A 144,179-nucleotide genomic window follows, 5' to 3' on the forward strand; every position below is an offset into this window, starting at 1 on the left:
AAACATTGTTCAGCATGCAGTATAAGGTTGGCATAAATGATAGCTACACATAATATAATGCAGTGATGCAACATTTAACTCATTTCACTGGTGGCTACAGTTGTATTTCTCAGCCAGATAAAACGGAAGCTGTGATTCTCTCTCACATTGACATACTATCATGCAGATTTCATGATAGTATGTCGAAGAGACAATACTGACAGACTGTCAAAACATGTCCCATGTAATTCAGCTAATGTATGTTCTTCTTCAATATATATCTGTCCTTAGCTGCCTTCAAGTGTGCCTATAAATATAATACATTATTGCTATTGTAAAACATGTTGCTTTCAAACATTGTTTAAGGTCTAATCAAACAAGATACAAAGTTTGCTTCCATCGCCCTACCTCAATTTTATCATACAACAGGAAATGTTACATGAAGACAGTCATGACTCACTATTTAGTCACAATTTGTATAATTTGAGTCAATACAGAAAAGAGAATGATTCCGAGTATCTCAAAACACACGTTTCTCATTTCAAACACACCAGGATGAAAATGAACATGGGAACTCCCTTCCCTTCCATTTAGCCTTTGAAATTCATGCTTTTCCTTTATCAGTCCTGTCTTTCTCCTCTCTGTCTCCACTCTGTTTCTTGAGGTCACACTCCAGGGAGACAATTGCATTCAGCAGGAATGCAGTCTTGGAGAGGCTTAAGAAGAAACTTAAAAAGAAAACACTATTGTCTTGGTCAGCATTATTAACCTTTAAACCTTTGAGGGGGAAAAAACTGTACAATAGCCTCCTCAAAATAGCTTTACAGTAGAGCACAGCATGCTCACGTTTAGTCAGCAGCTAAAAATTAACCAGAGTACACAGCACAACAAAAGATGCACAGCCCCAAAGGTGCAGAAGTCCAGTACTCGCTGGTAAACAACTTCAGGCACTAAATAAATGCTGTCGGCCAAACTGGCTTGAAGTGTAACAGCCATCTGACTACGCAAACCTGATTCACGTACCCATGAGTCACAGTGAGTGAACTATTTTTACCACTTTCTTCTTCTAAGTTACTTGGTTATCTCTAACTTATTATTCAAAACATAAATTTAGGTAGCAACTATTTCCTTTCAGTTTATTCTGTTTTAGGTCCAAAAAAAATCCAAATATAATTAATATTTTAAAATATTAATTAAAGAAAACATTTCTTTCCAAAACAGCGAAATAATGCTGTCCCTGAATTTTTTTATCTGTCAACAAACCATGTACATTTATTTTATTGGGATCAAGGAACAAAGGTACTAGACAATATTCATATTCAAGACAGTGGAAAGAAAACAATTACATTATATTACATCACATGTCATTTAGCAAGCGCTTTTATCCAAAGCGACTTACAAGGGAATTGGGTACAATCAGCCAGGGGTGGAGTTGAACTTGCGACCATGATATCTTTTGCACACAGGGTACCGGTCTTAACCACTGAGCCACTCCACCCCCAATTAACTTCAAATTTACTTTAAAAGAAGTAAAGATATATTTACGTAACTTAAATCCATTAATAATTACAGCCCATACTTAGTCACATATAATTATATATCGTAAAGGATAAAACTGCTGACGGTGTGTTGTAAACTGACTTGATCTGTTTGAAGCGTCAACTGTCGTTTAAATATATAATGGCCTTGTGTATTAGCTGGGGTCAACTTTCCAAGGATTTATTTTACGTTGCCTGACAAAGAGCTAATTCTTTTCACTTGACAGTCAGTGTCAAACAGTGTAAACAAACATAGTAATTTGGCTGTTAACTCGGAAGACAGTAACTGATCCATGTGGTGCAAAGTTGATCAACATAACTTCGCGTACAGCTGCTGTGACGCTGAATAAAAGTTAGCTACAGGTGGCATAACAGCCGTGGTACAGGAAAATATACATTTCAACACTGTGAAAAAGAATTGCGATTGGGCGATTTGTGTTCTATGACGAATAATGATGTACAAACACTCCCCCGGACTGCTAAGTCCAAGAGCTGTCAAACTAGCTTAGCTGGCTAGCCTAGTTAGCTAAAGCTAGCTAGCCAGGCGCTTGATAATTAGCTTGTTAGCCAACTTAGTTAGCTTACAGTGTCGGAGAAAGCGCACAAAGTGGCGCGATAAGTGGTGGTATAAAACTGCAAATGTCACCATATAATAGCCGAACGACCATGTAACATATCCGTGACAAGACAACAGGCACGCACACTTAAGATATAAAGTATTTGTCAAAGTCAGCTCACTAATTTGCTAGTAGCATTTGGGCTAGCGAAGTCGTTTAAGTGACGTGACGTCAAAGTTTTGGGTACGTGTCTCTTTCAAACAGGTGAACTACGGACACAAATGACACGACGTAAACACAACTTAGCAGGGAGATACTCACGCTTTGTCAACGAACTCCCTGACCTTCCACATGTTCAGCATCTTGGCTTTGTGAGAAGTGTCTTTCTGCCTCGCCGAAACCCTTCACACCAGACGTTCGCCGAAACCAAACCTTCAACTCCGTAAAGTAAACTCTTCTCCACCTCCCGTTCAAGGCAGGAGGCGCAAACGCAGCAGACATGAGAGGTACTACGGGAAATGCCCTGGTGACGTCACGCACGTTGTGTAAAGCAGCACTGGAGTTGTAGTTTCTAGGTTGTTTGAAGGCCTCACCATTGTTTGTGTGAGTAAATTCATCTGTTGCAAAAATCTGTTTCACTCCCAGTCTGCAATGCATATCGGTGTTTTTTTTTTAAAAAGATTTTATTGATTGTCAATATATTTTATCAGCACAGGTGATTAATAACTCAATCAAATTGTTTATTTGAAACTGCCAGCATACAAATAGAAAATATGCATGAGTCTGTGACAACAAAAGAGAGGTTACGAGAGAGTTCAGGTTAAGACAAATAAAGATATATTGATTAAGACAGGACAATAAACAACATATACATCTATTTAAGTTTAATTCCTAAATCCATAATCATAATACAGTCAATCGTCTTTTTGCTTCTAAGAACCTCATATTAGAAACACCACCAGTGAACCATACGTTTCTTTTGGGTCAATTAAGCAATTTAGCATTATACCTGCACTCAATGTCATTACATATTTTTAATATTTGGAAGTTAGTCGTTTTTTAATATTGGGTCATTGGCTTTTATAGAGTCTGTTTATGCAATTTTTGTTTTAATTGACTTTTGCATTTTCCCATTAGAGGTGCCTCATGACAAGCCATTATCTTTTTTTTGGGGGGGGTGTTCCTCCTACACATATCTCTTTTTTCTGTCTAATGTTTTTCCTCCAATATATCTCTTTTTTCAATTATTTGCATATATATTTACATTTGTCATGATTCCTCTTATTACAATATTAAAAATAAAAGTGCACCGATTCAAACGATGGAGAAAGACAGTTATCAGGGGAGAGAGAAAGAGCTAAAGTGAGAGAGGTTAATCTGTTCATTTTCAAAAGAGCCATTCAAGTGGTTTTGGGCCATGGGAGTTGAGTGAATTAGCCTGAATTAGACTAAATGTACACTGTAATAAAAAAAAAAGCATGAAATGCCTTAAAGACCCCATCACTGAAAAAAAATAAATCCAACAGCCGTTGTTTGTCTGATGTGAAAAGGAAATTGTTCGGCAGAAATGTATTGTTTAAGACAGGTTATGACATTCCATCATTTTTGCCAACAAAGAGCATTGACAAAAATCTTTAGGTCAAAGTGTCCCACTTCCTTTAAAAAACACATTTCTATCAAACACTGATTATAGCATGTTCTTGTGTATTTTTCAAGTATCTGCCTTAAAAATCTGACATCAATTGAGCCATATTACCCAGTTCTGTGGCGCCCAACACTGTGGCCTTCAACATAGTCAGCAGGTCACCACCTTGTGTGTTCTCCATCCCTCCTCATCTGGCATTCAGGCATGCTACAGTGACCCAGTGATGTTGTGTGACAGGCCAGGCAGGGCACTGGCTGTTTGTGTCAATCCAGATCAATCACTCCCTCTTCTGGACAGACAACGTCATCAATGTGCGGAAAGGTCATGGCGTGTACTCAAGCCAGGCCTGATGGTGGTGAGCAGGGAGGTCAACATAGCAAGTGAACATCCTTGACAGTGTCATCATAGAGGCACAGCCATCTTATGAGTAAGATAAAGTGGTCTATTTTAATAAAGGAAGAAGTGAATTACTTAAATAAATAAATAAGTAAATCAATAAATCACTTGATCTGCGTCAAACTATGCTTTTGGTTCTCCTGTTACTGGCCTTGTACAAAAAGTATTAAGCCTCTTTGTTGTATTGATTGATATTCCAGTGGGCAAGATGAGCCCTCAGCTGCCCCACAGTGTCTTCAATTCTCTAATGATACGTGTAAATATGGCCCACTGCTTACACTTCTATAGAGGAGCAGGAAGAAACAACACAATAGCCAAAATACAACCCATTTGAGAAAAAAACAACAAGAAACAGCACTTAACAGCCCAGAATGCACTGCACCCAAGGGAGCAACCTCAATTACTGTTACACGTCCAAAGAGGAGAACTCTAGGAGAAGTGATTGCTGAGATGGAAATGGCTGCGCGCGGGCGCGTGTGTGTGTGTATGGGTGGGTTGTGAGAGGATGGATAGAAAGGCACTCAGTAAAAAAGATCTTTCAGAAACACTTTGCCTCTGTGACGTTGACGTGAGCTGTTGATTGACATGCACTTCTCAACAGAAACCAGAGCTATCAACCTATCTGCCACACATTAAGAATGGCACGGTCCTCGGGGAGGGGCCTAAGTGGTAAATGATGTTCCTCAAGACACTCTCTGTCAACATTGTATGTGTATTTGTGAGTGTGAGAGTGCTGAGGATGGCAAAGTATTCAATCAGAGCTTTGATTGAAAAACCCTTGTGTCCTTAAAGATCAGAAGTCAGTACACTGATGAATAAGAGCGATGTGTGTGTGTTTCGTTTTAAATAAGGTATGGTGCAGCAGTCAAGGGGGAACAAACTTGTGTAAGATCCCCCAGTGATACCCCAGTGCAGGTGGCACTGGCTCAGTTCTCCTTTTAAATGGCCCTAAGCGATCACAGCATTTTACTGATATTACACAAATAGAATTTAGGGCTTAACTGGAAAAATATGAATTCAAACTTTATTTATTCAGTGAAATGGTGCTGTCAAAGCAGTCTTTTAAGTTTGTTTTATTGACAATTTTAGAGCCAAAACGTTGTCTTTGCTCGATAGTTCATATATTGTAACCAAGTTCCATTCATCATCACTTTGTCACTAACAACTTTTGTGTTGCAGGAGATGAAAAACTGAGCCAGATCAACATGATCTGATTGTAACACAAGCATCACTAGGGGGCACTCTGACTGTTCTGGTAGTGGAGGCTGCTGATTGTTCTACATGGGTGAGTGTGTTCACTGTCTATCCACGTGCATGTGTGTGTGTGTGTTAGTCAGTGCATGACTGGGGGTCAAGGCAGTCTGTTTACATGGCTGAAGTTCCCATGACAAATGTGGTTGGAACATCTTTTTGACTTGGGAATGTGTACAAAGAAGATGCCGCCTCTATAACTCTGCCATTATTCTCGCTCTCCAAACATGTGCTTCCAATCACTGGAAACACACTGTGCTTTTTTTGCCTTGCAGTTTTACATTGTCATTAGAAAACAATGTTCTTTGTTTTGCACATTAGCTATGAATTAAATATCCCGCCCATCTTTGTGCCCGCAGAAGAGGTTCTGATCTGCGGAGTCACTTGCTGGGGCCCAGCTTTCCTCCTGTCAGTGTGAGGCTTTCTTTCACTGCTGTTATATTTCAGGCTGTTATTGTTGGCCCTCTCGCTGCCCCGGTAAGATCTTTAGTCCTTTTCCCAAGCGATATAACCCCCACACACATCACACACTATCTGACCCCTGTCTCCATGACACATGACAGGTCCACTGTGGTGCGCGTGTGGGCATGTGAGCACAGACTGATGTGTTTTCGTGTGTGTATCTGTGCACATTCATGTAAATGTGGAGTAAATATGTGAGTGCTGCCTGCAGATACACTCTGTGTGCAAGTGCACAAAGCATATCTGGCACAGTGTGTAGGTACTGAATATGCTAAAACAATGAGGCCACTTGTCACATGTTCAAAGACGCTCAGACAACCCGCTGTGATCTCAAACCACACACACAGATGTTCCTAATGGGACTAAAGTAGCATTCACATTCCTGTGGATAACCGGTCTGTTTATTTTTCTCTTTAAACTGAACTGGACTGCCACTTTTCCTGGTGAGAAAAGGGATGGAAGATGATAAAAACAATGTGAGGGGGTTGATGAGAGAGGCTCCTGCCACAGTTTAGACGTCCTGAGCCAACTGACACTACAGCTAAACCGGCAAATCTCAGCAGCGGTGATTTATAGGTGACAATAACTCAGTGTGTAATGGAAGCTGATGTCGGTCTGCACATATTTGCAAGTTAAAACCCGCCACAGCCTTATTCCCCCACATGAGGAAATGAGCTCGGTGTAATTGTGAAGGCTTATGTTTATGAGTCAGGGTGTTACAGTAAATCCCGTTGCTTTGTACATGGGCAAGAGAGCGTACACATACACGCCGAGAAACCCACACAGGTATGCTCAAGTCCTGAGAGCATCTGTTCCTTTACAACCAGATTGAATTAGCAATTACAGTGAGTAAAAACCAGAACAAAACATCTGGAGCTGTAAGCAGCTGAGGTTATAAATCTGAGCGGTGGGTGGGTGGGAGGGAGGGAGGCAGGAGGGTATGAAAATGAGCCAAAGTGAGATTCTCAAGGACAGTGTCTCTGATTGGTCCATTAACATTCCAGGGGTGTCAAAAAGAACCCGAGGCAATGGGAGAAATGGGACAGAGCAGAGGGTTTCAGAGGGCATCTGGGACACTGGAGAGGTAAAAGCTTACATGCTAGGGCCAGCGAGATAGTGTAGTAAGGGTGCAGTGCAGTGAGGGTAAAGATAATAAGCCGAGGAGATACTGTACATGCATGAGGTTTGTGTCTCGAACCTCCTCACAGGAAATCACCCCGATAAGGAGAGAGAGAGCGCTGTGGAAAATGCTGAGGGGAAGTTTTGAAAAAAGACCTGGAGGGTTCTGGGAAAATACCTGGAGCTGTGAGAGAGACCACTTTTCCAAATCGTAACTGAAAAAAAGAGCCTTGAGTAAACGAGAAGCTGTTTACAAAAGTATCTTAACAATTTCATCCAGGTTGGTTCAAGTCCATATAAATATGAGGGTGGAAAACTGCAGTACCATTACCACATCTGTTTTTGCTATTATTGGCACAATAAATTACGTAGGCAATTTGTTTGCACTGTTGTTAGAGTAATAGAATCAAATTATCCCATGTTAGGGAAATGATTATGTTCAGAGCAGAAGCCATCAGGGATTCACAAGGCAATCAGTGAAGTAAGACAGAGCTGAAATGTTGGCGTTCTGCACATCAACTGTTCCAGGTCCACTACGTCATTTAAAATAACTCCTCAAATCTGGCTAGGAGGAAACAATACCTGGTTCACACAGAAGTTATGTTTCACTGTTTCACTCACTCCGTGCAGAACCATGGTGCCCGTAGATCCGTGGTGCAGCACCAGTCCCGTAGAGCTGCATGAACAAGCACAGATGCAACTGAAAGAGCCTGACACAAGTGAAATGAGCGGCGTTCACAATGAAGGACAATATCAAATGAGTCTTATCAATTAAAAGCCAGGGCACAGTGTTTACATTCCCTCTCCAAGGCTCGACACCGGGTAGATGTTTCAAATAGGTCAAGGTTGAAGTGAAAACAAAAGTTAGTCGATTAGCAGTCGAGGTGCAACATTCCTAATTTGTATGCTAATCTGGAAGATCAGCATATCATGTAGGCACCGCCTGCGATTCTACATCTGCACGCACTCATTTAATTATCCAAACACAATTCACAAAAGTCACTGGAAACAAACCAAACCAAAATAAAATAATTTGCATATATTTAAAAGAGCAGATAAAGTCCCCCGAGGTTGGTTAATATTTCAGAGGCATAATAATAATATGCTAAATCATTCACATTTTATCCGGCACCAAAACAAAGTGGCTTTGTCGATGTAATTAGGGTGTTTTAGAGTTGAATCACCCTGGCAAATGACCATGTTTTTCTCTCTGGGAGACCAGTCTGTGAATGTATCTAAGCCTCTCTCTCTCTCTCTCTCTCTCTCTCTCTCTCTCTCTCTCTCTCTTTATATGTATATGTGTGTGTGTGTTTGTGTGCTTGCGTTGTATTGTCACCGTTTCTCCATGTGCGCGCAGTCTTAGAAAAGGATTGATTAAAGGGAGAGTGTCTGTCTCAGAGCAGTTAATGAGGTTTAGTCCCATGAGCTGTGAGCTTTGGGTGTGTGAGAGTGCACACACGTGTGTGTTTGTGTGTGTGCATGCAGACCTAGTGGAAGACATTGTTAATTGGCTAAGACTTATTTTCAGCAGGGGGATAGTCAAGGGCACAGTGCCTCCACATTTTGTGGAGTGCCATTTCTAGAACACGGTGATATGTTCACTTTCTCTATTCAATAATATTTTGAGTGGAATGATGAGTCACTAGCATCTGACGGGAAAATATGATTGCAATTAATCTTGTCATTTTTTGTGTTTTGCAATAGCAGATGAAACACATTTTTCTTTATGTTTGCGCGACAGATAAAGATAGAAATTAACACACACACACACACACACACACACACTTAAGACTGAATGGAAACATTTTGTTTTGCTGTTTTGTATTACCTCAGTGGATCTAAAGATGTGAATGAAACTCAAGTGAATAAAGTGAATTCTCTCGCCCCCGGGGACAAGGGAAAGAAGAAAAGGAAATAAAAAGAGAAAAGAAAAGGAAAGAAAGAGAGGGAAAAAGAAATATAAAAAGGCAGAAAAGAAAGACATGCGCGCACACAAGCACAGGCCATGAGAGAAAGAGGAAACGAAGCAGAGAGATGGAGAAAAGTAGATATTCCACAAAGGCCAAGGTACAGTAGATGGATACAATCTCACCTGCTGTGGTCGCTCACAGACCTGTCCATGTATATACAGACACGCATGTTCTTTTGCAGTGCAACACACAGCTCGTCTCAAACAGCAGGAAGCATCGCCCGCTTTCATGTGGAGCACAGCCCAAAGTAGAGCAAGATCACAATGTCTGTGTGTGTGTGTGTGTGTGTGCGTGTGTGTGTGTGTGCGTGTGTGCGTGCGTGTATGCTTATGTGCGTGTGAAACCCAGGCTTTTCCCCCCTTGGGACCGGCACAAACACGCTTCCCATCTTTCCTTTGAGTTTCACATTCAAAGGTTCCACTCGTTCAGCTGTCAATCATTCTCTCAGCCAATCAAGGTCCTTCATTCTCAGTCTGTTTATAGATCAAGGGTAGTTTAAGCTTATGTATGTGATGTGACTGGAATTCTTACCATGACTAATACTAATACTGTAAATATTCATTTTCTTTTTTATTTTTGTTTTACACAACACAAGCTGTGTCAATCAAAATCAACACTATTGTTGCTCTACCGTGCGTGCACTGCAAGTGTATGACAATGTTAAGTGACTGCAGGTCCTGAAAACACTTGGTACTAGAAGGTTGAAAATGCAGAAAATATATTTGGACCAAGGAGGAAAAAAAAGGTCTCATGTGTGGCAATGAAACAAGTTCATAGATGTCTGGAGAAAGATAGAGATTTTTTTTAAATAAAGAAGCACAGATGGAGGTTATAAAAGGATTTTAGGGTTGTGTGTGTGTGTGTGTGTGCATTTGTGCCATCAAAGAGGATTCAACACCATATAGAAGCATTAACTATTGCGTTATAGGGCTATCGCAACCCAGATATGTCATGCTTAATTTAGTGGCTAAGAGTACAAGAGAAAAAAAAAAAGGGGCGCGACAAATTATAGTGAAAAGTACAATGTCTAAGTAACTCAGCCCTGCTGCATGAACAAATAAGAAACGTGAGAAAGAAAAGAGATGTAGCGATAGAGGAAGAAAAAGAGGGGTGAACAGACGGAGCATCAGGTGACAGCAGGCGTTATCAGACCTCACCTCTGATTGCCATCTATTACCATGGAACAATAGTTTCCTGTGGGCCATGCTAACGACCTGTGTGTGAGCAACAAGGGAAATTAAACCAAGCCATACTTTGTCAGCTTTATTCCAGGAGGGAACTTGACAAAAGAAGAGGGAACATGCGTGGGAGAGGGAAGAATCACTCACACACCTGTTATTCAGTGATAGACAGCTGCCATATGGCCATACCTGCAGCCATGTGGGAACTGGGGCTGAGATTCAGTCACCAACAGAGGGCAGCAGAGGGCTTCAGAGCTGCATGTCCCTCAGAGGCTTCTCACAAGAGTCTCCATCTGAGCTGCGTGTCACCCCCACACATGTCCACTCAACACCCACGCAAAGCACACATGAGATTAAAATATCTTCAGGGAGTTTAGGTTTTTGTGGATAAACTAATGGTGGTCTCACCTCCAGATCCGCCACAGTGAGACACTTTGTTTGTTTTTGTCAACTTCACCCAGGTTTCTGCACTGAAACGAGGTGGTTTGGATGAGGTTTGAACTGCAGGGCACTGGTAATGGCAGAGTGAGTGTTCTACAGCACGTCTCAGCGAGAAACTAGCTCGATCTATTCACACTACATGCAGAGCCGTGGCCCCCAGGCTTGAGTTCCTGCTTCGGTAATGACTCTGTTCCCCTGTGGAATGTAGAACATTGTCTTTTCTCAAATGAGGGAAGCACACACTCACACACACACACACACACACACACACCAGCACATGAGCTCACACTTCAATATGCATGAAACACACAAAGGTTGTAAACATATACAGCAAAATATTGTATTCACATTTTCATGTTAGTACTCATATATATATATATGTATATATATATAAATGCATGTCTCCACGTACACACAGACACACATTGATCGGGCCTCCCTCTCAGGTTCGCTTGCCTCCAACATGATCAATCAGTAAGTTTATAGACCACAATGTGTGGCAGCTTGTATTGCTCTTTCTCCCTCTTCGTTACCGATCAGAGAAAATCCCACTCTAAGCAGGCGCAATGCACATTCATGCAATTTTAATGACTCTTAAATTAACCATCATATTTTTGCTCTACTCCTTCACTGACTAAATCGCTTAATATGCATCAACGCTGGCCTCACTTGTGGGTTTGCCGTGACATTTTTATAATTCCTCTGCATGGGCATTGTGTTTATTTATGAGTGTGTAGGCTTTTTTGGCTGATAAATGGCACAATTAAACAGCGCTCAGACTCTCGAGCAGGCGTTTCAGTCTGCTGACAGATTTTTAGTGTCCTCTTCCTTGGCTAACGATGAAAGTAAATAATGTCTTAACAAGGTTGCTGGAGCAGTTGTTTGAGGATTCATTTTTATCTTTTTTTCCTCTACGTTTGCTTTGAGCAGAAATGGCTGAAAACAACACACAAGTGAGGTTCGCAGCCTAGATTTTATGCTTTGAAGGTGATTTAGTAGCTTGTTAACAAATTCCTTTACAATTACAACCAAGGTTAAGAATAAAAGTTGAAATCATCTCTGGATTCTTCAGGACTGTGTGAGCACTGAGCTGAATTATTAATGACATATTTGTTCTCTTCTCTCTGTAAATGCAATCACTCTTTTCTATGCAGTATTTTTAGGTATTAGGTTTCTTTTTATGTCCATTACATTTGCACAGCACAACGTGAGCGCAGGGTCAAATGAGAGAGAATACCGCGGCGTTAAGCTGCAGTTAGAAGGCTTCCATGGAATGCGTATTTTTCCGACTTCCTGTATGCATTATTCAAGCGCTTCTATTGGCTGCTGTGGGTTTACTGATGAAAGCGTTCTGACGCAATACTCAGCAACAGTGTTTTACAGTATTGTTTTACAAACTATTGTAATGCACTGTTAGAACAAGGGAGAGTATTAGCCCGGCCCTGGGAGGAGGGTAGCTTTATGAGCCCTCTGAGGCCCGGCTGGGGAGTGCCTGGGCTCCTGTGCAGTTAAGCAGGAGGCTATGGCGCTACAAGCTGCCCCTACATTTACAGAATGCCCTTGGATGTGTGTGAGGGGAAAGTGTTGGGCATGCATGCTCATGGGCTAATGAGTGCATGTGTTAATGCCAGTGTGTGTTTGTGTGCACATGTGAGTGTGCGTGGACGAGATGTTGTTGGGTTGAGTCAGTCTCCAGAGGAAAGGAGAAGGACAAATGCTCCTTAAAAATAGCCCCTGGGCAGCTGGTGTACACAGTCTATCAGCAGTCCGTCCCTGGGGCCAAGGAGGGAGGAGGGGTGGAGAGTGAGAGAGAGAGAGAGAGAGAGAGAGACAGAGGATGGATGTAAGAGGGAGTGAGAGAAATGTGGAGAAAAAATAGGTACAATATGGAATATAATGAGAGAAGGGAAAAAATATAATATATGTGGGTAAAAAAGATAACCCTCTTCTCAAGAAAAGGAGAAGATGGTAAAAAAAAAAATCAAAAGTCAAAGAGAAAAGGAGAACAAACCGACAGAGTCAGCAAACGAGAGAAGGAAGGAAAGAGAGATGGCAAAAGATGGAGCGTGCCTCCTAGTTCCAGTTGTGAATGCTCTGGAGGTCACAGTTGAGGGATAGTGTTCTAGTGAGAGCAGCTCTGTCCCCAGACATCTTCAGTTACTAATATACCAGTGTGTGCTTCGCTAAATCGCTCCCAGTCGGCGAGAGTAGAAATCCTTGAGACCCGCAGAGACCCTTTATGGAAATAACTCTACCCCATTTGCTCTCCATAACTTGCTGTAACATTTTGTGTCTACGCAATCGCGCGTGTGTGTGTGTGTGTGTGCACGAGGGGTCGGTGTATATTTGAAATGAAGGTGCTCATCGAGCATTTGCGCTCGGAGTCTTAATGGACATGCACATAATGGATAGATGGTTTTTACAACTGTTCAATCTACAGGGAGCAACAAAGCCATCAAGCTATTAGATATTTATAGCAATGGAATGCTCTGATTTTTAAAGCAGCGGTATGTGATTATTTTATTTTATTTTTTTTAAAGGTACTGCAGTGATCTCAGGTATGGCGTATTACCACGTCGTCAAAATAATTAGATTAAACCCAGACGTATGAGGAAAGAATCTCAAAGGGAATATCAGGTAGTGTAGGGTTTTGCAGTAGAGACTGAAAAGATTTGTGGGTGTATTTCAACTTTAAATGAGAAATAAAGAGCTGGAAGACATTCTATGGCTGCCTGAAGGATCCCACTCTCTCTCAGTATCATCAACACACCAATTAGAGGTGCAGACTGGGAAAGGATCAATGCGATCCAGGGTGTGTGTGTGTGTGTGTGTGTATGTGTGTGGGTGGTGTGTGTGTGTGTGTATGTATAGATGTATTTCGTCAGTTCCTCCACGGGCTAATTGAGCTGTTTTTCTTCAACAGTTGGGAGCGCTTAGGCTGTGGACAGATGCCCTTGGGCACAAGGTGTGTGTGTTTGTGTATCACTTTGTGTACGTGTGTGTGTACATCAGTGTGTCGGCCACTGCGAGCATGTGTTCCATCCTACCATAGTGATTGCAGGAGTTTGTCAGTGCATACCAAGAGGAAAACTTGTGCATGATGTGTGTATGCATGGCATGCTGGCCGTTGGTCTGTCATTGGCGTATTTAACGGTCTCCAGGCGTCATTAGTACCCGGACTGTCACATCGGGCTGTCTTAGTTGAGCTCTTTATAAAGCTTTGTTTGGAATACTCCAGCCACATGTGCTCCACTGCGACTGATGGCCGCTGAGCGGGTGCTGATGGAGTAGGTGCTTGTGTGTGTGTGTGTGTGTGTGCGCGTGGAAGTGGGGTGGTGATGGAGCACTGCCGTCCTGACAGAGATGTTACCCAGAAGCTGGATCCTGTTCCCCAACCCCCCCCTCTCTCTCTCTCTCTCTCTCTCACACACACACACATAGATACCTAACCAAAGGACCAGGTTCTCAATGTCATAGCTGGGGTCATGTTTAACTTGAGAGAGGAGGATATACTTTGTTTATTCCAGGGAGAGGACAGTTGACCATTCTTCACATACAGGAAATACATCACACATGACAGCAACAGTCACACGACGGTGCAGCACTGGTGCAAACCAATTAACTATCTTTGATCAGTGCGAATTTGAAGCCTACTTAACTTGTCATATTTTATGTTTCCATTCTTGTACCTGGAGTAGATATATAGATTTAATTAATCTACAATTCCTCGACAGCCCTAATTATAATTACATTGCGGTGAACTATTTATATACTGTATGTTATGTATAAAACATATAATTAGCTACTGAATGCATTATAGCCTCAGTGTAAGGCTATTAAATTAAGTGCTTGTTGGGTCACATGAAACCCTCTCCCTCCACGTATTTATGTCGGGTGCAGTGTTGTTGTTTGTATCTTTTAAAAACAGACAAATCAACAGTCACAGGCACATTATCACACAGAAACATGGCCAGATACAGTGTGTATGAAAGCAAAGGTGCAAACCATCGCCTAAGCCCCTTTTATCTTAAACTGTTCACTGAACGACTTCCTCCACTTTTCCCGTAGTGAACATAATGTAGCAAATGTGCATCTTTATCCACATTTGTGTGATTTACTGCATCACGGCAATAAAGACACAACAGTGACATTTATACTGTAGTAATAGAGAAATAAGGACCCCAATTAGATGCAGCCAGGAGGAGACTTTTTGTCCCAGTAGTTAGCTTTCCAGTTCTCACACAGTGACTTTTATGTTTTATTATTGTTGTCATGGGGAAAAGAAAACAGCTGATCCAAGAGTGTTCATTTTTACTGAGGCGATATATTGTTCAAAAGATAATACATTTGGGTTATTTTCTCATTCAATCTCCTAAATGCTGCAACATGTCGACTGGTGTTCCCCAAACCACAAAATGGCATTTGTCCTGAAGTTTTGTGGAGAGGATTTCAACAAATAACGCAAGAACAGTGTTTCCAAATTAAAAGATGTACGCAGGGGAATTAATTTACCCCAAACACTGTAGGGCAATGTACTTTTTACCTTTTGTAACAACAATAAATTGTTAATTTGTTTGGTACTAGTTTCTGCATGTTGTAGTACTGATTACGGCAGGTCTGTGTGTGTGTGTGTGTGTATATGTGTGTGTACGTGTGTTCCATGTTGTGGGGACCTATATGTGTTTACTCACTCACATTATGGGGACTTGTCTTCCTTATGGGACAAAAATCATGTCAGTATTAATTATTACATTTTAAGTTAAAAACATGTTTTATGTTTAGGTCGATTTTAGGTTAGATTAAGGTTAGGGTTAGGCCAGTTGTAGTTATGGTTAGTAAACCAATGTAATGACCTTTCCAGTCATGGAAACCAGACTGTGTGTGTGTGAAAATAAAATACAGTGTCTATATTTAACATCATCCAGCAGCAGGAATAATGTATATCATTCTTGCTTGCAATTGATTTAATGCTTATAATCATTCATGATATATCTTTTGGATAATAATATAACTATCCTTTTAATTATCAAAAAAAACAACAACTATGTAATTAATGATATATTAAAGCATAATGATAAGTTGTGAGAAAATATTTTTACACCGTTTTTTTTATATATATTCATAGAGATGTAAGTTCTGCTCTTCCATTGAATGTCTATATGAAATGCTGTTTGGAATAAGATTTTGATTTCTACATTAATATGTATGTAAGCACCCACATATTCAACAAGTAGTCAATGTTGTTTTCAAGAAAACTTCCCTCCACCATCTCATCTAGCTGGTGCTAGTCGTCTCTCTTCACCATGGCAGCTGCCTGTGATGGTTATCTCGCATTCATTTTCAACACACACACACACACACACACACCCAGACCCACGCTCATTTTCCCACCCACTCCTGCAACTCACGTACTTCCACATTTGCACACGTTTCCACACTTGAACATGCTTGTTCTTTTTCTCCCCCCCTCTTTTTTTTTAACAACACAACTTCCTGCTCAACTTCCAGCAGAAGTGCGCCACTCTCAGTCCTTCAGCGGGAGTCGTTACTTTGAGCGACTCAGGAATACAAGTCTAACTTTCTAGTACAAGATTCGTCATTGAGTGTCTCTCCTGGGACGCCCGCTATATAACTTACACTCACTTTACAGGACTTCTATATCAGTGGAAGGCCTCTCTCTGTGAAAGCACCGAAAAAGCGGATTAAGTTATTTCATGTTTTGTGGCAAACGCATCTGAGGTAATGGATGTTGTGTGAAAGGCTACGGCTGCATGAGTGAAGTGACAAAGTTAGTTTGGGCCTTACAGATCTTTAAATCCCCCCCGGATCACTCGAAATGCCCTCTCACCGCTCCACTGATTGTGCGTGTTTGTGTGTGCGTGTCAGATGATTGGTACCGGGGCTAACAGAGAGGAGTCCCTCAGGTCCTTCTGTGGAGGTTCTCAGGTCTGGTCAGTTAACCTCCATCTCTCTCTTTGATCGCTGCGGCTCAGACGACCCTCAGGGAAAACACAACATAGTCAAACCTCGGTCAGAGCTCTTTTCAAACACACACACACACACACACACACACACATGCACACTGCAGGAAAAAGTGATTAACTTGGGAAAAACTTGCACACATAATGCCAATGCTTTCACCTCCACTCATCTACACACACTTTGCCACACAGTCAGACCACGGTGTAATGCTATACAGCCAGTGTCAGTGAGAGCAGGGTACTTAAGGTGCTATTACACTCCCATTACCTCTACTCTCATGTGCAATCAGGGAGAGGTGATGGCCTGCACTCTGGCAACACACACCCTGTTTCTCCCTCTGACAGCACTGTGGACAGAAGCCCAGCACAGCACGCTGCAGGATCGTGAGATAGGTGAGGTGAGAAGATTTAATCGGAAGGGTTTATATCACATATGGACGCTGGAAGCAGAGCAGTGTGTGGAGCAGCTCGGCTAACGGAGATGGAGCTCACACTCCTGTGTGCATGATGGTGATGATGATGATGGATATGTGAGGTTTCATGTGTTTGTGTATTTTTTTTTTCTAATGAAACATTTGAAATGAAAACATCTTTAACACCCCGCCCCCACTTTCTAGTGCTCTCTCTCTCTCTCTCTCTCTCTCTCTCTCTCTCTCTCACACACACACACACGCGCACACAAACACCCTCGCTCTCGCTCGCTCTCAGCTGGCCCTAGATAGTTTTGCTCTTCCCCCAGCTCCTCTGGGACCCCTTCTCTGTGTCGTTAATCAGAGCTCCTCAGCTCGGCTTCTCTCTCTCTCTCCTTCTCTCTCCTTTTTCCTTTCTTTCCAACTAACACACACACACACACTCTCTATCTCCCCTCCTCTCTCTCTCTTCTCTCACACACACACACACACACAGTCCTATAGTCCCCCCAACATGCATTCTCAGCCCCATCCATCATAAAATGGCAGTGGGAAGGTGGGGTTGTGTGTAAGTGTAAGTGCGAGTGTGCGAAAGTGTGTGCGTCAGGCTCAGTGTTTGTGTGAGTGTGTATGTGTCGGCTCATGTATGTGCAAAGCTATTGGCACACATCTCGGTGTCTCCTCAGCAAAAACGAATTGAGACTTTACAAGAAGAAAGCAATTAGGCCAGGGCTTTGCCCTATCATTCACTGGCTAATGTATCAGAGGCAGAGTGAATATTATTAACGGACGGGGATGGTGCGGCTCTGTGGGTTTTACAGCTCCAAGGTAGGACAAGAAAAGACTAATGATGGTGATGAAGTAACCCCGAGTTGAAGGGTCTTAATCACTTGTATGCTCCGTGGCTTCACAGTTGACATGCTCCTTATGATAACTGCACAGCTTCCAGCTCTCAATCTCCGCCGTTTAACGGAACACCGATAGGAAAGAATCAATCCAGCCATTATTGAACATGGACATGGATGGCGTGGTACAATGTGCCAAGATAACTCATCCATCTGGGTGTGTGAGTGAGGAAGTGGGGAGCAAACAAATCACGAGTCAGAAAAACAAGTTGCATTTCCACTGCATACTTCTGGGAACTTTGAGTGTGTTTTTTTTCAATGAACTAAATAATTCCCACAGTTCACTGTTGTGTGCGTTTCCATTGTGGTGACACAACAGGGAAGACGGGCAAATTATTGTGATGACGTGTGATGACGTGTGATGACGACCCACGGCCACAAAAAGCTGCTCCACTCCTGGCAGTTATGTAAAAGTCTTGACAACAACAATGTCACTATTGTTAACTGCAAAATAATACATTAATAAATAAATATTCTACATAACAGATTATTCATGGACTCTTTTTTAAACAATTCTTTCCGAGTTGGTGCAGTGATAATTCTGGAAATACACACACACATTTGCACAGCATCACAGTTAGGGCACTCATAGACATAATACATTTTCTAACCTCTTACCCTAGCTCAATGCCTAATCCTAATCCTAATTTAAACCCAAATATAATCCTAACTCCAAAAATCAGGTTTTAACCCTCAAAAAGGCCCTTTAAGGGGTTACTGGAAAAATGTCCCCACTTTCCTGAAATGTCCTCACTTCCTATACTTTATTGTTTAAGTTTTTTGGTCCTCACACACACACACACACACACACACACACACACACAGTGAGTCCAGGTGTGACTGCCTGCTGAGGTGCTGCAGCTACTTTACAATGAAAGCGATAAACAAAGAGTTTATGTTGAGCTCTGTCTGTTTGTGTTGTTGTTAAAAAAGTTAATGGATGTTTTGAAGAGGCACTGATGCAGTGAGAGAGAGACAGGCAGACAGACAGACAGAGAGGGAGAGAGACGCTGCTGCAATCTGATGAGTGAAGCGATGGAGCCAACGTCAGAGCTAACAGGGGAGCAAACCGAGATCTTGTTCAGTATTGAAACTATTATAAATCATCAAAACTGATTGGATCATGATGTCACTGTTTCAGGACAAATTAACATCAGGTTGACATCATTTAAAAATAAACACTGTTAATAACAACAAAACAACAGTAAACAGGAAGGAGATTCACTTTGTGGTGCTGTAAGAAAGTGAATTAAAAACATGTGGACTGGTATATTTTTAATGTGATGAGATGATTGGCTGCTGACATCAAATGCTGACGCAAAACCAGGTTTGTTCAGGGCTGTAAGCTCCACCCATCAGGTTGCTGAAGTACTATGACCTGAGCAGGGACCGTTTTAGGGCCAAAAAATATACCCGGTACGTCCATTTAGTTCCTGGTTCCTACAATGGAAATGTCAAGTCAAGTCAATTTTATTTTGAGAGCGCATTAACGACCAGGGTTAACCAAAGTGCTTTACAAAATAGTATAAAACATAAAATATAAAATGATAATAATAAAAAGAGTCCAGGTTGACTATTCTCATCCTGAAGTGAAGGCCAAGGACAAAAGGTGGCTCTTTAAAAGTGATTTAAAATCATTCCATAGTGTGGGGGGTTATCAGACCTCGGAATTCAGGATGGGATGTGAAGATGAAGGAGTTCAGAGAGGTAAGATGGTGCTAAACAATAAAGAGCTTTAAAAACCAACAATACAATTTTGCAAATCAATCCTTAAATGAATAGAAAAGCCAGTGGAGGGAGTGCAACGCAGGTGTGATGTGGTCTCTCTTCTTTTCTTCCATCCAAAAAGGGAGCAGTGACGTTCTGGACTAGCTGGAGTCATTGGATAGATGACTGGTCTAAACCCACGTACAGATGATTACAATAATCCAACGAAAAAATGAATCAGTGTCTCGAAAAACGCTAAAAATACACTAAAGCCTGTGGCTCGTATTTCCACGGGCTGGATGACAATAGCTGCATCAGCTGGGGATATAGCATGACGTCATTCCAGCACAACACAGTGTAGCCCTCCAATAAATTACACCAGGATCCAGCATTTTGTGTTCTTTCTTCCTGGTATGTGGTTGTTTTATCAGAGTTTGAGAGGAGGCTGCATAGAACAATACAGCTGATTTTCCCTACTGTGACACAGAAGTGAGGATATGCTGTCAGTCAATCAACGGGCTGCAGTTTGTCTAGTTCCACTCTGTAGGAGGCAGACCACTGTGCTTGGTGCCTCAATGGAAGGGAACCAACAACTGAGATATAGATATTTCTTATTGTGGTTCTTTGGAACTGTATCGTTTGGTGGTAATGAAGCTAAAATCTGTAGTTCCTGGTGGAAATGCACCTTATGGTGAACAAATATGAGGACAAAGAGACAAACTGCAGGGAGAGAGGAGGAAGAGGACGCAAAGAAGCGTTGATGGACAGAGTCAAGAAGCTGGGAGCACATGTAGGAGAGAGGAGGTGAAGGAGCAGAATTGGGTCAGTGACACATAGAGACAAACCTTTTGCAGCGACTGAGCAGAGTGCTCTTGATTTCTATGTGTGACTGAGAGTGTGACATGTGACATGGGTCAGGGGGAAACTGGACGCAGACCAAGGATAGGTCACTGTGTAATGTTGTTTTTTTTTTAATGGAGATTTTGCTCCATGTCTCTACAGTGCTCTTAAATGTCATGCATTTTAAGAAGCCGGGTCTCTGTGGGTCACGCTGACACTGATGTGTGCGCTTTCCACAAACAAGACCCTTCCTCTTTGTGATTTAAAGCAACATTTCATGCTCTCTGGTTACATTTGTTGACATCACTCAGCTCTTAACGGCAAATGTGATATGTTAACTCAATCAGGCAAGACGCTAAATATTGAGATAAGCCCATAGTGACCCTGAAGAAAAATATGAAGCCAATCTGTTCCAGTCTTTTTCTGTGTTACAGTCACAATTACTGGAGATTACAGCCAAATCACTTCCACATGGTCTCAATGAAAACTTTACAATCTCTCCCACAATACATGATGAGGTGACTTTGTTTGGACTTAACCCAACAGAGGAAAGAGGAGAGGAGGTGAAGGAAGTAAAGGAGGGTGAGTCTCAGAGCGACGGGGGCAGAGGGAAGAGATTTGAGGGATAGGTGGAGGATTTTTGTAAAGAGCTTATTTTTGAACCATCATGCAACCATCATTTTCTCTCCCAAGAATTTTTTGTTCCGAAATCTGTCAAATTGGAAACAAATGTTGTGGGTGAGACCGCACGAGAATAAAAAACATTCTTGTTGTTTCTCAATCCACCACCAGAAAAGAGCTGGCTCAGAGGAGGAATAAAAGAATGAGCAAGCAAAGAGAAAAATCAAAATCAGCCTTAACATCACAGAAAGCTGAGGAATGCTTGAAGGCAGAGCCTTTAACATAAATTTGTGTTTTAAGAACAAGGCAAAGATAATAAGGGACTGTGGAAAAAATACTAGATGGTCCAGAAAAAATGGAGAGTCGAGTCTTTTTTCTTTTTGCTGAAAGGACGGCACTCATGCTCATATCTTTTAAATGTACTTAAATGAGGGGGTTCCCAGCCTGACCCTTTACTGTCACTTTAACATACAGTGTATAAAAGAATAATAAATCAACGTTAAACACTGTAAAAAACACAGATTCAGGCAGATTCAGTATAGTGGTTTGTGTGTGAGTGACAGATGCTGGAGATTTTTGAACGCCCAGTCTGCTGCAGAGCCTGGTTTCATTTTGGTTCTCTTAAATGAATATAAATTCCCTTGTAATATTTAAAACAAAAAAAACATCTGACATTTCCAGGAAAATAAATTACAGAACACAATGCAGTAAGTTTGCTTCCTAAGGACTGGTTCCAGTCCACGGCTCGTGGGTTTGGAACTCCTGACCAAAAGAATTTAGCATCTCTGTATGTCACTGCTCCTGAATGTGTGTTTGACCAAATGTAGCATAACTACGAGTTCCACAACTAATACATGTGATGTCAGGTGGTAGAAGCACCTGTCAATATAGACATGGTTAGAGTGTAAAAACATCACAGACTCATTCAGCAGTCTGGGATAAAACTAGTGTTGTAGATTTTGTAGCTGTTATTCATTTATTTAATAGGACAGAGAAGTGTAACACGGGAGTGGGGGGGGGGTAGACACAAGCAAAGGAACCAGGCTGCACTCAAATCCAGGTCGCTGCCATATAGACTGTACATGAAAAGTGGACATAACATTCCAGGTGCAAAACAAACTCCTGTTTTGACACCCTGACTCATCTTCAAGCAGGCACCCACCGAATGCTTCAATAGCTGTCAGTTTCACTGGTGTGTACACATCTGAGTCCTGTTTTTATCATCTGTTTTCCACTAAATGGAAACCTTATTTACAAAATTGACACCGTGTCCTATTGAAGGAGACACGAAACCAGCGATTTATACCATTAACTCCTCAGGAAAATGTTTACTGATGTGATAAATCAAGTGAGAAACGGTATTTTTCCCAAAGACTTCTATCTGCAACCAGCAGAGTTGCCTCCTGATGAATCACTACTTCCTCGACTTCACTTTTTTAAACCAGAAGACTATGTGTACATTGTTATGTAAAGTCTACAGTTGCTGCAGAGGGCCTTGTCCCGTGGGGGCACCAGCTCTACCAGGTGAGCTATACGGCACCCCGAAATACGTCTTTCTTGTCAAAGTGTGGCACCTGTATTACCCATGATGCAACGGGTTCACTCAAAGATTCAGGTGTGTGATGCGGGAGGAGGCTAACGCAGCCTCAAGCATCAATCTTGTCCTCTGGTAGCTGCAGCTGACACCAACCGAGGTGAATGAATCACATTTCAGGCAGTTTTTCCCTTTTCTTGAAGAGGGCGGTTAATACTGTTGTACAGTCCTGTACAGTGTGATTGTTGCACTAAGTTAAGTCGTTTCTCGATTTTCCCACTTTTCCTCCATAAAGTGAACTTGTTGAAATGTTCTCTTTGTTCCCAGCAGCTCCTTCGGCAAAACAATCCTGTGTAAAGTCAGAGCATGTGGTCGTTAATTCGGGCTGGCATACCTGTCTTGCTTTTATAGGTGGCAAAAGCTACTAATCCTTCAGTCCAATATTTACTTAGTCCAAGTTATGCTTTCCTGGACCATAGCTATGCATCTCTCCTGCTCTCCTGCTTATATATTCTTGGCCCTTGATGTATTCCTGGCTCAGGAAGCAACTTTTAGTGCCCCGCAAGGGCTGAGTGAGAATTGACAGTGTGTGCCAGAGTGAGAGCGAGAGGTAGGGGCCCTGTTTTAGTTCCACTGTGTTTGTAAGGTCACTCAGAGTACATCTGTATGGAGTGGGAACTCACTCGCTTTCACTGTCACAACCACTCACAACAGCCATCTGTAACACTGTTATGTGGAGCACTGTGTCCCTTTGTCCCTTACACACACACACACACACGGAGGCAACCACACAACCCTCACAGATATAAAAGCACACACGTGTTGTGTGTAAGAACACACACACACACACACACTCTCACAGCGTCACCGTTCACAGGACAACAAATGAACCAGCGCAAACACACATTAACATAATGCCGGGTTCTAATTGCGAGAGCATGTGTTTCTAATGAAAAAGTTGTTTTAGGGTTTTATTCCGCTCGGCTGTCAAACAATTCGCTCATGTTTTGAAATATAATTGTGGGGACTGTAAGAGTTTCGAAACCAAACCAAAACATTGCCGCGATCCTGGTTTCTAATGTTTCTAATTTGTTAAAATATGCTGAGTGAATGACAAAAGTATAAGTCCGACCTGCCAAGAAAAACATATCAGAGGCAGAGCCGTGTGGAAATACAGACTCTCTTTTAGAAACATGATCAATGTAACCTTTGTTACAGGAAGGAGAGCAGGAGGGAGCGAGAGAGTGGGGGGTAGTGGAGGGGTGGGATAAGGAGACAACATAGCAAAGACAGTGGGCTCACGTCTGTGTGTGTGTGTGTGTGTGTTTATTTATCACTATGTCCACAATCAAGACGGTGTAGTTCACAGAGGTAACGCGCCACATATTGTCGTCGCCGTGTGTGTGTGTGTGTGTGTGTGTGTGCGTGGAATATGTTTAGAGAGTGGTTTTCACAGAGTGTCACACACTGAGAAGGAGAGGAGAGAGATTTAATCAGTTACAGATGGAGAGAATATCTTTGACTTCTCATTTATGCTCTTTCTCTCTCGCAGGGCTGAGGAGGACGTGCCGCCTCCTCCCCTCTCTCTCCCCCTCTCACCTCCTCCATCACACACACTTCTAACCCAAAACTAACATTACAGCCTGGAAGTGGGCTGAGATGTGTGTTTTATGTGTGTGTGTGTAAATGTATCGGTGAGAGAGAGAAACTCATATGGTTTCAGCAGAGCATCCCCCTGCTGCTCCCTGCCTCTCTTTCTGTCTGTCTCCCCCGTCCCTGCCCACATATCTGTTTCTCCAAAGAATAACATACAAACCCTCTGTGAAAGGATTCAAGGTTTATTAAACCAGAGGTCCTTTTCCTGTTTCAACACTGAGAAGAAAAAAATAAATACCACAGTTTGTTTTCTCTCCCTCTAGCTTAGTCCTCTATCTATCTCTCCATCTATTTTCATACGTTTTTTTTCCCTTGATATTTTTCTCTCCCTCTCTCATGATCATCCTGGGTGTGTCGGTCAATCTTTCAACCCCCAACTCCCCCCTTTCCCTCTTAAACTTACTCCATATTCCGTGAGTGTGTCTGCTGTTTGATATAAGTCCTTTCTTCATCTCGTGGACACCAATCAGCCCCACAGGCCATTAAAGCAGAGTGTGTGACCATTGAATGGGTCCCATTAGTTTACACTCTGCGTCTGCTCGGTCAGTGTGTGTGTGTTTGTGTGTTTGTGTGTGTTTGTGTGTTAGAGGAGGGCAGACAAGGATAACTCAGGGTAATGTATTGTCCTGTGTGTGCACCCTGACAGTTCCCCCTGCCGGTGCCTGGTCATTCATTAATGCTAATTTGACATGTTTACGGACCCCCCTCCTAACATTACATACTTAAGGCAATCGACTGACCTTAAATGGAAACACCTACAGCCGTGCAGCATGTCAATACCAGATGAGGATGTTTGTGTCTGTGTGTGTGTGTGTGTGTGTGCTCTCATGTGCGTACCTGCGAAGCACTGCATCAATACTGAGTTAGTGGTTAATCTGGAGGAGCAGGTGAGTTATGTCTGCAGAGACAGCTTCCTGCATTATCAGAGTAAGTGTGTGTAATGCAGCCAAGAGGTGAACAATTCAGAATAATGCAGGAAGAGTGTGTGTGTGTTTAAAAGAGAGAGTATAGGGGAGGTGGGCTCGAGGCCAACAAGCACAATAGAGAGAGAGAGAGATTAGACCTTTAAGAGCCAATATCTGTTTTGATTTCACTCTCCGCTTCTCTAATCCCCCCCCACCTTTCTCTGTTTGTGTTTTTACATATTCAGCACTTAAATACAGTGTGGTGCCATTAAATGGCCAATCTTGCGTTGTCTCTCACTGATACACAACATTAATCACCAATTAGCTTGTCCTGCGACTGGCCACCTCTCTCATTAGAATATGATAGAATATAATGGTACTTAATGATGCTTAGGAAACATAATTAAATGACTGAGCTGTAGAACATGTGGAGGAACCACGGTGCATCAATCAAAGGAGACCCTGCCAATCCAGCGCTCACCAAAACTGTGCAGAGAGGTGGTGTGTGTGCGTGTCTATGTATACAAACAGTGTGTGTGTATGCGTGTGTGTGTGTGTGTGTGAGCCCTGAAATCGCTGGCCTCTATCATGACCTCATTAGGGAGAAATGAAGGGTGGACGTGTCCCCATCACAAGATACCGTTGGTGCTTCAAAGTGTGAATGACATTAATATGTAACTGTCTGTGCTTCTGTCTCAGCGTCAGTCGGTCTGTCTGTCTTCTCGGGCTGCACTGGAACAGATGAGGACGGGGGAGAGAGGGGAGGAAAAAAATAATACCATCTCTCTGAGGTATCGGCTTCTACCTCTAATTAGCATGTGAATAAGTGGAATAAATAATCTATATTATTTATGGATTTGCTTTTATCATTAATCAACATAACAAAAAGGTTGTCTAATGTGCTCACTGCAGTCGCCACTGTAACATCAGTGGGGGGGGGACAGAGAGGGGGAGGGGCAAATAGCTTATCTTTAGTTTTTTTCTTTCTTTTTTTCATTTGAGTAGAACAATAAAGATAAGTGTTCTACATGCTTGCTTAACATACACAGTTCGTCGGCCTCCACCCCTTTCTCCCTCACGTTCTCCCCCCTCTCTCTCGCTCTCTGCCAGCAGTGGTGAAATCCATCTCTCTATCTCTATCTCTCTAACATCCATTACATACCCCAGCCCCTCACCTCACTTACTCATTAGGCCAACGCTCAGTAAATTAGCGGCAGCAATTACAGGGAGAATAAAGCGCGAGCTCTGCCGGGCTCGCTGTGACAGGTACCACACAGATCATAGACAGACACCCACAGTCACCGGCATAATTACTGTGGGAAAGGACCACACAGCCGCGCACAAACCTGAGCGTGAGTGTGCGACTGCACTCAAATATGCTCTGTCTTAGTGGCAGGCGTGTTCATGCAGAGAGGCAGCCGGCGTGCATCTGCAAACACACATACATTAAGTAGGACCAGGAACTTACTTCCCATCGCCTCGCTCCGTCTTTTTCTGCATAGGATATTATTAATATTCATTCCTCCTCTCCTTGTCTTTTGCTCACTGTCTAGGTCTGTCTCCATTCTGAGTATTCCTCCCACCCTACACTCTACTCACATTTCCCTCCGTCTTTCTATTTCTTTCCTTTCCTTTCTTTATCCTGGCATCCCCATGGGGACCCCTGTTTTGCTTTCAAATACGCCTCTCTCCGCTCTTCCTCCCTTCATGTGTCCATGCAGGGAGGAAGGAGAATAAAAAAAAAAGAGGAGAAGGAGCAAGGAATACAGTATGTGCATTAATATATTTCATTAGGATACTAGTCGCACAGAAGCTCCTGAACAGCACCTCTCTTGATGTGTGAAGGCTCTGCTGCCTCGATCTGGAGGACTAGTTCTCCAGGAATAGCGTCTTTAATGTTATGTCTCCAGAGGGCTGAGGTTTGCTGGCTCCGCGCTGCCCTCGGCCTTCCACTCCTATTGTCCTCCTCCCACACTGACCAGTCTATCTGGGCCTGCAAAGCTGCAGGAAATAAAGAGCAAAATGGGCTCACCTTTTGTCTATGTGTATTTATGATTTATGAGTATGTGTGTGTTGAATGTGTGTTGCACTGCAAGCTGCATTTGTGGGAGCTGAATCCCTGCAGCTGTGCAGCGCAACACGGCAGCGGCGCTTGGCTCGCTAATCAAAAACATTAGGCTCCAGGACTCGTTTTCCCCGGCACTGACTGCATAACCTCCATAATTCAATATCCCACCTCTTACTGCTAAACCATGTACACCACAACCTACTTTACTGTTTGTCAGCAAACTATCAACTCAGTTATTGGATGTTAAAAGAAAATAGCCCAGTGCAGTTATGATCCTGTGGGCAATCGCGGAGGCAAACACACACAAGCATGCACGGTGTTTACGAGTCCTTATTTCATCAGTACTTCCAGGTCGTCCTGCGCTCCCCATGGCATTACAGAAGCCTCCAGTTACCGTGGAGACCCTGGAACACTTTGAGGTCAGCAGAAACCCGGGATCCGCTATTTTCTCAAGCTAATCAAATCGCGGGCCCCTAAATTAGATATGCAAAAAATAAAAAAGAAATTAATTTTCTGCTGATGACCGGGTATGCAAATGATGACTCAATTATGGTGGGCTGGTGCGTTTGCAATTAATAACCTTGGAATCATCATTAACTAATATGTTTAGGAGGAAACTTGTCAGGCTAACCATGTTCACCATGCCATCAGTAATGCATTAATGAATTAGATTCATTAGGAGAAAGGAGCCAGCAGGGGGGAGGGGATCCAGGCCTGTTTCTGACCTGTGGAATTACTCTGAGCCAGTCCTCCTCTATTCTTAGTCAGCTGCCTGTCAGATATGTGATGATGACATTTCCAGCCAAACCAGACAATAAACACAATAAACACAAACCCAGCCTCGCTGGTGTTCATGGGCTGAATGTAAGAGGAAATATTCTGATCTCTTTATACACTGAAATGCAAAAACGTTCTTCTTCTCAAATTTGAGTCAAAAACCAAACTTTCTCATTCACAAAAATATTCATTCATTCATCATATTATCCTGTGAGAGTTGCAGTGGGAACTTGTGCCAAACCAATTTGACAATGAACAAGAGGACATCACAGGACTAACATACAGCGACAAACGTCAACCTGCAGGCAATTTAAGCCTCTTTCACACTAACATGAGCAGGTACAGTATATCTGGGATTTTGAGTGAATCCTGAGCGGCAACTGGTCGCCACGTCACCCATAACAGTCAGAATTGGTGATTTGACTGGTGCCATGTTGACATTTTGCAACCAGACGTTCAGAGGCATCACCTGTCACCAGGCTCCCATACCAGCTGTCAATCACACGGGTGTTCACTCATATACGTTGTGCTTTATTGTCTATTTTTCAACATTATCTACAAAATGTGCTACTGAAGAAGAGCTGATTGAGACCAGTAACTCCTCAGGAAGATGTTTACTTGTAAATCAAGTATGAAGGAGACTCACTTACCCATAGTCTTCCAATAAACCCGATTTCTTTCTGCAATCGGCAGAGTCACCCCCTAGTGGCTGTTCAATACATTCGTATGTCATGATTTACTACACAGAGGGAGCCAGAAGACTCATATTTCTTTTTCTACATTTATATATATATATATATATATATATGGTCCCCGTGTGTAAAATGTGTAAAATGAGTTTGAGAAAAGAAAAAAGCAATACTTTGGAGCTCAGTGACAATAGTAGTCGTTAATGTTTTGTATATTTTACTGATGTTTGTTGTTGAAACATGTTTCAATTGCTAATAGACTGAAGTTAAAAAAAGTAAAAAATTGAGCACTGCCACAAGTTGGAGAAAGTAAAGTTTGCTAAAAAACACTAATGGATGATGGCTATGCTAATAGCTGGAAGATGAACGTGTGTCTCTGTATTGCGTTCAAGAACGAGTCAGGAATTTGCATCGTTTGCAAAAGTAAGCAAAGAAGAAATGAACATGTTCACCTGGGTCTCATGTTCCTACTGATGCTGAGTGGAGCTGGAGTCAATGATCAAAGACCTGTTAACTCAGGATTAAACAGGTTTTCTGAGCAGTGGGAATGGGGACTGGGGAGTCTCCAAATAATCTAACCCCAATCTGCATGTTTTTGGACTTTGAGAGAAAGCCAGAATACCCTGGAAAAAATGCACACAGAGAGGCCCTCTGTTGGAGTGGAATTTGAAACTGTGACCTTCCTGCTGTGAGGTGGTAATGCTATAACAACTACGTGTTCACAAAAAATATTCAATTCTCTGAGAGATCACAGCTCCAGGACTTTAGTACATCTCTAAGTGCTTCCTGGCTTTGTTTGTGACCTTCCATCTTCAGGTCTCTCTCCATTTTCTAGGAGTTCAAGTGTGAGTTTTGGCTCGACCACTCTTGGCCCGAAATCACTCCAGTCACTTCTTGACTTTATGCGTGTCTTGCTGAAAGGTGAATCATTGCTCCTGCAGCAGCAGGCGTGCACTTATTTATGTAGTCCATCTGTCCCTGCTCTTGAGAATCCTCCTCACCTGCTAAGAAAAAAAAAAATCATCTTCATCTTGCATCATGCAAAGTTCCCCCTGTACTATCACACCTCTTATTTTCAAAATCTCTGTGTGGCCATTAAATCATAAAAATCTAATTGATGTGCTGAGACGGTTGTTCTTCTGGCAGAAGCTTGGTTAGAGTGACCGTACGTCAGATTGGGGGTCACCACATATTCCCTTTAGCTCCTGTTGCTTTTCTTTCAGTTTTTAAAGACAATGTGCTCCGAGAAACTCTAATAAAAACAATTTTTTGGCTTTCAGTTACATTGGAAGTTTTTTTGATGGTCAGAAATGTCACTGTCACTTTGGTGTGGAGTTAGTTTCACTCGCCTTGGTGATTGTAGGAAATCCATATTTTCAAACAACAGAAAGACAACACTAATCACAGACAAGAGGTAACTTTAATTCAACATTGTGAGAGTCCAAAAGTTATCTTACAGCTCATTTTTCATCAAAAACAATAACAATCTATACAGTAGATTTTTTTTCTTCCCTTATATCATAGAGCTGTTCAGTGTATTTGCAGTCAAAGACAAAACAGAGGAAAAATAGACACCAGCTATTTGGTTTGCATTATTTTTTTGTTGTTGTTTGTTACTTAAATACAAAATGTTGTCACCCATTACCAATATTCATAACCAGGATGGGACTTTGCTTACAAAGCAGCCATTGTATGACAACAGACCTCTGCAGTTCATCTGAAACAGATATGGTGTGGCCCCTCCTGCCCCGGCTCAGACCGGCGCAGGCACACAAGTGCCTGAAAAACACTCGTCTGTCAGCAGTGGCCTCTGTTAAAATGGCCCTTTCTACCCACTTAACAAAACCAGACTCTAGAAAAGAAAAGCAGAGAGAAAAGCCCTATTCTCTGTCCAGCAACAGCTTGAAGACACACAAAGGAAAGACTACAGAAATGGCCGAGGGGCCAAGGAGCTCCCTTTCATGCCTCCTCGCTTGTTCTTGTTGTGTTTGGCTTGTAATGAAGCTGTGTTGTCCGAAGGCTAATGCGGGGAGAAGACTGTGGGGAATCGACTGTCAGATCCTGGAGTCAGACCTACGACTCCATGTGTGAGATTAAACTTGTGCTGTGACAGTGCTCGTTCTTCACTGTGCGCCCCCTTTGTACTACAATTAAAACAGCTCTTGTGGTTGATGAGAATTATTACCAACATGCTGTAGAAATTACTTCATCAGACAAATAATGATAAATAATCTTTTTTAAAAAAAGACAAAAGTGTTTCTGTGAACACTAAAGTGCGCTGAGCACAGCTGAGATGGGCCTCTCAGCGTTGTCTGTCCTTCAAAGCATGCCATCGCTGTAGTATTATAGTACATCGGGGTGTGTGTGTATGTGTGTGTGTGTGATTGTTAAATTATGGCTCTTTGTATTCTAGTCTGGCTTCACCACCAAACAGAGTGGGTTTGTGCTTTGTCCCCAAGTTCCCATGAATTCCTCTGTGGCAACAGACAATTGTGGTGAGGGTAAAAAAACTGTACACGTGATTGAATGAAGAATGGGTTTGCATTGTTAAGGCATCTAGACTGCTGGTAAAGATTACAGTGACAGAAAAAAAAGACTATATAGATACAGTATGTAAGCAGGCATAAATAACATAGGAAAAGAAAGAACAGAGGGGGGAAAAGAGGAAACACAAGGAAAGAAAAACACAGAGCAATTTCTTACTTCTCTTGGTTTTCCACACACAGAAAAAGAAAGTGTCACTCAAGAGAAGAACCCATGCATATTATCAGTTCAAGAACAGTATCAATCTGAAAGCCTCAAAGTGTTCAAACAAAAAAAGATATAGATTTACAGTATATATTAATGTGTGTATATATTCTTAAAAAAATCTACTTCAACCAAATACTCTGAATAAGATGCTACTTTTTTTTGCCATACAATAAACATTTTCATGAGCAAAAAAAAAGAAAAAAATGTTTTTATTAACTTACAAATAATACAAAAATAGACAACGGCATGTATTGAATCAACAAATGAATGCATGGTGAGCCAATGCAAAACAACCAACATATAAACAAAAATGACTTTTCTAAAAAAAAAAATAATAAAATAAAAGAGTCACTTTTAAATAGGGAGGGACAACAGTAAATAATGAAACAAAACACAATGAAATATGTTCACTTACTGTATTAAACTTACACAACACAAGTCAACAGAGGGTGCGAGGCAATGTACAAATACAAGGGATAAATACATTATTTATAGGATATTTTACAGGAATCCCCTTTTTGTATCCAAATCCATGTTTCTCATGTTTTGCAGATGAGATATTGACAACACACAGTAAATCTATCTTCTGTACTGAGAAGCTGCCTTAAGACATTTAATGTTTACATTTCAAACTATACCTATAGCAAAAACAAAAAATTGTCAAATGAAAAATTCAACATTTTTTGTTATATACAAAAATATATCACATATATCACGCATTTATTCTAATTTGATATTTGCTAGACTCCTTCAGTACAGTGCTGGCTGGACGCACACATCCTCTGGCTTTTCAAGTCTTCACCTAAAACCTCCGGCCGCGTGTCAGTTTTGGCTAAATCATCACCTTTTCTTCACACCACAAGCAGAAAAGCATATTGCAAACAGCTCAATCCTCACAGTTTTATTAAAATTCAAACAAACAATCAAACCAAATGAAAAACATAAACAGAGAGAAAGGCATGGTTCTGATGGGAAAAATAGCACAGGGAGACATTTTTGATTTGACTTTTTTTTCTTTTTTTTTTTTTAAACTTTTATGGGATAATTAGCAGCAAAATTAAGGGGTGGATTTTGTTCGTGTGTGTATTTCTTTGCGTTCATTTTTTGTGTTGTTGACCTTGGCTCTGTTTGGCCAGTGTGTTGCTCTGTGGTTTCAGTGAGCCGGGCTGAGCTAAGGAAAGCATCTTCTACTGTGACAGAGGTTAGGTAAACTGGGTAAACTTCATGGCCAAACCAACACTTCACTGTTATTTGCGCCAGCTACGGATTGCAAGACGGCGTGTGGGGCCTCCAGTAATCAAAGCCAAAGCTTACAGGCATAAACACAAAGATAAATAAATGCTCTGTTCATGAGGTCAGTGTCACACTGTGGGCAAACTATCAGTCTCTATACACACCATCAAAGGTGGCGTCCGAGAAGCTACACTAATTCAACCAAGAGGGAAATAACATCACAAAGGTTCGTATTGTCCCTTTCTTCCTCCTCCCCTACCCCTTCAGATGATATCCCAATGGAAAGGCCTGAGTTTTACAGAGTCCTGCGTCTTATCTTGACGTCCTTCAGTTCAGCTGCGGAGCATGACAGAGACTCGCCAGACTCCGCTACTGTGTCTTTTCCTCTCAAAATGACCAACTCTCCAGCTATCCCAGATCCTCTACATGGGCGGAACGATCATCCCGGGAATCGCTGCTTTGTGGGAAAAGAGGGGGAGGAAGAGGGAGACAAATGGGAGAGAGAAAAAAAGAGAAGGAGAGGTCAGTCATGTGATTGCTGGGTTTCATCTGTCATCACAACAGTCGCATAACAGAAATGTGCTCCAGCATGTGGTGAACAAAAAAAAACGACTCTCGCTCATTATCTCTTCATTCGGAGGCCCCCGAAATCAAAACATTTTGCTACGCTGCGCTGCGAACGTTGACAACATCATTCAGCTTTTCACAGGCTCTCTGAACAGCCTCATGCGACGGCTCACACTGTTAACTGTCCGCGTTTACGTCGTGCATCATGGAGCATAATTCAGACTTTGCACCGAGTGCGTGGTGATGGTGAGATGACGGAGGCGATGAAAGGTGATGATACAAATGGAATCCACTGGGTTTTTTTTTTGTGGCCGGCTTTATTCACATTCTTACCTTCTTATATCATGCTCTGCCTTTCCACTAGCTCCTATTCTCACCTCCCCACCTCACCCCCTTTCCTTCCCCCCATTTCTCACAGACGCCATCACAGGCAGGAATTTTTCATATAACATATTGGCTGCCTATTGATTCCCCCTCTCTCTTCAATCCACTAATTCCCTGGTTATTTCCTAAGTGTCTCCGGTTTGTTGGGATTAACAGAATGGTGTGTGTGTGTGCACAGGAACACATATGCTTGTGTGTGTGTGTGTGTCAGTGTGATCAGCACACAGTGGCCACTAGCCCTTGGGTCACCGTGGTCAGCGCTCATCAACGCCGCCAGAGGAAGTGGGGAAGTGCTTAGCTTGGGGCTCTGATAAAGATTCCCATCCATCATTTCTCTCTCTCAGGATCTCAACACCATACAACATCCTGCCTAGACGAACAGACCCTGTGCTGCATTTGCTGGAAATGGGAGAACAGAGTGACCCATGGTGGCATAACAAACCCCACACTCCCCACCGCCACCGCTACTCACAGAGACACCCGGTGGAGCGCAGGCAGGGAACAGGAAGCGAAAACAGGAAATGGAACACATATGGTGTGGCATGCTGTCTCTCTGACAAGTCGAGGGTGACAAATAAAAACACAGAAGAGAAGGAAGGGCAGGGCAAGATGAGCTGGTGTTCGCAAACGAGTGAGTGGAGGGACAGTGTGCGATGGAAGGAACCGGAATAAGAAGCACTGGAGAGAGGGATAACATACTTCAGGAGAAGGCCAGACCCTGCAGAGAGCTGGCTGATGAGTACTTGCTAGAGTCCACAAAAGACTGATCTACAGTGAGGAAGGAGAATGGAGGCATCGAGGAGGGCAGGAAAAGGAAAAACAGGGAGTGAGAAGGAGGGAGAAAAGGCAAGTGGGAGTAAAAGTGAGATATTATTATCATATGGAGGTGAAGAGCAGGATTTGAGTAAATTCACTTTAAGATAACTGATGTTTTCACTGCATATCAGCTCCAGGTTCATTGAATATTGTAAAAATAAATGTGGGTGGGGGGAGGGCTACTTGTTTTTGTGCCTCACCTTGCAGGCTGTTAGCATTAGTGCTGGTGCACGTGGGCGGAGGGGAGTTCTGGGGTCGAACGACGGGGGCGAAGGCGCTCTTCTGCTTGACGGCCGCAGAAACCATGTTGGCTGGAGAGAAGGAGAAGATGCCAGAGGAGCTGCTGCAGTTGGATGGCAGGCTGGTCGATGACGCCATGGTGGGGCTTGATGGGACGACTGAGGAGACAGAGATGGAGTGGGAGTGGGGGGAATGGGGATTAAGGAGGTCATGGGGAGCATGTCAGGGAAGGGCGGGGAGGAAGGAGGGAGACGGAAGAGGGGAAGACGGGGTTAGAGAGACGACCGTGGGCAGAGGACAGGCAGACGGGACGAACAGAAAGGGACTGGTCAATGGACAGTGGCAGGAGGGACAATATTTTGGATGTGGGTCATCAGGCTGAGACTTTTTTCAGTTCATTAGTGTTCACCTGGCAGTGAGATACTCCACAGCTAACACAAACATGTGTTGAGTTGTTCTCTGAATATTTTTAACTGTAGAATCAAAGTGTGTTTTGATGATTCATCGTATGCTCACGGGTTACAAAGACTTAAGAAACACAGATCATCATGCTGTGAGATGCCAATGGGTCCAATAAAAAAACACAAAACAAATGGGTTGATGACATGTCACAGATGGATTAATCATGCTTACTGTCATTTAAAACAGCTCATTTGGCCCATTGCTAGCAGTTGTCCTAAATGCTATTAATGTTTTATCTCTAAGGCCACCGTAGATCCCTGACACAGTTTGGAAAGGGAGGGCTGAGTTGAGGAGTCCCCCTTTGCAATCTGCAGTCTCAACAAGGGATCTTTAAAATCGCTTTTAAATTTTACGGTTTTTAAAATGTTGGCGTGACCAGGAGTTATGATCTGTATCATTTAAAACGGCTTAACTTGTTAAATAGATGTTGAAATTACGATAGCTGTGAGCGGATGCTGATAAACATTAGCACCGTCTGTAATTTGCAAACATACACTCGTGTCAAGAAAAAAAGCGGAGCGGAGCATTATCTTTACAACCAAAGCCCTGGCTCCATCTGACACCATCCCTCCACTCTTCCTGGGTTTGTCTTTTGTCTGCTAACACACTAAGAGCATTTTCCCCCTCAGTGATTTTACAATCAGCCGAGTCGTATTTCACCTGCCCTCTGATATCTGCTTCTGCCTTTATTGTTGTTATTATCCAACACTTAGCTTTTATGGCTCTTCCTGACAAATCCTCGCAATAAAGTCATAATCCATTTATGAAGGGGCCTAACTAATCAATTAATGAAAATTGGACCTACAAAGGCAGGCCGAGGGGCCATTGATTGAAAGTGTCTGTGTGGGGCCGATGAGCCTGTTAAAATACTTGTTAACACCCAGGAATCAAAGAGCTGAAATGGAATTGCTTCTCTAGCAATTAGTTTATTGATTTAATCAAGGGTCTTTAATGTAGAGGGTGAACGTGTGTGTGTGTGTGTGTGTGTGTGTGAGCAGAGGTGATGGGGTGTGTGTCAGGGGGGTGCTAGGTGGTGGTCCGCTCCCCTGGCCAATAAAGTGGGGATTTGCGTTTGACTCTGTTCTTAAAGAAACAGATGAGCCAGCTGAAGTGACTCTCTGCTGGTGTATGTGATGTGTAGCCTCTTGTTTCTCGATACCTGTCAGAGGCTTTTACGTTCAAAATGCTGCGCTTCGCCCGTGTCTGTGGCGTGATGTGTTTGGATCTCGGCGTGATGCGGTGGAGTTACTCACTAGCATAGGGCGAGTTGCCTGCAGATCCATTGAGGAAGTTGGGCGAGGTGCCCAAGGTTGCCATGCCAGAGTTAGCGTAGCCATTCATGCTCGTGGACACAGAGCTGTAGCTACTCTGCTGGGGAGTGGAGCTGGGGACATAACCGTGAGGGGACACGCTGCTCGTACTCCTACTGAAACCTATGGACGGGGAAAGAGAGGGAGACGGAGAGAGAGAGCGAGAGAGAGAGATAATAGGTGTTAGGGGCACAGCAGATGGCAGACAAAACAAAACAAGGAAGCCTACATGCAGCGCTGCCAAATACTCTTGTTCCCTACACAGCTAATGGACATAGCAATCTAAGCCAAGAGAAGTTTTCCAAACAAATCTTAGACAGCATATGGCAGAGTGAGAGAGCAATGAAAAGAGAGAAGGAGGAATGATATGAGAGGGAAAGAGCTGTAGTCCAGCTCCTTTAACCCTAATGGCTCCTCTCTAAAATGACATCCATTGATAAGGCAATTAACACTAAAAGGCCTCTGCAGCTCTCTTGTAATTTATAAAGAATGAAGCCAGTATTACTGACAGAACATGTCATGCTTTACATACATGGGCAGTGAACATAGAGGAGGTAACAATGAAACGACAGCTATGAATGTATATGTCGGGTCGAACCTGCTGACAGTGGAGAAAAAAAAACAGCTGGAATCTAACATGAGAAATTTCTACTCTCCAGTGGAACATGGGCTGCACTTCACTACTCTAGTCGCCTCCTCTTCTGTAATTAGCTGCCTCCTATTCCCTGCTCTCTTTGGCTCTGAGTCGGAGAACAGTGGGCCAGAAGTCAAGCAGCTGATATCTGGTGTTTTCTTAATATCGGAAGATGTTTCTGGATGAAGATGAAGGGTGGATGAAGAGGTGAGGAAGCTCATTGTGAGTACTGAGACACATTCAGAGGTCGGTCCATCCACTCTCCTCTCCTTCCCCTGATACATGTGATGAATCACCACTGACTGCACCCACATCTCTCTTTGTCAGACAGGGGCTGACCCCAGTCTAATATACACACCCCCAGGACCCACTCATATTTCTCCATCGTACTCCATCCATGACTCTCTTTTTCTCCATTCTTCACTCTCTCCTCCTCTCGTGTTTTTTTCCCCGATTCTTGCTGCCAACTCTCCCCTCCTCCTCTTCTTGTCCTCCTTTTTCAGAGTCTTCCCCATTTGCCCCACGTTCTTAAATCACACCCTCTGAATTTCCCATGTGAAAAATAAAAATTCTCTCTCGCACTATTCATCTCCACAAAAGGAAAAAAAACACACACACACACACAAATCACTGCCACACTTGAAATGATAACAGACTGACTGTTTCCTGTCGAGTTTGCTCACCCTGATTGGCTGTTTGTGCCACCTCTGACCCGGTGAAGGAGTTTACAGCCATCATGCCAGCATGGACGGAGCTGCTGCCAAGACTGGCGAGCTGGTTGTGCCCTCGTGGCACTGTTGTGTAAAGAGCCTCTGCGATGTCAGCCGCTCGTTTCAGAATCATCTCCTGACAATGAGGGATAAAAAAAAGAGCTGTGGTCAGCAACAGGAGGAGAAGAGGAGAGGAGAGGAGAGGAGAGGAGAGGAGAGAAGGCATAATGATCTCTACAAGAATGCTAGATCTCCACTTCAGATACTGCACATGTGAAACTAACAGGCTGAGTGGCTTTTATCAGTGGTCACAGGGAGTGGTGGGACTGGTGCCAGTAAATGGGAGGAAAGGCAGATTAACAGACTCATCAAACCTTCAGCCTCTTCCTCTCATGCTACCAGATTTGCACATGCCATTAATCCCACTCCTCTGCTTCATCTCCCCTGCTCCCTTTCTCTTCAGGAATATCAGCTGATAAAAGAGCCAACTTATTCCCATATGTGTGTGTGTGCCACCTTTTATGTCGTCATGTGGTCCTAACCATAAACATGAGTTTTTTACGTGGTGCTTGTTTATTCTTTAGCTTATTCTTTAATTTTTGTGCGGGGCTGCACAATTAATCGCAAGATAATCCAGATTGCAAAATGACCAAGTGCAATATTCAAACCACCAGACACTGCAATTATTTGATGAAGATAGAATTTGTGACAAAACAGCATTGTAGTCAAAGTCTGCAGCGCTGCACAAATTCACTGGCCCAAAACTCCTGTTTTGCCTGTTAACGCCAGCATTTGTTATTATTGTTTATTTTATTTTATTGAAGATAACAGTTATGGTCCAAAAATGATCAGTCTTACCCATTTTTGAATTATATTGCAACATGATATTTTTGACCTTATTGTACAGCTTTTTTTATGTGTGTGTGTGTGTTTGAGTGTATACCTGGTTATTGTGAGGCATCCCGTACAAGGCCTCCACCAGGTCTGCTGCTCTCTTTAAGATCACCTCCTACAATCAAGCAAAGAAAGACAAAGGAGATTGATCACGAGTGTGACAGCTCAAAGAGTTCAGTCACTTTTATTACATTTCCTTTCCTACATTATGCTGTGAATGCAGAACAGAGGGTGTGAGAGAGGAAGGAGACAGCCATGGGGAAGGGAGGGGAAGAGAAATGGGCCTGTCCCGGCACTTTGTTACTCGCAGGGCAGTTTGGGAGAGCAAAGGGAAGATACCGTTATCTGTGAATAAAACATGAGCCTATATCTCTCTATCAGTCAACCATCTTCTACGTCTTCTCCACCCTCCTGTCACCACCGGATCATGAATCTACGGCGCATGATCACGCATCAATCTCATTTAACACAACATATCATCAGGTTGACGGCGATACAACTCCCCTCGTCAGCTGGGACACACCCGTCTTCTGGCCTGTATTAACCCTGGTAATGATCCCAGTGAATAGTCCTGCATCCACTTTGTGTGATAAATGTAGAACATCATTGCTCAGATGAAAACCGCCAAGTGGAATTTCCCACATCAAACATTTATCCTAACATAGTGTAGCGTTTCTCCGCGCTCATTTTCTACCGCTTACCCTCCTTTCTCTCCTCTGTCTGTCTCTTTTCTTTTCCCTCCCTGAGTGTATGAGTGTGTGACTGCAGGCAGTCGCTCTACGTGTGTGTGTGTGTGATGTAGACACCTACAGCCCTACGAAACCCTTTTTAAAAGTTAATGTGCCGGGGCCAGGATATATGCTGGAGGCGCGACAACCAGAAAATTGCAGCCCCCTTCCCTCCAACCTTCCTCTCGTTTCTCTCTCTCCCTCCTTCTCTTTCAAACACACGCTGTGCGCTGTACCCTCCTGAGTGTATCCCTCGCTGCGAACAAGCCCTGGAGCATGTGTGCTCTCTGTTCCGTGACACACCGCCTTTCAATCAGACCTCATATCACACGCAGGCACACGCTCACACACACACGCACCATGCACATGTGGAGCCTGTCGAGCACAGCTAGGACATGACGAGAGGGTCAGCAAAGCAATAAAGATTGTAGAGCGCTGTCCGAGGTGCTAAATTCACTCAATAATGGGAGCGCTGCCTCTGTGTTAACCTCCCATTACTAGCACTATCTAGGGGAAGCAGAAAGGGAGGTAAGGGGGGTGAGGGGGGCATGGGAGGGAGACCAGAGAGGAGGCCTGCTCGAGGTGATTGAGAGATGTAGAGGCCCTGGGTAGGTAAGTGGTTCTTTAGTATGTATGCTCTGCTCCTCACTTCCTTCTCTCTGCTTTTCCTAGATGCCCCTTACCTCCCAGGGATTGCTAGATAGATGGACGAATGAAGGAGGGGAGGGAAGGGAGGAGAAAGTGGAAGAGAGGGAGGAGGAGTGGGAAATGAGGGAAGTATGAGGCATTGGGACATAAACAGATCTGCAGCTGGAGTGTAATGGTGTTCACGGAGGACATGTGAAACCTCAGTCACTTCATCTTAAATTTAGTTTCTTTTTTTTTTTTTTTGCCTCTCCCTGCACATCAATGAGACTCTATTCCTGACTCTGCTTCTAATCTCCCCTCTCCTCACCTGTGCCTCGACACTACTTTCTCTTCGCCTCCTTCGCTCTTCTTCTCTTTCCTCGTTCTTTGCATTAATCACTCTCTCATGGTCCTGTGCCCTGTCTGTACCTATCAGTCTCTCGTTAGCAAAGGGATCTGTCCAGTAGCTAAACACGATTAGGCAGCGCTCCAGAGTCGTTCTGATAAACAGATAAATGTGGTTAGCGCCGTGCTGCCTCCCTAGCTCTGCTGCTGTAAGGGGAGACCATTTCCTGGGCGCAGGGTCTCTTCCCGTAAAGTCAGGCCCACAGAGACGTCAACAGGAAGGGGAACCTGATCCAGAGCAGAGCCTGGCCTCGTCTGGCAGGGACGCCACTCATTAACCGGCCCCAGACCCCCAGCTCCACCACAGCCTTAGCTAAACACCCTGCAGTCTGAGCCGCACAGCACTCCCTCCTCACTCTGGCGATCAGCTGCAGCACAGTATGAGGGCTGTTTTCAGCTGGACACTGGATCATTACCATAACACGCAGAGATAGAACAGGCAGTTGCAGATATCCTGCTTGTTTCCTGCTGGGGGTTCATTAAGAATCTCCTTGCAAAAGGTACCACTCCAGCAGAATAAATTATATACCCAATCAATTTCATCTCGATTAAAAATTGACTACAGCACAGCTACAAAGAGGCTTTGCCAAGGCAGCCGTGAATGGACATTTGTTGCTCGAGAAGTTGCCAGCGTGTGCCCCTCTCCTGCCCCTCTCTGTAATGATTGAGGCCAACAGTTGAGAGAAGTGTGGTCAACAAACTGTTATTACCTCAATAAAGGCACAAATCAATAGAGCTGAAATGAACAACCGGGCCTGCCAGCTACCACTGTTCATTTAGAGGAGACAGAGTCGCCACTGAGGAGGAGAGGAACAGGAGAAGAGAGGAGATGGATGGATACAGAGATATTTAGAGAGATACAGGGGGTTGATAGGCTAAAGACCAGAACTCACTAGGACAAGTCTTGTATCCACCAGGCATGACACGCACAGAGGACAAGTGATTTCTCTATCTTCCTTCTGCATCTACCTGGACTCTCCATCTCTGCCTCATGGTGACTTTCCTATACACAGTGTGTGTGTGTGTGTGTGTGTGTGTGTGTTTGTGTGTGTGTGCATGCACAGGCACAGAGAAGTGTGTACGTGTGTGTGCATGTGTGTGTGTGTTGGAAGTAATAAAGTCCACCCGGGGTTGACTTCGATCCACTGACCCAGCAGGAGGTAAGACTGGACAGCTATGATGGATCACCTAACCTGCTTCTGCCTCTCTCTTCCTTTCTCCCCTCAACCTCCTTTCCTCTCTCTCTCTCTCTCTCTCTCTCTCCCCCTCTCTTTTTCTCCCTCCTCTCTCCCACTTTGCCAGTCTAAATGACCTTACACTCAGTGGAAGGATGAATAGAGTAGTTTGTGTGTTCGCTGTGCAAATACACCATTTGTTTGAGCAGAAATGACCATGAACGTATGATAAAAATGTTTATGTGCACACTGTATAGTGTCATGTATGGCCTACTGTCTGTTTCACACAGTCATCCCTCTGTGTGTGTGTGTGTGTGTGTGTGTGTGTGAGGTCACGCTGCCCTTGTGTGCCATGTATATCCATATATGCTATGAAACTCGAGAAGTTGTCAATACGCATCTGTACCAGTGTTACCAAGACAAATTCCTATAAAACAACTGCATGTGGCAACCAGCGTGAACACTGACACATGAGAGGAGTGCAGGCACGGTACCTTAGGTAATCTCTCTTGGTCTCCGGGGTGTCTGGGGATGACCTTCTGTAACCTCTGGAAGCCGTAGTCTATAGTTGGCTCGTTCAGCGCTAAGAACAAACAGAGAGAGAGAAGAGAGAAAAAACATGTTTAATGCTTGATTCTTAATAATGAAAACACCAACTGTTCAAGTGTAACGGCAAGATAAAGCAAGGGAATCGACTGACAGCGGAAACGACTGAATTAAGCGTGGTTTTACATGCTGAAAATGTGGGTGTTCTCTATTAAGTCTGGTGTGTGTCTTTGTTTGCCTGTGATGTAATGAATCTCTCTCTGTCGGCTGCTTTGGTGCTTAATAAAAAGACTGTCAGGAATCAAGGGTGCACGTGTGTTTGTGTGCATGCGTGTGTGTGTGTGTGTGTGTGTGTGTCCTGTGGTCTTGCGTTGATCAGCGACTAATATAAGCAATTACAGAGCCTGGTTCCAATATAACAAAGGCTTGATCGCTCCGGGGAACAAGCTAAACACACACACACACACACACGCACACACACACACACACACACGCCAAGCACACACACACACACACGCACGCTCACACACACACAGTCAGATCATCCAGGCAGCAGGGAGAAAGCACTCTCTCTGCATGCTGGTCGTACTACGGTAATTGAATATGAGAAGATTTACCATGAATATTTAAACATTAGAATAAATACAATGAAGATCTGAGGCTTACAGTACAAACACTTCAGGAGGAGGAGGATTGTTGGATAAGTGCTCTCTCCCCATAATTCATTTCTAATGTACTCTCTTTCCCTGTTTCTCTGTCTTTTTTACCCTCCTCCCCCTCAGTCTCTGTGTGGTTTTCCTCGGGAGCCAGTGCACCCTCAATGAATGACTATTTTCTGGGCTCCAGCCTATAAGATACTGCTTCTATTCAGAGTTTATCTGTGGCTTTGACATGTAGTAGATTTATTTGTGTGTAAGAAGTCAAAGAAAAGGAGCCATGTTGCACGAGGGTTGCCTGTATGTGTCTGTGCTCTCCTTCTGTTTCCCCTGTGGGTCACAGCTTGGACGTTTCCCGAGGGCTGATGCCCTGCTCGCCTCACATCTGAGCAGCCAGGCTGACTAGGCGGCCCTCAGAAAAAGCCCCTGGAGGCTATGAGTACAAGCTGTCCTGCTGGACCTTTAGTGACTTCACCATGGCGCCTCCTGAGCCACTCGCTCAGACACACAGAAACGACAAAGAGAGCAAAAGAGCAGGCATCAGTGATGCCCTGTTTTGGCAACACAAAGGTATTTGCACATCTCTCCCAGCGGGCCGTCCCGGTAATCCATAAGAGTGAAAGAATGGAAAGGTGAAAAGCTGGAGGAAAAGTCAGAACAGAGGGGAAAAGCAGAGTTGGAAACGCCAAAGTCGGACTCAACTTCTGAAGTATGACACACATTACAGGACAGCTGGTCCACTGATACAGTAAGCCAAAACAATGAGATGATCACATGCAACAAATAAAGTATGAATTATTTCTGAGGACAAATATTTGACATTACTTCCCGAGTCTCTGATCTCCCCAAAGCCTTAAGGAGGATTTGCCCTGGATTAGGCCTCAGTCTGAGGAGGGGATTGTTCTGACAACATCCTCTCTGTCGTCTCAAAGGCTTTTGTTTTTATGATGAATTTTTTATCAGTTTTCCACAATGTACCAAATGAGCCTCGAGTGAACAATAGCATCAAAACCCTGAGACAAACATAGATACCCTCTATTACAAATAAAGAGACAATTTTGGTAATTGAGAGAGGAAGTGATATTGTATCTGCTCGTTTTCAAGGACCATAAACCAGGCGAGGAGAATGTGGGGGGACAACGCACACCACTAACTACCTGGCTGTTTGTCTTTTGGGATTCTCTTTTTTTTAATGTTTCTATATCTATGCTCAATATCTCAAATTTCACAACAGGAAAGTGTTGGAAGGAAAAAAGAAGTCTCCTGCCTCGAAAGAGGAGTGGTGTGGAGGTACACTCCAGGATTCAAAGCACCCCCCATACAGGTACATTTATAATCCTTAGCTGTCGCTCTGCAGAAGAGCAAATCAAAGCCAGTAAAACATAACTGCCATAAATAAATGAATAGATGAGCAACAGCCCTGGACTGGAGGGATTCACCTAGCAATCACCCACATCAGATCAGATCAATGCTCATGGAAATTTCATGAAGCCTAGAATCCACACCGCTTCATATTTCACTATAATAACCCACAGAGCCGCAGGGGGAGTGTGTATGAAGGGGTGAGGGGGTAGGAGAAGGAGGAGAGGAGGCTAGTGTTGGGGGTGTCAGAGGTATGAGCTTCAGGGGAGGGGTGAAAGGGGGTGGATGTTTGGAGGGGTGCAAAGAGTGGAAGAGGGTGGTAGTGGTTGGGGTGATAATTGAGAGGTCAGAATGGTGAAGAGGAGGGGAGAGTACAGCAAGAGTCCAGTAAAGCCGTCTCGTCCTCCTCTTGTGTCACAACAGTGTGTGTGTGTGCTGGGTTGATGGTGCTATAGTGTACTTGCAGGGTTAGGTAATTGGCTCTGAGGCTTGATGTTAACACCTTAACAGGCCCTCAGACAGTGGGTAAGGAGCTGATCATATCACAACCCTCTGTTTCTCCCTCTTCTTCGTTTCCCCCTCTGCCTCCCTCCCTCCCTCCCTCCCTCACCCCTCTGCAGTCTCCAGTGCTCAGGTGTGATCTCATAAGCTGCCTGGCGTCGATGCCGCCAGTGGCAGGGGTTCAATAGCCCTGAATTACGGCTTCAACCCCCGCCCCCACACAGATGAGAGCCCCCCAGCCCCATAACCACCAGCGTACACACACACACACACACCGACTACTCACAATCCAGATCAATACCATACAATCTAATTTTTATCCATTTTTCCATAAACCCCGAGATTGCGTTTATTTGCAGAATCCGACAAGCTAAATAAAGCATCGCTTGAACATGTCAGGGAGACTAATGCACGGCTGGAAATTCATACACAGAAAACAGATGAGTAGAGCTTTTCACTCCTAAAGGAAGGAAAAGGCTGAGGGAGGAGGAGAAGGAGAGGATGGGGGAGGAGGAGGCCGCTAAGAGATTCTACAAATCAATGGAGGTGTGGATGCTACTACAATCTAAGCTCTAATTATCTGTTGCAAAAAGTGCACGTCGACAGTTAACAATACCTGACAGCACGGATCCGCACTGGGAAAATGCAAATTGGGGAAAATCTGGATGAGCGGCGTTTGGTTGGATTAAGATATGAGAAAACACAGGAATCCGTTCCCACCCTGGTGTACGATGCTCATTTCAGCAGGGCGTAAAATAATCTACATTCGAAATCCATTTACATCATCATCATGGAGCAGATGCTCCTGTAATAAGAAGGGAGCCTGCTAAAGAGGGAAGACAAGCCACATGGTGCAGAAAATTAATCTCAATCTCAAATAGAGGTGTGAATTTCCTCGCATTTAGGACTGTGTGCAGTAAATGTGCATCTATCTCAGCCTGCCTCGTCTCCAGCTGGAGACTGGCCGTTTTAATCAACAGCAGGCCTCCACCCAAGCTCAATAAAAGACGGCATTCACAAATAGGAGCAAGACAAGTAATTGACCAGCTCTCGGTTGCACCCCACTTTTATTGCCACATGACTACATGCTGCATTCGCGACGTGTGTGTATGTGCTCATGCATGAGCGCATGCGTATGACATGTGCACATGGACGACTGAAGAGCGCGTCTGCAAACCTACACCAACTTTGGATTTGTGCCCAAACCGGCGACAGATTTTCTCACGACTCAGACAAATAGCGGGAAGATCATGCACAAAATCAACAAAACCCGTCCTCAAATACATCTGAAAGTGCTGAGGCGCCAGATGAGCGACGCAGTCTCTCTCAGTGTGTGTGTGTGACAAGCTGACTTCATCACTCTGTGGAGCAACTTCATTAGAGCTAAATCAAATAAAGCTAAACTTTATACAGCATCTTCACGCTTACAACACTCACTGAGGCATTATCTGTTTCACTGCAGTGTCTGTAGTGTACAAAATGACAGACAACTGACAACTGTCTTTCCTCCACTCCTAAAACTAATTTGAAGCTCAGAGGCAGACAGAGAGACACAGAGATATCAGCAGCTTCCCGCCTGGTTTAAATTCTGTTCTTGACTTTTGTCTTTTCCCTTGCTGTTCCTGCTCCTCCTCGCCACAACTGAGTGATGCTTCCTACACACCTAATCTGCACTTGGCGCTGAAAAACTACCCCTAATGTTTGTGCGCGCGTGTGTGCAGATGCGTGTCGGTGCGCATGGTGCCGGCCTTAATGTGAGCCAGCAGAGCCTTTTAATATCAGCAGAGGCTGTAGTGGAAGCACTAAGCAGACAAGGCTGCATACTGAGGAGGGAGGGATTGCCTTTTGAACGACAAGGGTGATTCATCAACTCCCTCAATCTATGGCCAGTATCCTTGTGTCACACACACACACACACACACACACACACAAATGGGTCCTAGTGACACAGAGTATTATCACTCTATATTGCATGGAGAAAAGAAAAGGGAGAGCTTTCTCTGATGAATGTTACAAAGACAGCAATCCAGTAAGAGGTGATACACAACCAAACATGGAGATGCATTTGTAGGGGGTGGGGAGATGGGGGGGGGTGTTGATAATGAGACACAGAGAAAGAGATTAGGGAGAATTCTGAGCCCCCAGAGGTGGGTAAGGCAGAGGGCAGAGTGAGGAACAGAAGGAGGATAAGGGGATAAAAGAAGACAGAGGAAGAGCATAGAATGATAAAAAAACATTCTTTTATTCTTATCAGTGGAGAGCTTAATTGCCTTTGATGAGTCTAATTGGAGCTTTCTGAAGTCTAATAGCAGAGGAGTCCTTAGAGACGACAGAGGACACATTACTGTAATAGCTCCTCTCCGAAAATCTCCTCGCCACCAAAAGTCCCCTGCTTGTCTCTTCTGTCCTGAACTGCAGCAAAAATGACCCCTCCATTCAACAATGGCAGGTATTGGAGTATCAATAATCAGGCGAGGGATGGAAGAGGAGGTGGGTGGGGCAAACCTAAAGATGGCTTATACTGTAAAAAAATAAATATATACATATACATATATATATGTGTGTGTGTGTGTGTGTGTGTGTATGGGTTGGGTCTGTTTGCAAAGTAGCAGTAGCAGCAGTATTGAGTATGTGTTGACTTAATTAGGTCTGTGAGCTGCTCGCTTTCCTCTCCTCAGCAGAAGTTGATTAGCAATGCCAGCTGTCCCCGACGCGATTCAGCGTGCGCATGTGTGTGCGATCTGCCGTGCACATGTAATGTATGAGTGTATGTGTGTGAGGTTGTGTTGATATGTGTGTGTGTGTGTGTGTGTGTGTGTGTGCTGGTTGCCAGCTGCCATGCAGTGCTGCCAATCCTCCATGATTAGTACCCACTGGCAACTGGGCTCAAACTGGTGCCAAACAGACCCAGGAGGGCAACATGGCCCATGGTAATCTTCCATCCCTCTATCCCACCCTTCTCCTCTTCCTCATCTACCTCTCTGTCTCTCCACTCTCATTTCCATCCAAATGATCTGCTCGGCGTCCCGTTGCTTTCTGCCTCTCGCTTTATGATAGCAAATGCGAGCAGGTTCCTCCTCTACTCCTCTGCTGCTCTTTTCCTAAGGCACTGTGTTAGGAAAAGAGCAGCAGGTAAAGGAGCAATGGGAGAGGAACAAATACCCACTGAGGGCAGAGCAGTGGCTGAAGTGAGGAGTGCAAGGAGAAAAACTGGGATCTATGCCTCGACACGGTTGACTGTGTTACTGTGAAGGTGCCAGCACTTGGCAAGCAGCATCACAGTGTGTTCAGCTCCCAGTGGATGACCTCTTGCTACCTCTCACCTGTTGAGATTTCTCTTTGTGCCGCCATGGAAGCCGAGAGGCAGCCAGAGAGGGGAGGGGAGAGGGGAGGGGATGAATTCATTCAAAGAAACAAGTTTTGAATAAGTGAATGTGACAAGGTGAAAGAGTGGAAGGGCTGAGAAAAGATAGGGCGATTATGCATATGGTTCCCACATGTCTGGCAACATTTAGAGCTGCACACACACACACCTACACACACAGCTCTATGCATTTGGCAGACTGCTGGCTGTTGGACAGCTCTGGCAAGGCAAAGGCTGCCCACCCATCTGCCCTCTGTCTTAGTGATGCAGTTACTTGTCAATGAGCACGTGTGTGCTTGCAGAAAATGTACACGTACGTTAAAAAAACACAAACACACAGCTTTTCCTGTAAGTACACAAACACACAGAGTCATGATTATGACGCATGGACGTGGAATTTGTCCACGCACAACAATTAGGACACACACACAAGATGCAGAAAATGCAATGTTGGCGATTCAATGCACACACGCGTTCCCTCAATTGTGATTTTGTCAAATGTTGGCAATTCCAGCTGGGGCTTATAGCCTAAGTCTATCAGTGGTTGAGATTACAGACAGATTTATGTGATTCACAATCTCCCCGGAGACCTGTGGCCTCACGTTGGTTAATCACCGCTTCACATTCACTCTCTCTCTGACGCTCGTTCTGTAGCGTGGCTATAACTCTACGTCGATATGGTCTGATGTAACACTTGAGCTATTCATGCCACTGTACTCAAAAAAAAGAGAAAAATCCCAGTCTCCATGTGGACCTCTTCCTTTCTGAATCACTAAATCCTGTCTTTGACAGGGTTAAATCTCAATAATCTCACTAATCAAAAGGTTAAACCTCCCCCTGACCTTCACCTGCTTCATAAAAGAGAGCAAACATCTTTCCTCCTATGATCGGCGGGCTTGTTTCACTGAGTTATTGAGTCAGCCTGTTGTGAAGCACGTACATGCTTCTCTAGAAACAGTGTGGAGATAAAGACCAGCCATTAGCAGATATCCCAGATACAACTCCAACCATTTTATATGACTGTAGTGTTTCTTCACACTATTTAAAATGTATGTTGTTGTTTGTAGATTTCATAGGTTTAGAGCTGGGTTAGCGTCAGCTGGCAGATAAGTAGATTCAGGCTGCATCATGGCTTTATATTACACTGCAAATTAGAGTCATTAGGGAGTGTTGGAGTAAACAGTAGGAAGTACCTGTGTAGATGAAGCGTCCAGGTGTGCCTTTGCAGAACTGTTTGGATTTGTAGGACAGCGTGACCTCCACCACCCCGGGGATGTGTCTGGGTGGAGTTTGCACACGAATGGCATGGGGGGTAATCAGCTATGGAGAGGCAGAGAGGGCAGAGAGATTAATGCAATGAAACTTCACATCTAAACGTGTGCTCTGGGGACTACTCTCGGCTCGCCTCAGACCTCTCTCCTCTGCAGCTTTTGACTTTTCTTTCTTTGTATAATCAGCCTGAAAAGGGTGTGTTAGCGTTAAGGCCCTCAGGTGGCCCCGCAGCCTGAGGCAATGTCACTGTGAGGCTTAGGATGGTTATCAGTGCTGACATGGAGTCTGTAAGAGGGGTTCAAAAGCAGTTATCTGTTTATGAATAAAACACTCCCTCTGCATACGTCTGTTGCACAGTATAAGTAAACGTGTAATGCTGCCTCTGACTCTGTGTCTGTCAGCTGTGGCTGTCTCGCTGCCGTTAGCAACATTAAAGCGCCACTGCGTCTGAAACGTGCGCACTAAGTGAGCCTGATGAGCCCACTCGCCACGTACTGTATGTGTGTGTGTGTGCGCGCGTGCGTGCTGAAGGGTCTTTGAAGGGAAACGGTAACAAGACAAAACACAGATGAGACCTCAATGAGTGCTTGTTTTCAGCACGCTACAGTCAACTAGCACTCAAAGCTAGCAGCGCTCAAAAGCTATCAATGCCGCTGCCAGTATGTGTGTATGTCCACGTCTCTGTGTGGACTTCTAAATGTCCCTTTCATTGCTCACTTAGCCAGGCTTTCATTCTACTATCGTCTGGCCCCACTCACCTCTCAGTCAGATAATATAGGAGCTTTTTATAGAATTATTTCCTTACTAAAGGAAAGCTGTTTAGCTGCGCCACTCGCTGACCTTCAGTTTCACGTATACACTGCATTTACATTTTAGTCGTGTGGCAGATGCTCCTTACAAAGAGCGTAGGTGTGCACATAATTGAGGGAGGCAGATACCAACATAACAGAAGACAGGAAGGGAGGAAAGAGAGCGCAGGTTGCTCTTCATATTGTAATATCTTGCTATACAGTACGGTGGCGATTGTTTCTATTGATTTCATTATTAATGAATCTGTTCATGATGACAAAAAGGATGGCGTGGCAGCTTACAGTAACCATTACTTGATTTTGAAAAACTTTCTTCCAGCAATAGTTGGATGAGAGTTCTTTGAGTGTTTCTGGTGACATACATTTGTTTTTGAAGACTTACAGAAGTACAGTAAAACAGACATCCTCGCTATACACAGATATATACTAACCTCACTCCAGACCAGCATGGTTCCGAAGATGACCTGCAGGCCGTCAAAGAAGTTGTCCCCAATGATGATGACTGTAGCGCCCCCTGTGGTCCAGCCTTCACTGGGGCTGATGGCTTTGATGCTAGGGGTTGCTGAAATATTCACAGACAAAATAGATTAGATGTTAACGAGAATTATGACAACCCATAAAGGTCTCCATACTGGCACCATGTGCATGTCCCCGCCACTTCTTCTTCTTCTTCCCTCTCGTTCAGACCCACACACACATGCACGTATTACACACATCACCTATCTTCTCTCTCCCAGGGGTCGGGAAGCAAGGAATACTAATCAGAGTGATTATATGCACCCCGTTATTAAACATCACCCCTGCCCTCTGTACGAGGGCAGCGGCCGTGCGCTTGTTTTATGACACGTGGCAAAGCGTGCAAGCGTGTAAATGTCAGGTGTGCTGAGTGTCTGATCAAAGGCCACGCAACCGGGGAGCCGCGCAGAGCCAACAGTAGCTTTGCCCTCTGAATATGCCGCCTTCATTAAGCAAACACTCAGCTCTTGCTCAGCTGTCTGTTTCATATATCTGTGTAGCTGCATCAGCGCGTGGCCACTGAGTGAGGAGATGACCACACTGGCTGGGTGTATTTGTAATGCGTTTTGTAAGCTCCCAGTTTTGTTTTCCCGTAAAGCATATTCTTTATATCTTATCGGACAAAGTACATGGAATAACAGCGGTAAACTGCATTTTCAATAACGAGCATTGAATGTGCTTTTTGGCCTTATCTCTTGGCATTATAGACTTGAAGATTACCGCATGTGATTGAAGAAAGGAGCAGCATTGGGAAAATACATGTTTATACAAGCTAAATCTCCTCTCCTTAACAGATATGCAGCTTGTCAGACATGCTGTAATTCTGTAAAGCGGCATAATCCACTTTAGACTAGGCTGACTTTTTTTTCCCTGCAGCCTAGCCTTTGCTCTTTGCCTGACTCCCTGTTCGGCTGATCCTCCCCAACAAGCTGGAATGATATTTAGCCCCCCGATACGCCTGCAGAGATCAACGTTCATCGAGCAGCAATCTGCGGCCGTAATCATGGCCTAAGATGCCTCCTTTTCACAGCCGCTGATATAATGTGCGCTCCATGTGCATGTGTGTGTGGATTAACCAGATGGTGGAACGTGAATCCATGTGATAGGATTATACTTTGGGGTGTTCCTCACTGCCATCTGTTCAAATCTATGCACTGCTCAGCCCGCCTGAAATGGGCCCCCAAAGTTGTGTATATCCCGCACACAAAGTCGACACACACACACACACAAAAAAGAGAAGTGAAGGGGAGAAAAGAACAAAGCAAAATAAACTTTTCGATTCTTTCCAGGCGTTTCTTTGAATTTTTCAGCACTTTCACCCCTTCTGCTCATCGCGCTCTCCATCTCAACACTGTCTTTCACCCCTGCCGTTCCCCTTTCTCACCCCCTCGTCACGAGAATAGAAAATCAGAGAAGAGGAAATTCCCCCAACAAATCTCTCTGACACAGGGAACATCTGTTATTGTGCTGCGAGTACTCTTCTTTCTGTGTAAGATCCAAGTCTTGCTGACATCTCCAATATGTCTCATCTTTGTGAACTTTTGGAACTGTCTGTCTCGTAATCGTCTGTGAGACCAGTCACAGGGACAATTGGTCCACTTACCTCTGGAGAATAGTCATTTAAACATAAACTTCAATCTTAATGCAATCTACTGTAGGTCGTCATGTAAATCCCCTCTTAGTTTTTTATCATTATCATCCCTGAGGTTGACTTTCCTAAAAAAAAAAAATATGTTTCTCTTATTCAATGTCTGGGAAATCGAAATGAGAAAATAACTGGATTAGGGACTTGGGAATCAGTGTGGGCTCCTAAATCATGTGCACATGTCATTATGAAGTATTAAAGGTTTGGGTCTGACTGTGCATATGGGGGTGTGTGTGCGTGCGCCTGGACTTTTGTGTGTGTGTGTGTCTGTATGGGTGTGTTTGAAAACCTGAGGGATAGGGAGTGATGGAGGGCTGGAGGATAAAAGCAGGTCTCCGAGGAAATAAAGCCAGTGTTGGCTTTAAGCAGAACAGACCTCATAAGACACATAGTGCTTATGCGAGGCAGAGTAGAAGGCCCAGAGGCAGAGACCTGAGGGGAGCAAGCCACAAGGGAGAGACAAGAGACTCACTAGCTACCACTCTCTTCTCTCTAAGCACGAGCTACAAACCCTACAAGAGAGGAAAGTGAGAATCCGAGAGGAAGCAGCACAGAGATAAGAAAGAAAGCAAGAGAGCAGGTTTGAGAGTGGGGGAGCCAGACAGAGGGGAGGAGTGCTGAACATAGAGAAAGAGAGGGAGAAAGTGAGGGAGACAAAGAGAACTGGGAGACAGTGTCTGGGCATTTTGTCCTGGTTTAATACCATGTTCCAGGTAGGATGGCGTTCCTTCCGAGGGATCCAGTCTTCGGGCTCGGCGCCCGTGTTTGGAGTTATTGTGCACGAACATGTTGTCGGAGACGGCCAGGACATGACCCTCCACACTCACTGTCGTCGACACGACCACCTGAGGACGGCAAACACAGAGAGCAAGCAGTGAACTCAGAGCCATGAAGTCTGAATAAGTCTCAAAGTGATTTTAGATGACCCCTATCGGGTGCTAAACTTTGAGGTCCACCCTTACACATTTCTGATTGTTATTTGATTTGATTTGCATAAATACAGACAGTTGCGTCACACCTGAAAACGCCTCATGTCTCGAGGGTTCCCTGCATTCTTCAGGCAGTTCTGGTTACACTTCAGGAAGAACTTGAGGAAGAACCTGCACATAGAGACAGAGAGAAACAGATGAGCCAGTGAGAACGCATCTGTCTTTGAGTGACAGTAGACAGTGTGCCACAACAATAAAGCAAAAAACACAAATAAAAGAAATAAAGCAGCCATGGCAGACGAGGATCATACACCATTCCATCCTCATCCATCAGTGGTTTATGACAAAGGCCGTGTTCTATGTAAAAACAGCTCCAGGATATTGAGTAAGATGCTCCCTTGTATATTCGTCTACAAACTGCTGTCACAGCGTGCCATAAACTCACAGGGGTAGTCGGCGTGTGACGGAGGTTGTGCTGTAGCTACGATGCAGCACAGTGTTGCCATTTCTGCCTCTCTCAATCTCAGTGTGAGAGACCACATCAACAGCACCTGCCATGCATTATTAAAAGGCTGAGATGGCAAGTATGGCTACCCACATCAATACTTAATGAGGGAGGGAGGGAGGAGGGAGGGAGGGTCAGCAGAGTGATGTGGGAGGAGAGTGTGTGTGGAGGGGGGTGGTATTGGGGTGGAGGTGGGAACCGGAGGCCTTAAAAACCAGAAAGGGGACGAATGACAATCTATTCCCTCGCCTCACCCCGAGGCCTGAAGCCTGACAACTTCCTCTTTAACTGCAACCACAGACGTGTACATGTCTTCCCTCCTGCACTGTCTCTCTATGAAACAAAAAAAAAACCTCCACTGTATCAAATGAACCGCAAAAAATAAACAGCGGCGTGTACAAATAAACAGGAACCCTCAAAAGAGGGGAAAATAAAACTACAACATTTCCCGCCCCTCCACTCCTCTCTTCCTCTTCCTCCTCCTCCTCCTCCTCCTCCTCCCTTTGAGGTAGCTCAAAGAAATGCTGACAGCTGAAACTGCTTACAATACAGATCTCCACCAGCCACAGAGAGAATCACTCCTTTGCTCAGCTTTTCTTTCATATGTCTTATTTTCTCCCCTCTGTTCATTTGTTATGGCTGGGATTCTGCACTGGGCAGCGTGTTTGGAGCCAACTGCCTCAGATATGATCGTGCACGAGCACACACACACACACACACACACACACACGTACAGAAACATAGAGGTGCGCACACACACGTACAGAGAAGACATGTCAAGTGAAACACAGTAAGCAGGACAATTGGACAATTGCTCAATCTCGGAGAAGAAAAAAAAGAGAGGAGAGCAGAGCGGAGAAGATAAATGGACAGACCAGAGTTCTGTCTCATTTCAAGGGCCAGCGCACTGCTGTGCACATTACAAGCGTCTGATGTAACACAAGAACTCGTGAATTTATCTTTGACAGCCTCTAAATGCATGGCAGCTGGTTAGTGGTAGACGCACTTCTTCAACTAAAGAAGAAAAAGCCTCTTATGATCTCAATAACAAACTGTTTCTCTCTCTCTCACTGGTGCTTTCTTTTTCTCTCCAGCTTTGTTTGTGTTCTGATTTACGATCTTGCTGGTGCAAGAGACCAAATCTGAGAGAGGGAGGGAGGGAAAGTGATGGAAAGAGAGACAGAAGACGAGGTAGAGAGTATGTGAAATCTGAAAGGAGAGACAGACCACCCTCCTGTATATTTTAGAGGCTGTAGGCCAATATCTCAATAATTCATGAAGAAGAGAGATGGAGTTTTTTTTCTTTTTTCTACAGTGGCTGTTGGACCCCACAGACTGAGGGTCTCCCAACTTTCTTATCTCCTCGAGGTCAGAGAGCAGCCTCGCCGACAGCTGTGGACTACATCCACTTGTCCAACATACTCCACCTTCCTCGCTGCACCTCCTGTTTAATTCATTGTGTCTGCTCTTTCTGTCCTTCTCCTTCTCCTCTGAGGTACTCATGATGGATGGATGATGGATAAGTGGAAGGAGGAAAGTTAGGGTCACCAGAGTCAGAGGTGACCAAATCAGGAGGTTAAATATTAGAGTTTGGCAAAGGGAGGAAGGCGGAGGTGTCAGTGGAAAAAGGAAAAGTCTGACGGAGGATACTGAGAGACTGACTGTGGAAAAAAAAAAAAAAAGAAAGTCAGAGGAGAGAAAGTCAGCACGCCTCATTCGCTGTGCCATATGTCAGTGTGTCCCCTCCGTCTCCTGCATGCGTGGATCATCTGATTCATTATTTACATGACTCAAGGTGTCTGGAGTCAGCCGCACGGAAACATTACAAAACTGCAGCATGTTGATTCCTCAGCGCTTCATCTCATCACCCCAGAAGCAGGGACTGGAGTCATTTCACATATTTACATGGCTCAACAGTGTGTGTACGTGCGTGTGCATGTGTGGTGGGAGGGATGGATAAAGAGGTGTGCGTGTAGATATGCAATTGCAAAGAGATTACCATAGGGATTTATGGATAATCTGATTGACAGCTGACTAGTAAATATGGACAGAGAGATGACAATCGCCTTTAATTCTCCCATTTGCTGTGTTTAGCTGCCTGTTATCACGTTAACGTCACTGTTTAATCAGCAAAGTAGCTCATATAATAGTATTACTTGTTTCATATTTTTGTCAAACTGTCTCTCACATACAATGATGAGCTATTTCAGCTGTTTATCCACTAGACACACATTATAAATCATTTATCCTTTTTTCACTTTGGTAATGGTAACATGTGGGCGGTGTGTATTAAGTGGTCGGCCACTGTAGCCTTTCACTTGCTGGATTTTATGATTAAAACAATATTTAAGACTTGCAATATAGCAATTTGTGGACGTTTGTCATGAGTCCCTCTCATTATTTGCCGTTTATTTTTCCTCCTGAACACAAATCTCTTGTTTCGTTTCTGCGAAACCTTTTAATTTACCGCCCGGCAGCTGCAGTTGCAGTACAGATACCACTCACAAGGAATCAGCTCAGAACTGTTTCCATTCAACTACATACATATGAAGCACAATCTTTTGATGGGTGATTGGGGCAGTTTTTAAAACTTGCTTTAAATGAATTAAATTTTTTCTTTCTTTTATTAATATGTTTATTCAAACAGGATTGTGCTGCATGTCAGTATGTCCAGTATACTGACTCATAGTAAGAGGTGATGGTACTGGAATCAAAGACAGAGCTCACTTCAAAACAGAGATTTTCAGATTTCACGTTGTCTCTTGCGTTGATTCTTGTTTGGATTATTGACTCCTCTACCTTTTTTTTTTTTATTTTGGAATATCCCTGGTTTCAAGCTGTTTTACTGTGCAAACCCCACGGCTACAAATATTACCAGTGCAAATTGCTGCGCCGACTGGATTAAATGAAATAAAACCATTTTGCTTTCACGTAATTACCCCCCCCACCCCCCTAAAAAAAAAAATCCGGGAATGGCTGTGGAAGTGAATTTGTGTAAATAACTGCTTGGCCTCTCGAAGCCTCATGGCATATATTTGTAACTGCGGAAGCGAACAAACAAACACACGCAGCCGGTCGCCGTAGTAATTTAATGATCTCACACTTTCATCATATCGTAACGGGCATTATTTGTCACTTTGGAGCAATTAAACACAAAATCACCCTCTGCCCATAAAAAAACAAAACAAGGAAAGCAATTATAACACAACTTTTAAGTAATCCCTGTAGCATCTAAATATTATTACTGCGGTGATAAAGATTGTCTATGTGATTAGCTACCAGCAAAGAAGCCTCCGAGGGACAATTCTCTTATATTTTGTAATAATTTTCCTACATTAGCCACAAATGAGGTAAAGACTATTTTTCCATGTCAAATTCCACATTATGTCTTTCTCATTATGGTTTATTCATCATTTCATCCTTTTGTAACACGTCTTGCTTTACATCTTAGCATCTTACATCTCTGCACTTCCTCTATTTGCACTGCGCTGACTGTGGGTGATGATGCCATAAGTCAGCCCTCTCCTCTTCCTCTTCCTCTTCCTCCATGCATTTCTGCCGTGCAGATCATCTCGGCAAGAAAAGCACTGTGTCTGGCTCCTAATATGCTTCATGAGGTGTGTAATTCACTGTGCTCCAGAGGGGAGCCATTTGTCTCGGGGGTTAACTAAGTGACACACAGCACTTCCCCTCGCCTGTTACCACCGTGGGACATGTTGAACTAATCTAGACAGGTAGAGGGATGGAAGATCCTGCACTTTCGTAATTAAGCATTAACATTTGTTCAGTAAATCGATCCTAATGAAGTCAGAGGCAAGTTCAAATGAAGTGTAAATATTTGTAAGCAAATATAACGTTACAACCCGCACAAAAAGGAGTGATAAATAGGAGACTAAAGTCAAAGTGAAATGTGGTTCTCCCACAATCAAATATCACCCCCAACCTCTGTTTTTGTGTATTTTCTTTTCCTGCACTTGTGTTTCATTTCTCATTTTCTGCCTTTTCTCTGCAAGTCTTTCTTTGGCTTTTTCCGCCATGCATCACTGACACTTCAACCAAGAGCCTGACTGGCTTGTTTTCATGGTAACCTGTCTCCCTGTCTGTAGTATATGTTTAAGTGCACACGCACGTGCACGCACACACACACACATACACACGCTCACACACTAATTTAGGGAGATTTATGAGAGGGGCCTTGCACCAGGAGCCATGCAGGCTGACCCCAGGGGTGTAAGGGGGCACTGAATAAGGGAGGGGCCTGGCTCCATAGGGGGGAACATTAATAATCCACAACCAGGTCTGTCTCTGGGCCTGGCCCTGGGCCTCGGACACCAGGCTGTAGCAGGCTGCAGTGGCCCAGTTTATATACACTGGTGAAGAAACATCCAGTTTTTCATGCCATAATACAAGATAGATCGCTGGATACACAGCAAGACACTGAGACTAAAAAAGAGTTTGTTTTTCTTTTAAATGGAAGAAAACAAGAACATGGAACAGGAAGACGCCAACGAGAAGGAGACCAACATACACTTTGCCCCATTCATTTGGAATGTAACTCCTCAAAGTAGTGGTGAGCACCTCTATATTGCCCTCATGTCTATCTTAAGTGTCATGATTTATTCAAAAAGAACATCTCAGCGCGCTGAAAAATTCATTTCCAGCTCGCTCCGTGCATCGTCCCATCCTCCTCCTCCTCGTCCGTATCCGCTCAACGTGGGTGCATGTCATATCAGCCATACTCTTCCTGTCGTTAAATATTTCTCAGAACAAATGGACCCTGGAGGAGGGAGACTGTGGGTCAGGGGGAAGCCTCACTGTGCCTTCGCCGCTCGGGGAGAGGCCTCACTTGGGAGAGATGGCTCCTCGTTTCCCTCAGAGCCGGAGCTCCAGTCTCAGCTTGGGGACAGAAGTCCCAGAGACACTTAACCGATTGTGTTTCATCCATTTCATCCGAAAAGGATCATTCAAAATTCAACTGAGAAAATCATGCAGGGAGCATTGACAGACAGGCAAAGAGATCTCTGCTTCTGAGGAACAGTGATGGAGAACGGAGCAGTGGCTTCAACAACCTGTAGCCTGATAACATTGGTACCTGTGGCCCGGATTTGCTCCGGTGCATCTTTGAATCTGTGTGTGTGTGTGTGTGTGTGTGTGTCTCAAAGCCATGATGAATAAGAGGCTGTCTGGGTGATGGACAAGCTTGGCAGGCGGTGCTGATTGAAACACTTCCTCTGTCGGGCCTGGCCCATTAATCTGATGGAGACAGAGACAAAGAGAGAGAACAAGGGAGAAGGAGAGAGAGAGAGAGAGAGGGGGGGGAGGAGGGGAGGTTGCTCCAGGCCTTCAAACCATAGGAGTAATGAAGGGTCCTGGTCCCTCTCACCTCAGCGCTGTCCTGCCACGCTGGGACGCTCTGCTACTCTGTCCAGTCCAAACCGTGCCCTCGCGGGACTGACCGGTGAATAATGGCCCTGTCATCAGGCTGGGTAGACGCCGCTGCACAGCCCAAGGGTGTGTGTGACCGCGTGCGTCTGTGTGCGACCGCGTGCTTATGCCCGCCTGAATGCCTCCCCACGCAGTCATTTACCCTAACTGTTCTCCTCTCCTCTACCTTGGCTGAAGACTGATGTATTCATATTGAATAGTGTTGATTTAAGCACATGTTACACTTAATGCATAATGCATCTACTATATATAGCTTGATAAAGAGCATCGTGTCAACCCGGGACCAGCCCCATACATTGTGGGGATGAATGTGCCGCTCGCAAAAGTTCTTTCTTTTTGTTCCATTTAAGCACTGTATTAAATCATAACTGTGACTGTGAGTGTACACAGGCTCAAGGTTATGTTTCTAAATGCAGCAGGATCAGAAATCAGAAACTTAATTAGTGTGCCGTGTTTGTTCTCGGGTAAAAAGTTGTTCCCTCCAATGGGTCTTGAGGGAGGAATATGGGAGAGGAGAGGGTGGGAGAGACTGAGGAATTATGAGACAGAGAGAGTGTGTGTGACAGCGGAACGACAGAGGGAGACTGATACTGAACAGAGATGTATAGTTTCCTAATGCGTGTTTTCTCTTGCGCGCGCGTGTGTGTGTGTGTGTGTGTGTGTGTTTTGGCCTTGCATCCCTCAGTGTTTATCAAACATATTACAGCTCCTTCTAGATTCCTCACCTGCAAACCCCCAGCCTGCTACATATGGCCCACCAATCACAAAATAAGGAATCATGCATATATTAGCATAGCTAATGGCCTACCCTCTCCATTTAATATGCAAATTTCCTGAAACATTACTGAATGCCGTCTGTTCTAAATGAATAAATTTGAATCGCAATTAGAATAATCCTTTATAATTAATGAAAACTGTCAATTTTGGTTCATAAGTAATTTGATTAAAGTGGTGATGGGACACTTATGAAGTTCATCGGGCTGCGAGGAGTGTGAACACACACTTACATGAATGTATGCATGCAAACACACACACACACACACACACACACACATGCCACATGACGACCAACAGCAGGGCCCGAGGCTGCATTATTGATGGAGATGATTAATAAACTTATGAAAGTGTTTGTCATGCCTGCCAGACCTTCTTTAAATTTTTACCCAGCACAACTTCTTTCCACTCCTTTACCGCCGTGGAGAAACAACAGATCAATCACACCTTTCTGTCACCTGACAGAGAAGGGGAAACTGAGGAAGTGATTGAAAAGGTTCCCCGGCCTCATGGTGCTGTGTCAGTGGCCTGTCTGTGCGGTGGGAGACACTGATGGACTGTCGAGGCAGAGTGAGCGCACACACACACACACACACACACACACACATGCGCTAAGTCATTTCATGGGGCTGAATCACTTCTCTGTTGTTTCTCACTGGAAGACGCTGCTGTTTGCACATAATAACACGTTATGGGGAGCATATATTTGAAAAGGAGGAACACCGGTGTGTTCATCAACATCCCCTTCTTTCACCATTAACTCCCTCATGCTGTGCTATGCTGCGACTGAAGCGCATAATGGTGTCACTTAAATTAGGGTCACTCAACTGTGGGAAATTGTGTGTGTGTGTGTGTGTGTCGCTTCCCCTCATGTGAACGTGAGTACGCTGGTGTTTGTGCATCAGGCCTGAACACAAACGCGCGTGTGTGTGTGTGTGTGTGTTTGCATGGCTCCAACCCAATAATAATGGTCCACATAGTGTAGAGCCGCGCAGACTAATTAGCCAAATCACTGAGAAAATAGCAGCTTGCTAATTAATGGGTATTATGGCATTTCAGAAGTCACTGCTCTAATTGGGAGGGAACTGAGCCTCCCATTTCCATACTGCAGTAATGCTGGCTTTATCCGTCCGTCTATCTGTCCGTCTGTCTGCCTGCTTGACATGCTTGTTTTTATACAAAATCCACCACAGGCAAAATGATCATCTTACAGAAGATTTTAAATATACACACAGAAATGTACAAAATGTGTGCAAACAGTGTCAAGTTTTGCTCATAAACAAAGGTACTTTAACCGCAAGCATCACGAGACAAAACATTTGCATAACCTCTGACCCATTATCTCTCATATTTATTCTAATTGAATAGCTTTATATTGCTGCAAGACGAAAATAGCCTGATGCAAGTGAATTGGTGAGTAATACAATCCATCTGAATAAATCTCCTTATTTTCTATGTGTGTGTGTGTGTGTGTGTGTGTACTGCGCGACACAATGCACACATGCATATCCCCTATAGGTTCCTCTTAACCATATCAGATGGTGGGACAATCAAAATAGATTTGCATTCAAATGCCACATGCTCGGTATCAAATATCAAATCAAGCTGGAGTCACTGAGACAGACAGACAGTCACCTCCTTCCCTGCTTTCTCCTCCACCACCTCCACCTCCTCTCAGGGTCCCAGGGACTCCCATTCTCACCCGGACAAGCTCTATGGAGGAGTGACAGCTTCTGGCTTGAGCTTGATTGACAGCCTGTTGATGCTTCTCTTTCCACCACACACACACACACACACACACAATACACTCCACAGTTGACTCCACCTCCTTCCCCTGCTCATGCACTGGTCTGGGTGTCTGTGATAGCCGCTGGGCTAGTGCCCCGCAGGCCGCACAGCACTATACATACAAATCACAGTGTGTCAGCCTCATGAATGGGCCCATTTTGACTTTGTCCTTGTAAAATCAGGCCCCCCTTGAAGCTGGTTTGGTTTGTATCCTGCCCCTACCTCCATTTTATTTTATTATTTTTTTTACTTTCCTTTTATATGAACACAGAGGCAGATGCATGATGGAACTTATACAAAGGGACGAGTAGTTGTCGTATATGCACACACACACACACACACACACACACGCACAGGCACGCACACACTGGAGGAAAAAAAAGAGGCTGATTTAAATGTGGTGCTAATGGGCAGCACCTCACAGGAGCAGGGTGTAAATACATCAACAACAACACAACCATTGAGACGCTCCACACACACACACACACACACACATCATAACAGCCTAGACCCGGGGCCTAATCTCACACACTCAGCTAGTACACCTGGTTAATGTTAAGAGGGCAGTTATAGTCAATTACATTCCCATATAACGCATAAACCTCCACCCTGCCTGTGCCGGGAGAGTAATTGAAAACAGGCGCACAGCACGCCAGGGTCCAGGCAAAAAGTCAACTTCCCACCCCTGACTTTCCCATTCACAATACTCACTGTCTTTCTGCTCAATATTCTGCTGTCCTAAGGGTAAATGTAAGGGGGAGGAAGGGGTGGATTTGCCATTTGGATATAAGGCAGAGAAAGAGCAGCAGGATATGCAGTCATATGAAGAAGTGGTGAAGAAGACAAAAGGAGTGAGAGGAGGGAGACGTCTGAGGGCTTTGTCTGCCAGGTGAGGTCCAGCTCAGGGAAACGCAGTTTAGGGTCGGGGTGAGAAGGTGGCGGACTGGTTGTGGTGGTGTGCCATGTGGACGCAGAGTGGGGGAGTCAGGTTGGTGGGGGGAGTGGGAGGGGGTGTCGGTGCAGCGGTTGTAAGTAGGAGTTTGAGACTGACAGGTGACATTACCCTGCGTCATGGCTGGAGGGACAGAGGGACAGAGGGCGCGATGGTTATCCAAGCAGAGAAATGTCAGCGTCCAGACACCGCTGTGAGACACACACACACAAACACACACACACACACACACTCACAGATCCAGGACAAAGGAGTCTGGAGTCTTTGAGAGTGAAAAAGGCTGGCTACAGTGTGCAGAGATGAAGAGATTACATGCTCTCCATTTAAAAAAAGGAAGGTGAGAATAAAGAGAGACAGCAAAGGGAAAGACCAAGAGTTACTCACCACACTATTACAAAGTCAACAACCTTGCATTTATTCACATTATCTGCTTTCCAAACACAAGTTCCCCATCACCCACTCAGTCCTTTCTCCACATTTGTCCATTTCCAATCTGTTCTCTGCCGTTTTCATTAAAGCCTAACCTAATTTTTGGCAAAGCTTATAAAATGTCCATATTGCTGCTCATTCAACCCCATTGATTTAGTGTTTGGTTAAATATTCACGACTGTGGATGCAATTAACATGCTGTTAATGAATAATTGATCGCATCTTAAGCGGCCATAAAACTCATGCATATTAATTATTGAAACAGGAAATATGAAAAAAAAAGAAAAAGAAAAAGAAAAACAACCATCCTTGTTTTGCCTCAATCAACCTTCTTTCATTTTGTTTCTTCAGTCAGGAAGGCATGTTGTTGGGGGGTGCTTTCAAGTGTGTGTGTGTGTGTGTGTATATATCTATCTGTATGAGGTTGTGAGGACAAACCTCTGTAAGGACATTTTAGCATGTCATTATAAATTTAATTGGCTTTATGAGGGTTAAGACTTGGTTTCAGGGTTAGGGGTAGACTTGGTTTTAGTTAGAGCTAGATTAAGGGTGATGGGTTTAGTCATGATGGTAAGGTTCGGGTAAGGAGCCAGGGAATGCACTATGTCCCTCAGTGTCCTCACTAAAAACACTGTACAAGAATGTGTGTGTGTGTGAAGGAGACAGACATAAAGTGTTATGAACACTATGCAAATGACTCCCATAAACACCGCTTTAACAGCTCTTGTATGCATTTAGCTTGCCTTTCTGAGTACATCCATTTGACTCACATACATCTGTGTGTGTGTGTGTGTGTGTGTGTGTGTGTGTGCGTCTGCGTGTCGAACAGCTCGCTATGATGTGGGGCCGAGTGCAGGTGAGTGTTGTTTTTGACAGCCTCTGTGTGACAGAGAGAGCTGTAGCCGCTTGTTTTGAGAAGCAAGTGTTTACCAGGAATGAACAATAACAACAACAACAACAATAACAAAAAAACTAAACAAAAAAACAAATCTAGCGAAACACGGGAGGCTTGTCAATGCGAGACTGGAGATCAGTCAGCCAACAATAAGCTTTCCTCTCCCTCTGTGTCTCTGCTGGTGTTTGGTTATAGGCTGATGTTGCCCCAGGCACCTCCTTGAGCCCTGGTGTGTGAAGGAACACTGGTGTGCCTCACGCTAATGCTGCAGTGCACCTGTGGTCAGGTGGATGTTTGACTCTGCTCCTTGTTGTGTGCATGCATGAGGGTGGAACTGTGTTTTGGGGGCGGAGGTGGTTGCATTCATTATCCGTGCATTCTCAAACATCTTGACATGGAAAGTACATCCCGGGAGCAGCCAGGAAAACACCAATTCACATCATCACTTGTTATTTATTTAGCACACTAAAAGCTCTCTGAGGTGCGTATGTACTGTACGTGTTCCCCCCTCCACCACCACCTCCAGTGCCGGAACCTAACTAACTACTCGTGGTGATGTTGGTGCCTCCGAGCTAAAAGTGACAAGCCGTCAATTGTGTTCCAATATTAACCCCCTCTCAATGTCTGCATGCCCGTCTTCTTTCCTGTGATGTTAGCGTGATCAAAGAAGCAGCACTTTGGTAAAAATAACCAGGCAGAGTGAGATGGAGGACACCATGCTGGTTACACGGACTGATGAACGACGGCCAGTCTCTCAGCAGAACACAGTCCCCCCTTTTCTTTGTCTCTCTTTCTCTCAGTCCCTTTCATTAGCTCACTCCCTCGCTCTTATGAGGAGGCATCGCGAGTATGATTCAGTATCTTCTGTAAGTACGAGTTCATGAGGTGTATCAAACACACCTATTACAGTGAGGGGGAGACTTTATGCTGAAGCATGTTATATAGAAAGAGGAAGGCGGTTCATGCCAACCTGCTATTTTTTCTTTTTTTAAAACTCTATTTTGTCTATACTTATACTATAAAGAAAGTGAAAAGAGCTGTGAGGGGATATTAGAGAGGAGAGCCGACCACAGAGACCAAATCTGCGTTTCATTTCATCTTAACAGGTTCACCTAGCGGTAAAGATCCTAAAACACACCCTCAGTCATCAGCGAGAAGGGTGGTCTGAAGGGAAAGAGATGGAGAAGGATAGTGAAGGTATATGTGCACATGGAGAAAAAGAGAGAGGGAGAGGGGGAGAGAGAGGATGAAAGAACGAACGAGAGGGAAATGGACAGTGGATCTCTATGGCTAATTCTCAGGGTGTGGGAAAGCAGAGCACCTAACACAGGTTGGCCTGGTTTCAGTAATGAGTTTGATTCTTCTCTCTGCCTCTTCAGTCTCACAAGGGACCAAGACTGCATAATAACATCCTCCACACACACACACACACACACACACACAGGCAGGCAGGCAGGCAGGCAGGCACAAACAGGTCTATGGGGAGCTAATTATTCTCACCTGTGTTAATTATTGCTGTAAGCCAATCAGCAGACTCTGTGCTAATTAGGCTGTGTTAGGTCTGATTAGTGTTTTGCAGCAGGCCCACTCAAACTGTTATCTACCATACTAGTCCCCTCAGGCGAGAGAGGAGAACAGGTGGATGCTTGCCCAGTGTGTGTGTGTGTGTGTGTGTGTGCGCTCATGCTTAATAATAAATAACTGAGGGACAGCTTGAATTCACAATTAAACAAAGTCTAATCAGTTTCTTTTCAAATAAAACTTCCATTCAACACAACGACACGTGCCATCAATTCAACCAGCCTGTTAATTTGTCCTGGTTTGAGGTTATTTCTCTTACCTGGACAAACAGCCCCTGTGCCCTTTTAGTTAATGAGGACTGATCCAGGATCAGTTATGTCACTAATGGCTCTCTTTTTTTTTGCCAGGATAACCCGTCAGATTGATCCACACATCACACATGCAACCCCGGTCCTGACCCATGAGCGCTATCTCTGTGTGTGTGTGTGTGTGTGTGTGTGTGTGTGTGGGGCTGAGACACATGAGATGATCAAAATGAAAGAAAAGCAGGGGAAGAAGGTAGCGGTTAAAAGAGTAAATGGGGGTTTAGTGGGGTGGGGGTGTCTCCCAGCTGAGAAGAAGAGGGAAAATAAAGTGGGGGAAGAAAAGGAACGGAGGAAGAAAGTGGAGAAAGAAGCAGAAGGAGGCTGGAGGAAACCTTCCTCTTATGACACGATTGATTTTCTTTCAGAGGCTTGAGCCTGTCACCACTGAACACTTGGTCCCCCACTCGTACACACACACACACACACACACACACACACACACACACACTCCATGCCCTGACCTCCACGTGTGCCTGCTGGTCCATACTGGGTCTAATGACACCAGGGCCTCCCACAGATCAATACTAAGCTGTCACTCAGCTGGCAAACACACACACACACACACCGCACACACACACACACACACACACAAGGGACAGATGCAGACACACACATGTGATGCAGGGTAGGCATCTGCATTTGTGTGTGCTTGAAGTGATGTTTTCTACAACCTCAGCAGATGCCCCCACCCCAATGACACACACACACACACACACACACACACACACTGGACCAAAGCCATATTCTCTCTCTCTCCTCTGCCGGTTTCTCACCCTCCTGCTGCCTCACATTGAGAGTCTGGGGCCTGATGTAATATTGATGAGCGAGGATGGAGGCCCTATAAAAAGTGATAGGTCCTTGTGATTGTAAATTATATATTGTTATTGATTTAATGTCAATGTCCACACAAACACACGCACGCGCACAAATACAAAGTAGACACAGGCGAGAAGGAGAAGAGTCATTTTATTCCCCCCTCTTGACTAACTAACTCCACGTCATTCATCACCGTCTCTTCCTGTTTCTCCCCTTCTTTTCATTCTCCCCTCCCTCCTTTCCTCCCTCCTTCCCCCCCCCCTCACTCCTCAACAATCTCAAGCACCCATCCGCTTCTCTCCATACACATCTCAAGTGCCACTTAGAAAACCAGACTCGCGCTTGAGCCAAACTCTGAACCACTGTCAATGGTTTAGTGTCAGTCGTAGAGTCAAGATCAAAGAATAAAAACACAACAAATCAAATTAAAAAGAACCCCCCACCAAATCAGCCTTTAAAAATCTGTTGATTGTGAAAAGCTCGGGCTAAAAACATTTGTTTGTCTCTGTTAAATCACTAATTATAGCCTGGCACAACATGGGGCAGATGCAGGCTAATTCACCATTAGGCCGTTTGGTGTTTATTAAACTTTTATAATGTGATCACTCTGATAACGGCACAATTGTTTCCCTGGGCGTGTGTGATTATACTGTTGTACCCCTCTGTCCCCTTGTAATGGCTCCCACTGTGTGTTTGAGCGCGCCTCTGTGTGTGTGTGTGTGTGTGTGTGTCTTGGAGCTTGCTGGGTAGTGTTTTCCATTTCTCATTAGAGTGGCACAGACTCCTGCTGCAGGGTCAATGGAGGGGGGAGAGGCTGTGTGAATATGTGCGTGTGTTTGAAGGGGAGTGGGGTGGTAATGAGCGCAGGAACATAATACTACGGCGTCCATTAATGCTCTGAGGCAGTGACATTAGGCATACTTAACTAATAGAGCCAGTCTCTGCAATTACCCACTGTTATCTGTGCGGCTTTAGAGGGGAACCGGCTTTAATAAATGTTTGTAGTAATGTGATAAATGCCAGGTTTGCTCATTTGTAATCTACACTGCAGGACAAGGGGAAGAGGGTGGATCTAATTGTTTTCCTCTGGATTTGAGAAGGTAGTTGAGTTCAGAGTAATGCTTTCCTCTACAGAGCACTTTCTTACAGGTTTACCTGTCTCTCCTTCTCCGTGTCTGTCGTCTGTCTGTCTAGCTCTGAAAGTCTTCTCATTCAACTCTCTCAGTGGGGTTCTGTTACAGCTCTCCTCCCGTCAAAGAGAGAAAAGCAGTCCGTACCCGACACTCACCGTCACGTCTCTGCCTTCCTCTTTTTTCCTCTCCTCTCATGTCTCTTTCATCCCCGCCTTCATCAGAAGCACGGGCGTGATTGTGTGTGTAAACATCTTGTCATGCTAACACAGGCGTCATGACAGAACAGAGATGTGCTTCATTAACGTTGCACTTTGTGTGTGTGTGTGTGGGATATACATCTCCATAAGTGTGTGTGTGACAGTGTGTATCATGAATCGTCTCAGGTCAGTGGCAGATACATGAGGGAGATGGATAACGTGGGCGACACAATTTAGGAAACAATATCAGTTATCTCCGAGCACACTGTTTCCACTCAGCGGCTCCTGCAAACGCCTCTGTGAATATCTACCACAAAGAAAAACTGTCAGTGAACAAGCAGGTAATCACTTGTAACTCAACGTGCACTCCTTGAACACCCTCACTCTTTTGGCACTAAATCGTCTCTGTTTTTGTGAAGACAATAGCCAGAGGAAGAGAGAGAGGGAGTGGTGTAGCACGAGAAAAAAGAGGGTACAGGAGGGAGGTGGAGGAGAGAGCTGCACTGTTAATTGTTTTCCAGAAAAAGGTTGCAAAGGTCTGTGTGTTTGAACTGAATGTCACCTCATGTAAATCACAGCTCCTGTGTTGGAGAAGCCAATAACTGGGATAATTAGTGTGACTCCTCTGTGCCGCACGCAGAGATCGAGGAAGAACACGCTGCCGAGGACGAGTGTTCAAACGTGGGGGAAGATTCCAAGTGTGATTAACCGAAAAAAAAAAAAAAAAAAAACCTCCAGAGTTAAATCTGGAGTTTTGAGTGGGAGGACCAAAGAAAAAGACACATAGACAGAGGGGCAGAGAGATGGCAGAAAAAAGAAGAAGGACAGAGAGAGATGCAGAGTTGGAGGAAAAAAAACAACAACACAGAGACAAACACGGGAGGAAAGGAAAGGAAAGGAGTGAGCATTCCTCTCAGCGAGGTCAAGCCACTCAGCAAACAAACAAACAACGTAAGCAGCACACACACAAAGGGGGTGAGGCAGTGTAAAACAACAAAGTGTCTCAGTCGATTGCCTACGCCTTACTTTGTCTCCCCTCATCACTTACATAAACACAAACAAAGGCCTTTAAATTCAGCTCAGCTTTTTGAAGTGGAGCAGTGACATGCGCTTGGGTCTCATTTGTTGACGATTAATGCAAAGTAAAAAAAGAATACATTAGGAATGTAAGAATATACTGTATGGCGCCTTTGATCGAACACTGCCGTTGACCATAATTGTCTGCACGTTGACGTCCCTGCATTACTTTTAATTACGGCTCCCTTGAAGCGTTCCTTTCAACTCTTACTGTTACAGCCAAACTTAGTCAAAGTCAGTGTCACAATATTCATATGCACGAGCCGAAATGAAAAAGATGAACACAGAGATGATGATGATGATGACGATGATGACGTGGTTATAGGGACGGCTCAATGTCACTTTTCTGTGTCTCATACAATATCACTATCACAAAGTGTCAATGAAACAATATCAGTCTGATACAGTCTTTGCCCTTCTTTTAAAGAACTTGGCTGAAGCATAAGACATTTGTGCTGATGGATTTTCAGCCGATTCAAAAATATAATGCTCCAACATTTATAGCACTGAATCTTGTGATACTGGTGGCAGACATCTCTATTTACAGCATGTTGCCTGTGTTTAGTGGAGCATTTAATTCATATTCAGGGTTTACTTTACTTTTTATCCAATCATGGACAAGACATATTAAATAAAATATCATTGCCGCTGTATCTCCCTCCCTGTCTCCCACGCTGTTGAACATGTTTTCCTTCCATTGTGAAACTGAGTGTGCCGCTCACAGCGGCTGGCCAGCGATCCATTCTTCCTGAACAGAGTGATGGAAAACAATCAGCAGACTATACATTTTGCTCGGGCACAGCGGGTCACCAGAGCTCATCCTGGACACCTGGACTTACATCCTGGGCTACGGCGCTGAGGTAAAGTGCCAGAGGAGCGGCCTGGAGGGAAACTAGCTGATAGGAAGTGAGACGCCAAGTCGGGGGGTATGGAGCTGGCATGAAGCACGCCGTCTGTGTTTTCACTTAGCAGCAATAATCAGTAAACAATGAATCATCAGCGAGGGCTGCGATCAGGGCGACTGGAAGGTATTCTGCTCCACAACACAGTGGCTTGTCCTGCAGGGAGAGGAAGCCTGAGTATCCTTCACTGAGAGTGTGGTGCTGGTGTGTCTATTCAATTAGGAGCAGCAACACAAGCAGCTATGTAGCACATTGGCTGTGAGAGAGCACTTAGTGGACCTTGCGCTAGACTGTCCACACACATCAGAGCATTGACAAAACAAAGCCTTTGCTCCTGCAACACACACACACACACACACACACACATAACCATGCACGTCCACATGTATATCATCACACCGAGAGGCACACACTCGCACTCTTCACGCCTCATTTGAAAAGCAAATTGAGCGCATCTTCTAGGGCAAGTCACGGACTAAATCCTGGAAAACGTTGCTCCTTTCTCACTTGCAGTACCGCACATGTTCACACGTCATACATGAGAGCTTTCATATGGTAAATATATCTCCATTCTATTTAACTCCCCTTCTATCTCTACCGCTCGGTCCTGCAATTTCCAACACCAGAAAAATGTCTTAAATAGGTCTCAGAGAAGTAGGACGCTACTCATTTGGGTCAGCTCTGGCCGGCCAAAACCCATCATTTTGGGACAGAACAAACACCGACACAAAGGCACGGGGAACGGCCAAGGAGAGCGGCCAGGTCAAGCAGGGAATGTCGAGCGGTAATGACAAAGCAGTTTACAGAGAAAATAGAGCTACAACTGTGCTATTTGCAGCAGCTCAAGCCAAAAACCTCACCACGTCATGAAACCCAGAACTTTTCAGTGTAACGACATTTGTAAATTGCACTTTATATGCGCTAATAAACTGACTACCTGCATTCAACTGCTGAGTATGAGCTCTGGTGCCCATAAAGTGTGATGGCAGCTCTGTTTCAGTTTATTGGGGAAAGAATTAAACATCGTTATGGAGAGGAAAACCTGAGAAAATACTTATTTCCAGTGTGTTTCTCGATGTTTCCGTCTCGCAAAACCAAAAACAGCTTAATTTTTATATTTCATACTGAGATAAACTAATTTATATGGGCATACGCTCTGGATTTTGTTTTGTGTTCACCAATGAAAGGGTTGTTCAAGAGGTGAGAGTGCTGAAGGTCTGGATGAGAGAGAAAGAGGCAGTGCTGTTTTAAAGGCTTCTCGACCTCCAAAGTCCCTGCTGTCAATCAGCGCCTGCTGTCTGTCCCCTGGGGCCACGCTTTGCTCCAACCCGAGGGGGTGGGGGGGGGAACCACCGCAGGGAAAAAAAAAGAATACAACCAAACAGATGCAGAGAGTTGCAGGTCAATGTGAGATGGTGTATATGCGTTTGTGTTTTGTTTTTTTTGCATGCCTGCAAAGTCCTAGGACTGCTCATGTGTCTGCTCCATATGCATTTGTGTACAGTGTACGAGTTTATCTGAGGGGCTGCATCTGTGTCTGTGTGTGCATGCATGCATGCGTGTGCATGTGCGTGTGCGTGTGAGTGTGTGCGTTCTCATGTGTGTGGCACAGATTTGTGAGGCAGCCAGCACCTGAGGGAGGGGAGTTCTGCCTGCATATCGATGAGCCAGCAACTCTGCCTCTTTGCCCCCAAGCCCTGCACAAACACCACAACCAGCTCAGGGCCAGTCCTTTTCAAAAACCTCCCATAACATCTAATGCAGCTGACCCCCACACACACACACACACACCTATGACTGCAGCAAAAGAAACACATCGACAAGAAAACTCACCCTCTTAACATTTTTGAGAAACAACAAAACAAGACTAATGAAGAGCAAGGTTCAGAAACCCTGTTGTGAGGTGTGTACAGGTCAAACGTTGATAGCTGCGTCAGCCACATCCACAGTGTGACATCATACCGGAGTGACACACTGTAGCCTGCCAATAAATTCAATGAAGAAGACAAACGCAGTAAAGTAAACACTGATGCAATAAAAAAAAAAGACACACAGATGACCTTAAATCCTCTCTCTGTCATAATAACGATTTATTTAAAAACGGTACATTTTTCCCCTTACATTGTAGCTAGCATCGAGAAGTGATAATTCTCTTTTCAGTGCATCTTTTGCAGCCCCATTTTTTTGCACCCTTGAGTGCTGCAAAAAAAAATAAAATAAGGGGAAGTACAGATTGGTACCTTTTGTCAATTCATACAAATTATAAGTGATAGGGCTGTCACATTTTATTTGAAATTAGGTCTATTAAACTCTCTGTGCCTTAAAACCATGGTTCTCAAACTGTGGTACGTGTACCACCAGTGGTACCCGAGCTTCCTCTGGTGGTACTTGGAGGAAAATCAGGAATACTGTTCTACTGTATATACCAGCGTATGTGATCGGAGTGGAGCTGAGGAATGCAGAGTGTGTAGAAAATGAGAAAAATAACAAAATAAATGAATCAAATTGAAATTAATAATTACTCATCTTATCTCTGGCTCCATCTTAATTAATCTAATTTCCCTATACAAGTGAAGTATTACATGAGGAAGAGAAGGATGATGAGAAAGCAAATTATATTAATGCTCACTTTGCTTGGCTTATTTACACTGCTGTATTTTAACGTTGGTGATAATGGTGTTACTTCAAGAGCTCAATATTTTCTCAGGTGGCACTTGGGATAAAAAGTTTGAGAACCGCTGTCTTAGACGGAAATGTCAAAATAGAGATAGGTGCTCAGAAGAGAAAATTCTACTGTGAGAGATAAGTGGAACACACACACACACACGTCACCAAGACGTGGAAAAGATAAGCAAATAATGAAGACCTCAGTGTTTATATACTGTAGATCAGAGTGGATTACAGTCAGAAGAGTGAGGGATAACTGTACGGCATGAGTGCTTTCACCTTGTCACCAACACAGTCATGGATATGAAAGTGAAACTACACTGAGGGGACGGAAGGCGCTGCCAGTAAACCACATTAGCATCAAATGCAAATAAGAAGGGGGGCTAATGGCTGGACAGGTGCAGACTGGGCCTCTAAATGACACACACACACATACACACACAAATTAGATGGATGAATTAAACATGGGTGGGCTCGGCTTGGGGGGCTGGCAGGACTGACATAAAGTCAATGACATACATTATTCACTAGCACACGTTAGCCCAGCCAAGACAACACATGACCTCTCACCCCAGGAAGTGCATCTAAACATAACTAGCAAAACAATGATGGGGTTCCCCACAAGCACAGGAGACAACACAAACAAGTCATATATTGGTTTGGAAAATGCAAGAAACTTTAAAACACAACAAGTGCCAAATTGTGTATATATATATATATATATATATATATATATATATATATATATATATGTATACATATACATATATATATATATATATTATCTTCTGGTGATCTGTTAAGATCCAGGAGACAGAGGCAGCTGAGAGCTTTCTGGTAAACAAGTGCTTACTACCCCACATGAAGCGGAGACATTCCACCGGTTTACAGAACAGGAAGCTGTCCGCCATGACATCATCCTCCCCGGGAGGAGCACTTCCTGCCCGACATTCTTCACTCAAGACACACACACACTCGCCAGGAAATGGTCTCTATCAACACACACACACACTTCTGTGGAAATAACCAACATCGATGTGGATACACAAGCACAGACACGCATGCAAGGAAATGGGCCACATCAACAGCGGGCTGCACGGAGTGTGTGCAAACACAAACACACTTAAAAACAGCAATAAACCTGAAATAACACTCTGTGCATGTAAATTTGACCCCACTACCACCTCAATACCCCCCCCCTTCACTGTGAGAATCACTGTGGGGATCATGGGATATGCAGGTCTACCCAGTGGATCCTTATCTCTGGTCACAGAGAGTTTCTCTCCCTGCCTCGGGGACACCCTGCGGCAAGCCTGAGGGAACTGGACGGGCAGGAAAGGGACAAAGGACACAGGTGGTATTAGGACACATGGGGCCGGAGGGACAGTTATACCCCCAAAGCGAGCAGGACTGAGAGATTTGTCCACAATTACATGGATGTAAATGAACAACAACAGTGCTGTGGGGAGACAGATTTAAGAGGGGGCAATGCAGAGAGATCGCAAAAGGTGCACATGGGTGAGAGGGAAATGTGTTTGTGATTTGAGGCCCATCCAGGCACATGATAGACTGACTGGCAGTGGCTGCATATGATTAACCCCACGCTAACCAGGAGTGATGGAGAGAGATGGAAGCGGAGGTGGGGGGTTAAGGGCTCCCCTCATATTATCCTGCCTCTGTAAGAGGCTAAAGTGGACCACACATGTTTCCCCGGGGAGGACATAGAGCGGCGCACAGCAGCCTCACCTTTCAGCTGCTTCCCCTGCCCAGTGTCAAGCACACACACAACATGTCATGACAAGCTCTCTCTGAAGTTCCATGAACTCACAACCTTGGAGATTAAATGCAGAAAATGTGGCATGAGCTGTCTTCATCTCCAGCTCGAGCTGATTCAGATCAGATGGGCTTTGAAAGTCATCGAAGACTTGTGTACAGCTCTTGTGTAACTGGACGCAGCCTCGGCCGTAATAGTCCCAAGCTAAAACAGCCACGGGGACATAATGTGGAGGACGCTTCTGTCAACTTGAGTCAAAATCTGAAGCGTCACATCACAAAGTGAGCTCTCGTCACCACGGTCTCGGCAAATGTGGCGTGACTAAAATCTGATTTGCATTCTTTGTTAAACAGGAGACGAGCGCTACAGAGAGGGAGATTCTCTCAGGGAGCGAGTACAGTACCCAGAGCGCCGCCGATCCACACTGTACCAGATTTGTTCTCCTAACAATCAAATAAGTTTCTCATTAGCTGACTTTATTTTTCCTCATTCCTGCGGTTTTGCTGCAGTGGCCTGTTTCTCCTGTCTTAACGAGAGAGAGCTAATTAGGCAATCAGACCCATTACTCTTCCAGAAGAGTTAGAGCTAGCCCAGCTAATTAGGGCTGTAAAATCTAATCATCTCTGTGAAACAGCAGAGGGCTAACGAGCCCTTATTTAACGAACTAAATAACTTCAAGGGTGGAAAGGGGCTGCTGATGGTATTTCTTTATGAATTTGAAGGAGGGGAAACTCATAGTAATTGAGTCAGTTTCACCCTCACAGTTGTTTGTTTATGAATCTCTGATTATTACAACTGCCAAGAATATATTGGAACTAAATGAGCAAAGGCATAAACCCTCCTCTCCTCTTCCTCTTTAAATCAAGCTACCAACAACCCCCCATCACTCTCCTCTCACCTGACCTATTTTCCTGTCCAGAAAGAGTGCTCGCTGGAGAGGAAAGTGGAGATATTGCTGTTGTTTTTCCTCCCTCTGTTCTAATTTGTTGTTCGTTAATGCTGCCCTCACACCTGAGCCACTGGGCGTCGGGGGAATACCGCCAGCGAGCGGCCACAACACATGCTCAGTGTGGGAAAGCTGTTCACGACACAGATCGGCCCGCATCAACAAGGTGGCTCTGGCCAAAGTGTGGCAAACTGCGGGGGAAAGTTTCCCCCGATTTGCAGGCAGGGTGGGACAGGACGAGGAGCGACACAGGGCGCAGATGAGAAATTCAACAAGTATACACACAGGGAAACAAAAATCAGAAATACAGCACAGAGTGATGGGCAGGCGTGTTGTCTGAGGCCATGTGGCGGGGTGCAGCTGTCTCAGGGAGCGCTGAGGTGAGGCCTTCCGCTTCACTGGAGCGGAACAAGGGTGGCGCCCACACACACAAACTAGACACACACGCACACATACATACACAGGTAAAGAGTATTTGACAGAGCAGCAGTGAGAAGAGGACAGCTGTGTTCATCAGATAGCACAGGTCACTGCCTCATTAACACTCACACAACGACACATGGATGTGACAAATTCAGAACCAGGCATGAAACCTCAATCACCGACAGTGCAAGTTATTTCTATTCAAGTGCCAACGCGCACGTCGCAGAGAGGGTGACACACTTCAGCGTGCATGCGTGCATGCGTGCATGCGTGCGTGCTCCTTCCTGTCTTGATCAGAGAAGCTTTAACTCTGCACGCTTCAGCTCACGCACAAGTATAAACAAATAATCTCCCTCACACTGTCCGTCCACATGTGTGCCACACACATGCACAGAGCGCAGGCCGCACTGTAAATCTACAGAGCACTTCTGTTTTTCTTCCCCCCCGACCGGCGATAAATCACGCGAGCCGCAGCATCAGTCAGTGGTAGTTTATGATGGAGGGGGAAAGGTGTGTGCTCAAAGATAAAGTGTGTACAGTACCACACCCAACCTACACAAAGATTTAAACAAAGACACACACACATATACTGGGCTGTAGCCCTGAACGCTCACCAGCTAAGTCATCAGTGCAACCACACAAACACTGTATAACCACACTTGAAGCCCAGTTCAAAAGCTCCATGATTGATCCTCCAAATAACACAGATACCACTGGAATATGATTTACCGCAGTTCCACACATTTTACTTGCACATTTGATTAAGGCCACTAAATATTTAAACAACCTTTTGGCCTGCTGTATTATTAGGCCTGCAGGTTTCATTTTCTTCTCTGACTTTTAAATCTATAATGTGCTTCTTCATCATCTCCCGCCTGCGCGTTCCCACGACAAACAAGGGGTGGAGTTTGCTTACCTGTCGATGATGACGGGGTCTGACGGGGTCTCGTTCCTGTTGCCACAACTCTTCTTATCGCAGCATCGACTGCAGAGAGGCGAGAACAGAGGAGGAGGAGGGGGTCAGAGACAAAGCACTTAGTTGTTGCCATGATGTCAACGACAGACAGGGCAAGATAAGGTACCATTCAGAATGGCTGAGGAAGTCAGATGCGCACATACAGGAAAGAGAAAGTGGAGTTAAAGGGCGTGAGACTCTTGAGGAGCTTAAGCACAAGCGCAGATTGGATTTCTGTTGGGCTTGTCAAGTTAAGACCGAGGCTCTGGCGCTACAGCAGGTGAGATCAGTGAGGAGGTGTTAAAGCAAAGTTTGGAAGGGAAGAGCAAAAACAATGAGCTACAACGGGGCTGGATACAAACTTGCATTAGCCTCCGGGGCTCAGGTTAGCTCCATTTCTGTCAGACATCACACATCCAGACATCTTATGTTCTCTATTTTTCCTCTCTGCCTGTCCCCTCCCTCTATCCTGCCTCTCTCTCTCTCTCTCTCTCTCAGAAGTGGGTCACAGAGTGGTCCCACTGGACCTGGGGAGCAGTGCATGCTGGGTAGAAGGGGGATGCATACTGATGTGACGAGTCCTTTCTGAATCATTTGACTGCAGCACAATTTAACAATGTGTTGTGAGATATCGCCCGTCTCACTCACCACAGAGTATCGCTGTGTTTACCTTTTCTTCTGTGTCTGTGTGTGTGTCTGTGTGTGTGTGTGTGTGTGTGAGAGTACCTCTGTGTGACTGACAATATGTGTGCACCTACTGTATGTGTGGAGATAAAGAGAGAGAGAAGGGGAGATTGACCCCCCACCCCACCACCACCACCACCACCACCACTACTTTCTTGAGTCCCTCAGGACAGGAGGCTTGGAGAGCCAGATCAGATTTCTGATCTTGACCGTTTCCTGCAGCATATGAAAACAAGTGGTCTAAATTGCCTTGTGTGATAACCAGGAAGTGGCTACACTTTAGCCACTGGCCATTTTTCTACACGGACCCCTCTGTGTATTTCCGAGATAGCCGGTTTGTCAGGGAAAATCACAAGCTCTGTGATGCATTTACTGATGCTTTATATTGATTCTAAATGCTTACTACTTTTCAGCGAGCGTGTGTGTGAGAGAATGTGTGTGTGTCTGTATTTTATGTGTAATTCGAGTCCCACTCTGCACATAACTCACTGTCAGGCCACAGCAAACTGCATGTATTACACAGACTAAGGAGGATGGGTTTGAGTAATGAGCTTTTCCTTGTCCTAATTAGCTGAACATGAGAAGGATGCACACACACACACACACACACATATATATACACACACAAAAATAGGCCAGGGCCCATCTCCCCAACCCACTTTGAGGAAAATTATAAGATTTCTATTGTAATTTAGCCGCGTTCCTCTCGTCTTTGCCCCCTCTTTATGCCAACAAAGACACCTTGCATGTGAGAAAAACATTCATCTTCATCTGGACTGAAGCAATGAGTTGTATCTGAGCGTGTTGTTTCTTACCTGCACATGATCTCGTGGGTCAACAGAACCCGACACATCTCTGGGTTTTTATCCTGGCCCTCGTAGACAATCGGCTGAGGGAGGAAGAAAACAACAGAAGATTGAAATGAAAATGATTTACACTTTTTATATGGCACGCTAAAAAAGAAAAAAAAAAAGAAGGCACACATGATGCAGGCGCAAATGGGAAACAGAAGAAGAAGAGCATGTGTGTGTGTGTGTACATGCGTGCATGTGTGTATGTTTGTCTTTCATCTGGGAGCAGTGTTGTCAATCTGGCAAAAGTGTGTATCGTGGGAATCCAGTCCTCCTGAACAGGAACGCTCTGTTCCGACAGAGACAGTAACAGAGAAATTATTTGTGTGTTTGTGCATGTGTGTGTGTGTGTGTGTGTGCACAAGTGTTTATACGTGGTATACACTGAGCAGTTGGACTGCCAGACTGGAGTATAGTGCACCATCTGGTCCATACAGCACAGCGTCCAAAAATCTAGTCTGGTTACCCCTCCAACCCCACTCAACATGCTCTCCAGGGCTGTGATCACCCTGCACACACACACACACGTACGTGCACAGAGATAAACATGCAACCACACACTCACACATCCATGTGCACACACAAACATCTCCTTTCAGTCTAAGGCAAACTCTCTCTCGGGCCTAATGGCACTAGAGGCAGAATTGGCAAAACAAAAGACTTGATATCAAAACAGCGTTGAGGGGGCTTGTTCTCTTTCGTTATCTAACTCATCCTAGCGGAGTATTCCCTCAGTGTGCGCTACCCCACGTGTGCTGCTCTGTATTGCTTTTGTGTGATTGAATTGGCCATATCACACTGTGGGATAGTTTGTTCTGTTTCACATTGAGGAAATGAGGGTCAAGGTCCTCAAAGAGTGAGCTGGCATGCATCACTGTCTCTGCCCAAACACGAACACAACTGCCTCTGCACCTTACCAAGATATTCACACACACACATGCACACACACCATCCCCACAAACTGGCTGCTGTGCAGAGGCAGACTATGAGGACACATGTCCTCTACTTTTCTGGGCCTCTGTAAATGTATTCCACAGGTAAGACAGGTCGTTTATCAAGGCGGCTGTGCTGTGCTGAAGTTGAGGGTCTCAGACACAGGCATGCAGCAGGGTGAGGGGGGGTGGGTGGGATGGAGGAGAACGAGGGGGGGCAAATTCAGACTAACACAAGGAATGGACTGAGCCAGAGTTACATTCTGTGACGCTTCCCTTCAACGCAAACGCCTCTCACCTGTTTAGTCATGGAGTCAATGAGGCGGACGTATAGGTCCTGCTCTGTCCTGATCCCTGCAGACACAAAGGGAAGAGCAATGGTTAAAATTTCAGGCATCACATCTGTGGAGGGGGTATTCCACATCAGCCGGTTGATTTGCTGTGACTTCCCCTGTGAGACACTTGAGGAAAACCCAATGAGTGTAAACTGTTACTAATGACTCTGCTGTATCTGCTGCAGGCTGACAGTTTACTTGGAACTGGAAAATCAAATGTAAATGTCTTTAACCTGCTGTTGTTTTTTAAAATCTCTTTTAAAAGTAAAGTAATTGTGAAAATGTTCCACAGCACACAAATAAAATAGACAAATGTATAATATAATTATTCAATAAAAGACGCAAAACGTTAAAAATCAGAATTCGAAGCATTTTTATATATACGTTTATATACGACCCTCCCTAGGGTCGTATATAAACTTACTTATAATAACAAATAATGATAATCGTAAATAAGATCAGTGTATTACGCAGATGAGCTTTCATGAAAACAATTAAATAAATAAATCAAACCCAACAGCGATCTGACCTCGGAAAAAACATTAGTTTCCTGAGTTTCCTCGCTTTTCTTTGGCGTACATCATCATTCAAGCGCTGCTTTTGTTGCAAGATGCAGAAGTTGCTGTTCCATAAAAAAAAAAAAAGGACATCCAAACTCACCGTTACTGTAGAGGAGCTGGAGTCTATAATGGATCCCATTGTTGGTCTTTTCCCCCGTCATTTCCTATGAAAATCAAAGCAAACATGCAGAGGCGGTGAGAGCCAGCGAGCCATCTCCTCCTGGGACGTTCACTGATATTTTCACATGTCTAATGTGTTGTAGGAAGACGAGAATTACCTCCATTCGCAGCCAGAAGTACGGGCAAAAAACATCTACATGCCAACTTAAAAAACACGTATATCTATATCTATATCTATATATATACACATGATAATTAACTAAATGCAAAAGAATATTCGAAATTGAAAATATTTATAATGTGGGACATTATCAAGCCATAAAATAAGATATATTTACATTTTTCATTTTTATTACTGTTTATAATTATCGATTGCTATATATAATAAATTACTGCGTGACATTATAAGTGATAGTAAACAAACCGACACTGGGCTAAATGCTGATGAATAAAACAAGCTGATCAATATTACATTTGAAATGAAAACACTAATATTGATGGACGTTCATATAATTTAAATAAAACACATGCAGGGTTAGAAAATATGAAACAATTTTAGTATAGAGTAGAGAGACACGTTGTTGTTTTCTTTATGAACTTGATGTTGTAAATTAGTCCAAATGTGATTTTAGAGGTTTTGTAATTGCAGAGAGAAGCAGAAATAATTAGAGGTCTGTAAGTCTTTCAGGAAACCACATGTAAAAAATCACATCAGGACCAGTGAGAACCCTGCTGAGTGTGTCTGGCCACTGTTAACACACGTCTGCTCATTTATCACTGTGACTGTAACAGGCCATAATACTGTGTCACTCACACCACACACACACTCACAAGTTATACCAAATGAGATTGATTTCCTCCTGATTTTAATATTGTAAACCATCACAATATTATTATTTGCACAAACTCACCTTTTCCTTCTCTACAAAGTCCACAAATGTGGTTCGCTCTATCTCCACCGGCTGACCCTGTCTGTCGTACAAAGCCAGTACGAAGTGGAAGAAGTTGGACTTGCGGAGGTTGGAGGGCGGCTGCTTCTCGAAGTGTGCCCGAGCAAGACCCACTCCGCTGCGGACACAAGCACAAGCCGGCGGCGCCCAAAATGACAGTCAGTCACCAATAATAATAATAAAAACAATTAGAATAAATATGAATCAATTCAATAGAAATGTAAACATGAGATAAATCAGCTTTAAAAATGAGTCGGTCCTGTGAAAAACCCGCAGCTTGAATTAAAATATTTTAAAGCAGAAAATGCACATTACGCATAATAAAACTAATTAGTTAAAATACATAGCAAAAAATGGCTCGACGTGTTAAATATGCCATTTTAAATTAACATATTTGTGTCAGTTTGTATAGGCCTCGCATATTTAAGTGGCTGTTTTCAGTTTTAAACCTGAACAGCTTAATTTAAGTTCATTCAAATAATTGTTTCGTTTTTATTTTGATAAAAAAAAAGTGAATTTAACATATACAATACTGCATATTTTTGCAGCTAGAAATAGGGAAAAGGGAGCAGCGAAGAGAGCAGGAAAATAAACTCTCAAAAAAAGTTAAGCTCACACTTAACTTCAAATAAATAAATTAATTAAGTGAGTGTGTTATGTGCTGTAAACCCACTTAGAGTCAAACATGCACATGCTGTATGTTTTAAATCACTCTGAACTTTAGAGCTAAAAAAAGTTAAAAAAGTAAAAAAGCCAGCAGGAACAGAGGTTATCCAACAACTGCGTCCTCTGGGAGCGCGTGTTGCCCCAAGTGATGCTGCGGCCGCTCCGTCTTTAACGCCGCACATCTTTATCTCGGTCTCCACCAGCGCCGGTGCGCAAGAGCGCCGCGGCCGCTTCAGGCTCACCTCTGGGCGGCTGTGTTGGCGTCCAGCACCCCGGCGCCCTGCATCCATGTCCGAACCGCGTTCATCCCGGCCACCATGGGCTCTTCTTTCATACTACTCCCACTCCTCTGGATGCTCTCGTGGATGCCAAACATCAAAACGCACCTTTACACTGTCGCCCTCTCTCTCACACTCTCTCTCACTCACTCACTCACTCCCTCCCTCTCTCTCTATCCTCCTTTTTTCTGCCTCCCCTCCGCTTGCGTGTGTTTGATCGCGCTGTCAGAGGAGCAAAGTGGTGTGGTCTGTTATTACACTTGGCGTCGAGTTGCGCGTGTGTTTCTGAAAGTAAACAAAAGATGCGACATGTGGAAGGAAAAGTGGGATCTGTCAGCATCCAGGGTTCGCTGCACCTCTGCGACTCCACAGGAAAAACACCGAGGAGAAGGAGGAGGTGAGAGGCAGCAGCAGCAGCAGCAGCAGCAGCGGCGGCGGCGGCAGCGGCGGCTATGAAGATGATCAACGTGAGCGCGATGAAAGGGGAAGCGCAGGATGAGAGGCTGCACTGAGTTGGCGACGGTCCCCGGATCAAGGTGCCGCAGCAGCAGCAGCAGCAGCTGACAGAGAAATGTCACTTTGTGCAACAAACAGTCCACAGCGAGGAGAAGGAGATGAAGAACACGCTTCGCCCTCTTTCTTCACAAAGTCCTCTCCTCTGTTCATCAGACGAATGAAAGGGAAGATTACGCGCAATTAAGGGAAGAAAAAAAAAGGCAGTCCCGGTCTTGAAGTGCGTCTCCGCTGCTGCTCATCAGCTCCAGCTCCGGTGATTTGCGCTCTCTCCTTCCCTGAGGAATCACTTTGGACCATCGCTGTGATGCCAAACACGAGAGAACTACTAGGTGATGGAGGCGGGGTCTATAAGTCAGAGCAGGAACGCCCCCCACTCTTCTCCAAACACAGTTAATAACGCGGACAATCAGCTGTCCACCAACCCGACCAGCACGCTGCCTGCCTGCCTGCCTGCTGTCCCCGCCTCGTCCCACGCAGTGTCCCGCCCCAGCCACTTAGCCAGAAGCTGTGCGCTGCGTGTATGTGTGTGTGCATGTGTGTGCGTGTGTGTGTGTGTCTGTGTGTGTTTAGAGATGGCAATTAATGTTGTCACGACAATCAAACATCAACTCAGGGGAGAAGATTAGTAAAAAAAAATCCACGCAGTTTAACCGCAGAGACTGAAGAGCAGAGTGTTGAAACATTTCCCCGGCGTCACTTGAGCTGCAGATGAAAGTGTCTGCAAAACAAGAGCAAACAAACAGCATCTGATCAATGCTTTCAACAAAAGAAATCAGATAGAACGTATTTAGTTTCTTTATAAAGAGACATAAACGAGGATCTGCAGCACTTGTGTGTGTTTACTTCGGAAATCATCACACGATTATCCACAGTTGAGTTTTCCACGGTATTTCTACATCACCTCAAACTTGACGCAGCACAACAGTGACTTCATTTTAACATAAAGGGGAATTTAAATGTTATATTTTTCTCCTGAGAGAGAGCGAGAGAACCAGAGAGAGAGAGAGAGAGAGAGAAGTGAATCAGCTGTGGAGCTGCAGTCCAAGTGAGAACCATCTCTGGCAGATTATGAGCTTAAGTAAAGTTTCCGCTCACCAAAAATCCTGGCAGCAGCCGCGCGCTACGTTTTTTTTTTTTTAATTCTGTTACAGCCCGATGGTTTGAAATTTGCTCTGATTAGATGCATTACATAAATCTGGTGCTGAATCCAACATAAACATGAGGATTAAATCTAAACTGTGCGCGCTCTCTCTCTATCCGGCTGTCCAACAATATGCACTCACTCCAGAATAACTGCACAGTGACACGAAAACACAAACAAACAAACAAACAAACAAACATAGACATGTTTCAGTCCATCCTGTTTTAAAGTGAGTGAGGATGTTGCAGCTCTGCACGCGCTCATGGTTTCCCTTCATCATTACCTACAGAGTCATTTCTGAATCGTCAAATTGAATTGTCTGGGGCCATCTGTTTGTTTGATTCTAATGAAATGGAGAGAACGCGAGGGTCGTTTTGATATCAGGAGGGGCATCTCTGAAAATTAAGATTTCTATCAAGAATTGTTGGATTGGGGGAGTTCTGCGCGTCGCTAATTGCTCACATCACACGTTAGTTGAAACTGCACGCTTTAATTTGCGCTAATATTATTATATTGTTTCGTCTAAAACGGTGTTTGTTTTTTATTCGAACAACGGCGCGTGGCCATAAAAAGACGATATCACGATAAAAAAGAAAGTCTCACATCAGTCTTTATAATTATTACGGTGGATAATCAGATAATTAAATATTTGATTGAGCTCCTGAGTGAATTGTAGTTTTAAACTTGTTAATAGACAGAAAATGACAAAACAGTCAAAAACATTATTTAAAAGTTGTTTGCACACTTTATAAATAGTATATATCTTACATATTGATGACAATGATATATAGTGTTATTATTGAATAAACAATAAGATCATCATCAAAACGCACCTTTACACACATATATAAACAGTTGAAAATGCCATAAACGGTCAAGGTTAACCCCCAATCTTCTCATTATTGTTTGTTTATTTATGTCTTCTGCTGTGGAAGGAAAAAAGTAAGCAGCACCCACGTTTAAGTGCACGACACAATAAATAGTACAATTAAAAAATCATACACACACACACACACACACACACGGTCAGAGCTATCCTTCAGCACATTTGTTTGATTGTGGTCCGGGTCTCTCTCGCCATGATCTGGCTGCCTTGGTCGGCATGCGGGCCAGCGCGGACACTCCGGGCCCGTGGGGACGTCCACGTGTATTAATATCGCCGCGCGCGAGCGCCGAGTCTCAGTGTTAGTCCAAATATCACCGCTCCGGTATCCAAAAACAGGAGATGTCAGCTGGGACCCGGTGATCCAGCCATGTTAATACTGTGACTCACTAACACCATGGCAGCCACACATAAAGGTTTGCAAAGTATCTCGTGGCCATTACACGCAGGCTATGGATGCGTGGGACATGTAAACGATGTAAAGGTGCGCGTGTCTCAGGTGTTACTGATATTGTGAGGACCTGAATGTGTTAACGCAGTCACGTTATGGGGACTTGTTTCCTTATGGGGACATTATTTGCATTTTAAGGTGAATCCGTGTTATTTGGTTAGGGTGAGGTTGAGGTTATAGTTAGGGTTCGGGGTAGACCAGTAGTTATGTTAAGGTAATGGAGTCACTAAATGGAGACTAAACACACTCTCTGTGTGTACTTTTGATTAAATATGACTTCTTTAGGACTTTTTCTGGCATGAACATTGACCTTGTCAGGACCAGTAGTCCTTGTCTCCACAAGGACTACTGGTCCTGACAAGGTCATTGGGACCAAAACCTGGTCCCAATGAGGCACCACCACATTTCTGAGGAAGTGGTTAAGTTTAGGACTAAGATTTAAAATGTGGTTACGGTTGGGGTAAGGGGCATGGAAACGCATGAATTCTATGAGAGTCCTCACACAGAGAGCTGTGTAAAAATAAGTGTGTGCCTGGGAAGTACTCGTTTTTGTTGCCTCTTTAGGACACTGATTTCTTTGGCCCTCATGGGGACAAAGGCCACGTTCAAGTTAGCATTAAGCGCTTAGAGATTAAAGAGATATGGATGAATGTCACACAGCATGAGAGAAAACAAAGACATAATTACAATGTATTACTCAATACAGCTAGACACATTACAGCTGATTAATTCCACAAAAGCAATCACAGCACAAAGAGAAGTTAAGGTTAAGGTTAGTTATAGTTAAGGTAGGGATAAGATGAATGCAAGTTAAATAAATGTCCTAACAAGAAAAGCCATGAAAACCTGTGTGTGTGTGTGTGTTATATACGACTTATGCTCAAGTGTCCACATATGGGGAGGCTATTAAAAATCCGCTGTGTTATAACTCTAATAGACATTTTGAAGTAACTGATCAGAAAAGGCGGTGGGGGCGCCGCACACCGTCTGCCACACAACCAGCAGATGTTCCTGTAAATCAAGAGGTTGAGCTGATGATAATAATGGCCCGATTGAATTGAAGACTCGTAAAAATGACTAGTTGTAAAGAAAAAAAAAATCAGGCATATGCTTATGAGAATGGGCCTTATGTCTAACAATATGCTCCCCAGTCAACATAAAAGGAGATAAATATAGATGTTAACTATTTAAATGTGTAGACACGTTGTCAACATGGTTTCCTTGATACCTATATTAAAAAATAAATAATGAGTGTTTATAGTGAGGCAAAAATACAGGAATAAAGGACTTGATTTATAGATGAAATCAAAGGCAAACAATGGCAAGTGTATATTTCTCCTTATAAAACGTATGAGCACAATACAAATGTTGTTTTTTAACTTTCTGTTCAGCAAATCAGTTTCACTGTCTAGTGATGACCTCCCTCACTTCAGATGGACCCGACAACGAAACGCCACACTCACAATGTTGGTGCGATGACACCCTCTAGTGGCTGCAAAGAGAGAATGCACCCATTGAATACAGTTTTCCACTCAAGTTGGTTTTATTCTCAAATGTAGCACATGCATAGTAAGTAGCACGCTGATAAATGCCATCTGTCCAAATCACTGTGTCTGCGCCCATTAATTCACACGGTCAACAAACTTGGACAAGGTCAACGAGGCCGTAAATTCATGACAACAAGTTGGAAATGTCATTGGTCTTATCTGAAGGTAAACTGTTAGAACAAATCACAGGGATTCACTTCACTCTTAACCCTCCAGCAAACAACAAGCATCAGATGCACTCCATGGACCTTGGATTATTTGAAATAGTAATTCAATTCCGGTAATTCCATAAGGGGATTTCACCAGAGCCTGAGCAAAAACCCCACTATTGTTGTTCTTAGTTCTTGTGGATGAAGAGTTCTGTGAAGTTAGTGATTGGTGTTAATTGTTTGTTGAGGTCCAAGTAAAGTGCCCTCTATGGCCTTTTCTGACCAAATTAAATGTTGTGATTAACCATTGTACTGTTTCTGAAATCTATAAAATATCTATTGGCATTGTAGGCTGACTATTGAAGTGGCCCCAGTTTAAATGAAGCAGTGTCACCATACTTGCAGCTCTTTGGAACATTTCCATTTCAATTAATACTAAAATGTTTTATCTTTTTTTACTGGATCAAGTTGTTATAGTAAAGCATATTATTGATAAATGACCAAAGCTGCTCACATTATATTTTTCTTTTAAATGTACAAATATGTCTGTGACTATCTGTAAAAATCAGATTAACCTTATTTTTAAACTACATTAGTCACATTTGGCCATGCCTTGTCAAGGTTTGTAGATCTCTTCTGACCACATTTTATTTAGTTAACTTGAAATATTAAAACAAACCAACAAAAACCCATACAATCTCAGTTTTCTTTTTTCCATTCAGCTTCTCAATAAAAAGAGCTCAGTGTGTTTGAAGATGTCATCATTGGAAGTGGCCATTAACTCCACTCAAACCTAATGTTTGCATAAAACAATGAGCCAAGGTCATGACTGATTCATCTACAGTATTAGCACATTTATATGACTCGCAATGTTCAGTGAATCATTTACATACATCACTGTTTTACACACATCATTTACATACATCACTGTCCCCAACAGAAACATGTTCTCCTTTTACATGCGGTGCCAAGAGATCATGTCAGTGTATCATCCAGGTTAACACATACACACACATATGCAGAGCTAAACAAAAAATAGAAAAAATATATTTTCCAATATAAACATTTCAAACAAAGAGACCAAACACAGAGTGTTAGTATTTTATAGTTTTCTTTGCCATATAATCATAAATTGGTTTTAGGCAAAAAGCTGTTTGATGTTCTGAATTTTGTGCTCTGGGATGATTGACTTGTATTAGATAAAGTTAGACAAACACATTTAATACACAATATTAAACCAAGACTCAGAATATGACAATAAAGCTAAACACTCCTTTATCTGTGGAGCATTTTGGGGTGGGGAGGGATTTTCTTTTATTTATATGACAATTTACTGTATAGACAACATTATTAGTTCAAACTTTAATAGCATCCCAATTAACCTGACATGTTTTACTAAAGACATATTTAATATCAGAGCTCAACATACAGATTATCATGAATGAGATGTAATGTAACACACTTTATTGTAATTACTGTAGAAGACATTGTTCTTCAGTTTGACCTTGCATGAGGGAAAATGCAAAGACGGAAGTAGGAACATTTTTCAAAAAAGTGTCAAATGCCCTGTATAAAATACAGCATATGACCAAAAAATTAAAGGTCAGATGTTTTAGGTTTAAAATGTGATATTTGGTCCTTGAAAGTGCTCACATCACTTCCCCTCTTCCTCTTTATGTGACAGTGAAGGGAAGAGAAGGTTAACCACAATCTCCTGACCAGCTGACAAAGCATATGATCCAATACTGGGAAGAGTAGTGTTTCTACTCTGCTGTGGCTGCAGAAATGTTTATTTGGGCTCTTCTTAGAAGTGACATGAAATTTTAGTCAGTGACTTGATCTGTGTCAACACTTTGTGGACAACCACACTGGAATTTCAAGCTGTGTGGATCTGCATTTTCAAACCATGAAGAGCAAAAAGGACACTATCCACCACAATCGGTAACTGTTTCCACCGTTTCCACAGGATGTGACAAAAAAATGCTTTTTGTGAGAATCTCTTATTAGAAATAAAATATTGATCACAAAAGGAAATTTCTCATCTTGTGTCCATGGAAAACCACAAATCACCAAATGAGTCCCTGAAGAATATGATCACCAATATGGTAACAGAAGACATGACAAAACAATATAGATAATGTGATTTTCTTTTTCAAGCATATAGGACTCTAACCAGACTATGTTCCATTGATACAAGCAATCTCACCCCACCAAAAATAACACTGATTTTTCTAGAGTTTGGGTTTATAATATAATAGTAAACAAATAATACTAATACAAATAATACTACTGTTATATACCTAGTCAAAAATAACAGCTACATTAATGATGTCAGTCATCATCTACTGCTTTATCCTCCACCAGAGGGTCGCAGGGGGTGCTGTGCCAATCTCAGCTACAACGGGTAATAGGCCCTTGTTCCAACCGGGGCTCGAACCCCGGCGAGAGTGCTAACCACTACACCACCTTACATAATAAGTAGAGAAAGCCTACAGAGTAAATACACTGCAAACAATCTCTCACATTTTTACACATTGCACACCACCATAGTCTATTCATTTCTTCTTTGGGCCACAACCTACATCCTCCAAAACAAAACAAAAATCAATGGCAGTTCTTATATTTTTAGGTTCTGATCAAGTAAGTACTATACTTTGTCTCCCAACTCCTGATAACACCACAGCTGTGACGATTGACCAAACATCCACATCCCATGAGGTCATTAGTCAAAAACTCTAAAACTAACAATTCATTTTGTTAGGAAATGGGAACTTACTGTAAGCAGAAAAGGTCACTGGTACTGAGGGTGAAAACAATGATTAGTGTGAACAATAGAAAACACAGTATTCTGACAACTATTAATATACTGTAAGACTTTATGATTCCTCCTCAGAGGGATGTTTGAAAGTGTATTGAGGAACTCTGTCTGGTAGCTCAGTTTTCATGTTACACAACATTTAAGGAGCTTTAACAGTTAATACAATTTCCCCCATTAACTTAAGCTAAGGCTTTACAGAAAGGTCTGTCACTGATCCTAAACTGTTCTTCACCCCTTATCATTGTTATTATTATAAGTTATTATAAGGATGTACAACAGATGCAGAGATTGAGGGAAACAAACACATGACTCTGAGTCTGAGGCTGTGAGTGCTAAGAATTGTTATACAATGAAGTGTAGAAGGGACACTTTCAGCAAAAGCCACACTCTCACTTGACAACTAAGGGAAAAGCCACAAAACTCAGAGACAGAGCCAATGACATTTAAACTCATGGTTTGATGGTGAAAGTGAAACAGTGATTGAGGTCTATGTTCTCTCCACACATGGCAGTCAACTAAAGGCAGCTGTACGAAGTGGAGGTCTTCAGAAACACACTTCAAATTTGATTTCTTCCACAAAAACAATGACGCTGCTGAAAATGTGACTTTATTTGTTTATCTTTCTTATGATCAATAAGTTACATAATACACAGACCACAAGAAAACAATGTTGGATGATAAAAAAAAGCATATGTATAAATAAATAGAAAATTATAGATGTGCAAAGTTTGGATTATCACTCCACTGTTCCTCTGATATTTTTGTTTGCTGATGTCTGACCCTTTTTTTTTTTGTTAATCTGTAACGGAAAACAAGGGAAAAGGAAGTTAGATTATTTGAAGAGCACACTTCAAAAAATAGGCCTGATGCTATAAGAACTGTTCTCTGTACCAAGACCAAAGAACAAAACACACCACAGTGAACAGTAGTAGAAAGAATTTGTTAAAAACAGGAAGCTGAAACAGATGTACAATAATGCAGAGAAGGGCAGCTATCACACGAGTGGCAACAGAGCAGAACATGCAAAGCACAAAGTGTGGGAAAAAGGTAGGAGGTAAAAAGGTGAAAGTTCCGCGTTGAACCACTGGGAGGCACCAACCTGAAGTGGCTCCATTCGCTCCACTGTGAGTTACACAGAGCATCCTGAGCTCGGACACAAACCATCTTGGCCCTGTGCTTCACTTTAAACTGACACATGTCTGTGGAGTAGACGTTCTGAGAAACAAAACAAATCACATGCCCGTCATTCATCTAAACTATTCACCCTTTCAAGTGACATTCTTTGACAAGTTCAGCTACAAGCTGAGGGACTTCCTGTCATTTGATGGAAACATAATAATCCATTCAAGTTCTTTTATTATAACATTTAAATCACAGTGAGTAACTTCCGCTTACCTTTGCAGCTTTTGAGTGAGTGCACGGGTTGACACACCTTCTGCATCCCCTCTCGAGCTGTGCAATCTGGAACGTGAGTGGGAAGTACGAGTAGGGACTGCTCCAGGAGCTCGGGTAACTCCACTCTACCACTGTTTTGTTGACTTTATTGATCGTCACCTTGTCAGGTTTCACTATCAAAGTGTTAAAGCAGAGAACAGGACGAAATAAAAACAATGGTCTGAATTCAAATGCGCTGCCCGGCCACTCCAATATGTTATTGAACTGCCTTTGACTTCATTACACAACACAATCAGTGTCACATTTATTTCAGTCCACAGTTGCATTCATTTTCTGATAAAAACGTGTGGTGGTGCATGTGGCTAGCACTTTTGCCTCACACCAAAGAAGGTTGCTGGTTCGTGTCCCGGTCCGGGCATTTCGGTGTGGACTGTGTGAGTTTTCACCAACATGTCCAAAACATGCAGAGGTTATTTGGACACTCTATATATGAGTGAATAGTTGTTCACGATACATTTGGTAGATAATGGATGGATATTGGACGTGAGAGTTGGTCTGTTGTGTAAACTTTTCTCAAACACGTCGTAAAGATGTGGGATGTGTTTTGACCTCAAACCCAAAATGTGTCCAGACCCTAACCCCTGCTAATCTGAGTGTAAAAATGATGACTCATGCTCCCTGAACCTGTCTTTTACAATTTGAGCTTGGAATTCCCCCTGAAAAACCGTAAGGTGTCATGTCCTGTTCTGTCCTTTAAGTTATGTTATTTGTTTTTCTGTTCATTCAATGGTTCCTCTTTTATTTTGGTACTCATGTCTTATCTCATTTCAGATCCACTTCCTGTCGGGTTTCCCTCCTCTGTGATTACTGGCCCCGCTGTAATGTGTTTCACCTGTGTCTCATTGTCTCCAGAGTATTTAGTCTCTGTCTTCTGCTCCTTTGGTGCCAGATTGTTGTTGTCCTTGTGTGAGAGTTTCCAGCATTATATTCTATATTCCCTAGTGACTGCTTTGACTGTTATTGTTTTTGACTTCTCTTTTGCCTGCCGATTTGGATACTGTTTTGGACTGGTCTCTGTGTACCGACGCCTGCCCGAATCAAGATCCTGAACTGTTGCTGTGTCCGGATTCTGCTTTGTGAGTTCTCCAATGCCTGTGAGATGTCAGATGACCTCATATTACAAGCACTTAATGTTGCTGAACCTAGACCTGACCAAGTTAAGCAACCCAAGACCAGAACTCTGCCCCCACAGGCTTGTACAGTAGGAACTAAAAAGTCTCACCGATATCCGACAGATAGAACTGCTTCGAGTAGTTCTCCACCAGGAAGTGCTCAGTCCTCACGTAAACGTTGACATAGATCTGCTGGCTCTCCTCAGCATAAGGGCAGTGCTGTTCATCCACGCAGGAGATACTGTTTCCACTATAATCCACCACACAGCTAAAGGAACTCTGATCTGAGGAGCATGTCCAGTGCCCGTCAGTGGCGTCCAGAGAACAATGACTGTCGCTGTCCAGAAGATTTACAGTTTTAGATTTTATTATTTATTTTTATATTTTCTTAAGCAATTACTGATGACAAAAATGAAGACATTTACACCTGCATGATGCAAAATTGTAATACATGATTTGAAGTGTGGGTGTCACACAACAGTCTCAGCTCTGTCAGGTGTGGGCAGAGAGGTGGGGACAAATGAGGCGTGTATGTCTTTATTACTAAATCATTAAACACTAAATAAAAGAAGATGTTAGTAATGTTCACAACACCTATTCATTTAAATACAGTCCATATTAAAATGACTAAAAACTTGACTGCTATTACACTTGTACATTTAGATGATCCTCAATATATCCAACAATGATTTAAACTTCAAGCACACAGTTCATTTTATTTGGTGTCCTGCTATTACGTGTGGCAACAAGTCTTGTTTAACAATAAAAACAAAAACTCTAGACACTAGAAACAAACACTAGACTCTCGTGAGAACAGGTGAATGCCATGTCCTGCACCACTGGAAACAATACTTTGTTTAGAAATAAGCTAAACGCTGGTACACAAATGCCGGTACTCCAAATAGTAACATTAAGAAGTGTCGGTATTGCATCACAGACAGTGCCGGCCCACTAAAAACATTTCGAGAGATTTGTGAACTGTGAAAAAATGGCATGTAATGTAACTTACCGCCTAGCTTCAATAAATGCTACTTTGCTTTTACGATTTCTGTCCCAGGTCCAAGAGCAGTGGAACTCTCCATTGTAATTCCGAGCTGAACACTTTAAATAATCGTCTAATGAAAATATAGTCACACAAACACACAGAGACAGACAAAAAGAGAAACAATTAGGCAACAGAAAACTTAAAAATGTACCAATTCATTTCATTTGTTTTTAATACGATTACCTTCATCAGTTTTCACAACAATCTTCTTCCTCATAGTTTCATCCTCTTGGATCAGGACCACAGTGTAGTTGATGAGTGATCCGTCCTTTCTGTGGCAGCTGTAGTTGCCCCCTCCTAAGCTTTCCTCCAGCTGCACCAAGTAGGTGTTTCCTCTCTGTTCTTCCTCAACCCCATTGTTCTTCCAAAAAATATCCTGACTTTTGATGTCTCTCCTTAGTCCATCCTCTGGTGACCCCAAGCAGCTCAAGGGTTGCGTCCCCAGAGAGCCATTCACCTCCACAACCAGAACTAGGACACACCCACAAGTACATTAGCAAAGCACTTGTGTAATAATGTTTAATCTCGGAGTACTTTATTCTCAGAGAGGTCAAACATACCGTTCGGGAGCAGAGTCCAGTAGCTTATGGGATTTAGGCTGCAGATTTGTAGAAACGCGGACAGGATGATGCTCCGAGTGAGTGCCTTCATCTGAGCGAGGGATCAGAGGTGGAGAGTTGAGGACAGATGTGTGAACAATGTGTGAAGAAGGGAAATCCAATTTAAGAAAGAACAGACAAAAAAGGAGAAGCGATTAATTAGCAAACTCAGTTCAGATCTGACCCTCAAATGCAACACAACACTGCTGCTGAAGACAATTAACCAAATACAATTAAAATAAAAGTCTACAGCTTCCAGAATGACGTCATGTTTAAAATATAACACATACCTCCAGGATGTTATCCTGGAAACATAATCAGCTAAGTATGAACCTGCTGATTTGCAATAAGCCATTTAGTTCATAATGTTTGGGAAGAGCCACAATCATTCATAGTTTATTAATCACATAACTTGTTTAAAACCTGCATCTACAACAACAAAAATAATAATAATAATAACAGTAGTAGTGGTGGTTGTACTTTAAAATCACATGTTTACACAGTGCTTTGGAAAAAAAGAAAGATAAAAAAAAAGAGGATAAATGGTCCTTTGTATGTAAATATTATTAATTATCCATTTAGGAGTAAAATATGACTTTACCTTGGCATCGGCGTCCTGAAGTGATGATGGCAGCTCTTCAGTGCGGGACACTTTTATACTAGTGACAGCACTGAGACATTTCCTCACATCCACATCTGAGCTTGAAGAGAAAATTCCAGAGGAAATTCGCTTTCGAGCAAGAGGTTGACATGAACAGAGGCAGGTATTCACCTCCTGCTTCCTCTCACTTCATCATCAGCATCTCCTCAGTTTCCCCCCCGACGTTATTCGACCTTTACGTTCTTCAAGTTGCCGCGTGCTGTTTGTTTACTTTCATGGGAAGTTTCCCCTTTCACTTTCAGGACGCCACACATTGTGAAGATGTAATTGCAACCATGTCCATGCACCTGTTTTAATTTCAGTCAGCCTTCAGACATGAGCTGTCCTCCTCACTACACGCTGATTTCAGTGTTTACATTTTCAAAATCCTCCAAAGGTATTTTATTCTTTGACGTCCGTAAAAACAAAAATACGTAACATTTTTACACCTGTAGCAAAGCGGAAGCAGCAGTCTGCTGAATGCGCAAAAGAACCTGAGTTTGTGCGTGAGCGCCATGGGCGTCAGGAGCATTTGTGGGGGCTACTGGCAGGGGGTGTAGGACTCCCCCATAATATTTAGTATTTTTATTTAATAGATACCATTCTGGGGTATCTGGTGTAGGTTGACTTTAGTTACATTTCTTTGTCAGATAAACACTGTTAAACAGTCTCCAAACACAAGACAATGAATGAGAGAGCTGAGGAATATGATGTCATCACTTTCATGAAGTAGTATTGGCCGTCTATACAGAGACATGGGTCGACGTTCTGAGATTCAAAAAATACTGTTTCCTGTCCCCTAAAATGCAGTTTGCATGTGGATTGGCCCAGAGACAGATTCATGAAGTCCTCATTCAACTAGTCCATCTGCATCGGCCTGTTTTTTAAACCCATTTATCACCAACAGTGCATTTTATTTATGCCTTTAAAATAGTAATGACTTTAAGTAAGTGACTACAATGCACTCAAAATAATAAATATTGATTTGAGTATGCATTTGGGATTTGCTGTTTGAAAGTGAGTCGAATCATTCTACGGCCCAGCAACCTTCATCACTCACATCAGCAATGGAACTCTCTCCACTGTCCCTACACACTGACTCTGACTCATTCTCAGTCTCAAGCATCTAGATCAGGGGTGTCAAACATACGGCTGGCGGGCCAGAACCATGAGTTTGACACCCCTGACCTAGATCAAGCGAGATAGAGATGGTGGAGCATTATTGATAACTGACTCAAAAAGTCAAGAAAAAGGCATGAAATAACTTCAGTAAATGACAAATGACACGTTAGGCTTAGTTTCACTAGTGGTTGTGTTCCCCTAGTTTTTTTATTTTAAAAGCTTAAGTTATAGACCCCAGATCTGAGAATCTATGTAGAAACTACTGAAGCACTGGGAAGATTAAGAAAAAAGATTAGGAAAGAAAGAAAACACTAAACCCCCAAAGACATTTGAATGTGATTATTATTCTTGCTGAAAATAAAAAAAACGTGTGTACCGTTCGGTTTGTGATGCGCAACGTAGCGTAAGCATTGCGCCAGTAACCCAGTGAAGTTTCCTTTTTACATTTGGTACGAGGAGGCGTGAACTGTTGAGTGTTACCGGTCAGTTGCCAAAAAGGTCACGAGAAGATGCAGGAGGAGCCCCAGAGTTGGAGGATGGGCCCTGCAGCATTTCAACGTCAGACAGGGCAAAAGCCATACGTAAAGCCATCGGGGTGTTTATAGTGAAATATATGCAGCCTTCCCGCTGTCACTTCAGCAACAGTGATTCCTGAACTTCATGAAGAGACACGACGACTAACTGTGACTGCTCATTACATTAATTCAGAGTGGGAGATGAAAAGCTCCGTTTTGCAGACCCGCCCACTTTATGAAAGCCACAAAGTGAGCATCTTTCTGAAGCACTGACACAAGCAGTGACTACTGAAGAGGATTAGGGCCACAGAGGAAAAAAATATTTGAGTTTTGACTTTAAACTCAGAATTCTGACTTTAATCTCAGACTTTAATCTTTTTTCCTCTGTGGCCCTAATCCTCTTCCGTAAGTGACAGAATGGAAACTAGAATAAATATATAAACGTGTAAATGCAGCAATGTCTCTCCTCTTACTGTTTCCAAATCTCTGGATTGTTACAATAATGTGCTTAATCCCTAATCTAGCTGCCTCATTATTTCAGTTTTTGCCTTAAGAACATGGCCTTAAGAACATCTGATAAAAAAAATAAATCAAATTATTACTCTATAGATCTGATACATGTTATGGTATAAGTATAAAAAAATAGAAAAAAACAACCAAACTGAACCAAAAACCATGACCCAAAACCGCAAAATGGGCCGAACCGTGGCTTTTGTGAATTGTTCCACCCCTGCAAAAAACATGAACTCGCCACAGTAGAAAAAGTCGATTTACATTTCCTTCCAATCATGTCCTTTCATGTTTCATCTGTATCACATTACTGTGACCAAACAAACAACACAAAGATTCTCTGTTTCCTCGTAATATTGCCAGATTTTCACTTCACTAACAGTTTGTTCATGTTTTTGCCGTCACTGTTGCTGAACATTAGGCAACAAAAACAGGGTTTTCACGTGACAGACTGGTTGTGGAATTGTGCTGGAGATTTTGTAACAGAGGTGTGTGTGTGATTTTAGAATACAGATAGATGATGTTAGTGCATTCCCATTGTTATCTGGAAAGATGGGTGATTATTGTGTGAATTACAAAACTACTGCCATTAACTTGCAAGACAAGAAGTAAAACCCATAATGAAAGCAAAAGGATTCATTTTGTTTATTGAAGTTATTTTATCATTAGATTTTCTTTTTAAACCTTTGTTTTGATTTTCTTTTTATTTAATTCCCACCTTAAGATCTCAGACACAATACGGAGAGCTACTGTATGTGTACCTGTTTCTCAATATTTCATTAGGAACACAAGGCAAGTTTATTTGTAGAGCATTATTCATACACTGAGAACATCACAAATAAAATGACATGAATCATAGTAACAGCAAGACATTAAAATTACACACAAAATCAACATTGAAAATAAATAAATAATCATTTAATAATCATCTAAGTGCTCACAGGTGCACCCTTGGTAAATTGCTGTGGGAATACTACACTCCTATATACTAACTCCTTATATGGACATCTTGGGGGTGTGTTTATAGGTCACATATTCTGGCTTTTTTCATCTTCTTATGTGTTGTTGCATCAAAGTCATGATTAATTTTTATCACATTTTAGTAGTGATATAAGCCAGCAATAATTGTGCAGAAGTCCCAAAATAGTTTTTCTTTTCTTTTTGTTCATAAAAACCTAAGAGATAAAAGTGTGATTTTCCAATAAAAAAGTGCATTTAAAAGATAAGAATGAATTGACAACTAAGATGATTCTTTGAGAATTTAAGAAAAAGCTGCAGTCAACGATGTTGTCTGATTTAGGCCTGATTTAAATGAGCTGACAGTCTGATGTCAAATGTCTTAAGTCCACATGCCATTGAGAGGTGTGACAATAATACATTCTGTGTTTATTTATAGCCACACAAAAGTTCTCAGAGAGTAATTACCGGTGTTGGTGGTAATTATAGGTGTTGTCAGGCCTGTCTCCATTCATTTAAATCTTCTGATCATGTCATGTTTGCTCCAACTGCAGCTGCTTTGCATAACTGCTATAGTTATCGAAAACATTAGGGTATAACGGTATAGTGTGTCACTTTTGAATATAAATCAATGTCGGCTACATTCAAACCACTGAGTTCACACAATGCTGATGGACTCTCTCAGTTTGTCAGCAAATGTTTGTTTTTTTGTACGTGTGGCGACATTCCTACGCTGCATACACGGTGATGCGTTTTATGTTATTTATGTCAGGGAAGGCGGAAGTACAACAACTACTTGAGCAAAACAGCAACAGAAGTTCAGAAAATGTCTTTAGATGAAGCAGAAATATCCTGTTTTCTTCACTAATTTCTCACTTCATTGTCCACCATCTGCACTCTTTTAAGAACTTACTTTGGCTGACGGGGATATGGCCTGTGCTGGCCATGTTTTGTGTTTTTCTTTCTCTTTTTGCGAAGCCTGATTTTAATTTATATGTTACAATACAAATAAATGGCTTTGATATATCAGTATTATTTAATCATTAAACTAAATAATGTGTGCCGTAAATGACTTTGTGTACTGTTTAAAACAAACAAGAAAACAACATCAGGAGACAGGTTAACAGGTATTACATTTACGGAAGTTGTAACCAAACCAGATTAGTCCGTCACAATGGAATGGCCAGGTCTGAGGAGGATGTGATGTCTTGATAACACGTATGAAAGAATAATGACACGGACGGGAAAATAGGGCAAGAAATAGTACAGAGATAAGGAAAATGAAAAGAAACATGAGCATGCCAGAAGATAGTACTCAAGCCAAGTAAGTGAACAGACAAAGCACTAGATGTTTCATTCTCTCACTCTGACTTCACAAAATGACAAAGGAGCCTTGACTGAAAGTAAACACAACTTCCACTCAAGCAGGTGAACACTGACGCAGTGTTAAAATCTGTGGAACTACACTGTCATAAATGCATTTTGAACCACACACACACACACACACACACACACCTACATGCTCTGTATTATGGTTTAGTGCTTTTCTGGTCTTGATGACTCAAAGCTGTGTTACTCTACAGTTTTTCATACAGCAACATTCTGCATGGAGTTTGCATGTTCTCCCCGTGTGTGCGTGGGTTCTCTCCGGGTTCTCCGGCTTCCTCCCACAGTCCAAAAACATGCAATGTGGGGATTAGGTGAATTGGACACTCTAAATTGACCGTAGGAGTGAGTGTGAGAGTGAATGGTTGTTTCTCGCTGTGTTGTGGCCCTGCGATGGACTGGCGAACTGTCCAGGGTGTACCCCGCCTATCACCCGATGTAGCTGAGATTGGCACAGCACCCCCCGCGACCCTCTGGTGGAGGATAAAGCGGTAGATGATGACTGACTGACTGACATCTTTCATACCCACTCCTCCACTGCTGGCACAGCCGTCAGGGGCAACGTGGGGTTAAGTGTCTGGCCCAAAGCCCAAAGAGCTAGGAATCAAACCCACAACTTTCCAATTGAAAGACAACTTGTTGTACCACTGAGCTACCTGTACGTGTGTGACTGTTTTCAGAATCAACTGTATCTTCAGGAACCTCCACACTCCCTTTGTTGAACTGGCCCATGACCTCCTTCACCTGTAGCTAGATTATAGACCGATATAATACCAAATATGATCGTTAGCAGTGAGCAATAATAATAACTATGGTTATATAAATTGTGTTATGGTAATTGATTTTAAGCTAATTTTATTCATGGTTTAAAGACTGTATGACTTTGTTTTGAGAAGACCTCATAAAACACAAAGCCTGAATTGATAATACAAATCTTATCATATCAGTACTGTGGATTATAAAATGATCACAGCAAAAGGAACCCTGCACATGCACTGTAAATGTCCATTATCTTCATATTCATGTTTGGCCACTAGATGTCACCATAGTATTCCATTTGAAATGAAAGGCTTCCAGGTTAAGTTCAGCCCAGATGATGTCCACGGTGAAGTGTCATAACTCCATGTTCTGCAGCTGTTGAGCGTTACAGAATTACACGGCTGGGCGAGAAGCTCTGCTTGGGCATGTGAACTGTACGTAAGCACTGGAATGTCTCCCAGATGCCCTCAAACCGAAGCAGCTGCAAAGAAAACAGTGTGATGATCTCATCTGTGTGAGCGATGGAAAGTCTGGAAACACAAGCAAGGATGGTGGTGGAGTGTGTGGGCGACCTGTTAAGTGGTGGATTGTGCGCCCTGGACCACAGTCCCCTTCTCTCTTAATGAGCCTGTAGCCTGCAAAAACACATTCAATATGAACACACCGCTGTGGCATTTAATTTGCTTTGGTTGGGCTTCTTGAAGCTTAGTTGGTGTGTATGCATGTGTGAGTGTGCACTTATGCAAATTCTGTGCAATCTCTGGAAAGATTTTCAGTGCAGACTGAATGAGTATGCAGATTCATATTTTACCAAACTCACATGAGACCTACAAAACAACTCGGGAAAGGAGAGAAGTTAAACTCTCCTGTTACTGCAGGAAATGAATGATTGCAAAAAGGTTAGTCCACGTGAAAATAGCTGAACGAATCGCAGGCGGTAGAGTCAGAGGAAACAGAGAAAAATACAAGCATAAAAGAGGTAATTATAGTAGGTCCAAGGAGAAGATAAAGATAAGACAATATGTTAAGTGACAAGGTGAGTAAATGTATATATATATATATATATATATATATGTATATATATATATATATATATATATATATATATATATATATATATATATATATATATATATATATATGTATATATACATTAAAAAGAGCAAACACAATTGTGTGACAATAAATGACTTAATAAATGACTAATAAGGGCCGGGCTTTGTAGTTAGTGGCAGAGCAACAGAAAGCGAATGAGAAAACAAAATAATACCAAAATAAATAAAGATGCCTGAAATAAAATAAAGCAGCTCCACAGGGCGGAACTTTAGCACATGGGGGAATTTCTTGAGAACAATTCTAAGTATGCATTACGCCCGCGTGAGACCTCATTTGATCAGTATGCACTTTCATTAAGTGCATTATTTGTTGAAAGTGATTTGACACAGCAAAGGGATTTTTAAGCTGTCGTGCATAACAACAAAAAGACCAAATCATTCCAAGCACTCACTCACTCACGCTGAGAAATCAAAAATGTTAAAGAGACTTTATTAAACATGTATCAGCCCTCTGGCCTTCATTAAGGTGTGAGTAACAAAAGAGCCAGGAAGTAATTATAGCAGCACATAGGTGTCAGGGGTGTCACAAAAGCACATGCATGACATTTCTTAGGCCACTAGAGGGAGCTATCCATACCATGTTTACTCCACAGACTCAGCATACAGCAGTGTTTCTCAATCCTGGGGTCGTTTCAGAAAACAGGTTCAACAAACTCTGAGTTAAAACCTTAATCTAGGTTGACCAACTCTGAGCTGTCAAACTCTTTGTGACTCTCACAGAGCGATGCTTTTAGGAAGGCAGCCCAATACAGTTGGATGATGAGAAAAGTCTTAGAAGTGGATTCCACTGCTAAAAAATAAACCTAGACATTCATTGGCTGCAAAATTGTGTTTTTATCACAACCATCATTTTGTCCTCTCACGAATGTGAGGGTCCGATTTTAAAAAGAATGCAAAGAGTGAAGAGACGCTGGCAGCGTTTTGATATTTACTCAGAGGTCCTCGGGGGGCAATAGAAGTTCCACACTGAAGCTTTGAAGGTCTAATGCTGACATGTTCACAGTAACATGCTCGATGGCTATTTTCAGAATTTGCATCATCTTAGTTTAGCAGCTAAAATATGCTCTTACATTGACGTGGGTCAAGATATGGATTTAGTGATATATTGTTGTCCTTCCTTGTGCAGTATGATAATTGATCCTCCAGGGTAAATATCAATATTTTAATAAACAAATCAAGGCAACTAATGATTATTTTTCTTATTGATTAATATGTCAATGATTTTCTTGATTAATCGATTAATTGTTTGGTTCATAAAATGTCAGAAAATGTTGATCAGTGGTTTTCAAACCTGTAAATTAAGATTTTCTGAAATGTTTTGTCCACAGACCAAAAGGATTCACTTTTAATGATTTCTTTGTCACATGGAGAGAAAAAACAGAAATTATTCACATTTAAGAAGCTGAACAATCAGAAAGCTTGTTGTAGTATTGAAAAAAAACTCAAACCCATTAATCAATTATCTACTTAATTAACAATTAGTTTAGCAATGTATAATCGATTCATCCATCAGATGTTTCAGCCCTACTCTACAATAAACAGTCACTGGGCGTCACTGCTTCATGTGTCCTCATGGCGGCGCTGCTCAAATGAAACTTCAACAGAATGCCCCATCCACATCCCATACATAGACTTTATGCACTTTGTTCTCTTTGCTGTGAATAATGCACTTTTTAACTTTTCACAGATGTTTTAGATATTGTGATGTATCACTTTATATATTTATTACCACAGATGTGATATTATTGGTATCACGGACCATGCATTGCATGTCATATCTTGACGTACCCAGTGAGTCCCACCCCTACATTGAATAATCATAATCATTATTTGACTTCACAAATAATACCTTTGTTTAAGTAAGAACCTATGCTATCTAGCCATTGACAACAACTGACAATACCAGTTAATATTAATTATTATTATTATTATTATTATTATTATTATTATTATTATTATTAATAAAGTTAAAAAGTCTGTGTGTGGCTGATTTAATGTGAAACGAATATGTCATTAACGGTGAAAGTAGCCGTGTTTTGTGGTCACAGCCATCTTGAAATCTCACGTAGGGGATCTCGGACTACAAATGGAACATACCATTTTGCAGAGCAGAACTTGTTCCTTAGCGTTGCACTCAGTGTAAGTGAGTTCACCAAGTTCAAGAAGTTCTTAAAGGGACTTTTGCTGCAGACTATTACACTGTCATTATCACTATTAGCAGTGCGACTGTCTCCGTCGTCCTCTTTCAGGTAAAAGGTCCCCCGCTGTTTATCATCCCCTCTCAGAAGAACAGGATCAATGAGGGGTAGCCTGCTGGAAAGAAGGATTTTCGCTTGCGTCGTATCACCTTCTCCCAGACTGTGTGCAAAGTTTCTCCTCATGCAAGGGAGAAAAGTTACTTCCTGAACTATGTAGTTGTTGTTACAATATAGAGTTCATGCTTGAGAAACATCGATGTGATCAAAGAGTCTGTCACATGGCCTGATGGACTGACTACAAAAGGCCCTTTTGTGTCCAACAAAGAGTTCTTTTGTTGTCCATTCTCAACAAGTGATCATTTTCTCAACAGACCAGAGAAGGAGATGAAAAATACAGGAGCATTAGAAAATGTTTAGCTAATTGATTTTTCTATTGTGTATCGAGAAGTGAGCTTATTATGGAAAAGTGAACACGAAAAGTCTCTTGTAAAGACAGGAGGGAGATTATTGAATTGATATTTTACTTTTCCTATAACTGAGAATATACAGGACATAATATGGCACAAAGAATTATTTCGATTGATGTTCTTTCTAACTTTACACAAAACACTTGGATGATACCTGTATGTGTTCATCCAAGACTGGCGATATTAAAGAGTGCAGAATGAGTTTAAGTGTATCACACATACAGGGCCACTGCTATCAATCTCATGATGCTGTGAATGTCCTCTTTCAGTGCTTGAAGTGGGCCGGTACGGTCCGGTACACAGTACTGGCACGTTTCACTATTTTACTATTGTGAGTACCGGCACTTTTATGTGTGTACCATTGGTTGTTCCTAGTGTCAAGAGTTTCTATTTGTATTGTTAAAAAAAGAACAGTTATATTCATTTAGAATATATTTTATTTACCAAAGCTTTTCATTATTTAATTTCTAATGATTTAGTAATACAGACATGCACGCCTCATCAGGATGAAAGGGGACTAGTGGCACTTGTTGTTTTTCCCAACTGTTCAGGATTGATAGATTTTCCTTTGTTTGGCCTGATGTGTGGGTGGTACTGTAGCATTAAAAGAGATGATTCAAGCACTAGATGTTGTTGTTGTCTCTGTCTAACAACTTCATCACACTGTCCCATGGGGTCAGTGACTGTTGTCTGTGTTAGTGTGTATGCATAAAGTATGCACACTTAAATCAAAGAGGACAAATAAGCTTAGTGACTCACAGATCACTTCCCCTTAAGTGTTATTTTCAGCATCTGCCCATAACAGTGACTTCAGCTGAGCAGAAGGATTAGGATTTGAAGGATTCGACCTCTGGTCCAGTTGTTATCTCATGAGTTCGGAACATCGCCAAACACTACATAACTGTTGCTTTTTCTTTTTCTTTTTTTTCAAATTTCCATTTCTTTCCTGTGATTAATGTGTTTCTTCCTGTTTGGGGACCCATAGTGGCAAATGTCTGGGGATGCTGGCAGTCTGCCTGGGAGCCCTTTTCAGCGACAATTACAGCAAGAGAATTTAGGGACAAAGTGGGGAAGTCATCCCACTATGATCTTATCTGTGGCTTTCATTGTTCTTCTGTGCGTGAAGACTAATTCCAGGATCAGACTACACAATATTTTTGTCTGTGGCATGGATTCTTGCCGCGTCTTGTTCATGGGGGAACGGCAACACAAGTATGACCCCGACCTGTCATCGTTCATGGCACGTTCACAGGTCATCGGGGAGGCGGGACAAGGAGTTGTCAATCATGGCTACAGAAGCGTTCTCGGTGACGCTCGCGGTCTTGTGCTCAGACACAAAAACGAAAGAAAGAAACATCAGTGTCACTATTCCACCTAACAGCAGCAGCAGCATCATGTTTATGTCTGTATGTTACACTGTGTCAGAGCACTCTGTTATCCTGTTGGTCAATGTCCAGGAGCACGTCATAGGAGATGTCAGACTAGGCAGGAATATAGAAAAAGTTCCAACATCTGTTCTTCAGTTATGTTACACTACACTTAAGTTTTAAGAAATTTGTCAAACTACTTGAAAGTCTGATCCTGGCATACAGGTGCTTTCACACTGAATGCAATACACATTTCTCACATGATGAGAGTACATTCAAAGTAAATGCAAAACCCTCTTCAGCTAACTTTAAGTTTAATTACTCTCATATTCTTATAACCAGACCTGTTGTTAAATATTAGCAAATATTAGCATAACCATAACTTCAAACTAGGTGCCTTTCAAGGTTTCAAACATGGCAAGTGACTTACTAAGGGCACCAGAGTGTGCAGTACCAACCTTATGATAATAATAATGATGATTTTTTTTATATTGCACCTTACATTTGAAAAAATCTCATAGTACAAGTCTATAAAAAGCTATTGATGTGTAGGTGTAGGTGGTGTTTGGGTAATAAGTTCAAGATAACTGGCACGTGAACTGGACAAGTTCAAATGATTAAGCGACACAAACTGCGCAAATATTGTGATGTTAAAAACATGAACACGTGCAACATTACTGTCCTCCAATAAAATGTACATATAGGTCGTATGCAGGAATTACGACCTATATTTACGTTTTAAAAACATGCGCCCCTAGTGGTTGTATACATAACAGCAACCACTTCCGCCTTAGACGCTGTATTTAGTGGCTTCGCCATTGTCAGCGGCGGCAGTCGGCTCAGTTGCCCTAACCCTACCCTCAGTAACATCTGTGCATATTCGAGTTGGAAAATACTACCTTTACGTCGCATTCAGGGGTTTGAAAAAAACGACCCACAGTCACGCTTTCAGAAAACGACCTATATGTACGTTTTCAGGGGTTGAAAAAACGACCTATATGTACGTCATGCACGTCTTTCACTTCAAATATTTCAACTCGAGCCACTCAAGCGAACATGATTTCTGTGTGTTTACTTCATTGAGTTTGCATGTAACCTGTAAAAGTGATAAAACTTATTCGAGTCCCAGTTAGTGTCTCTTGTGATGTGAGGTTGTTTTGTTCTCTTTTCTTACCTTGAAAGCTATTTCAAGAGACATTAGACAACTTATGTGTCCATAGTGTTTCCTGTTAATGCACGTAGATGCAGCAGTAGCAAGAGGACACAGAGCAGGTGTTGTGCTGTTTAACAGTAAACACAGATGCTTAATATTATCATCAACGTTTGGTAGTAACTCAGTTCCTTTGAGCCATAAATCAAGTCATCTATGGCACCAACCTGGTGTTTTAACATCCTAATGACCAGTTTATACCAGAAAGTTGTCTATTTCAACTTTAATCCCATCATATGTAAGGGAAATACAGTTTGCATGTGTTATGACATGTGTGAGTGTAACATTACAGAAAATATGGACAGTGTAGACCAGGGCTCTCAAACTCAAAATACCTGGGGGCCACTGAGTGTCTTGTTTGGCCAGTAAGGAGCCAGTGAAGTCAAACCTTTTGGAGAAAAAGACATCAAAATATGTGTGTCGGGGCCACATGAAATGCATGTGGTGTAGGCACATTAAAGCCAAATAACTGTGCTTTTAAACTGATTAAAATCAATTACCCATGACCAAATGTAACTTTCCCTTTCTGGATTTTAAGGGTTCATGTATGTGCACACAGCACAATGCAATAAGTTGTTTTTAGAAAAGTGAATCCAGGAATATGCCATATTTGCTTCCAACTGTGCAGTGAAAGGGGTGGTTTTCATATCAGCCAGAAATGACACCAACTGTGAAATAATGCAGTTCTGTCAGTGAGACAGTGATGAGTGATGGTCAGTGGTGCATGACAGAGAGAAGCAGAGTGAGAGCGGTCTACGGGATTTGTTAGTCTGTACATTTGATTAAGGGTAGTACTTCATACCTCAGATGCATTCAAGTGTAATTTTGGATCAAAGAGGGAAATGCGTAATTGGTGGGTGGTACTGGAGGCCAGCACATTTAATGTAATGCACTATTTTGATCTGGTCCCATTGTATTATCTGAGCTAGAGAAACTGATATGTGGACAAGTGGACCTGTGATGCTTTGCCAGTGGAATGTCAACCGTCCAGCGAGGCAGCCTCTTCAAAGTCATGCCATGGTATTGCTTTTGTTTCCTTGAATCATGACCAGTTTGAGCAATTACTCACTAATGGGAATACGAGGTGCTTGGGGATTATGTCCCGACAATTTGAAAACGAAAGCGTTTCCAGGAGTAATTTCCCTGCAGTTACATCAGTGACCCCTGACTCCACCAGCCGTTTCACATGTGCACTTTGATCAGTGAATACGAGACATATTTTGTGTAAAACTCTTAGATCAGCTTGCAACACAAAATGCTTAAACACAAAAGAAGACATGAAAACAAACTGCTTCATTAAGAATCACTTCACTAGATCAGAGGAGTACATGTTTTTTGTGCACCCAGACCAAACATCAGTAGCTAGGCAACGCTGGCTCCCAGAAATCATGTTTGATGTTACTACTGTGCAATAATAGGTAGGTACTGAAAGAAAAATAATATGTTTTATGTAAGGGCCACATGGTTGGTGTAGTGGTTAGCACTCTTGCATTTGCAGCAAAAAGACCTGGGTTTGCGACCCAGTTGGAACAAGGGCCGTAGCAACCGATAACAGCCAATAACATAATAATTTAAATGTAATAAAACCAATAACGTAATAAATTGCCAATAATGTAATAAAGTTGTTGAGTCATTAACATACAAACTTGTTACATGATTGGCTGGTTATTATGTTATTGGCCTTGCATTTAAAAAAGCCTTTGATAATGTAATAACTGAGGTATCACTTTATTTTATTTTCAGTTTCTGGAGAGAAAGTGTCACACTTAGCCTTAATATTGCTCAGTGGTTAAGACTGTTACCCTTTGTGCGAAAGACATCATGTTGGTTGCAAGTTCGACTCCACCCCTGGCTGATTGTACTCAATTCCTGTGTAAGTCACATTGGAAACACAGGATGATAAAAGTGTGTTTTAAGTTTTGACTCCACTTGTACTTCCTCTGGCATTACTTTCATTTCCAGCTTTGGGATTGAATGTGTATCTGTATCTATAATTGCAAGGAACATCTGTCTGTCTGTAGGTGGGTTTCCATCCGCCTGTTCATATTTTAAATATATTTAAAACGTTTTTATGCTTAAGGCAGGTGAAGAAGTTAGTGCAATGGCAAAGGATTAAGCGAACAAGGATTTTTAATTATTGTCTTTCGGCTGCTCCCTCTCTAGGGGACACCACAGCGGATGATGCGTGATGTTAAAAAAACAAAAACATGCGAGTGAAATATCCAGATTCTTCATTTCATTGCATTGGGAAAATGTCATAAATTGCAGATGACAGGAAGTAATGTGTGGACTGATGGAAACAACATTCCTCGACTTAATGCAACAAGCAAAAATGACTACACAAACAGACGCAAAGATATGCTTTTGGAGCTTTTTTATTTATGTTATCAAGCTCCACCTTATTATACTTCTCCCGTGGGAACCTGCTTATTCAGGTGTGTTTTCTTTTAAATATTATTTTTATTATTTTCCCTCAGCACCCTGACTCATCCAGTTTTCTTACCTTCAGATCAGGCTTTTTTTTTAAATCTTGGAAACAAGCCACACCCACCTATAACATGATTGGTCCACAGAGTCACAGAGACACTACACTTCTGCCACCTGGTTATTGTAAATGACGTGAGTCAGGTTTTTATAAGGCCATGGCTGGATTTTATACAGTTCACAGAGCTGTTCGGAGGTGGTGAGAAAGGTGAAATGATGGAAAATAATAAATCGTGAAAACCATGGATTTTAAATTAAATCCACTGTCAGAAGCTCAATACAAGTTGATGATAGTGGTTGCTATGGTGATGGAGGCCCTCGGAAAGACAAGACACACAAGTGAGAAGACATTGGTGTGTGATGAGTGTTATTTTTAGCCTTTGTTGGACTCTGGTTTTCCCAATTTTGTCTGTCTTTTGTCTTTTGCTTTTCTGTTATTTGAATATACTTCCTGTTTTAGTTTGTGTGTAATTCCTTATGCATCTTTCTTTGCTTCCTGTTTTACATTTCTTGTTTTAATTCCTGCCCTTGTGTTTTCCTTGACTCCCGTCACTAATTGTTTTCACCCGTGTCTTCTCACCTCCCTTTAGTGGCTCCACATGGTCAGTGCCAGCTTGTCCTGTCAGTTTCAGTTAGTGTTTTCATTTTGTATTCCCAGAGTTAATTATGTAACTTCCTAAAAGAGATAGTTACTGTTACTCTCTTTTAGTAAGTCTGTGTCATTAAATCCAAAAGGAGGATCTTGAAGAGCTGAGTTGAAATTGCTGATGGAAGCAGCAATGGATCAACAAATCTAATAAATCTTGTGTGCTGGGACAGAAAATGTGTTTTCTCTATGGAATTTGGTGAAGGAGCGTCGACTGGTTTAGAAAGAGACACAATCTTTAGTTTGCTGTTGGAAAAGACTTTGTAGACTTGCAGTCAACTCATTAATCTGTGAAAACACCACTCCAAAAACCTAAACTATCACTTTAATGTACGTATTTGTGACAACATCTTTTTTCTTTGTGTGCATTTGCTTGATTGGGTGTGTTACTCATGCAGGGATGCTCATTACAGCACAACACCAGCTCATAAAGAAGTTATCAACAGCACTTTAGCTGTAATGGAGAAACACAAAGAAGCATGTCGGTACACAAAATGGCAAAAGCTATTGTAACTGATGTCCATTGTGTAACCCACTGATAAATTGTGTTAAAATAGCATGACAGGAAGTTCCAAATAATTATAATTCAGACAAATTTCAGAGTCAGGATAGACATGATATGCTGTTTGTAACACAGTGTAAAGTGATTCTATTGAGGAGTCTTTAAACATATCTCCTGTTTGTTATTGTTCTGACCTGCTCAGGGTCTGCATATGTTAAAGCTATAATGTACAATCTTTTAACTGTGAAGTGTCAGTTTTAAAAAAATTAAATAAAGAAATACCACTAGAGGTGAAATTACGTATGGCTGTATATTGTATTTTGATAAAGAAATTAGACAACCAAGGAATTGGTTCACTCTTTTTTGCTTAAAGCAGCTTCAAATCTTATTCTGTTCAGTGAAAAGTTTAGGTGAAACTTTTTGGTGAAATAGTTTTATAAAATCGTCACAATCACATTTCAGGCAGACAAATCAGGTCTGAACTGTTTATTCCTGCAGTTTGGAGCTCTGGGCTCTGACCTCATCACTTCAACACAAGATTACATCGAGATGATGGGGAGTGAGGAACAAATATCTTAACCTCCTGCTGGAGCGGTGGTGGGGCTGAATCAATATGCAGCAACAGTGACGCAGGACAGCAGAGGCAGAAACAGCAAAGGCAGCGATTGGGAAAACCTGCACCTTAAACAGGCCACCACATTGGGAGAGTGAGTGAAGCAGCGTATAGCTCCAGCGTAGCCTGAGTTACTTTATAAGCTTTGATTAGTTTTTTGTGTGTGGTAACTAATAATGTAATAACTTCACTTAACACAATATCTGTCAATATTGTACACTCTCCGTGTATGAATATCGGAGAGGAGGCGGAAACACAACAGTAGAGCGAGACTACAGTGGACTCTTGGGTATCCTCCTCCATGTCTGTGACTTTCTTGTTGGTTCTTTTTTCTTTTCTTCTGAATGAAAATACAGCAGTAACTAAATGGAAATACATCCCATTTACATGGAACAGACACGTGATAACACCAAACCAGGAAATCACGATCGGATTGACTGTTTTACATCAGGGGTCGCAAACTCAAATGACCTTGGTGCCACGAGCATCTAGTCTGGCCAGCAGGGGGCCAGTCAAGTGAAAAAGCAGCTATTCAGTAGGTTTAAGCGATATGAGATTAAAACTATATCACGACATATTTCACATCATTTCAAAATAAAGTTGACGGACCGATATTTAGTTCACGATAACAGTATTTGTGATGCAAAATGAATGTATTTATAAAAAATATCAGCCACATGTGGCAAGTTTGAGACAGCTCTGGTTTACATGAACACCGATCTGAATACCAATCGTGTATCAATTGTACAGTTTGGAATTCAATTTAAAATCCTCCTCCTCCTCCAGCACTTAATGGTCAGGCCCCTTCATACCTGAAAGACCTAGTCTTACCTTATCACCCTAACAGACCACTTAGGTCACACAATACAGGTTTACTTGTGGTTCCCAGAGTCTGTAAGAGCAGAATGGGAGGCAGAGCCTTTAGTTACCAGGCTCCTTTCCCGTGGAACCACCTCCCAATGATAGTTCGGGAGGCGGAGCCTCTCTCTGTATTTAAAGTTAGACTTGAAACTTTCCTTTTTGATAAAGCTTATAGTTAGAGCTGGCTCAGGGAAACCTGGACCATCTCTTAGTTATGCTGCTATAGAACTAAACTGCTGGGGGATTTTCCTGTGGTACACGCACATTCACTCTCTCACACTCAGGATTTGATTATGACTCTTTATATGTCATTAACTTTGTCTCTTTCTCTCCCTAGTTTGTGTCTTTCCTTCCTTCCCTCTCTCTCTCTCTGTATTCTCATCATGCAGGTTGCGGGATCAAGATCCAGTTTTCGAGTTTCGTCACCATTATTATTATGTTATAATTAAAAAGTCGATATCATTAACTGTATAAACTTGTAACCTGATACAGTTGTTGTGTATCTGCTCCTGGTCTCTCTCTCTCTTCTGTCTCCACCTCATCTCCCTCTTGTCCTTTCTCTCCCCCCTTTCTGTCCCCCACCTCTCCTCTGTCCCCCATTTTTCCTTTCACCCTGACCGGTCGAGGCTGATGACCGCACATCTCTGAGCCTGGTTCTGCCAGAGATTTCTTCCTGTTAAGAGGGAGTTTTTTCTCTCCACTGATGCCTAGTGTCATTGTGTGAACTGTTGTGTTTCTCTGCTCTCCTTGATGTTGTCTATGTACAGTGCCTTCAGATAATGTATGTTATGATTTGGCGCTATACAAATAAAATTGAATTGACTTGAACTGTTAAAAATGATTTTGTGATGTCATCGATTTTTCGATGTATGAATTTGAGCTATGCAAATAAAATATGAGTACATAAATATCTATTTTTAAAATGTCAAATATGATCAACTGTTTCTTCAAGTTATTTATTGGTTGAGTTGGAACAGTTTCACACTACATTTGATGGGTTGTTTTGGTATTGGCAATATCTGCTTGGCCTATTTCATTAGAATTGAACAAGAATATAATTTTAAATGGAGAAAAGCTCAAAATTAAAAAAAAAAGTAGAACAAAGGATTTGAAAACCCTCTATCTGGTCAGCCTTAACTTTCCACCCTTCCTGGTCATGTGCATGTTGCTCGGCTGCAGCCGTTTGGATAAAATCGTCTCTCCCTTAGACGTCCCTCTCGAGGACACTGCAACAGCTGAGGAGGTGAACAAAGAAAGATAAATAGACGTAATATTTCTTCATACAAAGACCCCATACAACCCAGTCTTGTTATGTTGCATTTAAGCACACCAGTGCTAACCCCAATATGTGTTTACTCAACTTGGTTCTGAACCATTAAGTTGAGAATTCATTAACTTTGGGTCTATGTATACGGTCAGTGCATCCTATAATGTTTTGCCACAAGGCTTTATACAGTTTACTTCACTGATGACATGTTTAAGAGAGCGCTGTGGCAGCCTGTGGCCAAGGGGAAAGGGAACTTGACTTGTAACCGGAGGGTCGCCGGTTCAAATCCCCACCCGGCCAAAAAGGGCTGGGGTACCCCTGAGCAAGGTACCCAACCCCCAATGCTCCCCGGGCGCCACTCAGTGTGGCAGCCCACTGCTCCTAATTCTAGGATGGGTCAAAATGCAGAGGAATACTTTCCCTAAGGGGATTAATAAAAACTAACTTTACCTGTTTTCACTTCTGTGTTACAAATCCATGGATGATTCAAAGCCTGGCTCGGTGTTATCCGATTATCTGGATAATAGCTAAATAATGAGAAACACAATGAAAATATAAAAAGTGGTTTAAAATAACTTTTCAAAGATTTATACTTGAATTATTTAATGTTTACTGATGTTACATATATATATATATATATATATATATATATATATATATATGTATGTATACATATATGTATATATATATATATATATACATATATATATATATATATATATACATATATGTATATGAATTCTTATTTACAAGTCCAGCGACCAATATGTGCAGCATCTAGCAGCTTATGCTGCTTGTCTGCAGCTGCGTACAAGTGTGATGCAATGTAGCTCGCCACAAAATTCCACAAAGGAGAAGATAATGACACAGTAACGAGCACGGAGAACAAAAAATGGAGGAAGTCCAAAACTTTGAGATTTTTCTTCTTGGCACCTTTGTCACTAAAAGACAAGCTGAGCCTTTGAGAGAAGGCTGCAGGCTGCATGGAAAAACCCTTAATGAGACATACCATTGTGCTTGTTATGATAATTGAATGGTACTAGAAACCATGTGACCCAACAGTGGAAATACACTAACCCTAACCTCAGTCCTTTTCTTGGCCCTAACTCTAAATTCAGTCTCTGACTTTTATTTTGCTCTGAGCATCTAAAGCTGTGTTTCCATCATGGTACAGTATGGTTTGGTACAGCACAGTATAAGGAATGAATGACTTCTCATTTGTTTCAGATTGACTTATCTGTCAATAAAGTTGAAGTCGAGTGGACAAGTCATTCGATGAGGTCCTCACATTGACACAGCGGAGGAATACAGCTGTACAACAATGAGCAACCTTTATGAAAGTCCTCTTTAACATTAACACTCAATATGTATAGTAATGTGCACTTTCAAAGTAAAAACATGCCTCATAGACAACAAAACAAAACAAAGGCTAATACCTTGAATTTTCAGGTAATTTTAAGTGCTCAGCAGAAAGGGATTAAGATCTCTTATTCGCTCCCAGCACCTGCCGCAACACTCGGAACGCCCTCTGTGCGCCGACCGGGTACCCAACTCTCATTGAAATCAGAGAGATTGTAGAGAGAGATTGCATTGTGTACACAAACAAACATACACGGAGAGGAAACAAACACAAGACTTGCCGCCACCTCATACAACTCGATATATAAAGTATTTTCTGTTAATGCCCTAGTACAGTAAGGTTTGGAATGGTAAAGTCCTGAGAATGGTACCTTTGGTAGGCGGGGTGTGGGCTGTGCCCAATGACTACGGCCCATGTCAGTGAGATACGTAGCATGACGTTGTATCAGTGAACGCAACACAACAGACAACAACACAACGCACAGCAATGGAGGACATCCAGCAGCTGCTCAGTTTGTGGCTGTTTGTCTCAACAAGACGTTAAGCTATGTATGATAATAGACTGTGGGCGTTGAATAAACACTGCTTTTCTGTCACTCAATCAGCTGGTTGTTGAGGGTCTAGCTCCTCTTGTATCATACCATACATTACTCCATAGTACCCCAAGGGAAAGGCACCGGAAAGTGTCCTTCATGCGTGGAATGATACCTTTGACAGAGCACGACTGTATATAACCACAAACACTTGCGTGATGTACTGAGCTCAACCAAACTGTCCCTTTTGGTAACGTTATGTCAAAGAATAGTTTTGTCATTGGCCAGACAATATAGAAAAAAAAGGATAAATCACCACAGTTCTTTTTGCCCTATAATATCATCACTGTGTGTTGGCGCTCTGCCTGCTAAACCACAGAGACTGTCCTCCAATAAAACGTACAAATAGGTCGTATGCAGGAATTACGACCTATATTTACATTTTCAAAACATGCGCCCCTAGCGGTTATATATATAACAGCAACCACTTCCGCCTTAGACGCTGTATCTAGTGGCTTCGCCGCTGTCGGCACCGACAGTCGGCTCAATAGCGAGAGCGCTGCGCCGGAGCGCGGTCGACTATGGTTCGGTCCCTTACTATACCACCTTTTTAATTATTTTTTTTCATTTTTACTACCTAACCCTGTCTTTTTTGCCCTAACCCTACCCTCAGTAACATCTGTGCATATTCGAGTTGGAAAATACTACCTTTACGTCGCATTCAGGGGTTTGAAAAAAAAGACCCACAGGCACGTTTTCAGAAAACGACCTATATGTACGTTTTCAGCGGTTGAAAAAAACGACCTATATGTACGTTTCAGTTGGAGGACAGGTTGAAACCACACTAAGACACAAAGACAGACAAAAACTACATGCATTCAAACTGCAGGGAGGTGTCACTGCACCACTGGTGTCCCGCTTTCTTCCATTTGTCTATACTTTATCATCGCCTAGTGTTTCTTAATGTGTGTACTTGTACTTACTCAAGGCAGGATTTAATGAAATCAATAAAACTAGGATTCCTGGATTTCAGCACTTGGTCCACAGTGAACCAAGTGTCACTCATCCTGAGTGGGACGCCTGAAGCATCTACAAAACACCATGCAAATTAACAAGTCATTTTCCTCAAGAGCATTGTTAAGTGTAGAAGCAGTGTGAGAAAAAAAACGTTTTTCACGTACCAAAATACTTGTATCTGTAGGGTGAAATCAACAGCCGCTCCTTAGGTGGTACACCCAGGACCTGTGATTAATCACAATCACACTTTTGTAAAAGATGAAACTTTGTTAGCAAAAATATGATAATAATTTGAGTGCGTTGAAGTCAGCGTTATGTGACACATACCTGTATTATACTGACAAACTGGCTTTCATTATCATGCCCTTTAAAGAGAGTGTTACCGAGATGGAGCTCGGCTAACGTGCAGCCAAGGCTCCACATGTCGGTGGGCGGGCCACATTTTTCACCTAAGAGAATTTCGGGCGATGCGTAGTTCAGAGTATGAATGAGGGGTTTATCTGCGAGGGAAGATGCAGGAAAGAAAACTGTTAATGTGCTCTTTCTGGGTTTTGCCAAAATATTTGCAAATGACAAATAAATAATGTACTCTCGTAGCCGTCTTTCTTAAAGTAGCTCCCTCCAAAGTCAGTGACAGCTGCATGTCTTCCAAGGGCCTTTCTCTGGATTAGTATGTTTTCCTGGAACATGATATGAATGAGTGGGTTTAGTGACTACGGGATTACCTCACAATACATGGACAGATTGTCATCAAACGTAGTGGGGATATTACTTGGGAAGGTATATATCTTTTGACACCTAATAAGATCAACATTTAAGATTAGACTAAACAATCATCCGTCATTACATTTTATAAATCAGGGCTTCTCAATCCTGGTCCTGGGGACCCACTCCCCTGCATGCTTTACAAGTTTCACTGCTCCAACACACCTGATTCAGATGATCAGCTCATCAGGAAGCGCTGCAGAAGCCTGATAATGACCCATTTATTTGAATGTGAAAGTTATAAAACACGCAGAGTAAATGGGTCCACAGGACCAGCATTGTGATGCTATAATGAAAATGCCATTATGTTATAAAAACAGCAGTGTCTGATTGGAGTATATACAGCACACATGTATGCATCTCTCCTGTGAAGCTTTTTATTTGACTCAGTTTCCATTAACCACATGCCATCAGATTAATGTCAAAGAAGTGATGATCACGTAAGGACTAGGTGCAAAAAACATAGCATTTCCCTGCGGTGAAGTTAAGTACCAAATGGGTATTGAAAGTAAAGTGTTTCCGTTTTGTTTGCTTGTACGACTGTGAACAGCAGTTCTTACCGGTTTTATGTCACCGTGGATGATTTTCCTAAGTTTGAGCAGCTGCAGACACTTCAGCACATCAATGGCATAATTTCTCAGCTGTGTCTCGTTGATTTTTCGCATGTCGGTTTTTAAGAGTTTTTTGAGGTCCATTCTGAAAATGAGCATGAGAGGCCAGCTTTAACTTCACTGTGAAAATACTGGCACTGCCATGAATGGAATGTGCGTTGCCAACTTACTCATAGAGCTCAAAGGCGATGCAGAGGTGGTTGCGAAAGTAGAATTTGTCTTTCATGTGGACAATGTTGACTGTGTTTGACCTGTCATACTTTTGCAGAGCTTCTAAAATGTCGAGTTCATTCTTTGCCATCTGAGGAATCCTATAAAAACACAGGAGTGCAGAATGTTAGTGCATGTAAGATGGACAACTCAAGTATTAAAGAGTTTCAGACCAAGAGTGATACTAAAAATTGCTATTTGTGTGCACTCACTTGACTGGTGCAATGCAAATGTGTACTTTCTATTTCACTAACAGACTTAAAGCCTGTTTGTTACCAAATGGCAATTGAACACAATCTGTCCTCTGTCTGTTCTGCTGAAGTCCTCTGACTCACTGCAGTATTTCACGCTCATCAGCATTCACACACATGATATGCGATTTCTTTCTTCCACAATAAACAATCCTTTCTTAAAACTAAATGTCCTGCTTCAACTCATCAGGATGCCCTTTTGAGCAAAAGCAACCATTTGTAATGAAATAATAACAAAAATTCAGAATTGCTCTGGGGACTTAATCCTCAGCACCACTCTGAACACAGACAAGAGACAGAAGAGAGGAGGAGGAGGCACAGACTGGCGCTACAGTAAAATCAGTGGATGAAGTTATGGCTTACATTTTTTTAACCGCTTTGACTCAATGCCCTTGAATAAAACAACACTAACAAAGCAGAGTTTGGTATGAGATCAAGCACACAGTCAACTATCAGACACCCGTTTATATGTGTGCATCATTTACACCACAGGTGCAACATAATTAGCAAATAAAACATGTGTAGTCACGTTAATAATGCTGTAAAAGGTCTGTTGTGCCCCATGTTATGGCATTTTTCATTCCAGAAAGCACATGGTATCACTTGCAGGCACTGCTGTCCATGGAACTGGTGGCACGATGTATTCACAGAAAAAACAGTTTAGTCCTTGTTAGCTGCACAACATCAACAAAGTTCTCCCCATCAGCCTCCAGGCCAGCTACACAACACAGATGGCAGCTCTCCATGCACAGCTTCATAACGATCTCAGTCCTTGTACCAACTGCTGCTAAAAGAGCCCTTTTTTAGTCCATACAGTTGCACAGGGTATTTATCCAAAATCTCCCGCTTGGGTTCATCAGTGCCACAGTCACACACACACAATTATTCGCCAGGCCTGCTTACAGTCCCACAGAAACATAATACATAAGACTCCGGCAAATACAGACAGAAGGAGCTTCATTTGGTGCAGGATCATGGCTGAAGCCTAAAGCAGATGTTTTTGTAGGCACTGCTGAAGTAATGATATGAAAAAACCTTTATACGTCCACATTTTGATGAAACCAGAGACGTAAAAGTGGTCTAGTCCATAGGTGTTGTACACAAAAGTCTCAGGAAACTTCTTTCAGCCTCTCCCTTTAGGGGTCACCACAGCGGATCATCTGCCTCCCCTTGTGTCCTCTTCTGTAACACCAACTGTCCTCATGCCTCTGCGGTCTTCCTCATTTACTTCCATCTTTAACATCCTTTGTCCAATATAATCACTATCCCTCCTCTGCACATGACCAAACCATCTCAACCATGACTCTCTTACTTTATCTCCAAATAGTTTAACCTGAGCTGTCCCTCGAATAAGTTCATTTCTAAACCTCTCCTTCCTGGCCACTCCCAACAAAAATCTCAGCATCTTCAGCTCTGTCATCTCCAGCTCCACCTCCTGTTTCTTAGACAGTACCACTATCTCCAAGCCATACATTATAGCAGGTCTCGCTACTGTCTTGTAGACCTTCCCTTTCACTTTTGCTGCTCTCCTTCTGTCCTTCATTAGACCTTACACTCATCCCCACCCACTCTCCTCTTCACCTCTCTTGTGCACGGTCCATTGCTTTGGATGACTGACCCCAAATTCATTTCCTGACAATCACAGGGCCCTCAGATGACTGGCAGGCCTCTAGCGTCGCTGACTGTCGAGATGCATTCACTGACCGCCAGGAAACCCCATTAACATCCATCCATCCATTTTCTGCCGCTTTATCCTCCACAGGAGGGTCGTGGGGGGTGCTGTGCCAATCTCAGCTGGCATAGGGCGATAGGCGGGGTACAACATAAAGAGACAAACAACCATTCACTCTCACAGTCAACAACTAATCCCATATGTTTTTGGACTGTGGGAGGAAGCCTGAGAACCCGGAGAAATCTCACGCACACAAGGGGAGAACATGCAAACTCCATTACAGAGAGGACCTTGTTCCAACCAGGGCTTGAACCCGGGTTGGCTTGCTGCAAAGGCAAGAGAGCAAACCACTGCACCAACCGTGTGGCCCCACCTCATTAACAGTATGAACTTAATTCTTACCTCACTAAATAGTACATATTTAAAGACACATGTAGTGCACATGTGCCCCAACCTGGTGGAGGACATAGAGGCTTTTTGGGGGCCCAAAGCGCTGGGTCTTTACCTGTAATTGTTTCGAATTATCTTGATGGCCACCAGTTCCATGGTTTTGTGGTCCTTGCATTTCACGACATGACCAGAGAATCCTTTCCCAAGGATCGCCAGTATTTGATAGCGAAAGGCCAAGTGGTCGTTGATAATCTGTGGAGTAAACGTGTGTAGCTTAATCAAAATTTCTAAAATTAAATTGATATGTTACATTTAAAATGTATTAAATAGTTTATAATAAAACCTGAGCTCATACTATTTTGTAGAACCCCTCCGTGTTGTCATAGCCACAGTTGTTGGGATTGGTGTCACAGCCATTTATCTTCTTGATCATCCCTCCGAGGTACCACACATTTTTGTAGCGCTTGATTTCTTCCAGCTCGTAGGTTGTCAGATATTCCTTTCCATTTTTACGTGCAACTGTACATTGGGTAAACACTTTTCATAAGACAAGATTCGAGTCTGAGGTGAAAAGGAACACAAATGATAGAAAAGTGTCTTACCTCCTTGGATCAGCTGTGGTTTTTTGACAGTTGACATCACCATAGGAGTTTTCTTAACAAAACTTCTGATTGGTTTTTTTTTCCGGACAACAGTTTTCTGTAAAATGACATCGTGAGACATTTGAATCAATGTATGAAAGAAGAGTTATGGCTTTGACAGTAGGTGGCTCAGATGGTGTCTGCAGGGGTTTCAGGATGGTTGCAGAAAGGCAGGGCAGGTGCTGGCCCTTGGATACAGATATTTTGTAATAGTATAATTCCGCATTAATTTTTGCTGTCCATCGCTTTACCTAACTTTTGTGTTCAGTTATTTCTCGATTGTCTCCTGCGGTACCTAATCCCCTTCTGCTGTGATACGTCATGTTTTATACTGTCGCGTCCTTATTTATATATTTTAGCGTTTTCTTCTGTATTATGCAAATGTATTTTTATTGTTTCATTTGTTTATGGGCTCTACGTGTTTGTTTTATGCACTCTCTGTCAGGTATGTTTTACGTTCTATTGTCAGGTCGCCCTTTCTGCTGTGATACGCCAGGGAAGAGGGTTTTTCATTTGTTTTATGCGCTATGAATTTTATGAATTAAACAGAGACTGCCTCCCAAAGAGTTTGTGGTCTTGACCCTATCTTCTATTACTTAACACTACGCAGGGTGTGTGACCACACCGGTTACACAGATAGCAGGAGAGCTCTTGTTGGGAGCGTTTTAAGTATAGGTTGATTAGGGAGTGTACCTGTCTGCATGTACCCTCTGTCTGATCATTATTCCCTTTTGTGGTTTCAGTGTGATTTCTAAGAGTTAGTTGATGTATCAAGACTCACTGCACTGTAAGAGGGGGTCTTCTTTTTGCATTTAGTCGAACAGAAACATGTTATGTCTCCATCTCCTTTGTTGTTATGAGGCATGCACAATACTTGATGTTGCATTACTGCATTCCGGATTTTTTTTTATTTTTTTTTTTAATTTGAGAGTATTTGCATTACTGCGTGCTGATCAAAGATAGATCAAGCAATGGGATCAAAGCCAACATGACTTTGCATGGTGATGACATCATGTAGTGACAACAACATCATTTGTGAATTGTGCTGTTTGTTGGAAGATGGCATCAGAAACAGGGGAATTAAAAAAACGTTGAACTGTGGAACTGCAGTACACCTCTCAGTGTAGCTGGTAAGAACTGAAGAGACGAGAACGAGGAGGCTGAGAGAAGACAGCTGATAGTGTCGTCTTCTCTCAGTGCTTGTGAAAAAGCTGAATACTGTAAATGACTAAAATTAGAAATGCCTGAATCTATTCCTTAAATGCCTCAATTTCAGGAATTGAAAGTCAAAAGACATATTTTCCATTTAAGGACGGGATATTCTTATTCTATTTAGATTTACTGTCAAAGAAAATATGACTAAGGAAGAAAAAGGAACCTCTTTGTCATTCACATGTTCTTTTAGATGCAGTTTTTGTCTTTGCTAAACAGTCCCATTTATATGCAGGTGAGTGAGCAGGTGGATGCTGCTCTATTATCCCATTGATTCATATTTCGTAAACAACACGTCAGAGATGGCAGTGGAGATGGAGAGCAACCAGGGGGTATAATTATATCAGCTCTCTTCCTGAACACAATGCTAATATCTGAGGTTCAGTTAATGCATCCTCCAGTTAAATTTAGAATTCTAAAGCTGCATTATTTAATCAATGCAATCTTGGTAAGAAACCAGGGAGGAAAAACTTGGGCTAATCTTTCATTCTTTGCCTGGAGAGATCAATCACCTCTGAAGTGAATCTTACACACTGAGAAAGCTCATACCGACTGTATAAATATGTCTTTTATTGTCTTATTGCTTTATGAAGAAATATTTAAACTACTGGTGACTTTGAGGTGGAGCCTACTGAACCTTTCAGTACAGTGCAAATTCACCCCTGCCAAATCTTTTGGCAGAAACTCCACCTCTTATGAAAGATCTGTCAGATCTCCTTGACCAATATGGTCATAAATAGTTCATTTTGTCTATGAACTTACACTAAGAGATTTATGGTTTTAAAGATAATTTCCTTTCCTTAATCTCTGAAAATATATAATTGGCCTTTTATGACATAATAATAATACATTTATTACATAAAGCCACTTAAAGTGCTGCAGTCAGGAATGCAAGTTAAAGGTTAGATAAATCCTATGCTTATTGCATATTAAAAAAGCGAAGTTGCAGGTTTAGAGGTTTAGGGGGAGGAGCTGGCGGTGGCAGAGATGAGGATGCTGAGATTGAGTGGGATTGAGCTGGATGGACAGGATTAGAAATGAGCTCAGGTTGAACAGTTTGGAAATAAAGTAGGAGAGACAAGGTTGAGATGGATTGGTCACATGCAGAGGAGGGATAGTGATTATACTGGACATAAGATGTTAAAGATTGAGCTGCTGGGTAGAAGGAAAATAGGAGGCAAATGATCGGCTGGGGTGACCCCCAAAGGGACAAGCCTAAAGAAATAGTAGAAGCTAACAGTCACGCTGTAGATGAGTTCCTTCACACAGGATATTCTGTCACAGTCAGTTTTATATGAGAAATGATGTATAAATCACTAAGCTGTGAATGTCTGAGACAGAAAACATTAGCTGTTACATATGGCTCTGATAGGGTAATTAGCTAGCACCCATTATGTTATTACAACTGCTTTATATAACCTTGAGTTTTTATTTATTACATGGTGTAAAATGTGGACAAATAACAACAGAAAGGTGACAGAACAACAACAACACCATTTGAGTTTATGTTGGGCCCCTATACTTACCCTGCTTTCACAATAGCCACTTTTCCATCGAGTGGAACAGTTCGGTATGGATTTTAGATCCAGGGCTTTACCATTCCACACTGAACTGTACTATGATGGAAACCAAGCTAATGCTTTTCTCTACTGGGCTAAAGTCCTCCTTACCTGCATCTCAATACTACAGCACTCTCAGAACAGACCTGCATCAAGGCCACATTGATTAGATTTGATGTAAAGTGACAGGCAGTATAATAAAACAGCTCCTTCTTGTTAATAACACATGACACTGTGTAAAACACATATTACATTACATGTCATTTAGCAGACGCTTTTATCCAAAGCGACTTACAATGGAATCGAGTACAATCAGCCAGGGGTGGAATCGAACTTGCGACCATGAGGTCTTTCGCACACAGGGTACCGGTCTTAACCACTGAGCCACTCCACCCCTCCCCACATATGAACACATACATACATCTTCAAGGTAATTGGAACCCCAGTGCACAGCTTCTCATTTTAATGATCTTTTATTATTGCTGGTTATGATTTAATGTGCAGATGTGCACAAAGTGCCTGTGGCGGGGGTCATAGCTGTTTGATATATCCTCCTCAATGATAATATTTGAACAATAAAACCAGGTTAGTACAACACGGTTCTTACTTTTGTAAGAACTCGGCCAAGAATGATATGATTTATCCATGTTGCTGATTGGTTAATGTTTCAGACATGACAACAGATAAATCTCTCCGCAGATCTCAATTCATCTGAGCTGGGATTTGCAGTAAAAACACATCCAACCTTTGTCAGCCCCACCTTACAGGGGGAGTTAAAGGCTCTGCTGCTAATGCTGGTGCCTGATACCACACCTGCAGAGCTCTTGAGTCCATGCCTTAGGTAAATGTAGATCTGTTTCGGCAGCTGGTGTAAATGTTGTGGTTGAGTGTGACGGATTTATTCAACCAGCAGTGTGGGGAGGGTTTCTGCTTTAACGTTGTTTAAGTGTGGTTGTATGAGGTACTCACAGTCAGAGTGGACTGTGTTGTGTGTGCCCACTGCAGTGAGAACCAGCAGTGGAAATCCATGCCCACTTAAGTTTATGATATCTTATGGTATGGTCACTGCTTTCTTTTCAAAAAATGAAACTAAAGTTAATAAACAGCTAGATAACAGCCCCCAATCTCCCCACAACAAGACATTTAACCATCGTAATGACTCCAAAGCTGTAACATTAGAGTAACAATTCTGCATGTTTCTGCTTTAATGACACAGAACCAACCACCAGAAGCTACTAAAGATAATAATGAACTGCACAGGCTGTGAGTGAGTTGGGTTGAGACGAGTACACCAGCAAAATAATCCTTTGGGTTTAGACGGAACGATTTATGGAGGAGTTTATGGGAAAAGGTCCCTGACAGGTTATACAGCTTCACATGATGATGTGTTTAAGGCACACAAGATATTTTAATGAGGCCGTTATAGATGGAAAATGATGTCTTGAGCCTTGTCCTTATGGCAGCGTTATGAAATAAGATTTTCCTGAAATACAAGGAAGGGCTTTGCTTTTACCATGAACTGCAGAGATTATGTGTTCCAATCTTAATTGTTCCTTTGTTTTTTCTTAGCCTCCCTCTGCATGAAGTACAACAAGACCAGGAGTGTGTCTCTCTTTGTGTGTGCATCATTAGCATGATCACGACCAAGCAAGAGTGGAAAAAAAAAGGTGTCAGAGTGTCATCTTCATCCATAACCAAACATGCAAATGAATCCTTTTCCACATGTAACCAACACACACACACACAAACACTCTTGTGCAGCATTGGCAGTAAGGACACTCCTAGCCCTTTACCCTAACCTTACCCATCACCACTAAATGTCTAACCCTAACCACAACCTAATTCTAACCCTAACCATAAAACCAATACAATGAACCCATAAAAAGCCCTTTAAAGTTGTGAGGACCAGACAAAAGACAAGATGTCTCTACAAAGTTCATCCTCACAGAGATACATGAACACACAAACTTGTTTTTATATCTTAGTGAGGACACATTATAGACATAATGCATTCCCTACCCCCTTTCCCTAACCTTTACAACTAAGTGTCTAACCCTAACACTAAATCTTAACCCTGGAAAGGCCCTTTAAAGTTCTGGGGACCAGACAAAATGTCCTCTCAAAGATAGGTTTGTATGTTTTTTTGTCCTCACAAAGATTAAAATACTAGTTTAAACACACAAAAAGGAAAGCTGCTGTTTTAACTGTGTCACAAGCAAACTGCAGGCCATATATAGTTTGTTTTATTAAGCCCCAAATAAGTTAAGTGTGATCGTTGTTTGTATTGTGTCAAGTGGGAAAGAATTCTCATCATTAAATAAATATATTTTAATAACACCAAGGAGCACAAGGAGCACTGGGCTGTCAGGGAGAAAAACACCCACATTCACCAAACTTCAACTGTTATGACAGTAAAGATGAGCACAAGGTAACTTCTATTGTGCATGTGGAGGATACAGCAGGATGTTTCAGAGATACAAGTTTCCTGAGATTCACTTGTCGTGGTTAAGTTTCAGACAGCAGAATCTTAGCAGACCAGACAGACCTGTTCACACTTCTCTATTCTTGCCTGCTGGCTAAACACACGTGGTGTTCCAGATTATAAATATCGAAATCAAGCCTTCAGACAGAGGTGGTGACAGATATTGTGTTTGTTTTATCATGAATGCACTGATGTTGGTGAGACCATTTCATGAGTCATTAAACATTAAGGCAAATTGCACACAAGGCAGATAAGAAACTATGTTTCACGTTTATTACTTTGCAGTAAAAATTGTGTTGCTTTGGAAATGTACTTGAGACCATAAGCTGTATTTGCACTGCATGTAAGCCACTTTTTTTCCTTGACATCTCTATTTACAATGCTCTGTCTTTTCACTGTTGCTTGTCTATGGAAAACATTTACTTTTACAAATGTCTGTCTCTCAGCATCTAGAGTTTTTTTTTTACCCGCCCGCCTCAGGCAGTCTCGGTTTATTTAGATTTTATGGCTGTAGTATTGAAAAATCCTCAATGAGTGATCGCTTCTGCCTCTTTCTGCCCCTTCTTCAAGAAAAACTTTCATTTTGTATATCTGGCAGTTATTCAACCAACAAATGTGTGATGCGCTGGTGAATCTTGATTGGACGGACATTCCCTGGAAGTCCTGAGGGCTACCGTAATGACAAGTATATGGGCACAAAGCTCTATTTCTCTGCTTTCCGGTATCCATCCATCCATCTTATACCGCTTTATCCTCCACATGAGGCAATGCTGTGCCATGAACACAGGGCCGAAGGCAGGGTACAACCCTGGACATATCGCCAGTCTATAGTTTTTCAATTTTCTGGCAAATGGTCAAAGGAGGCAAAGGAGTTATGGTAATGAGAAGTATGCATGCCAAATTCTTTCACCGAAGACAGGATGGTAAGAGAAACGTCAAAAACTTGACTGACAAGTCAAATTAGTTCACAAAATGTTGATTCAGCCTATCAACACCGTACGTGTCTGTGTTTGTATGGCATTATTTTGTTTTTGTGTTGCCCTGCAACAGACAGTGGAAGCCTGATATTAAAACCAACCTGTCCTCCAACTGAAACGTACATATAGGTTGTTTTTTCAACCCCTGAAAACGTACATATAGATTGTTTTCTGAACCTCATTTTTTCAAACCCCTGAATGCGACATAAAGGTATGTTTTTACTAGAATTTTCCAACTCGAATATGCACAGATGTTCCTGAGGGTAGGGTTAGGGCAAAAAAGACAGGGTTAGGTAGTAAAAATTAAAAAAATAATAAAAAGTTAGGAATCGAACCAGTGCTCTCACCACTGAGCTGACTGCCGGTGCCGACATTAGCGAAACTACTAGATACCGCGTCTAAGGCGGAAGTGGTTGCTGTTATGTATACAACCGCTAGAGGCGCTGGTCTTGAAAACGTAAACATAGGTCGTAATTCCTGCATACGACCTATATGTACGTTTCATTGGAGGACAGTCTCATTAAAACTAAATAAACTAATATTAAAAGTACAACGCCACCCTGGGGATTTCACCCAGGGAATTACTGTTGGAAACAAAAGGCACACAGTTCAGGTTACTCAGGGGGCAGGAGATGTGGTTCCAAGTTAACATGTATTTTTTATTAAACATTAATTCTAAAATCTCAATCAAACTCATTCATACCAACAAAAAAGGGGGGATAAAAAACCTAATCAGGGTTGAGGCCAAAGTGAATGGACGAAGGCTAGGGCAGGGGAGGGATCCACCAAAGAAAAACACCACAATCACCAGGCACACGTGGCCGACACTCTCAGTGACGAAAAACCCACTCCCAGGGACACAGCAAGACAAGACGGGAGGATGCCACCACCAAACCACCGGCCTACAGCAACTGAAAAGAGAGGGATAACAACAAATTACTGGGGTTACACATCCAAAACAGAAGAAAAAAAGACTACTCCAAAGCTTAACAAAACTCAATTACCTAAACTACAAAACAAAATCTCTAAAGTAACAAAATAAAATTACATAAGCAAAATCCCTATTTAACCCAGACACAATACCCACTTTCACACACACACACTCATTCACTCTGTTTAAGGAGGAACAATCCCCAATAAAAGCAGTCGTGCGGGCCTGCGGCTGAACAATCGTCTTTGTTTAGCATGTACTTGGGCTGGAAGTCAGCTGTGAAGCATCCGACGACCACCGGATAACGCCGGACTAAGGCTTTTGTACCAATGATTACCGGAACTGCAACCATGGCAACCAATAAACAAAAATGAGCGAGGGGGAAACAAAAACGCTCATACTGCTACAAAAGCTCTGCAGGCTTACCCGAGGAGTGGGGAAAGTCTGATGTGACTGCCCGCCTCCTTAGCTGGGGGCTGTCTTCACTCCTCCTATTGTCTACTGACACAGAGTTGTCAGAATCAGGAGGGCTCGAAAAGTCTTGGGTCTTGCAAGAAACATGAATTGCTTCACGAACACTTCCTCTAAGATCAAGGCAGTGATAGCATTATTTGAGACGTTCATCATGATAGAGCGGACAGAGGAAGCAGGGAAGAGGAAACGGCCGTTCAAGGGGCCACACAAGTAAACATCAGACCAGCTTTTTTTCAAATTGCGAGAAACGAAAAACACAAAGCATGCAAAAAGGATGCCAACTCATTGGCATGGACATGGCCAATGAGGATAAAGTGGTAGACAATAGATGAATGGAAGGATTGATATTGTGGTATTGTAGAAATATGAACTCAAAACTGTAGGGCGAGTGAGAAAAAGGCAAAAAGCAACCTTCAAATAATGTCTACAAGATTATTTTGATGATACACCAACTTACAACAGGGTGAATGGCACCTAAGCAGGTCTGCATCACCTGCATTGGCACTGTGGAACTTCTGGTTACAGGTTCATGCCACAAAAATAACCACAAAGTTGTACTACCCCCATCCCCCACCCCCAAGGTTATTTCATTTCTAATATCTTGAAATGTAAAACAATGACTTCATGAAATGCTATAATACAGTAATATATTGTTCTGAAGACTGTAGATCTGTAGTACTGCTTCAGAGCTGGCTTGTCAACAAATGCACGTTACCACGACATTTTTATTTTACGACAGTTGTAACAAACAATACCGTTTACCAACTGTAGGGGGACCCAAAGAGCAAATCCTACATTGTGTTACTTTAAGGGAAAAACTACCTTTATATTTGTCATTTTGAATCAGTATTTAATAGGATATGGCCAGGATACATAAACTAAGTAATTGCAGTATCTGAAGTACTGCCATGTGATAACAAGGGCAGTAGCCTACAGTATAAATAGTCCGTCTATAAGTAACTTTGGCCCCATGCTGTCCTGGTCTGAACTGCTAGCTATCAGAAACACTCACACTGGGTGTAAGGTATTATTTCACTGAAATGCATATCATGTCTGTTAGTGACGAACTAGTATCACGAGCCAGGGACGAGAGAGATAAGGTGCTGAACACAACTCAATGAAGGCATGCAGACACCAAAACAGGAGCCAAGCATGTGGGCAGAATTTACATTAGCTGACACGCACACACACACGCACACAACTGTCTCACTCAACTCAGCCAGAGCTTCACATGCCACATTGTGCTTTCACCTTGTCTCACGTTTCAAACCCTCTCTACAGCAACACAGTACTGTAAACAGTACAAAAATTCAATGCACTTCAATACTTTCTCCTTTTATGTGACACATGGAACCAACCACACACACACACACACGTGTGAGTGAGCAGGTCCAAGCAACAGCTTGGTAAGTAAGCAGGGCTTAACCAGTTTAAGCTGAAAATGGACACCATTTACTATCAAGAGGTTTTATCTCTACATAAATCTTAAAGGTGACATAGAATGCTTGTATCACACATATATGTTAGTTATGGAGGTCTACTTACATATATTAACTTGTTTGTATGGTTATAAACCTACTAATCGCTGCAAACGAGCCGATCAAAATATCTTCTCACCGACTTCTCACTTCTCTCGCCAGCCGCGCCGTTTCAGACCAAAACCACACCCCCAGAAAGTGGACCATGTTATGATTGGCCAGCCAACGAGAGCTTTCCTACTGTCCGGTGATTGGCCAGGTACCTGGAAGTGACGTAATAGATAGGCCAGCTCTCAGATACACAGCTCCCCCTCTGGCACGGTGGATGCTCTGCATCTCAGCAGCTACAACGAGAGTAGTAGCTGCGGTTGAATGTACGCAACCAGATGTGCCCGGACTAGTGCCCGCACCGGGAGGCGCTACGGTGGTGAGAGGAGTGGTGAGGATTTCTGATGACGACATCAAATTAAGGAAGTGCCGATCCGCTTCGCAGAGCCCAGGAAAACAATATAACACTATTTTCTCAGCAGTGGCTGAACTGTTTATTCTGAAACTTTAGGGTTTCATAAACGAGGTCATGACGCAGATACACACACAAACGCAGCGTTAATTGGAGCTTCCGGTCTATGTGGGCTTTAATCATAACAAGAACAAGAGGAAGCTACGGAAGAAGTAGTAGTATGTAGATTGCAACAGGACGTGTCAGAATGGTCAGTTATGAGCTCTATGTGACCTTTTCTTAAAAATGTGTGTGTTTGTACGTCGGTTAAATACGGTCGCTGACTAAATACGTCGACCGCTGGCCGCTGTTTGTGTAACTCACTGCTTATAAAACTCTAGATTTGTTTCAGTAACGAGCATGCTACTGCCGTGTTCTCCACAGCAGTGGGAATGTAATAGCAATTTCTGATTCTGGTCAGTCCAGAATTGTACTGACCAAGGTTCACAAAACAGTCTGATGCGAAGTGGCGCAAACACACGAACACACGTTTGCTGACTTTATCCGGCACATTAGCTTCATATATAAAATCCTCTGTAAAACACTGTGCTCCACTGTGCAGCCACCAACAGCACACTTGTCCCTCCGCGTTGACATAATACCGCTCTTCCTCCCTCGCCTGCACTCTCGCAGGGACAAGGTGGAGCTAAGGTGGAGCTCTCCAAGTAAACTTACTGGTGGGGCGGTAACATTTGCGGTGAAATGCGCATGCTGCCGTCATAAGCGCAGGGAATTCAACATCGAGTGTTTTATCGCCTATACTTACACTAAGGGGGACCACGAAAACATGACTGAGTATTCTTTTTCCACACTTTGGCGACTGGTTGGGCCTCCAGAGTCCCAAATATCAGTATTAAAATGGTTAAAAAGTTGATTTTGCATAATATGTCCCCTTTAAATCAGGACATAGACAAATCTGGCAAAATAAAGGAAGTAAGCAAAACCCCATGTCTGCTGTTATGTATCTATAGTTTTCATTCATTCATTTTTCACAACAATGTACAGGAATTTTCGACTAACAAATCCCATGATGGTTGAATTTAGAAATAGAATTTCAACTGCTGCCTTAAAAACGTGGGTTAACTCAACAATTAAGTTGTTTAACTTTGTTTAAACTTCCTATATCTTGCTTTATCTTCTAGCAAACACTTCAGCTGAGAAGGAAGTCCCTAATCCTTCCTACAGAAAGATTACGTTTTTGCACATTTAGATTTAGTACGATGTTAATGCCATGAGGCAGCGTCAAGTGTTGCACAACTGCACTGTATTTCACCAATTTGCTCACGCTAAATGTAGCAAAAAGTTCTGGAATATTCAACTTTCCGGGCAAATTAAATCACATTATGCAAATATTCAAACACAGCTGCAAGCCACTCCAATAACTCTTGCTGTGTAGTTGACTTGGACACTGCTCTGCTAACTTCTGATACGCCTCCAGCCCTAAGAGTCAGTTGAACTAAAGTATCTGATCAATAAGTCCCCACATGGCATTAACCATGGTGATGTGAAAGCTTCCATTGAATGCATGGAAATAGAAAGCGGACAGATATCTTGCAAACCTTTGAGAGGTTCTTTATTAGTGAGAGAAAACTTTCTTTATGTTGATTCCACGAAGTCTTCTTTTTGTCTGCATGACCAATTCATCGGTGCAAATTTGCTGCCTCAGAGGCATCAGGCAGTTGCAAACACATGACAGTACTGTGTGTTGTACCATGCTCATCATAAGGGTTTAAAGAAGATCTTTAAGCAAAGAAACACGTGTGAATTAACAGACCTATAATCATGAGGATTTCTTACTTTACTTCCAGTTAATTAATAGCATATCCTTCCTACTTGTACATGTGGCTTCTTTAATTAGACCTCTCTCAGACTAGACCATCAGCCTTTACCTATTACCTTCGACACACTATTCATGAATGTCCTGCACAAAGCTCCATTAGAACCATTGGGGAATCATAAAGTAACTGCTCATTCATCTGCCTGTATCCTGTGTATGCTTGTCATGTTTCAAACCACAACAAAACCTCACCTTAAATCCAGCAACTTTTGCCTTTTCCTTTTTTCCTTTGGTTTGCCAATCTGCAGTTCTGTAGAAAGTAGAGTGTGACACAGCTGCAAGTCAGTGTCACCAAAAAGTTTTGCAGAGTGATTCATTCAGCCCTCATCAGTGGCACCTTGTCCTTTTGCCAATGTGTAGGATGACCTCCAGTCACTTTTTGTGGATATGTGAGTGGGAGTCACATTTTTCCTACTCAAGACGTGTGTTTCTCTAATGATGGGCAATCACGAAGGAACATGGCAAGGTTTTCAGAGGCCGGTTAAGCACTTCCACTAACAGCCAAGGCTGCTGTGATAATTAGACCTCCACCAGGGACAATCTGGAAAGGTTATTTCCATCTGCTGAAAGGCTTATGGGAGGGCTTCCTCTTGGCATTTGTTAAAAAAAATGGTGACAGTGGAAGGATTTACTGAAGCCCAGCTTAAAGGACAACTCATTTTATGAATGCAGGTTAATTAAAATGTGCATATTATATAATAATAATATAAATACTGGGGTAACAATCTATAACAGTTAGCAAGAGTTTTGGGGGTGATGTGTGACAGAGGGATGGCAACGGGGCATGTGCATCAGAGCATCATAGCATGTGCCACCACCATGCTATGTGATGTATGGTTTGGAAAGATGGTTTGGTGACATGCAGAGGAGGGGGCAAATGCAAAGCACACTGTTTTGCAAACTTGCACGATCAATCTGCAAATACTTCCCCATCATCTTCTGAAAAGATTTTTTTTTAAAAAAAGGGTGGCGGTGGGGTGGAGGCGGGGTTGGGCACTCTTGGGGGTGGGCACTCTACTAGTAACTGCTTGTTATCACACTCCAAAACACTGGAGGACACTGTGTCCAGAATAATTTGTTATATTTTATATCCTACTTAAAATAAACAATTTTAAACTTTCAAAGGGCCTCTGATACTTATATGATGATGCTATCTCAGCAACACGGTGCTTCTTTGATCATCCAGGTAGGAGACATGAAACCCCACAAAACTCACTGCACCCTATAATTTAGATGTTTACAGTTAGTTTTACACCCACTGACCCATTCCTCTCAAGGTCAGACAACTTTAAAATTGATTTATTTCTGACAACACAAGGGGAGTGGACACAAGACAGAACACAGAACCAAAAAGGATCTACAGATTTAGGTATAACTCCTTTTTGGTTTTAGCATAACTACATTTAAAGGTTCTAAAGGCTATAAGAAACTGCTGGTCATTTCATGACGATAATAATGAATACATTCATTATTCGGCACTGATTGAAATATGGTTTGATGTATGGAGATTCATGGGCCATTTATCTTCACCCGTATTGATCAAGTGTTTCCTGTGCCGTCGTGAATTGCCAAGCTGTGGCATTTGCTGTGTATCTCGTGAAAAGGTTAATGATATATGAAACAAATTGTATAGTACTTGAGGAGGTGAGGTCATTTGAGCCGCTCTTTTCCTGCTCTCCATGCAAAACAAGTCTTTTATGTTCAGGCGTTAAGTAAGCAAATGAGGATCATTTGTAAGGGCACAGAGATATAATGAAATATAATTATTAATTACAGTCAGGAGGATATGAGGACAGAAGAGGGGAGACAGAGTCCCTGAAGCATGGTCTGTTTCCCCCAAATTGTAATAGATAAAAACGATGCTAGTTACAAAAGTAATGATGGTTTCATTTTAGTCTTTCTTTTTTCTTTTCTTAAACATCAACTGTCAAATATATGTAATCCATTGGTGGATTATTATTATATCAGATGTGTCTCTGTTTGGTTGCCTTGCATGTTTTGCACACATAGTCAATCTTTATCTGACCTTAATCTCAAAGCTCGTAGATTAATTATCATCAACTATTGTTGAACGTGTTTTACACGGTTCCCATCCACACGCTGGATATGATGAGACATGGCCCGTAACTGTGACTAATTGATTTCATGAGTTACCCTCGTTGTACATCAGTGCGGTGTAATAACGCCCGGGGAAAGCACAGTGAACTGCTAATTTCACAGGTTTTAAAAGGACACGCGTGTTGTGTCAGCCTCAGAACATCATAAACACACTGTAATTTGCTATTAAGCTGCTTTGTTAGAAACCGATGTTCAGATATTGCATGGTTGCATGCAGTACTGATCAATAATATGATGTTTAACAACATTACCTACACCTCATGCAGTAACTCTTTGACCCATGGTTGTGTAATACAGAATGACAGTGGACATTGTACTTCCCCTACACAAGGTCTGACCGGACAGGAACTGTGACCTGGTTGGTGGTGTGAATGATGAAGGCCAAAAAACAAGTGAAGTGGGTGGGTCGAGGAACTGAGTGTGGCCTAAGGAAGTAGGGTTATGGAAAAATTGATGTAAAAATGATGGGGTGAACCAAAGGGCAAATGCACATGAGGACCTGCTATAATCTGACCTTAATGCACAATTTACCTGCAATATTTATTTTGTATACAAATGCAGATCATTCATTAATAGATCTCAATGAGAGTAAAGGTCAGGTTTAATAATGTCAGACAAATGGTATGTAGCTGTAAGCACAGGTCACACTTGAAACTAAAAGACAATTCTACCTTTTGCATTGTATAACATTTTAAAATGTTTCACTTCATGTTACATTTTAAACAAACATTGTGAATATGATTTGTTGATATGTACAGCTGTTGATCGTAACCTATGAATGTTAGCTGCCATGAATGTAAGCTTTCGTAGTCATTGATAATTAAGAACAATGATTTGGCCGAACCATTGATAGGTGATATTGAGAGTGTTTGTAATGAGGACAGATGAGTTTTGTAATGGGAGAGGGAAGAACGAAAGGCCACAGTATCTGACGCATGGTCAGGATTTGTAATAAACCATTTTCTAATAGAGCAATATTGACTGTGTGAGTGTGGTGAAGGATGACAGTCTCTCTCAGTGGATCACACCACAGGACCGGAGCAGCCTTTTTAAAACCTGTGCTAACTGAGGTCTCTCAGCAGGGTTGTTTGTAACTGAAACAAGTTTGTTGTCCACAGTGACAGCAGTGGTCTTGATGAAGACCACATGCTGAAAAGCAACGGTCTAACAATATCTCACCAGAAGAAGTGAAGAATAGTACAATTCATCAAGTAAATGAAACAATACATCCTTAAAAAGTGTATTTGTATGGTGCCATATCAAAGACCAGAAAATATATAGTATAAAATAATAGACTCCATAAGTCATCTTTATACAGTACTGTTTGATGATGTTGAAAACTAAAATGTACTTCCTTTGCTTCCTCTTGCCATCAAATGTGGAGTTCCACAGGGATCCATCCTAAGGACAATACTGTTTCTAACTACCCTTAAATAGTTTAAAATTACGAGCTGCCATGTGAAATGTGAAGTATTGAACGGCCTGGCAACTGAAGTATATGAACTAAGAAGAACACATTAACACAACTAATGTTTAATACTTAAACGTATTAAAGATTTACATTAATAAGTAAACATGAGACAAGAGGGTCTCTTGGACACATGACAAGTCAGACCATACGTTGTACAATAGGCATCCTGTATAGGACAAGAAGCTTGAGGGTCTGTCTTGGATATGGTTAGTTAGGAAATATAGATGTCTCTTGTTTGATTAAATGGTGATATTGTCCAATTTAAAGATCATGGGACAGTATGGTATATCTGGACCCAACTTGTTTTCCAAGTTGTTGTATTATGGAAACAGGAGAAAGGCGGGGGTCGAAACATGTGATGCCTGCAAGTAGGAAGGCTAGAGAATCTATATAATGTTAGTTTTGCTTTTCTGAGGCAGAATTGTTCGGAGATTCGGCAGGAGCACATTCTCCCAAGCTGCTGTGGCGGCTTGGTTCTGACGCCTGACTTGTAACTAAATAAAATCCCTTTGTTCAGTACAAGTCCTGTGTCAGTGAGGTCTTTTTCTGCATCATCAACTCATCACCTATCGTTCAGAAGAAGAAGGAAGCCTGACAAAAACGACACAACTTACAGTAATGTTTAATAACACATATTCTCAGGATTTACACTGGAGTTGATGCCTGTCTACTGCTGTGTATTCACTGCCTGACTGCAAACTAAATATTTGTGTTGACAGTATGTTGAGTATGTACCTGATCTACGATATATTTCTCAGAAAAACATTAAGGATGGTGCCATAAACAGGATTTTCATAAATTAAAAAGCTGTGTGTCTTAAGCCACCTTTTCAACTAAAAATTGAGGTAGGATGTTAAACAGCATTTTGGAACAGTGTTGGAACAGGCCTGAGGTGTGTTTGCTGACTGTAAGTACAAGAACTAACCTAACATTGCAGTTTTCCAGACAATACTGCTCTCTTTGAGTAAGATTACCTCAGGTTATTGATCCTATGAGAGCAGTATACAGCATTTTAGTAACATGCAACTGTATCATATGTCGTGTTGTTGGCCTTTACCTCGTCTCTTTTCTTCCCTATTTTCGTCCTTCTTTAATAACTTCTCTAATCAGTTTTTCTTTTAGCACCTTGCTATTCTAAAATGATGACACATATCAAAATCAATTAAGGCACTCTTCATTATACCACTTTAGTATTCCTCAGATAAAAAACTGGGAAAAGAGCATTTATGTTTAAAACACCTTCAGACTGGAATTAACAATTTCTTTGATTCACTGCTCAGCGCTTCATGTGTTCTCCTCATTGAGGAGCTTGTATTTATTGTGTATAAAAAGGTTGTATAAGGGTATTGTTTGTTTTTGTTTTCTGTGTCTTGTTTGTTTGTGTCATTTCTATACAATGAGTGTATTTTGTGTTTGTTAGAGGTTTTATCTCAACAAATGTGCTACATACATTGTTTAAGGAAAGTGAAGCTTGTTTTATCATAATGAATTGCGATATGTATAGAGTGTCTAGTGTTTTGGTTAATGTACAGTTCCATTATCTTAACCAGAGAAAGCACTGGCAGCTTGACTCTGAATGTAGTTCTTTTAACATTACTCAAAAAGTACTGGAAGAACTACCGTGCAGTTTGGTGATGCAATTCTACATTGGTGATCCCCTAACCTTTAATCATATGTCAACGTCAATTTGTTTTGTTATTATTATTCCAGTACCTTGGTGTATGTCTTGCCAAATAAAAATCCCATCAACCTCAGCAGTGCTAAACCTCAGACAGCCTCTCAGAGCTACTCTTGGCAAGCACTCCTTTTCTTGTTAACAATTTCCTTTCAGGAACTTTGTCCTGCCCATATTTATAAATAGGTAGATACAACACAATCACTTGTTGTCTCTCTTTATGGTCATTAAGTTAATAAAATGTGAGTCGATGCATGAGTGTGAGTATTAATTTCATACTGAGTGATGTATTAAAATTGTATCAGCGATGCAAACACAGGTGTCTCTTTCATCCTGCGCTCTGAAAAATGAAGGGCATGAGGTATATGTTAATACATTTTAAAATGACCAGTAGAGCATAAAGAAATCATTAAATTTTAAAGATGGGGGACATTTAGTGAAACTGATGTGGACTGTGCATGAACAAGACCAATGCTTGCAATAGTAGAATTCGTTTTTGGGATCTGAACATTTCCATTATATTGAATTTTGCCTTAAAAGAGCAGATACATGTTTTTTTCAACACATTGTAAAAATAAAATAAAAGGGAAAACAAAGAATAAAGCAAATACTCACGAGAAGATGATTCCATGATGTAAATAAACCAGGTGTTTCACATCTTTGCTGCTCCAATAAATATGTGAATTGGGAACACCAGACATCATTAGTGTTTGATGGGTTTGTTCTACACGTTTCTGGCATTGCAAGTGAGGTCAGTGTCACTACGGTATGTTCTTTGCTTTAACAAGCAGTAGCCTGCTAATGATCTGATATACTTTGAGTGAGCACATAGTTCAGAGGTTGTTCATAGGATCAGCTTTCATCGTAGTCCGTGCTCTGGTGTTGATACGGATGCTCAACATTCTCAGAAAACACACATTACATTACATGTCATTTAGCAGACGCTTTTGTCCAAAGCGACTTACAATGGAAATGAGTACAATCACCGAACTTGGAGTTGAACTTGCGACCATTGCGACCATGATGTCTTTTACACACAGGGTACCGGTCTTAACCACTGAGCCTCTCCACCCAGATAATGCAAATGCAACACGTGTTACATTTGCATTGTCTACGTGTCTAACACAATAGTGACGCTTTGTCCATTCTTTTAAAATACAGGCTTGGGGATTTATAATGTCCTAAAACACATGGGTGATTGACCCAAGGCAAACTAAACCAAGTCACTGACCTCATTCATGGCTACACTAAGTGGTTACACAACCTCAATTTGCTTCTTCCTCTGGGAGGCATGTGATAAGTGCTGAACAGTCTGTCTCCTGGCAGCAGAAAAGAGGAACTAGAAGTGAGGGTGAAGCAGAAAAAATAAAGAACACCTCCCAATAGCACAGTTTAACAGCCCAAGATTAGCAATAAACACTTCCTGTGTGCTACAGACAGAGAGAACAGAGTTTTTCTTTTCTCTCAGAGAAGCTCTGAAGACTGTCTCACCAAATGCACAGAGAGGGAGTGTGAAGCGCTGTATGGTTTAAGGTCAGACTGGACACTAAATCATGAAACAAAAGATGGGAGGAGTTTTAAATGTAAACTTTAAACTACAAACCCTATTTTGGTGGGATCCCACCAGCCATCTATTGACTTGGTCTTCATGTTATGGATCGTGCATGGATTTGGCTACATTTACACCTGGCGTCCACACTATATAAGAGCTCTTGCACCTACAATCTTTGAAAGGCTGCTTTATTTATAACCTCCAAGACTAGAGTCTAGACTGAAATTCAAACCCTTGGAAACAATGATGCAGTCACTTGCATTTACCTCCTCATGACTCAACAATGGAAAAGTGCTGCTCAGGCCAGGGCCACACTGGACATGTAATGCTTTGCGTCACAAATGTGTTGCCTGCATTTCTCGCAGGCCTGTTGTTCACACGAGGAGAATGTCTGGCTTTACCTTAAAAATTGATAGAAAGTTTACCATTTTAAATGCTCTGAAACGTCCTCTGTACTGTATGCAACGTTTGTTGAAAGAAATGAATGAATTGAAACAAGTTTTACCTTGAAATGATCATATGCAACACACATGGAACTATGTGGTGAAAGAACATTTCCACTGTCTATTTTGCTATGAAATGAGTAGTTCATGGGAAAAAAAAAAAGGTGAGAGGTCTATTTCGAGCACAGCTCACTCGTGTTGGACGCACCTGTGACGTGGGTCAGTGGGCAGTGTGGTTGCTCTAATCAGGTGACACGTGTGCCTAAATGAAAAGCACGGAGTGACATTCCACAACACAGACACGCTGTGACAGCAGACAGCCTTACTGTTAGCCACACTTCTGCCTCGTCCAATAATAGAAATCGCAGGCTTTATTGTCGCTGTTTTGTTTTCGCAGTTTAAACAACCAGTTAGACTGTAGTCTGCTTCCTGTTTATGTTGACAACATGTATGCAGTCGAGACATTACCTATAAGTTGGATCCCGACACGCTGGTTTGGATGGAGCCTGTTTTTGTATAAAAGTGCGAGCTCACGCAGTCATGATAAATTGAACATTTAAATGTGTCCCGGGACGTGCAGAGCCAATACACTGGCTCCCTTTTTGCTAAATGCAGTTGCTTTCATTTTGTTTATTCTAGTGTGTATGTGTGTGTGTGCGTGTGGTTTCAGATGGGTCAAAGATTAATTGATGGCATTTATGGCAAGGAAGACAACATGCTGTTCTCTTGTTTTTACATGAGGCACACACTGACCAGCGAATAAATAAAGCTGTGTCATTTTTCAGACAGGAGATATTAACATAAATTTAGCAGAATGCTGTGTCGTCTACACAAGCCCTGCAGTTTAACCTGTAATGTTGTACAATTACAAGGCTGAACTTTAGTGTTATAAAGTCATTAATGTGATGATGACATCTAATTAGCCTCCTCCTCCTGCAGGCCTGTCCGATCCTTCTCAGGCTACAATTACAGAGGCACTGGGGGAACAGCTGATGTTATCTCCATTACGTTACACGGACAGGGTCAGTGAAGTGAGGCAGCTTTTATCGCATGTGTCCTCAAAGGCTGCATGTGATCGCTGACCTGCAGAGAGGTCAGGGTGCGAGCTTGTGTCTGTTGAATCTGACTCTCTCTCTCTCTCTCTCACGCCTGTTGTTTGCATGAACGTGCACAGTCGCTGCTGACCAGGCAGACAGACAGATCTCTAAGTGGGAGTCAGCACATTACCAACCATCAAAACGGACAAAAGGCAATCAGAGCAAGAAATATGCAGAATAAACACTGCAAGACGAACAAAGGCAGACAGCAGATGGTTTATGTCGAAAGCACTTTTGTTCTGCATCCCAACACAGGTATGCATGGATAAAAATAATCAAATATTCCGGTTACTCAGTGAGTTTTACAATCTTCATGCTATACTATCTCTCTGAAGAGACGTCTCAGGATCACTATTCAGGCATCAGTCAGAAAACAGAGATTGGATTTGGTGCAGTTGACTTGTCATCAGACTGAGTGGCTCTTCATTCAATAACTGACTTACTGTGATTGCACTGTTAATTTCACACAGTGTTGCCAGTGTTAACCCATGTTCATTCAGCCAAAAAGCAAAGAGCTCTCTGGATCTGTGATGGTGCCCATAGTCAATAGGTACATTAAATTATGTTTATTAAAATTCACAGTATTTGTGTTTTTGTTTTTTAAATGCTAACATGTATGTAACTGATGTACAAGGATCATTTCCTTATGCCTGAACCTGAACAGGTAGACTTGGTGAATCTCAAATAGTCTCAGTGCCGTGTTACAGTGAGCGGGTGGGTGGATTAGCTGTGTTCACAGGGAAGCAGTTGTACCTTTTGAGGCAATGTTGCATAAGACCTGAGTGTGTTCAGCCTCATTCCCTTTGTTTCAAGGCCACACAATCATCAATAAGTTTGCTTGTTTATTTGTTTCAGTCTTATAGTTTGAGGCAATTTATGTAAAATTTGTACATTTAATCAGTGTATAATGCACCCTGGGGTCATTTATGTCTGCTTGTTTCCGTTGTTAGTAATTCAGATATCTACGTGAATAATACCTGCTGTGGGGAAAACTGTGATATAACATAAGCCTGAGGATAGTCATTCTCTTGTAACTTAAGTGGATACATGTACTAGTGCAAGTAATTCAAGTAATTTATTTACCTTTTGATTTATTTGTATCTGGTCTACATGGCAATGCACTTGGATGTGGATGTGTTAAACCATCCATCCATCCAACCATCCATCCATCCATCCAAATATCCACAATAAATCCACAATAAATGGTTAAAATGGCTCTTAGATCTCTGTCTCTGTGCCCACAAGCTAGAAGTTCAGTCAGTGTCTTTAAAATCTACCGGTTTAAAGCGGATCTTTGCGGGCCTGGAAGCTTTGTCGTAGATCCCCCTACATTTTTGGAGTACATAGGCAGAGTACATATTTTCAACACCATCTTAAACATCCATCCATTGTCTACCAATTTACCCTCACTGTGGTAAAAAATAAATAAAAAAGGCCAGATCGGCATTGATTTTGCATGTTTCTGAGGTTTACTCATGTGTGGCCCCTTACTTGATCAGACTAAATAATGCCATCTCTGATGTGTGTGTGTACTGCCACAAAGCAGCCCTGATCTTGCAAAGCTGGTTTTCTGCTAACAGACAGTTGGGGGAGTGGACACAGCCCCCAATCTCCTCACAGAAAGCCATTTAACCATCACAATTACTCTGAAGCTCTTGAATTAGGGTAAAAACCCTGCATAGTTCTGCATAGCAATGCCATCATACAACAGTCTATAGCAAATCAATGCCAATTTGGCAAGAAGGGCAGGTGGACCTGTCTTATTGCCAGCTGTGGGTAGCTTGTGTCCTCCAGGATCCCAAAACCGTTGGGGAAAAGCAAAGAGGATAGTATTTTACTTCATCAAAGATCCTGAAAGCCAGCAGAGGTGGATCACTGCTATAAAATATGCTCAAAGCAAGCACAGAAAATGAAGCGATGGGAATTCACACAGAGTAGTTTACATGCAAGTTAGTGCAGCAGTTACTTACAGTACACTGTTGCATATGCTAATGGGACGGTACATTATGCAAACTGACACTTACCCTTCCAGTGATGACACTACTGTCTTTAGCTGGTCAAAGTTGAATATTTGTCACAGAGCCAGATTGCATCCATTTGTATTCCCCAGGCTCATGTAAGCTTTCACGGACTGGAGTAAGACAAGGGACGGCACAGTTTATCAGAAAGGTCTGGATGTCCTCTTTGACTGTTTCTATATACTCATGAACAGCACTGCATCATAAGGATCTATTATATTAAGTCTGTCAGGTTCTGGGATATATTGCTTGAGCTCCATGGATTCAAAGTGTGCAGTGAACTCTGACGACATGAAACCAGCACTGCCGCCATTTACTTTTGCTGAAGCTTTTCCTGGCAACATGGCCATGTAAACAAAATGAGTCATGTGACAGCTGGAGCTCATTTTGTTCAGATTAAAATTTAACATCCACTCTTTGACTCATCACAGATTCCTGGTCTCCCAATGAACTTCTGTCACACTGATAATCTCAATTGTACTGTGAAAGAAAATCCCCTCTAAGACAAACTGGTGTGATTTTATGGATTACCCATTACCTGCAAATCCTAAAAATAAAATATAAGAAAATAAACAAAGCAATACAAAAAAAAAGTGTGATTTCCATTGCACCGGCTACTAAAACCCATATTTTAGATATAATTATCAGCTTATTTCATTTCAGTTTAAATGTCAAATATACCTGTTCTTCATAAATAAAAACAAACTTCCTCCAACACTAACAATTCCTGTATCCATCCCTTTAATAGGATCTGCTCCAAAAGCTAATGGATTATTCCTGGGCTCGTATGTGACCAACTTAAACTTGTCGAATGTGTGTTTCTGGCAGACAGAAAACAGGTGACACCAAAAACATCCTTGAAGGAGGTCATAAAAGCAGAGGGGGACAATACCATTTTAAGATGAATTCCATTGTATAACTGTCCTCTCATCCTTATTTGAGAAAGTTTATATTATATGCATATTTGTATGACATGCTGGTGTGTTTATTTGATATACTACTTATCTTTGGTAAATCCCTTAGTGCCTCAGGAAAGCAAGAATGTAAAGTAGTCTGTAGCAGAAAACACAAACCATATGTTCTTTTGTTTAACTCTTTAAATCTGACCACTAAATCAACTCATACATACATACGCATAGCACTCTGGCTGAATGAATAGGCTTCATGTAATAAATGCACACAATGTATGTAACGGGGGTGACATATTTCAAACTAAATAGTCCACTTGAAAATGTATAAGCAGTGTAAAAGTAAAGTAAATACAACACATGCCTTGATTGGACTGTAATCATTTCCAGGAAAGTAGTGATAAAAGACAGCTTAAAATAATTAGCACCAATATAAAAACCATAAAAGAAAGATTTAAAATGAATCATTTTAATCTTGTTAGCTAGTCTAACTACGTCAGACACACCCTCTTTGTTTGGATTTGGGTGGATGCAGATTTTAGTCCACGATGAAACTGAACAAATGGCTGCAAGATAAAGCGTGGGGACAGCTGATTCACTACGTCAGGGGTGTCAAACTCATTTTTGTTCAGGGGCCACATACAGCACAATTTGATCTCAAGGGGGCCGGACCAGTAAAAATAGTAAAATAATAGCATAATAACCTATGAACGACAAGAACCCCTTTGTTTTTTCACCTTTGTTTTACATTTACTGAAAGATAATTTTACAAAACATGACATTTCTTGAGAAATATAAGTGCAATTTTAACAATATCATGCCTAAATTTACTATTTACACAGCACACTGGATCTATAAAGGCACAAACATTTAGTCATGGGTATCTGGAGCATTTGACATTACGTTTAGATTAGTGTGAAATTTTAACAAATTCATCCTGTGGGCCGATTGGACCCTCTGGCGGGCCGGTTCTGGCCCCCGGGCCATATGTTTGACATCCCTGCACTACGTCTTGCAGATTAGCAGTCAATATGTAATTAGCTCTGAATATATGTATCTGTAGAGATACACATAAGTGCTTACATTATTTGTCAATGTATAGTTTAATGCCTGAAGCTGCTATAGGCAGACATGTACAGTCACATGACCAACCCAAACAATTTAAATTCTGCATTTGTCACATTTTATGGGCTTGGTAATTGTCACTCCGGCAGTTTGCCCCGCCCCCTTCCTCCGCTGACCTGCCGGACCTGATTACACACACCTGCTGACAATTAAGCCATGTGAACGTTTAAAAACTCTCTGTTTCCTTGTTGCAGTGCCAGTGTGTTTTCGTCCATGCCAGATCACCAGAGCTCGTCGTCACAGCCACAGATTCCACAAGTTTTCGATCCTCTTAGTGAGCGATGCTTTTATTTGTAAGTTTTCTTATCATAGCCTTTCAGCTGATATCTTAGTTATGATTTATAGCCATTTTGTTTCCTCCTTGGGAAAGATTTTCACAGCCTTTTTAGGAACTCCAATCACTAGGATTGTGATTTTTTATACTTTTTATT

At 42.4% G+C, this 144,179-nt stretch overlaps 3 protein-coding genes across 9 annotated transcripts in view; all 3 read right to left on the reverse strand.

Annotated features, from left to right (window-relative positions):
• Positions 1-2,584, reverse strand: part of clint1a (clathrin interactor 1a) — a 13,628-nt gene extending 11,044 nt beyond the window's left edge. For all 3 annotated transcript variants that reach the window (XM_044041151.1, XM_044041152.1, XM_044041150.1), the window contains exon 1: positions 2,396-2,584. In XM_044041151.1, the coding sequence (XP_043897086.1) occupies positions 2,396-2,436 (41 nt within the window). In that variant the 5' untranslated portion in view covers positions 2,437-2,584. The remainder of the gene's footprint in view (positions 1-2,395) is intronic.
• Positions 2,585-30,033: 27,449 nt separating this feature from the next.
• ebf1a (EBF transcription factor 1a) lies at positions 30,034-83,128 on the reverse strand. 4 transcript variants are annotated; one of them, XM_044040005.1, is made up of 17 exons: positions 82,073-83,126; positions 81,126-81,282; positions 80,195-80,258; positions 79,498-79,553; positions 78,232-78,305; positions 76,694-76,762; positions 53,258-53,339; positions 52,943-53,084; positions 50,510-50,640; positions 49,191-49,317; positions 42,063-42,151; positions 38,683-38,748; positions 37,713-37,875; positions 36,339-36,518; positions 34,584-34,781; positions 34,267-34,335; positions 30,034-33,073 (listed from the first exon to the last, which is right to left on the reverse strand). In XM_044040005.1, the coding sequence occupies exons 1-16, from the start codon at positions 82,204-82,206 to the stop codon at positions 34,268-34,270; spliced, it is 1,800 nt and encodes a 599-aa protein (XP_043895940.1). In that variant the 5' UTR covers positions 82,207-83,126; the 3' UTR covers positions 30,034-33,073; position 34,267. The 4 variants fall into 4 exon arrangements, with proteins under 4 accessions (XP_043895940.1, XP_043895939.1, XP_043895941.1 ...); XM_044040004.1 differs by having other exon boundaries at positions 30,034-33,070; positions 82,073-83,125; XM_044040006.1 differs by lacking the exon at positions 34,267-34,335 and having other exon boundaries at positions 30,034-33,070.
• A 7,092-nt stretch (positions 83,129-90,220) lies between these two features.
• Positions 90,221-94,781, reverse strand: il12ba (interleukin 12Ba). Of its 2 annotated transcripts, XM_044040009.1 has the most exons (8): positions 94,426-94,781; positions 93,786-93,876; positions 93,409-93,696; positions 93,190-93,295; positions 92,291-92,517; positions 91,009-91,181; positions 90,713-90,828; positions 90,221-90,412 (listed from the first exon to the last, which is right to left on the reverse strand). In XM_044040009.1, exons 2-8 carry the CDS (start codon positions 93,874-93,876, stop codon positions 90,325-90,327), a joined length of 1,089 nt encoding a protein of 362 aa, XP_043895944.1. In that variant the 5' UTR covers positions 94,426-94,781; the 3' UTR covers positions 90,221-90,324. The 2 variants fall into 2 exon arrangements, with proteins under 2 accessions (XP_043895944.1, XP_043895943.1); XM_044040008.1 differs by lacking the exon at positions 90,221-90,412 and having other exon boundaries at positions 90,468-90,828.
• Between the last annotated feature and the right edge of the window lie 49,398 nt (positions 94,782-144,179).

Source organism: Solea senegalensis, linkage group LG12, assembly GCF_019176455.1.
Source record: "Solea senegalensis isolate Sse05_10M linkage group LG12, IFAPA_SoseM_1, whole genome shotgun sequence".
Taxonomy (NCBI): Eukaryota; Metazoa; Chordata; class Actinopteri; order Pleuronectiformes; family Soleidae; genus Solea; species Solea senegalensis.

Bases quoted from the DNA above. Each gene is read 5' to 3' on its own strand.
- ebf1a (XM_044040005.1), bottom strand. From the start codon at position 82,206: ATGTTTGGCATCCACGAGAGCATCCAGAGGAGTGGGAGTAGTATGAAA. The intron at 50,641-52,942 runs GTATTAAACCAG...TGAATATTTCAG, and splicing joins GCCATCCTACCTGGAACATG to CAACCCCTAGCATCAAAGCC. The intron at 38,749-42,062 runs GTACCGTGCCTG...GCTTGATTGTAG, and splicing joins ACCAAGAGAGATTACCTAAG to GAGGTGATCTTAAAGAGAGC.
- il12ba (XM_044040008.1), bottom strand. From the start codon at position 93,876: ATGAAGGCACTCACTCGGAGCATCATCCTGTCCGCGTTTCTACAAATC. The intron at 93,296-93,408 runs GTAATCGTATTA...TATTTTCATTAG, and splicing joins TGTTGTGAAAACTGATGAAG to ACGATTATTTAAAGTGTTCA. The intron at 90,829-91,008 runs GTAAGCGGAAGT...TTTGTTTCTCAG, and splicing joins CTCACTCAAAAGCTGCAAAG to AACGTCTACTCCACAGACAT.